This window comes from Ranitomeya variabilis, chromosome 4, assembly GCF_051348905.1.
Source record: "Ranitomeya variabilis isolate aRanVar5 chromosome 4, aRanVar5.hap1, whole genome shotgun sequence".
Taxonomy (NCBI): Eukaryota; Metazoa; Chordata; class Amphibia; order Anura; family Dendrobatidae; genus Ranitomeya; species Ranitomeya variabilis.
The window spans coordinates 93311302-93455480 of NC_135235.1; the positions used below are offsets into that span (position 1 = coordinate 93311302).

Consider the following 144179-nt stretch of genomic DNA (forward strand, 5'->3'; position numbering starts at 1 on the left):
ATGTGGGCATCATATCCCTGTTAAAAAAAAAGAATTAAAATAAAAAAGTTATATACTCACCTTCCGTTGGCCCCGGATCCAGGCGAAGCGGTTACCGACGCTCCTCGCATGCTCCGGTCCCAAGAGTGCATTGCGGTCTCGCGAGATGATGACGTAGCGGTCTCACGAGACCGCTACGTCATCATCTTGCGAGACCGCAATGCATGGAGCGGTCACCGGAGCGTCGCGAGGAGCGGGGAAGGCCTGTTCCTGATCTGGGGGCCGACGGACGGTGAGTATATAATGACTTTTTATTTTTTAAAATTATTTTTAACATTAGATCTTTTAACTATTGATGCGGCATAGGCAGCATCAATAGTAAAAACTTGGTCACGCGGTCCGTTACCACTGCCATTAACCCTGTGTGAGTGCTGACTGGAGGGGATTATGGAGGGGGCAATGACTGCGGGGAGGAAGGAGCGGCCATTTTGCCGCCGGACTGTGCCCGTCGCTGATTGGTCTCAGCAAAACGGCCACGACCAATCAGCGACTTGGATTTCCATGACAGACAGAGGCCACGACCAATGAATATCCGTGACAGATAGACAGACAGAAAGACAGAAAGACGGAAGTGACCCTTAGACAATTATATAGTAGATATGTAATATCCTAGTTGGACCTGCAGGCGTCACCCACACTCTCCTGTTGAATCTCTGCACACTGTATACTTTTATGTGATGTTTATAATTGTTTAATTGTGGAAAAAGACTTTTAAGTTTTAATAATAGTGTCTTGTGTGTACATAAGGAATTATACTCTTTTCTGCCAATTATATGATTTATAATCCAGCATTTATCACTAGTTTTCCCCTCTGTGTGCTTCATCACTAATTTTCAGTTTCAGTCTCTGACCTAGTGGGTGGAGACTACCTGCTATGATATCTTGTATTATACATCGCGCACACCACACAGAAATTAAATACTGCTTTCTTCTTTCGCAGACAGAAGCAGCATCCTGGACATTATACAACTGTACTAAGCTGGGTGGCTGTGAATCCAGCACAGAAGTGAACTACAGTAGTAGAAATCTGCAACACTATCTCCCCGTTTCCCTAGTCTCCACTATGATGAGTGTTCTTCACTCCTTAAAAGGGTCATCCAGTCTAAATCAATGTCTGCAGTCAATCTCTGTGACTTAAGACTTATGAATCCCCCCAACATATGCACTGTGGAGATTCGACAATTTCTGAGCTGGGACCAGAAGGTGTATGCATTGTACATACTCCCAACCAGTGACCACGGCCTCTCTCCATACACTTTTTTTGAGAAGAAATGGACAAGCTGCTATGTGGAAGTTAAAAGAAAAAACATAGGGGAAGGTAGATAACTGTTAAAAAAAAATATATGAAAAACCTACAATCATTGCTTATCTGATCAAGCTCCTGTGGCACTGAGTAGCCGCCTACAACACATTATCCTTTAACACAGCCCATATTTCACAATTTGCAAACTATTAAAGTACTGTCCTAGAAAATGCTACAATGGTCAAGGAACAGTGTGCACATTTGTAATAATTACCAGAAATACTCATATAATAATAAAGTGTTTTGTTATGATTAATATACAATAAGGTATTTTTGTTTTCTTTTTGTGGTATATTTCTTACACTATAATTATTTATTATTTACTAATATAGCGCCATTTATTCCATAGCGCTTTACATGTGGAGAGGGGTATGCATAATAAAAAACAAGTACAATGATCTTAATCAATATAAGTCACAACTGGTACAGGAGGAGACAGGACCCTGCCCATGAGGGCTCACAATCTACAAAGGGATGAGTGAGAAGACAGTTGGCGAGGTTAAAACTGGTCGTGCAGCGGTTTGGTCTATCGGTGGAAACTGCAGGTTGTAGGTTTGTCGGAAGAGGTAGGTCTTCAGGTTCTTTTTGAAGGTTTCCACAGTAGGCGAGAGTCTGTTGTGTTGGCGTAGAGAGTTCCAGAATATGGGGGATGCACGGGAGAAATCTTGTATGCGATTGTGGGAAGAGAAGATAAGAGTGAAGTATAGAAGAAGATCACATGTATGGAGGAGACATGTTGTGGATGGCTTTGTATATCATGGTTAGGGTTTTAAACTGGAGTCGTTGAGTAATGGGGAGCCAGTGCAGGCATTGACAGAGGGGAGAGGCTGGGAAATAGCGGGGGGACAGGTAGATTAGTTGGGCAGCAGAGTTTAGAATAGATTGGAGGGGTGTGAGAGTGTTAGACGGGAGGCCACAGAGCAGGAGGTTGCACTAGTCAAGGTGAGAGATGATGAGGGCATGATCTAGGGTTTTTGCAGATTCTTGGTTGAGGAATGTACAGATCCGGGAAATATTTTTAAGTTGGAGTCGGCAGAAAGTGGAAAGGGTTTGGATATGTGGTTTGAAGGAGAGATCAGTGTCAAGGATTACCCCGAGGCACGAGATTGTGGGACTGGGGAGAGTGGGCAGCCATTTACTGTAATGGATAGGTCTGTTGGGGGAGTCAAGTGAGATGGGGGAAACATGATGAATTCTGTTTTGTCCATATTAAGTTTTAGAAATGTAGCGGAGAAGAAGGATGAAACAGCAGACAGACATTGTGGGATTCTGGTTAGTTGGGAAGTGATATCTGGTCCAGAGATGTAGATCTGTGTCCCGTCGGCATAGAGATGATGCTGAAAACCATGGGACTCTATGAGCTGTCCAAGGCCAAAGGTATAGATGGAGAAGAGCACAGGCCCTAGGACTGAACCTTGTGGGACTCCGACAGATAGGGGGTGAGGTGAGTAGGTGGTGTGCGAGTGGGAGATGCTGAATGTTCGGTCTGTTAGGTACAATGAAATTCAAGATAGGGCTAAGTCAGTGATGCCAAGAGATGAGAGGGTCTGTAATAGTAGGGAATGGTCCACTGTGTCAAAGGCAGAGGACAGGTCTAGGAGGAGGAGGACAGAGTAGTGTTGCTTGGCTTTGGCAGTTAATAGGTCAGTGTTCACCTTAGTTAGGGCAGTTTCAGTGGAGTGATGCGGCCGGAAGCCAGATTGAAAGCGGTCAAAGAGGGAGCAGGACGAGAGGTGGGAGGACACTTCAAGGTGGACGTGTTGTTCCAGTAGTTTTGAGGCATAGGGGAGAAGTGATATGGGGTGATAGCTAGATGCAGAAGATGAGTCAAGAGAGGGTTTTTGAGGATAGGTGTGATTGAGGCATGTTTAAAGCTTGAGGGGAAAACACCAGTTGTTAGTGATAGGTTGAAGAGATGGGTTAGCGTTAGAATGAAAACTGTGGTGAGGTATGGGATGAAGTGGGATGGGATCGGGTCAAGTGCAGAGGTGGTGAGATGTGATCTTGAGAGTAGAGTGCAGAGTTGATCTTCTGTAATGGTGGAGAAGTTGGTTTTAGAGGAGGAGGGCTGGGCAGTTAGGAGGAAGGGCTCTGGGGGTTGTCGACCAAAACTGTCTCTGATATTATCAATCTTCTGCTTGAAAAATGAGCCAAAGTCTTTGGCCAAGATGAGTGGAGAGGGAGGGGGTGCTGTGGGACGGAGGAGAGAATTGAAAGTGTTGAATAACTGTTTAGGGTTGTGAGACAGTGAGGATATGAGAGATGAGAAGTAGGTTTGTTTTGCTGTGGCAAGTATGGCATTAAAAGTAGTGAGGGACTGTTTGAATGCTCATTGGAGTGGGATCTTTTCCATCTCCGCTCATTAACCCCGGCAGCCCGTCTCAGTTCTTTGGTCTGGCTGGTGTGCCAGGGCTGTCTGTTGATTTTGCGAGCTTTGGTATGTGTGAGAGGGGCAACCGATTCCAGAGCTACAGCTATTGTAGTGTTATATGGAGCGGCAGTGGCATCCTCATTGTGTAGGGAACTTATGCCTGTAAGAGGGAGAAGGGATTCAGACAGTGAGTGTAGATTGAGGTGTTTAAGATTTCTGCGAGGGTGTGCAAGTTTGTGGGGGGATTGTGGACAAGGAGTGGAGAGGGAAGAGAATGTGAGTAGGTTGTGGACAGAACAAGGGAGAGGTGAGTTAGATAGGGAGCAGAGGCGGGTGAAGATGAGGTCCAATGTGTGGCCATCTTTGTTAGTGGCTGCAGAAGACCATTGAGCGAGGCCGAAGGAGGAAGTGAGAGATAGAAGTTTAGTGGCAGCTGAGAGGGAAGTGTCAATGGGGATGTTGAAGTCGCCCATGATGTTAGTGGGCATGTCCACGGGAAAGAAATGAAGTAGCCAGGTGGTGAAGTGGTCAAAGAAGGTGGTGGCTGGCCCTGGGGGTGGTAAATTACAGCCAACTGGAGGTTGGAGGGGGAATAGATGCACACAGAATGCACCTCAAAGGAAGGGAGGGTAACAGAAGGTGGCAGTGGGATTGGAGTGAAGGAGCAGGAGAGAACCAACTCCTCCACCATGCTTGCTGCTGGGGCGAGGTGTGTGGTAAAGGTGGAATCCAACATTCGAGAGTGCAGCAGGAGAGGCTGTGTCAAAGGGGGTGAGCCAGGTTTTGGTGATGGCGATTAAGGAAAGTTTATGAGTAATGAAAAGATCATGGATGTAGGAGAGTTAGTTGCAGACAGAGCGAGCATTCCATAGTGCTCCTGTTAGTGGGACTGCGGAAGCTGGGACTTGCAAAAGGCTATACGGTTAGAGAGGTTACGGAAAATTGTGATAGAGCGTGGGTGGGAGGTAGAAATGACTGGAAATGTGGAGAGGAGGACCAGGATTTGGAGCAATATCACCAACAGTGAGGAGGAGCAGAGAAAGTGTTAGCAGATGGGAGCAGGAGAGGGTATGAGGAGACTGTGTTTGGAGACAGAGAATTGTATGTTGATGAACAGTTCAGAGGAGGAGGTGAAATGGATGGGGAGGATTGAAGAGGAGATGACCAGTTCCTTACTAGGTGTAGGGTTTAAGGGGGTTAATAGAAAGTGAAGGATTTTAGGGGTGAGAATGAAAACAAACAGAAACATTGTTTACAGTGACTGTATCCAGCATACCTCCCAAGGCAAATTTTAGGCCACGCCTCTGACCACACCCATTCATAATTAGTCACACCCATATCCACGTCCCAAGCACACCCATTTAGCACTGCTGATCACACTGTTTCATATACAATAGTTATAAACAAAAAAATATGGCCACACAGTGCTCCATACTGTATAATGACCACACATGATGCCCCATACTGTATAATGGCCACACATGACGCTCCATACTGTATAATGAACACACATGACGCTCCATACTGTATAATGGCCGCACATGATGCTCCATACTGTATAATGACCGCACATGATGCTCCATACTGTATAATGACCGCACATGATGCTCCATATTGTATAATGACCGCACATGATGCTCCATACTGTATACTGGCTGCACATGATGCTCCATACTGTATAATGACTGCACATGATGCTCCATATTGTATAATGACCACACATGATGCTCCATACTGTATACTGGCTGCACATGATGCTCCATATTGTATAATGACCCCACATGATGCTTCATACTGTATTATGGCCACAGTTCTCCATACTGTATAATGACATACAGGCACGCAGCTCACACACATGCAGCATCACACACACAGTATCACACATACACACGCAGCATCACAAACGCAGCTCACAAACACATGCAGCTTTGACACAAATGCATCACACATGCAGCCATCACACACACACACAGCCATCACACACACACGCAGTCATCACACACACACACACGCAGCCATCACACACACACACAGCCATCACACACACACGCAGTCATCACACACACGCAGCCATCACACACACACACGCAGCCATCACACACACACACGCAGCCATCACACACACATGCAGCCATCACACACACACACACGCAGCCATCACACACACACACACAGCCATCACACACACACACACGCAGCCATCACACACATGCAGCCATCACACACACACGCAGCCATCACACACACACACACGCAGCCATCACACACACACACACACGCAGCCATCACACACACGCAGCCATCACACACACCCAGCCATCACACACACCCAGCCATCACACACACACACCCAGCCATCACACACACACACACAGCCATCACACACACACACCCAGCCATCACACACACCCAGCCATCACACACACCCAGCCATCACACACACACACCCAGCCATCACACACACACACCCAGCCATCACACACACCCAGCCATCACACACACCCAGCCATCACACACACACACCCAGCCGTCACACACACACACCCAGCCATCACACACACACACCCAGCCATCACACACACACCCAGCCATCACACACACCAGATACCTCATACACACATGACACACACACAAATGCAGCATCACACATCTCACACACACAATCTCCTCTGTGGTGCAGGGGCGGCTGATCTGTCCATGTGCACTGCAGCTCTTCAGTTTCTCCGGCTGCTCACAGCTCTGCACTGTCCCGGCACCTCCCCCGTCTCTCCTTCTCTGCCGGGATAGCAGCTAAGAGCAGGAGACGCCGGAGCTCCGTGCACACACAGGAGGAAGTGAGTCGCTGACCTCTCATCTTGATCGCTGCTGGCTCTCTTCCTCAGCGTGGCAGCGCCGCACACACAGGGGGCGGGGGCGGGGGCGGGGGCGGGGGTGGGGGGGGTGGGGGCGGGATCGGTCGGGAGGAGACCCAGCATGTATAAGAAAAAAAAAACAGCCACAAACCTAAGCTACTCAGGTGCCGCCCCCTGCATTGTCCCTGCCCTAGGCACTGGACATTAGTGTCCCGCCCGGGATCCCGGGGCTGGCTGTCAAAATCAGGACAGTCCCGCGGGATCCGGGACGGTTGGGAGGTATGGACTATCCAGTTACCTTCAGTTCCCTTCTGGTTCAATCCTGGAATTAATTCTGAGCATCACACTTCTATGATACACTTATAGGATAAACGGGACAGACTGACGTCTTAGGGCCCCTTCACACTGGTCGATTCTGCTACGATTACGACGCATTTGCGTCATATTCGACATCGCAGTACGAGCTCGTAGCCAGCGGTCACACTCTACGATGTTAACGCTTTTTCTGACGTAGTTGCGATGTGAACGTCACGCGTCGCAATCGTACGCTACCCTTCACACCGCCATAGTCCTACGACTCCGAGCGTGACGTATTACCAGCATGGGCGTGCTAAAACGTCACGCCCAATCAGGAGACAGGTATGCGGAAGCCCAACCCACGTAGTCGCATTACGAGCTCGTATGACCGCCGTCACATACTACGATTTCGACCGCCACAGCGAGACATTTACGACGAAAGAAAGTTCTGCTCTTTCTTTCACATCGTACGATGCTGGGCTGCGTCGCAAATCGTAACGCCATGTCACACTTTGCAACCTCGGAACGAGGACGGATAAACGTCACAAATCGAACGCTCGTTCAGACTTTGATTGCACAGTGTGAAGGGGCCCTAAGTAGACTTATGCTATACAATATATGTGCAACAAAGTGTATTCAGGTGTGAAGCAGAGGGGAGTGGTCTGTGCTCATCTTGGTCAGAGAATTAAGAGCGCCAGATGTATATGATCAAGGCAGAGTAAACAAGGTCATAAATAACATTGGGGATATTGCAGGGGTCAGTTAAAAAGCATGCCAAGTTTTGCTACAGGTATACAGGATGAGATAGGAAAGTTCAGTTTACACTACAAATTGGTATCATCATTGTTCTCAGGGCCAATCACATTTGCAGTCTTCATTCTCATCATTAAATTATTTAGTTTTTGTATGTAGCTATACCAAGCTTTGGTACTTTTTATTTAGCCATTGAAGAAAGTGTGCACCACATCCTGGCTATTGGAACAGCTGACCAAATGAAAACTGCTTGGATCATGACATCTAGTGGTACTGCCATAGAATAAGATAGGGACTGTATCTCAGCATGGAGATTGAAACAACAATTGATGATTGAATGAACAAACAAATGAAATGCTCAGATTTATAAGAAGAAGCAAACCCTAATAGGAACCTGTCTGTGATTAATGCTGTCAAAACCTTGGACAGTATGAATTGCCACCAGACCGCATGATTGCAGCCGGATATATTATTCTCTGAAACGCTTCGTTATTTCACAGAATAGATACTTTGGAGAGCAGTGTGCACATAAGGAGAGACCTGTCAATCACCTGTATCAGCGCTGGGTATATTTTGTTCTGAAACACTCTGAGAAAATATACTTTGAAAAAGGGGAAAGTGTAGTGACTGCAGGGATTGTGTGACATAGAAATGTTAAGCAATCCCAAGGAGAACCAGTGCCATCAATGCTGGAATGGTGCCGGCACCGAAGGTGAATATAGGTGTCATCTATATATATAATTGTCTAAGGGTTTTTCTGTCTGTCTGTCTGTCCTGGAAATCCCACGTCTCTGATTGGTCGAGGCCGCCTGGGCCCCGACCAATCAGCGACGGGCACAGTATCGACGTAGATGTCATAATGGTTGCCATGGCGACGATGATGTCATAAAGGTTGCCTCGACCAATCAGCGACGGGCACAGTCTGCCGCGAATTCTGCAATCATCATTGTCCATATACTACGGGGACATGCATATTCTAGAATACCCGATGCATTAGAATCGGGCCACAATCTAGTCTACTATATAATTGTCTAAGGGTCACTTCCGTCTTTCTGTCTGTCTTTCTGTCTGTCTGTCTGTAACGGAAATCCCAAGTCGCTGATTGGTCGAGGCAAAACAGCCACGACCAATCAGCGATGGGCACAGTCCGGCGGCAAAATGGCCGCTCCTTACTCTTTATTAGGAGCTAATCCTCCTAATATCATGGTAAGCAGTCCACCCTCATGAAAAAGCATATATATGCATGTATCAAAAGGTTAATTAGCGTTAAGCTACCCAGTCATTGCAATGTGAATATAGTCTGGTAGGCATATACACCCCTGACTATTAGAAAAATGTATGGATTCATTAAGCTATATATCTATGGCAGCTGATATGTATATATTTATTTAAGTCAGTCCATTATTTTGGGCTAAAGGTACCTTCACACGAAACGACATCGCTAGCGATCCGTGACGTTGCAGCGTCCTGGCTAGCGATATCGTTTCGTTTGACACGCAGCAGCGATCAGGATCCTGCTGTGATGTCGCTGGTCGCTGAATAAAGTCCAGAACTTTATTTGGTCGTCCGATCGCTGTGTATCGTTGTGTTTGAAAGCAAAAGCAACGATACCAGCGATGTTTTACACTGGTAACCAGGGTAAACATCGGGTTACCAAGCGCAGGGCCGCGCTTAGTAACCCGATGTTTACCCTGGTTACCAGCGTAAAAGTAAAAAAAACAAACAGTACATGCTCACCTGCTCGTCCTCCAGCGTCTGCTTCCTGACACTTACTGAGCGCCGGCCCTAAAGTGAAAGTGAAAGCACAGCGGTGACGTCACCGCTGTGCTGTTAGAGCCGGAGCTCAGTCAGTGTCAGGAAGCAGACGGCAGGGGACGCGCAGGTGAGTATGTACTGTTTTTTTTTTTTACTTTTACGCTGGTAACCAGGGTAAACATCGGGTTACTAAGCGCGGCCCTGCGCTTAGCAACCCGATGTTTACCCTGGTTACCCGGGGACCTCGGCATCGTTGGTCGCTGGAGAGCGGTCTGTGTGACAGCTCCCCAGCGATCAAACAGCGACGCTGCAGCGATCGGCATCGTTGTCGCTATCGCTGCAGCGTCGCTTCGTGTGAAGGTACCTTAACCTATGGCAGAGTTGTTCCTTTTTGTGGTTCCAGTACCCTTTCTTGTCATAGTAGTTACATGTTGTTTTTATGAAGATTTAATCTAATAAAATATTGTTTTTATAATAGTACCATGGTCGAGGTCAGTGTATTCTTTGATCACGCCTTATGTGAGACAATATCTATATATATAATTGTCTAAGGGTTTTTCTGTCTGTCTGTCTGTCTCTGTCCTGGAAATCCCGCATCTCTGATTGGTCGAGGCCGCCAGGCCTCAACCAATCAGCGACGGGCACAGCATGGCGACGATGATGTCATAAAGGTTGCCTCGACCAATCAGCGACGGGCACAGTCTGCCGCGAATTTGCCTCGACCAATCAGCGACGGGCACAGTATCAACGTAGATGTCATAATGGTTGCCATGGCGACGATGATGTCATAAAGGTTGCCTCGACCAATCAGCGACGGGCACAGTCTACCGTGAATTCTGGAATCATCATTGTCCATATACTATGGGGACATGCATATTCTAGAATACCCAATGCGTTAGAATTGGGCCACAGTCTAGTACTATATAGCTGTGCAATACACTACGTGACTGTGTTATATACTATGTGGCTGTGCAATATACTACGTGCCTGTGCAATATACTACGTGGCTCTACAATATACTACGTGGCTATGTTATATAGTACGTGGCTCTGCTATATACTACGTGGCTGACCAATATACTACATGCCTGTGCAATACACTACATGGCTATGTTATATACTATGTGGCTGTGTTATATACTACGCAGCTCTGCTATATACTACGTACGCTGTGTTACATACTACATAGCTCTGTTATATACTACGTAGCTATGTTATATACTACGTCGGTTGTGTTATATACTACGTCACTGGGCAATATAGTAGGTAGCCTGTGCTATATACTACCTACATATTCTAGAATACCCAATACATTAGAATCGGGCCACCATCTATTTATTTTATAAGGGTGAATATAGCAATTGTGTCGAAATAATAATGTCTTGCAATGCCTAAATAGAGAAATGGTTCATAATCACGTCCTTTCTGCCGTAGGGCATCATACAGGTTAATGGTAATCCTTGAGTGAACCTGCACGTTCATATTAATAACTACTATGTCACTCAGTGAACATGCAGCCATGCCATAGAGTGAGTATGTAATTGCTTACAAAGTAACCAAGCCCACACAAAACAGAGATGACCCAACAGGTGGGTCTGGTGTGATACAAAACAGCTGCATTGGCGAAGCAGATCGATGGCATAAATAAAAGTAACCTGTCATGTTAAATGTTATTTAGCTGCAGATATACGGTTAATCTGCAGGTAAGTAGTGTATTGAGAAATGACGTTTTATTCTCCCTCCTCTTTTCTGCTCGTTTCCAGTCATTGGGTGCGGTGCAGAGAGTGGTTTTATCCCCCGCTGATTATATTATGAGTGTGCTGTTATCACTTTGACAGCTGGCTCTGTACACACACTGTCCGTGTCCGACTGTGGTGCCATGGGCCCACCAGTAACATTGACTTTGAGGGGCCCACTTTTCACCTGCATACAAATATTACACTACCCTCGTTCACAAATTTACCTATATCTCTACATAATAATAAAATGGGTAGCGTGGTTAATGAATAATGAGATGCTGTTTTTTTCTGTACAGAGAGAATCAAGTGAAATATGCCAAGTACTTACATAGTTACACAGTTACATAGTTACATAGTTATTAAGGTTGAAGGAAGACTGTAAGTCCATCTAGTTCAACCCATAGCCTAACCTAACATGCCCTAACATGTTGTACTGTCCAATCAGTGGGGTGGGGGGCACAGATCTGCCCAGCGTTCGATGCGCTTGTGTACTCAAGGACTGCACATGTCCAGGAACCGATTGAGATGCCCCTTAAGACACGCCCACCTGGAAATATGCGCATAAACATCACAAATGCAGGCAAAAACGTATACAGATGCATGCACGCGCAGCGTTTTTTTGCCATCATGTGTAAGATGATGCGGATAAAAAACGCAGCGTATGAATGCGTCTGCATGCATTTTTGTATGCGTTTGCATATGCGGATGATACACTGCAGACTCAAACGCTATTGTAAAGCTAGCCTTATCAGGATCTATAGCTGACACATAGACAGGGGTGAGGACATAGCAGCGTCCTCAGTGAGCGGCCGCTGTGCAGATGTGGTTGATGCAGTGACTGAGCACACAGCCGGCTCACTGACGATGTGTCTGCTGCATGTGTGAAGTGGAGCCTTTAAGGATGCCATCCACCAGCACTGGCTCGGGCACTCGCCCAGCGGGGGCTGTGCTGCTCCAGCTGCTCTGTGATGGCTGACTGGGGAGAATACCGCAGGAGGGCGGGCTCAGCAGGGATTGGATGATGGAAAGTCCCGCTCTCCTGTGGCTCAGCACTGGCTGCCTCTAATCAGTACAGTATCCTAGGAATGGTCACGAGACCAAAGCTCATTGTGTGGCTTCTTCTTCCAATTTGGGCCAGAGACGTCAAAAGTTTGGATACCCGAGGGTTACAGCTTGTAACTTACAAGTTCCTAATGTGACCTACTGGAGAATACTTACTGTAGCTCCTAAGGCTAAGTTCACACTTGGCGTTGTTGCCAAGTTTTTTTTTCTGCAGCAAAACCTGATCTCTTGGCCAGGAAAAAAGCTGCAGAAAAAAAAGCATGTTTTCCTTAGTTTTCCTTAGTTTTCTTGCATTTTTCATGCATTTTTTGTGTTTTTTTGCAGTGATTTTGGCATGCTAGATTTATCTCTTGTGCATGCTGGTAAAGTTGAGTATTAGAAAAAAAAAGACCTATTCCAAATAATGAGGTTTTGGCACAAAAAAACGCTTCAAAAAATGATACCTGTGTTTTTTGGTGCATTTTTTCACCACCCATTGAAGGAAATGGGTGAAAAATGCTGAAAAAATGGTGAAAGAAGTGACATGCTCTATGTCCAAAAAACAATGCAAAGCACAAAATACTGATGACAAAAAATCCAAACTGTGTGCATGAAATTTCTGAAATCTCATAGACATAGCTGGTACTGTAAAACGCAGCTGAAAACTAGCATGAAAAAAGCATAAAAAAACCCCAGTGTGACCGTAGCCTTGGGGGAAGGGCACACGCTGCGGATTGGCTGCTTCAGATTCGCAGCAGTTTTCCATCATGTTCACAGTACCATGTAAACCTATGGAAAACAAAATCCGCAGTGCACATGCTGCGGAAAAAAAACGCACAGAAACGCTGCGTTGTTTATTCTGCAGCATGTCAATTCTTTGTGCGGATTCCGCAGCGGTTTACACCTGCTCCATAATAGGAATCCGCACAAAAACCGCAAAAAATGGGGTAAATCCACTGTAATTCCACAGGAAATCCACAGTGCGGATTACCTCCGGATTTACCAAAATCAGTCTGGAAAAATCTGCAGAGTAATCCGCAGCGTGTGCACATGGCCTAATGCTGCCGACTTCTCTCCAGCCCCAATATTGTTACATAGCTCCCTCTTAGCAATATCAGAAGTGCGCACAGATCAGACTAGCGGTACAAAAATGACGCTGGCCTGAAGGATCACTTGTCCATGAGCACCCTTCCATCAACCGGGAAGTAAACAGACTGGGGAGCAGTATGCTCCTGCTTGAGAAGATGGAGCCCAACCTTTAGGCCACATTCACACCACAATATTTCAGTATTTGTAAGCCAAAACCAGTAGTGGGTGAAAAATGCAGAAGTGGTGACATGTTTCTATTACATTTTTCCCCTGGTTGTTCCTGATTTCGGCTTACAAATACTGATGGAAAAATGGAATCAGCTTCTGTGGTGCAGTGACCAATCTTACAGCCAGGGGGCGCTGTGTGTGCGCTGCAGGATGCGCCTGGATGTATAACTGTGGTGGTGAGAGAAAGTCCGGCAGGATTATAAATGGCCGGTGTGTGTCGCAGAGGACACTCTGCGCTGTCAGTCTAAAGTTATGTTGTGTTCTGGGACCTGTAGTCCCACAAGTATTTGTGTAGTTCTAATGGGAGACTGGCAGGGCTAGTTCTGAGAGATGGGAGGGTCAAACTAGCCACACACACACACACACACACACTCCCACCCAGGGGAGTGGTTACAGGTATGTAAGGTGACCAGGGTGTGAGTCACATGGTTCCTGTAGGTTCACAGTGTATGGATCTGTGTGGCCCATGTGCAAGGTCCTGGACGGTCGGTGTTGGAAGCTCCTGAGAGTGGAGTCTGTTGTGAATTTGCTTTTTGCTCCCTCTAGTGGTTACTAGTTTTTTGACTCTGGTTTTTCTGTCATTCCTTTTATCCGCACCTGGGTCGTTAGTTAGGGGTGTTGCTATATAAGCTCCCTGGACCTTCAGTTCAATGCCTGGCAACGTAGTTATCAGAGCTAGTCTGCTGTGCTCTTGTCTACTGATCCTGGTTCCAGTTATTTCAGCTAAGTCTGCCTTTTGCTTTTTGCTATTTGTTTTGGTTTTGTATTTTTGTCCAGCTTGTTCCAAATCTATATCCTGACCTTTGCTGGAAGCTCTAGGGGGCTGGTGTTCTCCCCCCGGACCGTTAGACGGTTCGGGGGTTCTTGAATTTCCAGTGTGGATTTTGATAGGGTTTTTGTTGACCATATAAGTTACCTTTCTTTATTCTGCTATCAGTAAGCGGGCCTCTCTGTGCTAAACCTGGTTCATTTCTGTGTTTGTCATTTCCTCTTACCTCACCGTCATTATTTGTGGGGGGCTTCTATCCAGCTTTGGGGTCCCCTTCTCTGGAGGCAAGAAAGGTCTTTGTTTTCCTCTACTAGGGGTAGCTAGATTCTCCGGCTGGCGCGTGTCATCTAGAATCAACGTAGGAATGATCCCCGGCTACTTCTAGTGTTGGCGTTAGGAGTAGATATATGGTCAACCCAGTTACCACTGCCCTATGAGCTGGATTTTTGTATTCTGCAGACTTCCACGTTCCTCTGAGACCCTCGCCATTGGGGTCATAACAGTTTGCCAGGCCAGTATTAAATGTTTAATGCATTGCAGAAGAGGGATTATAAGAAAGAAGATTCTGAGTTTTTTTTTTCTCCTTCCCCTTTACCTCAGAGTGGCTATGCTTGCTGCAGACATGAATGTCCAGACCTTGATTACAAGTGTGGACCAGCTGGCTACTCGTGTGCAGGGCATACAAGACTATGTTATCAGAAATCCTAGGTCAGAACCTAAAATACCGATTCCTGAACTGTTTTCCGGAGACAGGTTTAAGTTTAGGAATTTCGTGAATAATTGTAAATTGTTTTTGTCCCTGAGACCCTGTTCATCAGGAGATTCTGCTCAGCAAGTAAAAATTGTTATTTCGTTCTTACGGGGCGACCCTCAGGATTGGGCTTTTTCGCTGGCGCCAGGAGATCCGGCATTGGCTGATCTTGATGCGTTTTTTCTGGCGCTCGGTTTACTTTATGAGGAACCCAATCTTGAGATTCAGGCAGAAAAGGCCTTGCTGTCTATGTCTCAGGGGCAGGACGAGGCTGAAGTGTATTGCCAAAAATTTCGGAAATAGTCCGTGCTGACACATTGGAACGAGTGTGCACTGGCCGCTAATTTTAGAAATGGCCTTTCTGAAGCCATTAAGAATGTTATGGTGGGTTTTCCCATTCCCACAGGTCTGAATGATACTATGGCACTGGCTATTCAAATTGACCGGCGGTTGCGGGAGCGCAAAACCGCAAATTCCCTCATGGTGTTGTCTGAACAGACACCTAATTCGGTGCAATGTGATAGAAAAACCGCAAATTCCCTCATGGTGTTGTCTGAACAGACACCTGATTTAATGCAATGTGATAGAATCCTGACTAGAAATGAGCGGAAAATTCATAGACGCCGGAATGGCTTGTGCTACTACTGTGGTGATTCTACACATGTTATCTCAGCATGCTCTAAACGTATAGCTAAGGTTGTTAGTCCTGTCACCGTTGGTAATTTGCAACCTAAATTTATTCTGTCTGTAACTTTGATTTGCTCACTGTCATCTTATCCTGTCATGGCGTTTGTAGATTCAGGTGCTGCCCTGAGTCTCATGGATCTCTCATTTGCTAAGCGCTGTGGATTTACTCTTGAACCATTAGAAAATCCTATTCCTCTTAGGGGTATTGATGCTACACCATTGGCAGCAAATAAACCGCAGTATTGGACTCAGGTTACCATGTGCATGACTCCTGAACACCGCGAGGTGATACGTTTCCTGGTTTTACATAAAATGCATGATTTGGTCGTTTTAGGGCTGCCATGGTTACAGACCCATAATCCAGTCCTGGACTGGAAGGCTATGTCAGTCTCAAGTTGGGGCTGTCGTGGTATTCATGAGGATTCCCTGCCTGTGTCTATTGCTTCTTCTACGCCTTCGGAAGTTCCGGAGTATTTGTCTGATTATCAGGATGTCTTCAGTGAGTCTGAGTCCAGTGCACTGCCTCCTCATAGGGACTGTGACTGTGCTATAGATTTGATCCCAGGCAGTAAATTTCCTAAGGGAAGACTGTTTAATCTGTCGGTACCTGAACATACCGCTATGCGTTCATATATCAAGGAGTCTCTGGAAAAAGGACATATTCGTCCGTCTTCTTCCCCTCTTGGTGCGGGATTCTTTTTTGTGGCAAAAAAGGACGGATCTTTGAGACCTTGTATTGATTATCGGCTTTTAAATAAGATCACTGTCAAATTTCAGTATCCTTTACCGCTGTTGTCTGACTTGTTTGCCCGGATTAAGGGTGCCAAGTGGTTCACCAAGATAGACCTTCGTGGTGCGTACAACCTTGTGCGCATTAAGCAAGGTGATGAATGGAAAACCGCATTCAATACGCCCGAAGGTCATTTTGAGTACTTGGTGATGCCTTTTGGGCTCTCCAATGCGCCTTCAGTTTTTCAGTCCTTTATGCATGACATTTTCCGGAAGTATCTGGATAAATTTTTGATTGTTTATCTGGATGATATTTTGGTTTTTTCTGATAATTGGGATTCGCATGTGGAGCAGGTCAGGTTGGTCTTTAAAATTTTGCGTGAAAATTCTTTGTTTGTCAAGGGCTCAAAGTGTCTCTTTGGTGTACAGAAGGTTCCCTTTTTGGGGTTCATTTTTTCCCCTTCTGCTGTGGAGATGGACCCAGTCAAGGTTCGAGCTATTCTTGATTGGACTCAGCCCTCGTCAGTTAAGAGTCTTCAGAAGTTCTTGGGCTTCGCTAACTTCTACCGTCGTTTTATCGCTAATTTTTCTAGCATTGTGAAACCTTTGACGGATATGACCAAGAAGGGCTCCGATGTAGCTAACTGGGCTCCTGCTGCCGTGGAGGCTTTCCAGGAGTTGAAACGCCGGTTTACTTCGGCGCCTGTTTTGTGCCAGCCTGACGTCTCACTTCCCTTTCAGGTTGAGGTGGATGCTTCGGAGATTGGGGCAGGGGCCGTTTTGTCGCAGAGAGGCCCTGGTTGCTCTGTTATGAAGCCTTGTGCCTTTTTCTCTAGGAAATTTTCGCCTGCCGAGCGAAATTATGATGTGGGCAATCGGGAGTTGTTGGCCATGAAATGGGCATTTGAGGAGTGGCGTCATTGGCTCGAGGGTGCTAAGCATCGTGTGGTGGTCTTGACTGATCACAAAAATCTGATGTATCTCGAGTCTGCTAAACGCCTTAATCCGAGACAGGCCCGCTGGTCATTGTTTTTCTCCCGCTTTGATTTTGTTGTCTCGTATTTACCAGGTTCAAAGAATGTGAAGGCCGATGCTCTTTCTAGGAGCTTTGTGCCTGATGCTCCTGGAGTCGCTGATCCTGTTGGTATTCTTAAAGATGGAGTTATCTTGTCAGCTATTTCTCCGGATCTGCGACGTGTGTTGCAGAGATTTCAGGCTGATAGGCCTGAGTCTTGTCCACCTGACAGACTGTTTGTCCCGGATAAGTGGACCAGCAGAGTCATTTCCGAGGTTCATTCCTCGGTGTTGGCAGGTCACCCGGGAATTTTTGGCACCAGAGATCTGGTGGCCAGGTCCTTTTGGTGGCCTTCCTTGTCAAGGGATGTGCGGTCATTTGTGCAGTCCTGTGGGACTTGTGCTCGAGCTAAGCCTTGCTGTTCTCGTGCCAGCGGTTTGCTCTTGCCCTTGCCTGTCCCGAAGAGACCTTGGACACATATCTCCATGGATTTCATTTCTGATCTTCCGCTATCTCAGGGCATGTCCGTTATCTGGGTGATATGTGATCGCTTCTCCAAGATGGTCCATTTGGTTCCTTTGCCTAAGCTGCCTTCCTCTTCCGATCTGGTTCCTGTGTTTTTCCAGAACGTGGTTCGTTTGCACGGCATCCCTGAGAATATTGTGTCAGACAGAGGATCCCAGTTCGTTTCCAGGTTCTGGCGATCCTTTTGTAGTAGGATGGGCATTGATTTGTCGTTTTCGTCTGCTTTCCATCCTCAGACTAATGGACAGACGGAGCGAACCAATCAGACTTTGGAGGCTTATTTGAGGTGTTTTGTCTCTGCTGATCAGGACGATTGGGTGACATTCTTGCCGTTGGCTGAGTTTGCCCTTAATAATCGGGCTAGTTCCGCCACCTTGGTTTCGCCTTTTTTCTGCAACTCTGGTTTCCATCCTCGCTTTTCTTCGGGTCATGTGGAGCCTTCTGACTGTCCTGGGGTGGATTCTGTGGTGGATAGGTTGCAGCAGATCTGGAATCATGTGGTGGACAACTTGAAGTTGTCACAGGAGAAGGCTCAGCGCTTTGCCAACCGCCGCCGCGGTGTGGGTCCCCGACTACGCGTTGGGGATTTGGTGTGGCTTTCTTCCCGCTTTGTTCCTATGAAGGTCTCCTCTCCCAAATTTAAACCTCGTTTTATTGGGCCTTACAAGATATTGGAAATCCTTAATCCTGTATCTTTTCGTCTGGATCTTCCTGTGTCGTTTGCTATTCACAATGTATTTCATAGGTCCTTGTTGCGGCGGTACATTGTGCCTGTAGTTCCTTCTGCTGAGCCTCCTGCTCCGGTGTTGGTTGAGGGCGAGTTGGAGTACGTGGTGGAGAAGATCTTGGATTCTCGCCTCTCCAGGCGGAGGCTTCAGTACCTGGTCAAGTGGAAGGGCTATGGTCAGGAGGATAATTCCTGGGTGGTCGCCTCTGATGTTCATGCGGCCGATTTAGTTCGTGCCTTTCATGCCGCTCATCCTGATCGCCCTGGTGGTCGTGGTGAGGGTTCGGTGACCCCTCACTAAGGGGGGGGTACTGTTGTGAATTTGCTTTTTGCTCCCTCTAGTGGTTACTAGTTTTTTGACTCTGGTTTTTCTGTCATTCCTTTTATCCGCACCTGGGTCGTTAGTTAGGGGTGTTGCTATATAAGCTCCCTGGACCTTCAGTTCAATGCCTGGCAACGTAGTTATCAGAGCTAGTCTGCTGTGCTCTTGTCTACTGATCCTGGTTCCAGTTATTTCAGCTAAGTCTGCCTTTTGCTTTTTGCTATTTGTTTTGGTTTTGTATTTTTGTCCAGCTTGTTCCAAATCTATATCCTGACCTTTGCTGGAAGCTCTAGGGGGCTGGTGTTCTCCCCCCGGACCGTTAGACGGTTCGGGGGTTCTTGAATTTCCAGTGTGGATTTTGATAGGGTTTTTGTTGACCATATAAGTTACCTTTCTTTATTCTGCTATCAGTAAGCGGGCCTCTCTGTGCTAAACCTGGTTCATTTCTGTGTTTGTCATTTCCTCTTACCTCACCGTCATTATTTGTGGGGGGCTTCTATCCAGCTTTGGGGTCCCCTTCTCTGGAGGCAAGAAAGGTCTTTGTTTTCCTCTACTAGGGGTAGCTAGATTCTCCGGCTGGCGCGTGTCATCTAGAATCAACGTAGGAATGATCCCCGGCTACTTCTAGTGTTGGCGTTAGGAGTAGATATATGGTCAACCCAGTTACCACTGCCCTATGAGCTGGATTTTTGTATTCTGCAGACTTCCACGTTCCTCTGAGACCCTCGCCATTGGGGTCATAACAGGAGTCCTCCTGGAAGCACCTGAGACCATGGACCTAGTGGACGGTCAGTGTTGGAGTCTCCTGGCAGTGAAGATGTCCTGGAAGCACTGAAGAGAGTGAGTTCTGCAATAGCCTGTGTGTTGGATTGTCCTGGAGTGGGCTGGAGTCCTGGAAGCACTGCTGAGGCTATGGACTGAATGCTCAAGGGTGTTGGATTGTCCTCGGATGGACTGGAGTCCTGCAAGCACCTGGTAAGAGTGTGAATGCTGGAATGGTCAGTGGGTTGGATTGTCCTGGGATGGACTGGCGTCCTGCAAGCACCTGGTAAGATCATGAACTGATGGCCTGTGTGTTGGAGGTGCCTGTGATTGGACTTCCTGGAAGCGCATGGAAAGGCTGCATCTACAGAGCCTGAGATGGTTTCTGGGTTGGGGAAGCTACAGTTCCTACTGTGGGTCTGGACTATCCGAGGGCCCTGGTCACAAGGACGGTGATCCCAGTGAGGCAGTTTCCCTGTGAACCAGCACTGGCAGGAGTCAGTGTGTGGAGCCGGAGCTCCTGAGAGGTAACCCTTGGTATGGGAAAAAACCTGTAATATACGGCAGAGATGTATCTGCCATTGGAACAGACTGCTGGTGGTTATTATGTTTCGTTGATACATGCAATGAACTGTAATGAACTGTGCAGTCACCTGGTGACTGAAGAGATAAGGCGTGACTATTGAATGCTTTGTAAAGCCACACGTGTTAAAGTAACAGACTATGTGTAAGCTGGTGATGTGTAACCTGGCTTACGATGCGGTTTATGACGATTTAATAAACCGGAATGGACTTAATTTGTGTGAGATATCGTGCCTGTATGCATTATTCCCGTGCAAAGCGAGTGTCCCCCAAGACCCGAGGTAAGGGAAACGCTACACTTCATATATTTTTGTATTAAAGTGCTTACGCAAACCACTATTTCCATATATGTGCAAACAGTGGCGTAACTTGATACACATGGGCCCCGATGCGAAAGCTCCAACGGGGCCCGCAAATATTTTAAATCTTTAATAGCAATAGTCTTTTTCTATAGGCCAAAGGGACTTTTAGGGCCCCCTAGGCTCCTGTGCCCGGGTGCGATTGCAACCCCTGCTCCTTTTGTAGTTACGCCCCTGTGTGCAAATATGGGTGGGGATATAAAATGCTCAATGGCTATGACTCAGGGACCAAACATAGCTGCTAAACATGAACACGATGAATAAAAGGAATACCTTATTAGGTGGGTGATGCAGCTTTCGGTGATATGCGCCCACCCCTACGCACGTTTCGATGTACCTTCATCAGGGGATGTTTGGTCCCTGAGTCATAGTCATTGAGCACTTTATATCCCCATATTTGCACATGTATGGCAGGGATAGTGGTTTTCACATGCACTTTATTATAAAAAATATATGAAGCTGCCCACAGTTATGGGATTTACCCCTTGCTTTCAATCAATGAACATTATATACTCAGCGGCACAGGCACTATATACTGGTATGTGTATCTTCTATTTTTCTGATATCTTGATATATACCATATTACTAGCTACCTTCTTGCAATTCTAGATTTTTTTGCAAGATTTTTGTGATCTATTTTTGATACAATTGTATCACGTCTTTGTAGTTTTTAAATCTTTGTGCTCACATGTACCTGATACATTTTAGATTATGTTTGCAGCAACATGATATACCATCTTCAGCGCCTTCCTTTTAATACTGGGTTGTATATTAATAAAATATATGTTTGTAATGCCACCGACCATAATCTCGGTTTCACCCCCCTTTTTTAGTTCATGTTTCTTACAACATTCACCGAGGGTCTATTTCTATATTAGGTCCCAAGGCTGATGTGCAGTAGAATCGTTCTCATACTATTATTCTACATGCAGACAAATTCATACCTAACTTTGTCTTTGTTCTTGTGACTCTTAACCATTCCCTACACCTGACTGAAGTGGGTTTTCAAGTATGGCACATGGCACATGGAGGTGCCCTCCACTCACCAGACACTCCAGATTCACAAAAAGGCGTGCTCCTCTTCATGAATCAAAAGCGTCTGAACTCCAATATGACTCCTCTCATCAAAACAGGCAAAAAAATCACCAGTCTTGATGATTCTGGCTAATTATCGACTCATTATTGTATTTGTGCCTCTCTTTTTTCCTAGTTTTTGCTGTATTTCACCTGTTTTTCATTTGCGTCTTATTCTTCTTTTAATTCGCACATTTTTTCACTCTATTTTATATGAGTTCGCCTGTTTTCTTTTTTTTTATGTTCTACATTGCAGGCAGAGTTTGGGGTTTCCAGATATTTTCTACTGACTCAACAATTGCGAAAGTCACAATATTCTTGCGAAAATGTGCTCCAATCCCCCCGACAGAGTCATTCATTATATGCACTATAAATATAAAATATAAAACACGTGATGGTGTCTCCGCGGCTTTTCGACATGCATCATTATATGTACGTCTGACGTTTTTACGCAAAACTTGCAACATTTTTAGCGTTTTTTTCATCTAAAAAGGTGCAACAAAAGACAAAAGTGAATAGCAATTTTTATTGTTTTGGAAAACTTGCCATTTTGAAGAATTTGCACAAAAACAAGAACGGATATCACAAGACAAAAACAAAATAGAAAAATTACTTCCAAATTTTTTTTTTTTCAAATGATTAAACGGGTCGCCATTCCTGGAAATAAGGAAGATGCACAAGTTTTTTCTCTGCACAGTAGTCACACAGTAAAGACACCTTTAATTCTGACTCCTCCTTAGGGGTGGATTTCTTAATCACTCATGTTTCCTTTCAGTTTTCCTTTTGTATCGTCATGAAGATCTGGAGAGGAGTTCTTCGGCTGGTAAGTTTATTAAATATTGTGGTGAGTTTCCCTTTTTTGCTAAATTAATAACAGAAACTTTAACTAAACTTCATGGCAGAGTAAGAAAAGCAAAAGTCTGTCCGAGAAGACAGGAACGTGGGTAAGGAAATACAAACAGCAGAGATCTGTGCTCACAGGGATGGGTCACTGTCGCCTTGTGAGCAGCTGAGCTGATACAAAAGGTTTGACAAGTTAATAGTATCAGTGTTACAAGTTCTAATTCTGCACTGTCAGGATTACTTCCTTACTTACTGCCTAGTTTTACTGTAAATGGGATCTTCTGTATAAAGTTTTTATAACTCTTCAGTTGTGAAACCCAACCACCCAGCATACCCCGCCAACTGGAAACTGTGGTGGTCCGCAGCGGGAAAACTGCAACTTATGGATCACCACTTTATGTGATAGGCCTTTACTAATGTTAATCAAAAGTCATCCCTTATGTAAGTTCACATTGAGAAGAGCTGGTTCATGTCTTGACTTGTCTTAACATAGTAACATAGTTTTTAAGGTTGAAGGAAGACTTTAAGTCCATTTAGTCCAACCCATATCCTAACCTAACTTGTCTTAAGGAATAGTTTTTTTCCCCCTTTTATTAAAATATCAGCTGTTCGCTGCATTGCTGCCAAATACGATAGTTGCTTTTTTCTGACAAGGAATAGAAATATTGTAAAGCAGAATATGAATATGCTTTACTTTTACATGGTATTATATACATGGGAAAACTATACTTAAACGTCCAGTAAACCAATGTGATCACACTTGTGTATTAATATTTCACCCTTGTGTATACCTACTAGTTTTTATGATGTTGGCACAATGTTATAGTTTATTTACTTTACTCACTTATATGGCCCCATTAATTCCATAGCGTTTTACAGACATCATCACTGTCCCCATTGGGGCTCACAATCTAGATTCCTTATCTGTATGCCTTTGGAGTGTGGGGGAAACCGGAGAACTCGGAGGAAACCCACACAGACATGAAGAGAACAGACAAACTCCTTGCAGATGTTACCCTTGGTTGGATTTGAACCCAGGATCCCAACAATGCAAGGCTGCAGTGCTAACCACTGAGCCGCCATGCTGCCCTAGTTAGTTCTTACAGTCAACAACACTTGCCCCGCAGATCAGAAGATACTGGGAGGCACAAAACATTTATACAGTTTCACAGATAATATAAATGCTATGTGATCAGGCAGATCTTAGTTATGTTATTGCTACAGCATGTAAAGACCTAAGTTCACACGAGGTTTAAAGGGCTTGTCAGGGTAAAACAGGTTTTCTTCTATCACCCTGATAGGTAATAACTTAGTGACTGTTGTTGAACCCAATCTGCACCATTTACTGCCTGTTGTTAAACAATATTTTATCTAAAAAAAAATAATCAGCTGCGATCCTGTACTGTAATGTCTGTATACTCATTTGCTTCCCTCCTGCCCAGGAGCTGTGGCATGAGACCATGTTCCTGCATGGCCAGACACAGTACCATATTTTTGGACTATAAGACGCCTTTTTTTCCTCTAAAATGGAGCAAAATTGGGGGCGCGCCTTATAGTCCGGAGGTGGCTGTGGATGGAAGGGTAAGGGAAAGGCAGGATGAGCGGATCACAGGAGGCAGGAGCCGTCTGTTGCAGCTAACACGTGTGCCCGCTTTTAAAGAACATGAATATTCTCTGCTCCCCACGCTCATAGCCCCTACCACCTCTTTGCACTGAAGCCGGTGCCGATAGGTGGGAGTGACTATGGGCGTGGGGAGCAGAGAATATTTATTTTATCTAATAGCGGGTACAATGTTAGCCGCAGCCCCCGGCTTCCTGTAGCTGCTGGGCAATCACATAAATACGAAAAATACTGTACATAGCAGGGGCAAATTTATAAGATAGCTCAGCACAGGAACATTATACTTAAGCACATCCAATTGTGGAAATCATTATTGTTCCAAGATCTATTCATTGAAATTAACTGTGGGAAAACCCCTTTAAGTTATATTCACATTTCCAGTAGTGCTCAGTTAGAATGGATCCAGCAGCAATATGTTGGAAAAAAAGTTGTGCAGATACAACTTCACAAATTTAGCCCATTTTTACAGTTAGGTCCATATATATTTGGACAGAGATAACATTTTTCTAATTTTGATTATAGATTTTACCACAATGAATTTTAGACAAAACAATTAAGATGCCGTTGAAGTTCAGACTTTCAGCTTTCATTTCAGGGTATCCACATTAAAATTGGATGAAGGGTTTAGGAGTTTCAGCTCCTTAATATGTGCCACCCCGTTTTTAAAGGGACCAAAAGTAATTGGACAGATTCAATAATTTTAAATAAAATGCTCATTTTTAGTACTTGGTTGAAAACCCTTTGTTGGCAATGACTGCCTGAAGTCTTGAACTCATGGACATCACCAGACGCTGTGTTTCCTCCTTTTTGATGCTCTGCCAGGCCTTCACTGCGGTGGTTTTCAGTTGCTGTTTGTTTGTGGGCCTTTCTGTCTGAAGTTTAGTCTTTAACAAGTGAAATGCATGCTCAATTGGGTTGAGATCAGGTGACTGACTTGGCCATTCAAGAATATTCCACTTCTTTGCTTTAATAAACTCCTGGGTTGCTTTGGCTTTATGTTTTGGGTCATTGTCCATCTGTAGTATGAAGCAACGACCAATCAGTTTGGCTGCATTTGGCTGGATCTGAGCACACAGTATGGCTCTGAATACCTCAGAATTAATTCGTCTGCTTCTGTCCTGTGTCACATCATCAATAAACACTAGTGACCCAGTGCCACTGGCAGCCATGCATGCCCAAGCCATCACACTGCCTCCGCCGTGTTTTACAGATGATGTGGTATGCTTTGGATCATGAGCTGTACCACGCCTTCGCCATACTTTTCTCTTTCCATCATTCTGGTAGAGTTTGATCTTGGTTTCATCTGTCCAAAGAATGTTCTTCCAGAACTGTGCTGGCTTTGTTAGATGTTTTATAGCAAAGTCCAGTCTAGCCTTTTTATTCTTGATGCTTATGAGTGGCTTGCACCGTGCAGTGAACCCTCTGTATTTACTTTCATGCAGTCTTCTCTTTATGGTAGATTTGGATATTGATATGCCGACCTCCTGGAGAGTGTTGTTCACTTGGTTGGCTGTTGTGAAGGGGTTTCTCTTCACCATGGAGATTATTCTGCGATCATCCACCACTGCTGTCTTCCGTGGGCGCCCAGGTCTTTTTGCATTGATGAGTTCACCAGTGCTTTCTTTCTTTCTCAGGATGTTCCAAACTGTAGATTGTGCCACTCCTAATATTGTAGCAATTTCTCGGATGGGTTTTTTCTGTTTTCGCACCTTAAGGATGGCTTGTTTCACCTGCATGGAGAGCTCCTTTGACCTCATGTTTACTTCACAGCAAAACCTTCCAAATGCAAGCACTACACCTCAAATCATCTCCAGGCCTTTTATCTGCTTAATTGAGAATGACATAACAAAGGGATTGCCCACACCTGTCCATGAAATAGCCTTGGAGTCAATTATCCAATTACTTCTGATCCCTTTAAAAACAGGGTGGCACATGTTAAGGAGCTGAAACTCCTAAACCCTTCATCCAATTTTAATGTGGATACCCTCAAATGAAAGCTGAAAGTCTGAACTTCAACTGCATCTGAATTGTTTTGTTTAAAATTCATTGTGGTAATGTCTGTAACCAAAATTAGAAAAATGTTGTCTCTGTCCAAATATATATGGACCTAACTGTAAATAACTGATCTCTGCTGTTTCTTTAATGTTGAAGTCTATGGAAATTGGATCCGTTAATTAGCCATCTATTTTTCTTTCATTTGTAACTGATCCGTTTTAAACTTACTGGATCCAATAAGCAAAAAATGGAACAATTGCAAATGAAACAAAAATGGATGGCTAATTAACTGATCCATTTTCCTTGGCTGCCGTCACACTATCAGTATTTGGTCAGTAGAGGCGACACCCACTCATCTAATTCATGACGAGTTGTGGTGTACCTTATGCTACAAATGTTACTTCAGTCCTTAGCTGGAGCACAGAGGGAGACGCCACTTTTACTTTTAGTGTTCACTAACACTGCCGTATAACATGGCTGACGTGGTCGACATGCCGATTCGCAGCATGCTGCAAGTGCATGTGAGAGCCGTATCTCACGCATCCACATAAGTCTATGGCATCCTAGTGTCGTGCAATTACCGTGGACGCCGGCAATGCAGGAGATGGAGAAATTACTTGGAGAAGTAGATGGAGAAATGACCTGTTTGTTTGGCATCCCCGCATGTGTTAAGGCTGTCTACTGCCGCAAATATGCAGTCTCAGGGACTCGAATATATTATCCGAGCACACCCAAGATACTCAGATAGATGCTCGTATAACGTGTCATCCGAGCATGCTTGGGTGACATGTTATACGAGCATATTCGCTCATCACTAGTGAACAACGCCGGACTTGATGAATCGGGGCCTTAATGTTTGGATGTAAGTTTCCATGTAGGTGGCCCAGTAGATAAAAACTATTGACTGAATACTTGGACCCCTTGGACTTTACCGGCTTGGTTTGTAAATTACCTCTTTCGTTAGCACTTGGAGGATTAGTAGTTATTTGCTTTTCGGGGCGGTGTGCAAATGATTAACAACTATAATAACTGTGGTTGAAGCAGGAACCTGTGAGTCAATAAAGTGGTTATCTGGATGCAAAAAAAAGTTTTTATGCTTTGCAAATATCAATCCTGTCTAATATTTAAACACACGAAGCTTAGACTAAATTTGTGAAAATGGTCCAAATTTATAAGAGTGGCTAGAGCTAGAAGATAATTTTTATGCATCTTTTGACACTTTTCAACATGTTAGTTGGCTTACTGTACATCAGCAGTTTTCTCTAATATTTGTATGAACTTTTGGAACATATTGTCATATTCTGAGTCATGCCCCATTTTCACTAAGCCACAGCCTGGTCTGCTAATCCTTGGCCACTTGGTTGGCTGTGAAAAGTGTCTATAGCATACTAATAAGTACAAGGCTTGTATGACAATTTTTGGGCACAGATGGAGCAAGAAATCTGTATCATTCACCATTGTAAATCTGTCATGTAACTTGAAACTAAAAGCCAGGGGTTTTGCTACGATCAATGAAGGCAATTTTTTGACCATTAAACTTCAACATTAATGGTTTTTTTACAATGTATCACTGTATATCAAATGGTAAAATGTAATCCAGGGTGTTTTGCTCAAAAAGTATTATCTAGAATAGAAGTAAACGCTCCTCTGTGGGTTTTTGGTCTGTTTCAAGCCTGTGGTTGTAGAGAAGAATATTTCCTCTCACTAACAGCAAGTGAAGCTATTAAAATAAATACATTGAAATTTCATAAAGTTCAGTTAACCTCTTTACCACCTTGGGTTTTTCCATTTTAGAGTTTCTATATTTTGCTCCCCTTCTTTCTAGTCATAACTTTTTTTCTGTCAGTATGCCCATGTGAGAGCATGTTTTTCGCGGGAAGAGTTGTAATTTTAAACGACACCATTGGTTTTGCCATATAGTGTCCTGGTACCAAAAATGTATAGTTTTTTTTATTCAAGTGGTGAAAAAAATCCAAACTTTCTATGATAAAAAAAATTCCCGTTTTCCGAGACCCATAGTGTCTCCATTTTTCGTGATCTGGGGCTGGGTTCTTGTTTTTGGGGTGCCGAGCTGACTTTTTTATTGATACCATTTTGGTGTAGATACAATCTTTTAATTTCCTTTTATTGTATTTCAACGCAATGTTGCGGTGACCAAAAAAATATAATTCTGGCGTTTTGATTTTTTTTCTTGTTACGCCCTTTACCGATCCGATTAATTCTTTTTATATATTAAAAGATCGGGCGATTCTGAATGTGGCTATACCAAATATGTGTTTTTTTTTAATTATTGTTTTATTTTGAATGGGGCGAATGGGGGGTGATTTGAATGTTTATATATTTTTTTATGTTTTTAATTTTTTTTTTTACCTTACACTTGCTTTAATAGTCTACATGGGAGACTAGAAGCTGCGATCCTCCGATAGCGTGTGCTACACAGAGCAGGGCTTCAGCCCTGATATGTGTAGCAGAAATGCTTGCTATGAGCGCCGACCGCTGGGCGGTTCTCATAGCTATCCAGCAATGATAATGTGGTGCCTCTGAAGGTCCAGTCGTCACAGAGGTACTGCACGTCAGCTAGAGGTGTGGTGCCACAACTCTCTGGTACGGAGGGGACACTATACAGAACCCTAACACTAGCACCCAACACCAGACTTCCCCAGGCCAGGGAGGAATTAGGTAGAAGGTGTTGGTTGAGAGTGAGGAGTTGTCATGGGAGACAGGAGGGAGGAGTCAGGTAGTTGGTGAGAAGTAGAGACAGAAGTTGGAGCAGGGGACTGGAGCTGTGAGGAGCTCGTCCCAGGACGGGAGAGAGAGTGAGAGAACAGAAGAAAGGATGGAGAGAAGCTCCCAAAGGGAATGAAAGGGGTCCTAGGGGCACGGGAAGTGTGGAAACCATCCGTGGGGCCAGCATTCACGCTGACAATCGCTAGGTGGAGGGACCAGGTTGCAGTAGGGGAAGCGGCCCCTGATCTAGAGGAGGAACTACTTGTAAGCTGATATTTGATATAACATATTGTGCTGTTATCATTGATGACTAGTGATGTGTACTGATATGCTAATTATGCATTGTGTAGGACAGATAGTTTAGTGACTTCAAAAACAGAAGAAAAACTATGCAAATATAACAGGTATGTGCAACATGGATGTCTGACTGAGGACTTGGAGACGGCTGACAATTAGAGATATTGCCTGGAGAGGATAAAACTGGTGAACAATGCAGAAGACAAGTCATATACTGTAATGGCCAGAAATAGTGTTATATCTCATGTATACACATGACAACCCATTCTAAGAAGATATCACTTAAAATGAGCCCACTGTATTTACCGTCTTATGTGTATCTGTATGTGAGTCAATTTTATGTCTGCAAAATACAATGTTTCTCTACCGCAATACCACCCTAAACTGGGAATTAAGCTCAATATGACGCTTCACTATTGCCATGCTGGAAATTCCTTGCTATAGTCAGTTGCCCTCCTTTTTTCTTTTAAAAGAGCCCTTTCACAATAAATGTTAAAACATTTTTAAAGGTATTTTCTTAGCATATAAATTATTAAAGCACCAAGGAAAAATGAAGAAACTTCATAATTTATTTCCTGTTTAGCTCCTGCTCTGTTCCTGAGCTGTAATGTGGTGGTATGACCTCCAGCTCCTGAGTAATTGTTACAGTCCATTCAAAGCACAGAGTAGAGATTTCCTGTCTGTGCAGTGTGCTCGGAGCTGTAATGTCAGGGGGGCATGGCCTGAGATCCTGGGATCTTATAGGCTTTTGACTATATGATGGTGGATATCGATTTCCAGGCAAACATGGAAGGACTTTGTGCCCCTGCTGCTGCTTCATCTGATTCATTTAATACATTTCTAAGCTATGTCCAATTAATTCTTTTGCGCATTTTGTTAGACACTAAAGTATGCTCTCCTGATGAACCCACTGGAGGAGAAACACGTCGAGCTATGTGCATACTTTGTTTTGTGTATTACTATCTGCATTAACTTTTCATTGTACTCTGTTTTTGCACATCTTTGGGTATGAACTATGATTAATGTACCTGGGTTATTATCTTAGTGGGCTACTGGTTTAAAACAATATATGATGTACTGTACATACCAATACTTACTTAAGGCTTCTTTCACACTTCCGTCGGTACGGGGCCATCACGAAGCGTCGACGCGCCGTACCGACGGAAGTGTTTTCTTTCACATTTCCGTCTGCGTTGCCGAACAGGAAAGATCGTGAGAGCGATATTTCCTACTGGGCATGCGCAGTGTGAAACACAGGATGCGACGTACGGAAAAACGTTCCCTTGAACGTTTTTCCGAGACGACGGTCGGCCAAAACACGACGCATCCAGTGCACGACGGACGCGACGTGTGGCCATACGTTGCGATCTGTCGGCAATAAAAGTCTATGGGAAAAATATGCAGGATGCGTTTTTTTACCAAAACGACGCATTGTGACGGATCCAAATAAACGGAAATGTGAAAGTAGCCTTACTGGACTGGTTGCTCTTCTTTTATCTGCAGGGGTTTTATATGATTATACGTTATTGACTGGGTATTGCTATACATTTAAGGATTTGATCATTTGATTTGATACATTTCTTGCAGTCACTTTATGTGATCGTTTGTATATTTGGTCCTATCATTATCATTACACACTGGAACTTATACAGCTCTGCTTCTTGAGAAATGTAGTCTACAAACATATGTCTGCCTTAAAGGAAATCCGTCAGCAGGTTTTTGCTGTGTAAACTGAGGACAGCATGAGGTAGGGGTTAAAACACTGAGCTTAAGGATGTGTCACATATCCGGCTGTGTGATGTTGGTTACTTGGACTGTAGCTTTATTGACCTTGTGATTACCATTGCTGTGACATGCTGGCAGCATGTCTCTAAGTTCCCCTCCTGTGATAAACACCTCACTGTCTATAGCTATGTAGAGTGAGAGCCTGGTGTGGGCGGAGTTAGCTGTGGTGTAGGCGGGGTCAGGTATCTCAGCTCTGCTGCATTGTTAAATCTAAGAACCCTGATTGTGTCAGAACCCAGTAATCTAAGCGATACCTTGTTGGATTCAGCTTTTCTTTGCCTATATCATACTGCTCTCAGATGAGGTAGCAAAAACCTGCTGACAGATTCTCTTTAACTTGTAGCTTCTTTGCCTCCATCTCTAGTCCTCCACTGGTAATGGGCCATCTATAATACTGGTGTCTATACATTTGGGATTTGGGCCCTCTCAGGACATGGTTTTAACTGATATACAGTATCTGGTCCCCAATAAAACACCCCTTCTTAAAGGGAACCTGTCAGCAGGATTGTGCACAGTAACCTACAGACAGTGTCAGGTTGGCACCGTTATACTGATTAAAATGATACCTTGGTTGATGAAATCCATCTTGTGGTTGTTGTTTAATCTTTATTCGTAGTTTTCAGTTAATGATATGCTTGTGCTCCGTGGCGGCCTGTGGGGGTCTTCATGTGGTGCTCTGATTAGGTATTCATGTGTATGGCTTCTGACACTGGTCACTGGTCCCTCACTGACCTGCCCCCTATTTTACATACTGAATATAATATGTATTGAAAAAAAAATCACATTCAGATGCAGGCGCCAGCGGCGGCATCTGCACTGCAGCATGAATGCATGTATAATATGAATTATTGAATTTAGTGATATTAAATTTATTCTGAAAAAATAAAAAAATATTTCTCAAAATGGCGCTGGTTGCGCCTGCTCAGTAGCATCAATCAGCGATCCAATATGCATATTATAGATGCGATCATGCTGCAGCTCAGGCACGGCCGCAGCCTGTCTGCTGAATGTGATTTTTTTTTTTTAAATACATATAATATTCAGTATATAAAATAGGGAGCAGGCCACTGAGGAATCGGTGATATGTCAGCAGTCTTCGTTATGAATACCTAAGCAATACCTAAACATGAAGGCCCCCCCACAGGCCTCCCCGGAGCACGGGCATATCATTAACTCAAAATTAAGCAACAACCACAAGACGGATTTCATTAACCAAGGTATCATTCTATTCAGTGTAACGGCGCCGACCTGACACTGTCTGTAGGTTCTGAGCACAATCCTGCTGACAGGTTCCCTTTAAAAATTCCCGAATTTGCCAGAACTGTACTGGTTTTTCGGAAACAATTGTTGGGTAAGAGGGTACTCTTTTATGCAAACATCACTCATAAATTAGATCAGGGCCGGACTGGCCATCTGGCAATTCTGGCAAATGCCAGAAGGGCCTGACTGGTCATGGGCTGCTTTGGCTGCTACGTTGTTAACAGAATCCGTGTTCTCAAAACACCCATACTGTTAAGAGTTGTGATGGAGCACAAAGTTGCTGACGCCATCACTTACCCCAGCAGGCCACGAGTATCATTAGAAATATTGGTCTTGTAGAAAATCTTCCTTTCCTCCATCCAGGGTAATATTAGTAATATTATGGGATCATCTGGTTCACGGGGACGGGGACAACATGGGCCTCTGTGATTTCAAATGCCAGGACTGAATTTCAGCCCCAGTCCGTACCTGAATTAGATGATGTAGGGATGGGGCTAAAATACAAATGTTGACAACAATACAAAATACAAAGTGCGTTTAAGGTAAGCCAAAAACATTTGAAGGGCACGTGGTGCAGGCCTTTCATTTTAGCACCAAGTTCCCCACAAAACTTCCAGAATGTCAGATGAGTAAAAAAATAAAAGGTTCCTTTTACTGAAAAAATCTTTCCTTATATTATAGAAAAGTCAAACACCGCTCTCAGGGCGTGTAACTTAAAGGGGTGCAGATGAAGCCTTTGTATTTGCTCTAAAATTGCATTAACAATTGTTTTACTATATAACATAATTAATGTTCATTTTGATTTTCTAACAATCACTTGCAAAATAGCAGCCGATCTTTTATTGGAAAATTTGATTCCATAAAATATTCACTTTTTTTTCTTGGGAATAGCGATGTCGCTTATGCACACATTTGCCTTTTATATGACAGAAGGTGTTGACTGTTCTTCTCTGACTCTTTATTCTTACAGGCTCTTATTCTAAATGTTGTGGTATTCGCAGAAAATAACAACCACAATACAACAGACAAAGGAATAAAGAAAAATTCCATATTACACAAGCTCTGGAAGAGAGAAATCCTCTGTCCAGACGGTGAATACAGGGCAGTAAATCACTGTTGTAAACATTGCAATGCAGGTAAGTTGAATTTTGGAAATAGGTAAAATGGGTCTGACAACTTTCCTGACATTTTCGTAGTCTCTTGTAATTGCCATGCCTTATTCAATAATACTGCATCATGTCTTTCCTCTGGTTTCCCTCCTGAATATTTAGGAAAAAACTGACAACTTGGAGGTAATTTATTATCAGAGGATTTTCGAAGTCACTTTTTTTAAGCGTGCTTTTTCCAGGCTAAAGGACTTTGGAACAAATTTATGAAAATGTTGCGTAACTCATCTATGTCATAAAATAAAAAGAAATAACACTAGAATTATCACAATAGAAAACAAAGTAACATTGTAAAAATATTAAAAAAAAGGTACAAAATTAAAGCTTAAAAAAAATCTGACTGTAAAAACTCAAAGTGCTACAATGTTTTTAACATCAAATTTCATAAAAGTGTAAAAGAATCACATTTTTCAAAAATGAGGATAATCTTTTTCAGTCTGGTCTTGTACGCTACCCTGGCAGTAAAGACTTGCACAAAAAAAAAAAAATTGGTCATAAATATGCCCCGAAATCATCTAGCAAAGCAAATCTCACCAGTTTTAACTGACAGGAACCTGGACTGTAGATTTAGATGTAAATTAGATGGAAAATTGAGCAAACAAGCTTTACATTTGGAGAACACAAGAAAATAGAAACAAAAAGAAGAAATTTCTCCAAATGGAGGAAATACCAGGAATAATAACCAGACCCTGAATGCCAAGTAACTATTGAAAGGAGAAGAGTAATATATAGATGGAGAAATAACAGTTATCACACAATGCAGAGCTTCATTACCGCCTCATTCAGACGTCCGCGAGGCACATACGTGTTCTATCTGTGTTTTTTACCTGTGTTTTACCCATGACCGCGTATGCCGAGTACGGTCTTTTCCTACGTATGTAACCTAACCACCAGAAACTGCCCACCGACCCAACCTTTTTCTTAAATAAAAACATAACCAATTATTCTTTTGGATATTTTGGCCACAGCGGCCAACTTTTATTAACAAAATTAACATAAACATAAATACAACAGTATAAATTCGAGGGGAGGGTTCTTGGAGCTAAAAAGATCTGGCAAAACCCCACAAAAGAAGATCGACCACCATATTACCCTCAGCCGTGAAAACCAGCTCGAGGGCACCGTACATCCCGTTCCAGGAAGAGAAAAACCACCAACAGCTCCCAGGGTAAAACCCCGTCCAGAGCCCATACCAAAATGCCAGATCCAACCCCACCACATTTTAAATTGCCTGCAATTATGCTCCAATTCCTTCCCCCAACCAATCAGCGTCAACTCCAAGAACCCCCACCCCCCCACTGCCACTGTGACAATAAACGAATAAAATGTAAATAATGAACCAAACACCCGCATACAAAGTGAAATCCCAAACCCCCCAAATTTATTTATTTATTTTTTTTATATATATATAACTTCCATATCGATATATAAACTCTTCACGACAATTCTCCCCCTCATTAAAAAAACCCCTAACCACAAGCCAACAAGGGAGGGTGGGTGGGTCTTCTTCTTCCTGAATTAAGGTAGGGAATGGCGGTTTTCCCGCACTTTCCCTACTACCTCCCCCCTTCCTAACTCCTCCCCCCACTTGCCATCCTCCTATCCCCAGCCGCAGCATTATTTAAAAAGACCGCAGGGCTCAAAGCAGTCATGGGGGGCCTCCACCCAGCTCTTCTTTGTTCCAGCCCCCATCTTGACCGCGTATGCCGAGTACGGTCTTTTCCTACGTATGTAACCTAAACACCAGAAACTGCCCACCGACCCAACCCTTTTCTTAAATAAAAACATAACCAATTATTCTTTTGGATATTTTGGCCACAGCGGCCAACTTTTATTAACAAAATTAACATAAACATAAATACAACAGTATAAATTCGAGGGGAGGGTTCTTGGAGCTAAAAAGATCTGGCAAAACCCCACAAAAGAAGATCGACCACCATATTACCCTCAGCCGTGAAAACCAGCTCGAGGGCACCGTACATCCCGTTCCAGGAAGAGAAAAACCACCAACAGCTCCCAGGGTAAAACCCCGTCCAGAGCCCATACCAAAATGCCAGATCCAACCCCACCACATTTTAAATTGCCTGCAATTATGCTCCAATTCCTTCCCCCAACCAATCAGCGTCAACTCCAAGAACCCCCACCCCCCCACCACACACGAACAGCCCTGACCACCTCAGGCTCGTGAGTGCCCCAACGCCACCAACGCCCGTTCAACTCCTTCTTGCAATGCCAAAGTCCACAAATCAATCCCAATCGCGTTTAAGTGAACTCCGTCCTCCAACCAGTAGTTACCAAGCCCTGACTCCAATTCAAAATGTCTAACGCTAATCCCCCCGTTTCTGGAAACAAAACCTGCTATTGCCCTATTCAACTTGACCCTAGCCCTATTAATACCCTTCAAAGATCTAGCCCCCCTCCACCGTTTCCTAGGCACAATATCTGACCACACAGTCAACACCCCAGGAAATGATACCTGCAACCTCAACAAATCAAACCGTATGTCCCTAATCAACTCCCTGACAGGCCGCGCGCCCAAGTCGTTCCCCCCCAAATGCACAATTAAAATGTCAGGTTGTCTATCTAAACGAACCGCCTTGGAAAATTCAGGAAGGGCCCTGCTCCACACCATCCCCCTATATCCCAACCACCGAATGACAACTTGACGCCTACTAAACCCCAGTTGCCTACCGTCCGGCCTGACCTCGGCCCGCAGCGCCCCCCAATGAACGAATGAATATCCGAAGATCCAGGCTAAGTAAGGGGACACACCTGCAACAAGATGCATGAAGAAAAAACACTGAGGTCAAATACAAAATCATAACCACACCACTAAATTAATGACGGACGTAACTTAGGTAACGATTGGAAGTCCACCTGCCAATTCTACAAATGTCCTCCGCGCCCAAACCCAAACTATCAGCTTCTGATGCCGCCCCGATACGAAAAGAATGCGACCCAAACAAATCCGGAGAAAGGCCCAACTCCCGCAAGCCCCTTCTTAACACCGCAATGAACTGAAAGCGTGACAAAAAGGACCCTTCTGCGTGACACAACAAAGGGCCGGATCTGCCTGACCATAACTGCCAGTATGCTTCCAGACAACCTCTAGGGCACATCCGAGACCCGTTAACCCTCCCCAGCACCACACGTTTTTTTCTCCCAATTTGGTCAGTCTTTGAACGCCGAATCCAAAAAACGATACCCCCCGTCCATACTTCCACATCCTCCGCCAACAAACCCCCTGCTCTAACTTTAGACCTCGACACCAGCTCCCCAACGCGCATTGCCCCAAAAAACGCTAACGAAAAAGCGAGACGAAACAACGCCAACTCAAAACTCGAATCACAAATAATCTCCAAGACTCCGCCCAACCGTTCTAAAAGGCTGAACGAAATGGGGCGGCGACGGTCAACCGTCTGATTACCTCTCCTAAAACCCCTAAGTGCTTGTCTGACCAAAAAATGTTTTGTCGCGTCAACCAACCCCTGTAACTTAAAAGCAAAAGCCAATCCAGCAACAAATTTATTTACCTTCGAAATCGACCAACCTTCCTCGGCCGCCTTACCAATCAAGAATAACACCGCCAACATCCTATCCTCGTCAGACACCAACTGGCCCCACACCGACAACCAACTTTGCCATACCCGCCAGGAGGCTTCGTATGATGCCCAGGTTTGGCTCGTAACAGACTCCCGAATCAACCGGCCTGCTCGTCCATAATCACGCTCCAAAGATGCAAAGGGCATTCCTCTCCCGAGATCTCCGCGTCCGGCGCCAATTCCCGAAAACTGTCCCACTGGAAACGAGACAATGCATCAGCTATTGAGTTCTGCACACCCGGCACATGCACCGCCGAAATACAAGCGTTCAGCTCCAAGCATCGGAAAACCAACTCCCTCACCAACTTAATCACCGGGGGGGATGATGCCGATAAACTGTTCATCACCGACACGACGCTCATGTTGTCGCAATGAAAACGAATCCTCCTGTTAGCAAACATTTCCCCCCAAATGGAAACCGCCACCACGATAGGAAACAATTCCAACAAAACCAGGTTTTTTGTAAGGCCCAACTCCCTCCACTGGCCCGGCCACCGTCCGGCACACCAACGACCACCGCAATAGGCCCCGTAACCAGCCAAACCGGCTGCATCCGTATATATCTCGCAATCAAAGTTTGTTAAGACCTCCTGCTGAATCAACGACCGCCCGTTGTAATTGCACAAGAAACGCTGCCACACTAGCAAGTCGTCTTTGTGTTCCTTGCTCAGGCGAATAAAATGGTGCGGCTCTTTGACACCTGCCATCGTGACCGACAACCTGCGACAAAATATCCTGCCCATGGGTATGATCCGACATGCAAAATTCAATCTACCCAAAAGAGACTGCAACTCTTTCAAAGTCAGCTTCCGCCTCCTTCTAGCTCTATCAACCTCCTGCTGCAGCAGGGCCAGCTTATCCTCCGGCAACCGACACTCCATTCTCTCGGAGTCAATTAAAATTCCCAAAAAACTCAACACCGTAGTGGGACCTTCCGTCTTATCTGCCGCTAATGGAACTCCAAAAAGCTCAGCGACCCAAAACATAGCCGTTAACGTATTACGGCATACTGCGGAATCAGGCGGCCCGATAAACAAAAAATCATCCAAATAATGGATAACCGACTGAACTCCCGCCACGTCCCTAACCACCCACTCCAGAAAAGTACTAAACGTCTCAAACAAGGAACAAGAAATGGCGCAGCCCATTGGCAAACATCTATCCAAATAGTAACCACCATTCCAAAAACAACCTAACAACGGGACGCTGTCCGGATTCACCGGAAGCAAATGGAAGGCCGATTCAATATCCGTCTTTGCCAACAGCGCCCCCGGGCCCTGCCTTCTCACCCACTGCACCGCTGCATCGAATGATGTATACTCAACAGAGCACAGCTCTTGGGCGATGCCATCATTTACCGACCGACCCTTTGGATACGACAAATTTGTTGAATCAACCGAAATTTATTTGGCTCTTTCTTAGGCACCACCCCCAAAGGGGAAACCACCATACCCTCAGTCGGCGGGTTCAAAAACTGCCCCGACATCCTTCCCAACTCCACTTCTTTCTTGAGTTTAACATCAACAACCTCGGCATGCAACATTGCCGACCGCAAATTCTTAATCGAAAAAGGAACCTCGTGACTCGGTGGAGGAATCCTAAAACCATCCGCAAAACCATTAAAAATAATACCGGCCTTCACCTGATCAGGGTACCTATTTAGAAAGGGGCCCATCTCGTGAAGCCTCACCGGGCTCTCCCCCTTGACCGGCACCCAAAGCTGGCTTTCCTTTTCCCTTCCTGAAACACTTTGAAGCCCCGTGTGAACTTCCATTACAGTGGGAACACACATGCTTAAATTTACAGGTGTTACCGTATTTGCACTGACCGTCGTTAAACTGCCAGCAGGTTCCAGACTTCTCCTTTGCTCCCTGTGCACCCTGACTACTGCTTCCGTGTCCCGCCTGCTGGCTGCCCCCACCCCCGGACCCATGAAAGGACTGCCCATGTCTAGCTGGGGCCATAACCTTCAGCCAAAGGCCTATATCCTTCTGGTCCCACCTAATTTCCGGCCTTACCGCCTTTCGCTGCCTGAACTGCTCATCATACCGCAGCCACGTCTGACCGCCATATGTACGATGCGCCTCCCCAATCGAGTCTAAATAGCAAAACAAACCTGAGCAATTCTCAGGCGCCTTCTCCCCCACTACGCTCGCCAATATTGCAAATGCCTGCAACCAGTTTACAAATGTCTGCGGAATTAGCCGCCACCTCCGCTTTTCTTCCTCCTCCTTTTTGCTATCATCTTTTTTCCCTTTATCCAAGTTAAACTTCTCCAACGGAAGCAGCGAAAAAATTTCCACGTACTCGTCTCTCCAAATCTTCTCCTTCACCTCCTTTTTTAAATGCGCTCCCAACGGCCCTTCAAAGCACACATAAACTTCCCCTTTCGCTCTGTCATCTAATTTGACCGTATCGCCTTTTTCCTTCTCTGTCTGAACCGAAACTGATACACCTGACGATGCAACCTCCACTACCCGACCCGGGCTTAACAACCCACACCCCGCCGGGGGTTCCACCCCTCGCCCAGACAACCACGCCTCAACCGGCGATGCGGCAACCCCAGTTGCCGACCCTCCTCCTAATCTACGCAAAATTTGCGACATACCCTGCAATAAATCCTGCATACCTGGCACCTCTGCCACAATCGGCCCACTCCTCTGCCGGTCCTCACACACCGCCACCCGACCCCTCCTAGTTTCCTGCAACCCGGCCCCTGCGGGCGACAAACCAGACATAGACTCATACTCACAACGCTGCGCGGGTGCTGTGTCCCCGCCAGCCGGACCTCCGGATCCCTGTCGCTCCGACCTCACTTGACGATCACCGCTGGACTCCGCCACCTCGTCGCCGCGTCGATGCCCTAGGCCCGCGCCCCTGGCCTCCTCGTCACCAGGGGGGACCCGAGCGTGTTGGAACTGCTGCGCCGCTAGGCCTCTCTGCCCCAGGCCCGCGCCCCTGGCCTCCTCGTCACCAGGGGGGACCCAAGCGTGTGGGAACTGCTGCGCCGCTAGGCCTCTCTGCCCCAGGCCCGCGCCCCTGGCCTCCTCATCACCAGGGGGGACCCGAGCGTGCTGTAGCTGCTGTACCGACCCACTCCTCCGTCCGTGGTCTGTGTCCCCCGCCACCCTACCGTCCGATGGGTAACGGGTAAACGCTGCTCTGTGTTCCGGAGACCTCCTGGGCGACCTTGACCGATCCCCGCGTTCCAACCCGGGCGGGCCCGCCCGGTCGTGTAACATCCTTCGCTCCCGGTCAGGCAGCTCGACACTGCTGCCTGCATCTCTCCCTCCTCTGCGCCGTTCCGTACAAGCGGGACGTAGAAGATCTCCCGACCGTTGACCGTCCGCCGCCTGTGTACTCCTCGTGGTCATCCCAGCAGGTAAAGGGTCCGGATTCCTGGCTGCTGCTGCTCCTCCTGGCCGTGCTGCTCCTCCTGGCCGTGCTGCTCCTCCTGGCCGTGCTGCTCCTCCTGGCCGCGCTGCTCCTCCTGGCCGTGCTGCTCCTCCTGGCTGTGCAGCTCTTCCTGGCTGTGCTGTTCTTCCTGGCAGCGCTGCTCTGCCTCTTCCTGCCACTGCGCGCCCCCTGAGCGCCGTGGATCTGCTGGGAGCAGGGGGAACGGCGGCCGCTCTCCCTCTGGACACCGGTACGACAGGAGAAGCCGGTGGAGCGGCGGCCTCGCGCCCCCCCGAGAGCAGGGGACCTGAGTGGGGAAGCTGCGGCTGCGCTCTGCCTGGAACGCGCAGGCCGCACTTCCGGTCCGGCGCTCCCGGCAGCAGTGGTGGTGTCCTGGGCCCGACTCCCGGCGCCTGCAGGCCGGGTACTTGGAATCCTGCCGGAGCGGGAGCGACCGGAGGGGGCAGCGCCGCCGGACTCACCGCCCGCAGGGTCCCTGGAGGGGCTCCGGAGCCTGCGCCTGCCACGCGCCGGGACTTCGGGAGACAGTCTCTCTGGGGGCCTGGTCCTCCTGCCCCGTGAGCTCTGCCCAGATCCTCCTGCAGCACCGATGATGGAGGCCAGCTGGGCCTCAAGCCAGCCCCCTCTCCTGGACCTGGCCATCACTCGAAGCTGTGACATCATAGATTCAGCCGACGCCATCCTGCACGTCTTCTTCCTGAATTAAGGTAGGGAATGGCGGTTTTCCCGCACTTTCCCTACTACCTCCCCCCTTCCTAACTCCTCCCCCCACTTGCCATCCTCCTATCCCCAGCCGCAGCATTATTTAAAAAGACCGCCCGGCTCAAAGCAGTCATGGGGGGCCTCCACCCAGCTGCGCTTTGTTCCAGCCCCCATCTTTATAGTTTATAGAGCTGTTCACATGTCCATGGTTCTTTTGCAGACCAGCAAAAATTAGGAAGACATTTCTGCTTTTTATCCATGTCATGGATTAAATTTACCGAGAATAGTCTACGGCATCTGTGATTAATACTGCAAAGAATAGGGAAACTTTTTTTTTCATCAGTGAAAATCACTGATAAAACACTGATGGTAAAAAACTGATACACTGATGAAATTTGGAACCAAACACTAATGAATAAGACCCCACGCACCAGTCCCTCCTGCAGTAAGGCACCCCCATATCATGATGCTGGCAACTCTGTGCTTCACGGTTGGGCTGGTGGTCTGTGGCTTACACGTCTTCCCCCTGTTTCTCCATACATAATGATGGTCGCTGTGGCCGTGGCTGTATTTTCCACTAGGCACCTGAGGGCGGCACATAGGGTGCCTGGTTGCCAAGGGCGATGTCATTGTGAAGGGAAAAAGTATTTTTTTTTTAAATTTCCCTTCTTCTTACTTCCACTGCACTAGGTTTAAAAACCACCATCTATATTTTTTTGGGGGGGGATGTAAGGACAGAGGAGCACTGATCAGCTGCCTGCTCTGACAGAAGAAGATAAGTCATAGAGGTGAAGGACCGGAGATGATGTCATGTCTATGTGAATCTTACGGGCCATGCTTCAGATTGCAAGTGATATTCTTTCCCGAGTAGGAAGCAGCAAGAGGCACACTGGTGACAGCAAATTAAGGAACAGGGATACCTGGGGTGCAGGCTATATGTAGGGGTACATATGGGGTTGCAGGATAGCTGTGGGAGTACGTATGGGGTGCAGGCTGTATGTTGGGGTACAAAGGGTGCAGGCTACATGTGGGGGTACATATTGGCATGCAAGATACACGTGGGGGTACATATAGAAGTGCAGGCTACATCTGAAGGTACATATGGGTGTGCGGGCTACATGTTGGGGTACATATTGGCATGTAAGATACACATGGTGGTACATATAGAAGTGCTGACTACATCTGAAGGTACATATGGGTGTGCAGGCTACATGTTGGGGTACATATTGGCATGTAAGATACACATGGTGGTACATATAGAAGTGCAGGCTACATCTGAAGGTACATATGGGTGTGCATGCTACATGTGGGGGTACATATGAGCGGTGCAGACTACATGTAGAGGTACATATGGGTGGTGGAGGCTATATGTGGGGGTCATAAGAGTGTAGGCTATATGTGGGGGAACATATAGGGGTGCAAGCTACAGGTGCAGCGTACATATGGGGGTACAGGCTATATGTGGGGATACATGTAGGGGGGGTGCATGTGAGTCTCCCCACGGGCTAGGGGTACTCGGTACCGGGTCCTACTGTTTCACAGGGGGATGTCACGGTGGCTGCGACCCGGTCTGTGGCCCAGGGCGCCCATGTAAAAGGGGAAGGTCTTTAAAGGAATAGAGTTTATGTTCGTGACGCCACCTGTGGTATTCGGTCAGGGTGTCCGATGCTGCTTTAAGGGGTCCGCTGGGGTGATGTTATGGCAGCTAGAAGGTATACCTTCCCACAGGTGATGTATGTCCCCAGGGATTCCCGGTGTGTAGATGGTGGTATGGTGAGAGGCACAGAGAAGAACGAGGACACAAGGTTGCAGTCTCTTTACCTTTACTGAAGACTTCAGCATCCACAGTCCAGGGCACCAGATCACAGGGCAGGCAGAGTCCGACCGGTTTGGAGGCAAGTCCAGAGTCCCCTTGTCCAGGTGGAAATCAGTAGCCTTCCCTTGCACTGTGGTGGTGTCCCTTACTACCTATGGCTTCACATAACGGTCTCACAGATGTGGTGTTTCGCTCTCTCTGTCCCCAATATAGGATAGGACAAAACCCGTATGACTGGTGACTTGAGCCTGTTTATAGGGTCTCTTAGATAACCCGGATCTGTAGGTGTCATCATGCCTCCTGGGTGTAGGTGTGGACAGGTAACCTGCAATTAGCTGTCCTGCCGGTCTCTGAAATAAGGCGTAGAGGTCGTTACTCCCTCGGTGTTCCGGCTACCGGGATTTTGCGCCTCAGAAGGAGGCAGCCTGAGCGGGGCTGGTCCCCTTCTGGTATCCTCTCCTTTGCTTTGACTTCCTTCATGCTCGCTGCAATACAATTCTGCCTTTCAATGTCTCTTTCTGGGAGCTGCAGCTCTGAGGGCATGCACAGCTCTGTTGACCCTCTGTCCTCCTCAGACTCTGGTCTGGAACTAACTGAGCTGAGCTCAGCCAGCAACTGACTAACTTTCCCTACAGACCACCAGTTATATATATGTGGGGAGTGACCTAATAAATAGGAGCAGAAGCTCCCCCTGGTGGTCTGGAGTGTGAAATGTGTTGCATGTTTGTGATACCTGGATGCAGTTATCCTTCTTTGACTCTAAACGTAGCATCACTCTCCCTGAGAGGAAAGCAATACCATTGCGACGACCAGGACCCTGGGGCGCCGCACATGCTACATGTGGAGGAACATATAAGGGTGCAGGCTACATGTGGTGATACATATGGGGGTGCACTCGCTGACACTGGAGAACCATCTCAGCGTGCAGTACATTCATGGGAGGATTCGCAAATCTGCAATCATATAAAATGACTGTAAAACTTGCCATTTTAGACTGGGCAACCCCTTTAATATAATCACTCTGTGCGCATAGAATAAAAATGTTCTCGGCAGCACATGTTTACACAGGATAATCTGCTGCCGAGAACAATGATATTGAAACAAGCTTAATGGAATCTGTCACCACATTAGACCTATCTAAACTATTAATATGGGCACACAGGCTATAGACTGCTGAGGAGAGTGATCCCTGTGTGCCTCACATCAGACGCCTTGTTGGTGAGAAATCATCTTTTATCCATTTCTGTATATGACCTCTCCCAGGCTATGGTCATGTTGTTGCCCAGACGACAAATCTGCCTCCATATACTGTATCTCGCCTATCCCTGCGATGTCAGCCGCTTGAGAGGAATTCTTGCGCGTGCACATTCATTTTCTCTCCTTTCCTCCGCAGTGTTCCGCCCTTCTATGGGCACAGGCATCAAGTGCCTTTCGTATAGGTGACATTCTCAGTGTTCCCAGCGTGAGAAAATGTGCACGCCAAAGATTTCCTCTCAAAGGGCTGACGTCACAGGGACATATTGGGGTACAGAGAGAAGTGCAAATTAAGCTATTTGGTGCACTTTTGATGCTGAAGAATTTCATCTCCAAACACTTATTTTAGGAACTTAGCCACATTCACGTCCAAGTGCTGTCCCATTTTTTTTTTTTTCACGGATAGCACTTTGTCCCATAGAGTAGAAGGGATGTATTCACACATCACTAAAACCATGGATCTGATAGTGAGATTCCTGTGACTCAGAACAGGTCTTAGGCCACATTCGTATGGTCAGTATTTGGTCAGTATTTTACATCAGTTATTTGTAAGCCAAAACCAGGAGAGGAACAGTCAGAGGAAAAGTATAATAGAAACACGTCACCACTTCTGGATTTATCACCCACTACTGGGTTTTAGCTGCCAAATACTGAGGTAAAAAACTGTCCAAATATTGAATGTGCGATTCTGGCCTTAATCAGGTCCTATCAGTGATCAGACTCAGCCATTCAAGTCTGTGGGGATCTGTGAGACAGGGATGCAGATTGAGGGCTTCACATTTGCTTTCGTTTTGCATGACGGATTTTTTGCTTTGTGATAAACTTGAGTAAAACATATGATCTTCCAAAGGCTTTTTTTCATTGGCTTGGAAGCAAGAACACCTCTACAGAAGAGTTCAGTGAATTTGATCGGGTTCCTGCTTATTCAGCAAGCTATAGCGCTTGCCGAATAAGCTGCAGAGGGAACCTGGATACATGGAGCGCGCCGGCTGATCAGCTGTCCGGCACCACAGCTGTATCTGTCGCGGCTGTGTCACTGTCACAGCACATGTAAAGTGAAGATTCACGCCTCCTGAAGAAGTTGCCACGAAACGTGCGTTGGGGCAGTAGGGATCAACTGCACTAATTCACTAGTAAGTTTACCTTGTTACTTAACCTTTCTTAAGTGTCTGTACTGAATCATCCTGTGAGTAGCTTATTTCTTGCCGCCTGCTATTTTCAATGGAGGCTCATCTACTTAGTGGAATCAAGTACTATGTGTAGTATTACCTTGTTTTGATCCTTGCACCATTGCAAGGCAGCAGTCGATGTGTTTTATATATATTTAATCATACCATGTCAATTCAATTAAAAAGTGTAATAAAGAAACATTTTAATGGCTAATATGTTCGTTGGGTCTCTTATCCCCCTTTTTTTATATAATATATTGACTTTTGCCTAGTTTTTGATTTTCCATGGGTATTTAGTGTATCAATAGTATAAAAAGCAGTAACTGAGTATATATATATTAAATACATTAACTATTTTTTTTTTTTACATACGTGTAGCTGTTACATATTTCTTCCTAATATATTAAAACTTTTTTTTATTAAAGCGGTGTCCCTTTAAGGGCATGTTTTCACAATCAAGTTTTTTTTATGTTTATGAAGATCAATTTGCTTGTGCATAAAAAAAATAAATAAATATTCTGTGGATTATGACAAAAAGGTAATAGAAATCCAATGTAATACAATAATTAAAGCATAAAAAAGTTTCCAGCAAAATTAAAATATTTATGATATCATGCTAGGGGTAATATAAACAGGTGTCTGCTTTTTTTTTTTTTAAAGGAACCTACGCCAAGTCTGACTGCGAACAGGAACATGGTGATCCAACATGCAATAATTGCATTGAAGGAAGCACTTACATGAATACTAAGAATGGCGAGCATAGCTGCCGTAAATGCACCCCATGTGACTCCGGTAGGTTAAACTATGTAATATAATAAATTATATTTTGTTGTACAAAGATAGCTGTAACAAGGCTCAGACGAAATATGACATCTTGACTATATAACTTGAACCCTTTTCTACTTGTCTTTTTTCCTGATCTCTTTAGATCAGGAAAAGGGTCAGTGGTGGCTCCAGAATACAAACTGTGAAGGTGCTGGAGTAATGGGCAATGCTATTATCCTGATGTGGCACCCCAGGAGTTCAGGTACCACAGTAGTGCTGCCTTCCTCTCGGGGAGGGTAGTGCTATGCCTGGAGACAAGTGAGATTCCCTTTGACAGGTTATCACACAAACAACACCTTCCAAATCCAGGCCAGGAGGGGGAGCTCAAAACCCTGTTTTAGGGCAGCTTCCCTGGATAAAGATCCTGGTTTGGAGGAGGAGTCAGTTTAGTCTGTACAGAAAGTCTGTGTGCGAGGACAGACAGGGACGAAGCACAGTGGAGATACAGGACTCCAGGAGGCTACTAGAAAGACCTCCAGGGAGTCGGTGAGCAGAATCCGGGTACCAGGAGCCCGAGGCTTTTGTGGAACTATAAGATACAGAGCAGAACCAGAGGGCAGAGAATTACATGGACTTTGCCCATATTCACCTGTGGTACAGCAGCACCTTGGAGCCTGGAGTCTCCGTGGAAAGAATCCAGTAAGCACGTCTCAAGCTGCCTACCATATAGGTACCTGTCCCAGGACAGGGGAGCGAATTAGGACTTGGCTGGGAACACTTAGTGGCAGCAGGGACCTCAGTTACAGCAAGCGCAGAGTGGAAGGCTTCTACCTGACCTGCCAAGGGGATTCCGCTTGTCTCTGGACTGCCTGGACTCCTAATTCAACTGTTGCCGGTGCCCTGGACTGTGGCCTGTCCTCTGAAGTAAACCAGGTAAAGACTTACAACTTGTCTCTTATCATTTATTCACCGGCTATACCATCCACGCCCTACATCATAGGACCCCTGGGGACCCCGCTTCACCTGTGGGAAGTGTAACATCTGTGCTGCCGCAATGCAGCGTCGGTCCCCAATACTGACCGAACCCCACAGGTGTCGTCACAGCAAACTTTGAACATTTTCCCCTTTAAGGTTGAGGCACAGCACCACAGACTGGGTCGCAGCCACCGTGACATTCCCCCTTGCGACCGGACCTGGTACCGAGTACCCCACTGCCCTGCGGGTGACTCACTGACACTGCCTATATAGAAGATAACCGCTCTGGTTAGATGCAGTCGAAGGCAATGGTGTAACTTGAAGGTCATGTGCCCCAATGTAAAATCTTAAACTGGGCCCCCAACTATTGTAGATCTTTAATATTAATCATCTTCTAATATTGGCCAAAATTACCTTCTGGATCCCGATTGCAACTCCTTCTCCTATTATAGTTGCGCCCCCTGGTCGCAGGCCAAATGTGTGATAGCTACATCTAGTGACCCACTGGTGATGTGTCCACTGATTGGAGTGATTTTCTTCTCCTTTCTTATCCATCGGGCCCAGACCACCATGACATCTTCTCCTGACTACTGCAGAGTTTGCTGCGCAGACATTTTTAGCTTCTTGCATATGTAGTCATCAGTCTCTAATAAAACATAAATACATACAAACCGCAGATCCTCAAAATAAATCCATATCCCAGACTTTAAATTTATAGGAGTTATCAAAATTTGGTACATGCTGTAATGTGTCGTCTAAATATGTTCAGTCTCGATCAATACAAGTGAATTGATCAAGGCTGGACATGTCCAGCTGGAATGTGGCCATACGTGTGCAGATTGCACATTTGCAGTTACATGACTGCTCAGCCACACCACCGGCACCGGAGAATCCTGACAGACACAGAGTGGCTGCATACTGCATAGTTGATCTCACGGCAACAGAGCAGCTCTTCCTATTGCACTATGCTCTGACAGGGCATCACTGCTGACGTCATGATCACTGACAGCCGGCTCCCTCAGTTAGGCAGTTGCCCCATCAGAGCAGAGCAGAAAAGAAGAAGCTGCTCTGTCGAAGTGATGTCAATGGAAGTTTCAGCATCGCCAGCAGGGGCAGTCTGTGACAACTCTGAGCCGGCATAGATCGGCGCCAGGTAGTTAACTACTAGCTACCTGTAAGTTCTTAGCCTCATAAGAAAAGATATACAAGATAACCCATTAAGGCCATGTTCCCACATTCAGTATTTGGTCAGTTTTTTACCTCAGTATCTGTAAGCCAAAACCAGGAGTGGAACAATTAGAGGAAAAGTATAATAGAAACACGTCACCACTTCTGTATTTATCACCCACTCCTGGTTTTGGATTACAAATACGGATGTAAAATACTGACCAAATACTGAATGTGTGAACGTGGCCTTATTCTGTGGTTCTAACAGAAAACAGCGCTGCAGTCATATGTTAACATATTAACGTGTACATTTTAAAGTGAGACTGATGTTGTAAAGGACATATTCCCATTCCATTGAAAATCTACAATGTATCCAAACTTTTTTTATGGTTGATCACAAGTTGGATCCAACTAATTCTATTTATCATTTTCAGTCCTGGAAGAACTTAGCGCCTGTACTGTGACTCGAGACTTTGTATGTAAATGTAAAGAAGATTTCTTCTGTACTGAAAATATAACTGATGAACCTAATGGCTGCACTCAATGTCAACATTGCACCAAGTGAGTGTGAAACATTGTACTGACTACTTTATTTGTATTATTAACTAGCTGAAAAGCCGGGTGGTGCCCGGGCATAGTAATTGTGGCTAGTTGTGAGCCCCCGTCCCATTGCAGTGTGAAACCCCTTGTGTATTGCGAGCACCCCTTCCTTTGCAGTGAGACACCCACCGTATATTGTGAGACCCCCTCCTCTATGCAGTGTGAGGCCCCTTGTGTATTGTGAACACCTTTCCCTTGCAGTGTGAAACCTCTTCTGTATTGTGAGCCCCCCTGTGCAGTGTGAGGGCCACTTGCGTACCGGCCATGACAGAGCTGTGACAGGCTGAGGGCAGCGGAGTCATGAGCGGACACGGGGGAGTGCCTCGGTGAGTGTGGAAGGACGTGGAGGAGTGGTCTGCACTCCCCTTCTGTCACGGCTGCTGCTGCTTCCTCCCTTGGAGCTCCCGCCGCACCCTCCATGGCCCACTGTGCAGTGATTACCTGCGCCTGGCTCCTACACTGTATTGTGAGCACCCTTCCCTTGCAGTGTGAGACCCCTTCTGTATTGTGAGACTCCCCCGTGTATTGTGAAATACTGAGCAAATACTGAACGTGTGAATGTGGCCTTATACACAGCCTCCACCTGCAGCGCCACACTCTTCTCTATACACAACCTCATACTGCAGCAGCACCTCAATTCTCTCATTTTCCCATGACGCCTCTCATTTTCCCCCTCACATCTCTCATTTTCCTTCCACTCCTCTTATTTTCCCATCACGCCTCTAGGTGAAGAGCATTAAAGTGTTCTCACAGTTTGTGAAGATATAATCAGTTATACTTGAAAATAAAGATGTGGTTACGCAAATAGTCCACTTGATGTCAGCAGAGAGCTAGAAATGGCAGACACACACATACATACATACACTCAACTTTATCTACTATATAATTTTCTAAGGGTATGTGTCCACATTCAGGATTGCATCAGGATTTGGTCAGGATTTTTCATCAGTATTTGTAAGCCAAAACCAGGAGTGGGTGATAAATGCAGAAATGGAGCATGTGTTTCTATTATACTTTTCCTCTAATTGTTCCACTCCTGGTTTTGGCTTACAAATACTGATGGAAAATCCTGACCAAATCCTGATGCAATCCTGAACGTGGACACATACCCTTAGGGTCACTTCCGTCTGTCTGTCCTTCTGTCTGTCTGTAACGGTTATTCGTTCGCTGATTGGTCTCGGCAGCTGCCTGTCATGGCTGCCGCGACCAATCAGCAACGCGCACAGTCCGGAAGAAAATGGCCGCTCCTTACTCCCCGCACTCACTGCCCGGCGCCCGCATACACCCCTCCGCTCACCGCTCACACAGGGTTAATGCCGGCGGTAACGGACCGCGTTATGCCACGGGTAACGCACTCAGTTACCGCCGCTATTAACCCTGTGTGACCAAGTTTTTTACTATTGACGCAGCCTATGCAGCGCCAATAGTAAAAACATCTAATGTTAAAAATAATAATAAAAAAAAAAGATTATATACTCACCTACGCCGCCTTTCCCACTCCTCGCGATGCAACCGGCACGTTCCGGTGCACGGATGGTTTGGCAAAAGGACCTGCCATGACGTCACGATCATGTGACCGCGACACGGTCACGTGACCGCGACGTCATCAGAGCCTGGAACCGGAAGCGGCCGGCTGCACCCGACACAGGCGACACAGCTACAACGCGCCAGCAGAAGGTGAGTATGTTTATTTTTTATTTTGGTAACCTGTGTCATACGTGGCTGGGCAATATACTACGTGGCTCTGTGCTGTATACTACGTCACTGGGCAATATACAATGGAACTGGGCAATATACTACGTGGGCTGGGCAATATACTACGTGGACATACATATTCTAGAATACCCGATGCGTTAGAATCGGGCCACCATCTAGTATATATATAGATGTCTTATTAAACCATATCACGTGACGTAAGATTGTGCAAGTTTGGCAGAAAATTGGAATCTTTTCTGAAATATACGACATTTAGTTCTTCGCTATAATTCTGCAACATTGCAAATACATTTTTACATAAAATGACTGGCCAGCAAACTTTCCAAGTGATCTGCATCCTCTCTGCCCCATCAGATATAAGGCACGTGTATTTCAGATCTCAGGACCTGAACCCACTTCATACTCAATGGAAGGTGAATGCTGGCTGTATTAGGCTACTTTCACACTAGCGTCGGGCTCGGTTACCGACGCTAGCGTTGTATACGCCGCACAACGGGGGCAGCGGAAGCATTTTTCCAGCGCATCCGCTGCCCCATTGTGAGGTGCGGGGAAGTGCGGGGAGGTGGGGGCAGAGTTTTTTGCAGCCGACGGTCCGCCACAACACGGCGCAACCGTCGCGACGTGTGTCAATTCGTCGCAATGCGTCGTTAATGTTAGTCTATGGACAAAAAACGCATCCTGCAAACACTTTTGCAGGATGCGTTTTTTGTCCAAAATGACGCATTGCGACGGAGGACAAAAAACGCCAGTGTGAAAGTAGCCTTAGGGTATGTGTCCACGTTCAGGATTGCATCAGGATTTGATCAGGATTTGATGCAGGTAAAATCTGCACCAAATCTGCACCTGAGGTCACTGGCAGGTCACCTGCGTTTTTCATGCGGATTTGTGTGTATTTTTGTAAGCTCAATAAAGATATACCCCCCCAAAAAGGTGATGTCATTTCTTGTTCAACCTCTTCATTTACATACTCCATTGAAGGATAATTTTTAGACACACAGACAGATAGATGATAGATAACAGATAGATCGATAGATAGATAATAGATAGATTGATAGATGATAGATATGGGATAGATAGATAATAGATAGATCTATCGTATCTATCGTATCTATTATCTATCTATAAATATATCTATCGATAGATATATCTATAGATAGCTAGACATATATATCGATAGATAATAGATAGATGATAGATAGATAATAGATAGATACGATAGATAGATAATAGATAGATACAATAGATAGATAATACCATACCTCCCAACTTTTGAAGATGGGAAAGCGGGACAAAGTTTGCGGTGCGCTGCAAATTTTAGGCCACGCCTCTGACCACACCCATTCATAACTAGTCACACCCATATCCACGTCCCAACCACACCCATTTAGCACTGCTGATCACACTGTTTCATAAAGAATAATTATAAACACAAAAAAAAATGGCCACATAGTGCTCCATACTGTATAATAAACACACATAATGCTCCATACTGTATAATGGCCACACATGATGCTCCACACTGTGTAATGACTGCACATGATGCTCCATCTATATATATAATTGTCTAAGGGTTTTTCTGTCTGTCTGTCTGTCCTGGAAATCCAGCATCTCTGATTGGTCGAGGCCGCCAGGCCTCGACCAATCAGCGATGGGCACAGCATGGCGACGATGATGTCATAAAGGTTGCCTCAACCAATCAGCGACGGGCACAGTCTGCCGCGAATTTGCCTCGACCAATCAGCGACGGGCACAGTATCGACGTAGATGTCATAATGGTTGCCATGGCGACGATGATGTCATAAAGGTTGCCTCGACCAATCAGCGACGGGCACAGTCTGCCGCGAATTATGGAATCATCATTGTCCATATACTACGGGGACATGCATATTCTAGAAAACCCGATGCGTTAGAATCGGGCCACAATCTAGTACTGTATAATGACCGCAGATGATGCTCCATACTGTATAATGACCGTACATGATGCTCCATACTGTATAATGACCGCACATGATGCTCAATACTGTATAATGGCCACACATGATGCTCCATACTGTATAATGACCGCACATGATGCTCCATACTGTATAATAGCCCATGATGCTCCATAATGTATATTGACTGCACATGATGCTCCATACTGTATAATGGCCACACATGATACCCCATACTGTATAATAGCCCCACATGATGCTCCATACTGTATAATGACCGCACATGATGCTCCATACTGTATATTGGCCGCACATGATACTTTGTACCGTATAATGGCCACACATAGCTACTCCTACACACGTGGCTTTGCACACACGGCTCCGATCCGTACACACGGCTCCACTCCATACACCTCATACACACACGGCTCCGCTCCATACACTTCATACACATTCAGCTCTGCTTCATACACCTCGTACACATTTAGCTCTGCTCCAAACACCTCGTACACATTTAGCTCCGCTCCATACACCTCATACACACACGGCTCTGCTCCATACACCTCATACACACATGGCTCTGCTCCATACACCTCATACACACACGGTTCCGCTCCATACACCTCATACACACACGGTTCCGCTCCATACACCTCATACACAGACATGGCTCTGCTACATCCACACTGTACACCTACTGACCCCACACAAGGCAGCTTACTTACCTCCTGCAGCACCATGGCAAGTTGGCAACCAGCACAGCCAAATCCTACAATCCACGGAGGTCCCGATCATGTGACCCCCTGACTCCTCCCCTCCTGTGACCTCATCACAGGTCCTGTGTGCACAGAGCAGCCAATATGTGGTGTAAGGCTCTGCGGGTGCAGGGATGACCGGCTGATACATCGCATGCGGAAGGGTATGGGGCATCGCTTAACACAAGGGGGCGTGACGGCTCCTTCTCCTGCTGTCTGCGGGAAGCAGAGTGTCCTGTGCGGGAGTGCGGGGCAAAGGCTCAAAACTGAGACAGTCCCGCAGAATGAGGGACATTTGGGAGCTATGGATAATACCAAGCCCAATGTTTAGTATATCTATCTATCTATAAATATATCTATAGATAGATTATCCATCTATCTATATAATCATCTAAGGGGTACTTCTGTCTGTTTGTCTGTCTTCCTGTCTGTAACAGAAATCCCGAGTAGCTGATTGGTCGCGGCCGGCAGTCCGGCCACGAATTGGCCCCTCCCTACTCCCTATCCCGGGCCAACTTTTTTACTATTGATGCTGGCTATGCTGCATCAATAGTAAAAATATATAATGGTAAAAGTAATACAAAAAATAAAAAATCATGCTATTCTAACCTTCCGTCGCCTCCGCAGCTTTCACGCTCCTCCCGATGCTCTAGGCAGCTTCCGTTCCCAGAGATCAATTGTGAAATTACACAGATGACTTTGCGGTCTCTGGCAAAGACCGCTAAGTCATCTGGGTAATTTCGCAATGCGTCTCTGGGAACGGAAGCTGCCAGCCGCATCGCGAGGAGCGGGACAGCTTCGGTGGACGACGGAAGGTGAGTATATAACTATTTTTTATTTTCATTCTTTTTGTGGGCTTTGTTATTTACTATGTGGCTGCTATATACTACGTGGCTGTGCTATCTACTGCTTTGGATGTGCTATATACTACGTGGGCTGTGCTATCTATTGCATGGCTGCTATATACTATGTGGGCTGTGCTATATACTACATGGCTGTGCTATATACTACATGGCTGCTATATACTACGTGGCTGCGCTATCTACTTTGTTGGCTGTGCTATATACTACGTGGGCTGTGCTATATACTACATCGCTGTGCTATATACTACGTGGCTGTGCTATATACTATGTAGCTGTGCTATATACTATGCGGCCGGCTGCGACCAATCAGCGATATTGGCCCCCACTCACAGCGCGACGTACATACATACCTACATACATAAACACATATTATAGAATACCCGATGCGTTAAAATCGGGCCATCATCTAGTAGATATGTAATAGCAAGGCCGATGTTTATGAATGAACGTTTCATTTAAAAAAAAATGGGAAAAAAAAGCGGCGTGGGCTCCTGCGCAATTTTCTGCGCCAGAGGGGGAAAGCCGACGGCCGGGGGCCAATATTTGTAGCCTGGGAAGGGGGTAATACCCATGGCCCCTCTCTAGGCTATGAATATCAGCCCGTAGCTGTCTGTGTAGCCTTTACTGGCTATAAAGATAGGGGGACCGCCCCCAAAAAAGATGTGGGGTCCCCCTATATTTTATAACCAGAAAGGCTACGCAGACAGCTGCAGGCTGATATTCATAGCCTAGATAGGGGCCATGGATATTGGCCCCCCGGCTACAAATACCAGCCCCCAGCCGCCCCAGAAATGGCGCATCTGTAAGATGCGCCAATTACGGCACTTAGCCCCTCTCTTCCCACTCCCGTGTAGCGGTGGGATATGGGGTAATAAGGGGTTAATGTCACCTTGCTATTGTAAGGTGACATCAAGCCGGGTTAATAATGGAGAGGCGTCAATAAGACACCTATCCATTATTAATCCTAGTGTAGTAAAAGAGTTAAAAAAAAAATAAAGACACAGCCAGGAAAAACTATTTTAATATTCTTAATTTAATCATACTTACCATACTCGATCACCTGCAAAAAATTAAAAATAAACCATATACTACCTGTCCGCCGTAGTCCAATTAATAACGAGTGTCCCACGACGATCTCCCCTATAGAACAGTGACATCGGGTGATGTCACTGCTCTATAGGACCTCCAGTGACACACTGACAGGAGACAATGGCTCCTGCAGTGCATCACTGAGGTTACTTTAGTTCAGGGTCTCACTTTATGGCATTGCTGGATGCCTGACATCCAGATGTAGCAGAGCCTGTAGATGATCGCCAGAGATAACTCTCCAGCAATCACCTACACTACAGGGTTCTCGCAAACAGCTGTTTGCGAGATCCAGACTAGTGACCGGAGATAAATCCTGGTCACGTGCACGGCAGTTCTCGCGATAACATAAGTAACACTCCGAGCCTATGCACAGCGGGTGCCGCCTCCTCTTGCAGCATTATCATTCCCGGCGCCTACGCATTAAGTTTTTTTTTCAGGTATGCGCAGTTGCCCTGCTCTTTGTACGTACAGCGCCGGGGAATAATGCTGCAAGAGGAGGCGGCGCCCGGTGCGCGCAGGCCCGGAGTGACGGCTGTGCTGCATCTAATTAGGAAGGAAAGTCCCGCCCCCGGGACAATTTCAGGGTATGAGGGGGCACATTTTATAAATGTTTATTTCAGCATGTGCAGGCATCATAACTAAAAGAGCCACCTTGTTAGAATGCAGCATTTGTGCTGCACAAGGTGGCTCTTTTAGTTACAAATGCCTGTCGGGGGTGACAGGTTCCCTTTAAATAGGACCTGCCTGATAAAGTCAAGTAGACCAAAAGATCCTCAAAAGTTAGACACCATGCCATGATTCAAAAAAATTCTGCAATAAATGAGAAACAAAGTAATTGAAATCAATCAGTCTGGGAAAGGTTATAAAGACTTTTCCAAAGATTTGGAACTCCAGCAAACTGCAGTGAGAGACATTATCCACAAATGGTGAAAGCATGGAACAGTGGTGAACCTTCCCAACAGTGGCCGGCTGACCAAAATTACTCCAAGAGCTCAGCGTTGATTCATTGAAGAGGTCACATAAGACCCCACAACAACATCCAAAGAACTGCAGGCCTCACTTGCCTCAGTTAAAGGGAACCTGTCACCCCCAAAGTCGAAGATGAGCTAAGCTCACCAGCATCAGGGGCTTATCTACAGCATTCCAGCATTACAGCATTCCATGCTGTAGATAAGCCCCTGATGCTGGTGGGCTTAGCTCATCTTCGATTTTGGGGGTGACAGGTTACCTTTAAGGTCAGTGTTCATGACTCCACCATAAGAAAGAGACTAAGGCAGAGTTTCAAGGCAAAAACCACTGTTGAGCAATAAGAACATAAAGGCTCATCTTACTTTTGTCAGAAAACATCTTGATGATCCCCAAGACTTTTGGGAGAATACTCTGTGGACTGAGCGAGTGTACTTGTTACCTGAGTTTTCCGAGCATGCTCGGGTGTTCTCCAAGTATCTTGGACGTGCTCGTAGATTATATTCTATTCTTTAGATTATATATGTCCCCGCAGCTGCATGATTTGCGGCTGTTAGACAACCTTTAAACATGCGGAGATTGCCTGTTTGTTAGGGAATCCCCACATGTATTCAGGCTGTCTAGCAAATCATGCAGCTGCGGGGACTCAAACATAATCTACGAGCACACGCAAGATACTCGGAGAACACCCGAGCATGCTCGGAAAACTCAAGTAACAAGCACACTTGCTCATCATTACTCCTGACCTTAATCCGACTGAGATGATGTGACATGACCTTAAAAAGACTGTTCATGCTCGGAAATACTCCAATATGGCTGAATTACAGCAATTCTGCAAAGATGAGTGGGCCAAAATTCATATATATATATATATATATATATATATATATATATATATACACACACTCACCGGCCACTTTATTAGGTACACCATGCTAGTAACGGGTTGGACCCCCTTTTGCCTTCAGAACTGCCTCAATTCTTTGTGGCATAGATTCAACAAGGTGCTGGAAGCATTCCTCAGAGATTTTGGTCCATATTGACATGATGGCATCACACAGTTGCCGCAGATTTGTCGGCTGCACATCCCAAAGATGCTCCATACAAGGCAGGATGGATCCATGCTTTCATGTTGTTTACGCCAAATTCTGACCCTACCATCCGAATGTCGCAGCAGAAATCGAGACTCATCAGACCAAGCAACGTTTTTCCAATCTTCTACTGTCCAATTTCGATGAGCTTGTACAAATTGTAGCCTCAGTTTCCTGTTCTTAGCTGAAAGGAGTGGTACCCGGTGTGGTCTTCTGCTGCTGTAGCCCATCTGCCTCAAAGTTCGACGCACTGTGCATTCAGAGATGCTCTTAGGCCTACCTTGGTTGTAACGGGTGGCGATTTGAGTCACTGTTGCCTTTCTATCAGCTCGAACCAGTCTGCCCATTCTCCTCTGACCTCTGGCATCAACAAGGCATTTCCGCCCACAGAACTGCCGCTCACTGGATTTTTTTTCTTTTTCGGACCATTCTCTGTAAACCCTAGAGATGGTTGTGCGTGAAAATCCCAGTAGATCAGCAGTTTCTGAAATACTCAGACCAGCCCTTCTGGCACCAACAACCATGCCACGTTCAAAGGCACTCAAATCACCTTTCTTCCCCATACTGATGCTCGGTTTGAACTGCAGGAGATTGTCTTGACCATGTCTACATGCCTAAATGCACTGAGTTGCCGCCATGTGATTGGCTGATTAGAAATTAAGTGTTAACAAGAAGTTGGACAGGTGTACCTAATAAAGTGGCCGGTGAGTGTATATACATACATTCTAGTTATGTTATTGTAATATAACATAATACAAGCAGTATATATATTTACGCATTCTTGTTATATTATTGTATTTTTTGTTTGTATTTTAGATGCGAACATGGCTATGCTGAAAGATGTTCATCCATTAAGGATGCAGTGTGCAGTAAGTTGTATCCAACTAAAGATTATATATTATAGAACATGAAGTCTAAACCACAGACTTTAATGAGACCACTGCTCTGTAAAATTCCATGTTAAAGGGATCCTGACAGGTCCGATAATGCTGTTAATCTGCAGATATGTGGTTAATCTACAGGTTAATTGCGTTTGGAAGATTCCTGGCTGCAGTACTACAAATGCCGCACCCAGGAGAAAATAAACTTTATCTCTCCTGCCGGCTTTCAGTTGTATAGGCTTGCCTGGTGCAGCTACAATCACCGCACTGATGCACTGTACATCCAGCTGTCAGTCAGTGCCGAGATGTGCTTACAACCGCCGCTCTCAACTGGGAGCAGTGACTGTAATTGCTTCAGGCACACCTACATGACTGAAAGCTGGCGGCTAACAGAAGAAATAAAGTTAGTTTTACCAAACTTTCAGTACTGAGGCCGGGCACCTTTCTAACAGTGTTAACTTGCAGATTATCCCTATATCTGCAGGTTAATAGCATTATCGGACCTGACAGCTTTTCTTTAAAACAAATAAATCTTGCTGATCAAACCCTAGAGAAATCCCCCATGGGTTCTCCCTGTAATTCTATTTTTTCTCAGCTCATCTCCAAAGGGGATGGGGGCTATCTGCACTCTCAGAAGCACTGATCTCCTTACACTTTGTCCAAAAATCTATGCTTGCTTTTAATCAACTTTCATAGGGTTTTGATCACTGTTCTGAGTAGGCTTGTTGTGTGAGTAGGCTTCTTGTGTGAGTAGGCTTCTTGTGTGAGTAGGCTTCTTGTGTGAGTAGGCTTCTTGTGTGAGTAGACTTCTTGGGTGAGTAGACTTCTTGTGTGAGTAGGCTTCTTGTGTGAGTAGGCTTCTTGTGTGAGTAGACTTCTTGTGTGAGTAGGCTTGTTGTGTGAGTAGGCTTCTTGTGTGAGTAGGCTTCTTGTGTGAGTAGGCTTCTTGTGTGAGTAGACTTCTTGGGTGAGTAGGCTTCTTGTGTGAGTAGGCTTCTTGTGTGAGTAGGCTTCTTGTGTGAGTAGACTTCTTGTGTGAGTAGGCTTCTTGTGTGAGTAGGCTTCTTGTGTGAGTAGGCTTCTTGTGTGAGTAGGCTTCTTGTGTGAGTAGGCTTCTTGTGTGAGTAGGCTTCTTGTGTGAGTAGGCTTCTTGTGTGAGCAGGCTTCTTGTGTGAGTAGGCTTCTTGTGTGAGTAGGCTTCTTGTGTGAGCAGGCTTCTTGTGTGAGCAGGCTTCTTGTGTGAGCAGGCTTCTTGTGTGAGCAGGCTTCTTGTGTGAGTAGGCTTCTTGTGTGAGCAGGCTTCTTGATCTTGGAAAGGCACTTGTTTTTTATACCTTGAGAAAGGTGCCTGTCCGGTGCAGAAATGCATTGGTATTAATAAAAAACGTTTTGGAATCCAAAGGCTCTTCATTCCCGCAGGGCAGCCCGCCTAATTGTGCCAGCTTCCATTTTTGCCATAGAAGATCATCTATGCAGACAGCTTCCCTTTCTTCTCTTCTCTACCCCTCTCATCTATCAGTCTCTGTATAACATTTCTCTATGAAGCCTAATCTTTCTGTTAGTGAGAAGATCCAATGAATTTGTGGGTTATAATTGTTGGGCTTTTTCACTGAGTGCTGGTTTTATGAAAAGTTACATGCAGGCCAATAGCCAGGTATAGTATGGAAAGTGTTACGTGGGCACTGTTAGTGGCAGATGCTAATATGGCCTCCATAAAGAGGCTTAGCGCTAGCCACTCTGTCTACCAAAACCCAATGGTTGCCCTGGCCTATATCCTTTAATCCTGGTAGAGGAATCTGGACTTACATATTGACCCCTAGGTTGAGGCCATGGTGTAGGCTGCTGTCTGGTGGAGAGAGCTGGCAGATGGTAGTTAGGAAGCCACATCAACACTGGGAGGTCACAAACAGGAACAGAATTGTAAGGTGGAAGATGATCAAAATAGGAGAGAAGGTTAGACAACAGGAATACAAACAGGCCAGCCAGAGAACTCTGAACCAGAGGAAGATTAACTATTACTGGCAATGAATAGAATAATTTTTGGAGCTTAATTAGCTTACACCCCTGCCCAGGCTACACAGCAGAGAGCAAACACAAACAGAAATTAAGTTTCAAGCTCCCAGCCTGGACAGTGCTACAAGTCCCAGAAAACACCAGGACTGGCATCATCGCCCTGAATGCGCAAGCAGAAACAGGAAGGCCAGGCACCAACAGAGATGACACCGCCTCTGTTCACATCACTTATAAGCTTGCCATCAGTCATGTATGTCTGAAGTGTTCCTTGATATATACCTCAGATAGCGCGCTCTGACATATAGCCACCCCCCCACATGCAGTGGCATATGTTAGTAATAGATCTAGTGTTAAAATAGTATACCACATTATATGCTTTTTTAAAAATGTTTTGCTATGATCCACTGTAAAGACTATCACAGCGTACTGAGGTTTCCTATACAGCTTTAAAATGTATGTCAACACATACCATCGCTATAGAGACCAATATAATATTCATTGGGCCTCTGTCACAAGGAATGGAGATCTATCAGATGTACAAGGAGCTCCTGGTGCTTATTAATACATAAATTGGGAACCTAGCCTCACTTACAGTATACTTGCATTTCCAGGATTCGGTAAAAAATGTTGTCTATAAAAAATAAAGCCATATTCCTACTGTATATTATGCTATAATTAACACTTGGTAATATAATGGAAGCCTTAATATCACAGTTATAATGTTTTATTTCAGACCTCCCAAGTCGAGCACACTATGCTGTCATCATAGCATTAGTTCCAATAGTGATTTTGATACTAGTCATATGTAAGTACACACTACTCCTCTGTATGCTGCAATATTGCTTTGATGTTAATGTAATTTGACTGGTAAAAGAGAAATAACATAGGATAACAATTTTGAAGGGTTCTTAAAGCGAACCTGGCATCAGAATAAGTCCAGAGCACCAATAAAGCCCCACCCACAGTCCCGCCCCAAAGCACGAGCATCTCATTAACTGAAAACTTCTAAAACTGATTACACAAGAACCACAGGATGGATTTCTTCACCCCAGGTATCATTTTAATCAATGTAAGAGCACCAACCAGAAATTGTCTGTAGTTTACTGAGCAAAATCCTGCTGACAGGTATGCTTTACATGGGTAAAATTTCTCAGTGCTTGTAAAAACAGGAAACTTTGCAATTTACTTTTTATTAAAAATCATCAGTTCTCAAGAAATTGAAACTTTATTACTTAGTGCTCATTACTTTAGTTGTCAGCCACAATTGCAGCCTATCAGTGTTGGCTGATCTCCTAGGCAATTCCTTTCCTAGGAGATCAGCCAACACTGATAGGCTGCAATTGTGGCTGACAACTAAAGTGTTTACCAGTTCTTTCCAATAGAGCTTGTAAGCGCTGCTCTGAAGCTGATCGAATTACTGAATCAGGCCAGTTTCAGTTGCCCTGCACTCCTCTGATGCTGCAATGGTAAAGCTGCATCATAGAAGAGAGCACTGTTCGGTATGAACTGTCAATCACTCAGGCCAATGAGAGACAAAAGAGCCAATAGTGTGGTGCTCTCCTGATACTAAATGGAAAAGAACGCTTTCTAGTTGTATTACTACTGGATGATTATCACACTTGTGGATTTTTAGTATCAATGGAAAAAGCTATTTCCAATTGTAAGTGTCCAAAAACAGGCTTTAATGGGAAGAAAACTGGACAACTGGACAGAAACCCAATTTCCTAAGAGGAACAAGACTCTCAGGAACATGACAGTGTGGTGGAAAACATTCTGCCCCATTGTCAGTACCAAGATAAGAATCTCCCAGGGCTCGGAGTAGCTTATCTGACTATAGGAATGACTGGCAGTATTATGAAGGAATTATATAAATGTTTCTGAAATGTGGATTGTACCACTAATTAGATACAGTACTGTAATGTGAAGACATAATTTGGCCATTGTATGACACCATTTTAGGCAACTATGTGGTTATCTTATATTATTGTGTGATATTGAGCATACCATCCAGGTAAGACAACTGTCACTCTGTGATAGAAAGAATAAAGCCATAAAAAGTAAATAATAAAAGGGAGAAACCTTTTTATAAAATAGCATTTTGGTGGCCAACTTTAGTTGTCACATTTTATATAAATTTGGCCCTGCCCAGTGCAAGAAAAAAAAAATAAATAACGGAAAATGATATTGTAGTCTGGCTGATTCTTTTCTGTGATGTTTTTAAATTGATTTTTGTCCATTTGTACAGTGACCTGCAGTAGTGCAGCAATTTAATGTGATAAATCACAGTATACCATTTTATTGAATTACTCTCTGGACATTGCTAATTTAGTAAATTTATTACATCCTGTGTGATCCAAACACATATCATCTATATTTTAGATTGCGTCTGCAGAAAACGGGTGAGTATATATGTATTATTATCAGTGAGTGACATGGAGATGTAAATATAAAATGAGCTGTTAATGAATAAATTGCGACATAGCTAATATTATAGGTTCTTAAATTAAATCGCTTTTACAAAATACTGAAGAAACTGGGAAAATCTTGACCTACTGTTTAGTAATGCTTAAGTGTCAACTTGGCCATGAACTGAAGACCATCTTATGCCACAGGGAAAGGAAAAGTTGCGACTGGCTGTGGATGTGCAGTTTTCTCCATTCACTTCTAGAAGCAGAGTCGGACTGGCCCATTGGAGAAACGGAGGATTCTCCACTGGGCCCAGGCACTGATGGCATACAGGACTGGCAGCTGCCAGGGCCCACACTGCCCTAGGGGCCCCCAGCCAGTGGCATGTCACTAATAGCGGCACACCACACAGCTGCTATGGGGCCCGTGAGTCAGAGGGGCCCACCCGGTGCCAGCGGAACAGCAGCGGTAGAGCAGCGGGTGACAGGAGGCAGGAGCCAGCTGCTGCGCCTAAAACCTGTGCCCACTGCTAAAGAGAAATGAATATTCACTGCTCCCCATGCCCATGGGCATGGAGAGCAGTGAATATTCATTTCAGTTTAATTGCAGGCAGTGTTAAGCAGCAGTCGCAGATTCCTGCAGCAGCTGGGCGATCACATGTGTCCAGTACTAAAGAGAATAATGTAGGGATTCACTCGCTCAGGTGCATAGGAGGAAACAGGAGGCACATTCTCTTTAATGTCCATGTAGGTTTATTCACTCCATAAACCATTTAGGAAACATAAACAAACGATATTCAGTCTTATACCAGACAGATGAATCCTCCAAAGTCCATAGGGGAGCTCCGCTCTCTTTCAGACCTGTAGGCACACAGGCTGTGCTATGTCCAGCACACGGGCTCTGTCTGAAGCCACAGACACAGAAAGGCTTCTTCCTCTAATTACACAGACTCCTGTCTGTAGTGTCCCACCTGGACACACGGAAATCTGTCCACACTGACAGGTTCCCATACACTCTCCTGTGCCAAACACATCTCCATTAAGTAGCCTGAAACCACACCCAGAACCCATCACATGATTAGACATGTGGTTGTGACATCACCACAGGTCCTGACACACATACCGACAGCTATGGTTACATCACAGCGGTAAGCCATCTATGTGACACATATCTCCCGTCAATTAGATACCCTTTAGCCACGCTACATACCTCACCCCTCTGCCTAAAGCCGTGGGGCTTGGCACTTGTCCTTAACCGACCAGAGACCCCTCTCAGTCGTCCCTGACAGTCAAACCGTCTGTCTAAGTCAGAGCCTGTTATTGAACCCTTGTCCTCTCGTCTGCTACAGGATCTCCTGCTTAGGTCACTTAACCCTGAGCTGACTGAGGCATCACTGCTTCTACTTGTTTCATCAGGCCACCTTCTCCCATGGTCTTTATTTCCTGGAGAGGAATCCATCCACTTTTCTCTATGTCCTCTGTTAGCTTCAGCTTGAGGACTTCCGGTCTTATGCAAAGTTCTTCGCCTCTCTGGCAGCTGTTTATTAACTTGCAGTCTCTCAAGTCTCAGCTGCTCTACCTCCCTTAGGTATGCCATGCGATATTCCAGAAGCATGCGGATATTCCTAACACTCTCTCTGGATCCGACAACCAGGAACGGAACCATCCCATCTTCATCCATGACCTGGACCTCTTCATCAGCCGGTATCCTCAGTCTCTTCAGACCGGATTTATCCACCATCTCCTGCATCACTCTCCCAAGTTTCCCAATGACTTTCGCCACCAGAGCTTTGGGTACTTGGACTGTGTCTTCCACTAAGCCCGACTGACTAAGAGCTTTCCTTTCACGCTCCAAACGTCGAACGGCTTCATCATTCTTCAAAATGATCCTCTGTTTTGTACGGAGGCAGTGTAGGTGCATATCCCTCAGGACAGCCACCCGCTTCACTATAACTTCCCTAGTCGACAGTATGACCAACTGCTGAGTCTCAGGCGCCCAGTGCACACTACACGCCTCTACCGCCTTTCTAAATGCCTCATGCACACCCTTCCTGGCTCACGCTTCTCGCATGTCTTCGGGTACATCAATCACGGTCTTGAAGAGCGGGGTCTCACACTCTTCATAGACAGATGGCTCCCTTTTTGCCTCTGACCTTTCCACCAAGACGTCTGTCACGACCGGGTGACTCTCTTGTTCCGCTTTTAGCACGAACTCTTCCTCAGTCTTTTCTTCCGCTTGAGCCTTCGCCAAGATGGGCATTGGCAACTCCTCTGCCAGGCAGCGACGTTCCTCCCCTCTCTCCTCAGCTCCTGCTGATGTTTTTCTTGAGCCATTCTGAGCACATCCATATCTTTCAATATGGCCCTATTCATGGCCTGACACACTGATAGGTGACCTCTGAGTTCAACGACCTCCTTCTCTAGGTCACCCACTTTGTGCTCAATTGCTTGCCTCAGGACCCTTTCTTGTTCAACAGTTTCTTTAAGCAGCTCTATGTTATGGTCCTGCTCTCTTTTGGCCAGCACATGTAGATTTTCAGAAGGGCTCTCTTGCCCACCCAGACTCTGCCTATTCAGAGTTCCACCTGTTTCTGCATCCAGCTCTATGGTCTCTCCTGGGCTCTCTGTCTGTTTACTCTTAGGTACCTCTGGACTCTTGGTAACCTCAGAGTTCTCCATTTCTTCAGCATCAGGTACTTCATCATACTGAGCCACTTCACTCTTTCCAGGCATTGCAGATATGGGACTACCACAGGTCTGTTTTAATTCCAGCCCTACCTCTGTGTTGGGATTTGTCAGAGGTAAAGTGACCTCCTTATCAAAGACAGTAACCTGATCTGTAACTGACCCTGTCTCTTTCTCATCATCTCTCTTCTCAGAGGGCGTAACCTGTCCCGTCTTTTTGCGTCCCCCGCGACGAGATGAAGATTTGTGATTTTTACTGGGCTCCTCCTTACTGCACTCTTTTCCCTTTGCGCTCGAGTCACAGTCTGGATAGGAGTCACCCCCTCTCACCCTGTCATCCTGGAACCGCAAGTCCCCACTTAAACAGGTGTCAGACCCACACTTTCTTCCAGTCACCCATAACTCTGGACTATTGACATTAGGTGGCGCTACTTTCTCTTTACACATCATCATCACACCACTCGGAATCACTACAGCCTCCTGTTGTGGTGGGGCTCCCTTAGGGTCACTCAGACTCCGTTGTGAGCAATCAGACACTCCCCTTTCCTCCCGCAAGTCCCAAAACCTTTCAAAGTCCTGGCCTATAACAACAGGGAATGATGGCAAGTCTGAGACTACAGGTACATCATGGCTGGCAATAATAGTGGGCGTCTCAATGATTACCCTGGATACCGGATAATCCCTAGCGACCCCATGAACGCAGTGGACTTCCATCTTCCTTCCGGGAATCAGATAGACAGGGAGTGTGGCGCTTACCAGCATCACCAGGCTCCCTGAGTCCAGAAGTCCAGTCACGCACACTCCATTGACTTCTACAGAACAACTCTGTGACATCTTGTCAGACGAAAAGTCAGTACAACATTCTGAACATGCGCTGTTCTTAAATTGAATCCGGCAACAGTTCAACAGCGCATTCGCCGCCGCCCCTTTTTGGGCCACCACCCCTAATTGGGTTGCCGCCCCCTTTTGGACTCCACCCCCTTTTGGGTTACCACCCCCTTGTGGACTATTTTCTCCTTTAGGGCCATCACCCCTTTTAGGGACTCCACCCCCTTTTGGGCAACTACCCCCTTTTGAGACGCAGCCCCTTTTTGGCCAACCATAGTTATTTGGGGTCACCGCTCCGTTTTGGGACTCCTCCCCACTTTTAGGGACACCACCCCACTCTGGGGTACACCCTGTGGACTTCCCACAGTACTCTCAGGCCCCAGTTCGCCCAGCACACTAATGTGACTCTGGCCCTTTAAGAGTCTGCACACTAAACCAGCAGTGTCTTTTTTTTTTCTCTTTTCTCTCTTTGCTGCAACCGCGCTGCACAGCTCAACCGCAGACTTCGTGGACCCGCCGATCCACAGCAAGCCGCTTGTCACCTTCGTGGACCCGCCGATCCACAGCAAGCCGCTTGTCACCTTCGTGACCCCACCGAGCCACAGCAAATTCCGTGACCTCACCGAGCCACAGCAAGCTGACCACAGAAGGAGAAAAAAAAGAGAAATACCTGGACTCGCCGGTCCACAGCAAGCACCTGCACACGTGCTTTATAGAAAAAAAACAGTCTTTCACTGACCCCAGTTAGTACAGCACACAGACTTCGGTCTGTTTCACACCTGGCTTTACAGCCCAAACACAGTTTTTCGCTGACCCTGGTCAGTATCACACGGTTTCCAGACCGTTACCTGTTGGTGGCGGCCACACAGGTTCCCGGATCCCTCTTCTCCTCAGAGGTATTCACAAACTGCAGTTCTCACTGACCCCGATCAGTTTTTACTCACGGTTTTTCAAGACCGTCCAATCTTCTGGCTCAGACCAGCCAGCGCTGCAAGACGTGCTGCTTGGATCTTTGCCCGCATTCCAAACACCAATTGTAGGGATTCACTCGCTCAGATGCGTAGGATGAAACAGGAGGCACATTCTCTTCAGTGTTCATGTAGGTTTATTCACTCCATAAACCATTTAGGAAACATAAACAAATGATATTCAGTCTTATACCAGACAGATGAATCCTCCAAAGTCCATAGGGGAGCTCCGCTCTCTCTCAGACCTGTAGGCACACAGGCTGTGCTATGTCCAGCACGCGGGCTCTGTCTGAAGCCACAGACACAGAAAGGCTTCTTCCTCTCAATACACAGACTCCTGTCTGTAGTGTCCCACCTGGACACACGGAAATCTGTCCACAATGACAGGTTCCCATACACTCTCCTGTGCCAAACACATCTCCATTAAGTAGCCTGAAACCACACCCAGAACCCATCACATGATTAGACATGTGGTTGTGACATCACCACAGGTCATGACACACATACCGACAGCTATGGTTACATCACAGCGGTAAGCCATCTATGTGACACTTATCTCCCGTCGATTAGATACCCTTTAGCCACGCTACAATGAATATTCACTGGTCTTCATGCCCATGGGAGTGGAGAGCAATGAATATTCATTTCCTGGGGCCGCCCCACTGCGTACTCCGCATTCAACTGTATCGGCATCATAGATGCTGATACAGTTGAAAGCAATAATGAGGAGAGGGCATCAGATGACGCTCCCTCCCACATCATTCCCCTCGGCCTCTGACACTGCAGATGCGCAATGATCTCACTTCATCCTATGTGCGGCAGTGCATCTGCTGAGACCAGAGCAGAGCTGGGATCACCGGGGGAATGAGGAGGAGAGATGAGTATTGTGTTTTTTATTTATATATATACAGTGCCTACAAGTAGTATTCAACCCCCTGCAGATTTAGCAGGTTTAATAAGATGCAAATAAGTTAGAGCCTTCAAACTTCAAACAAGAGCAGGATTTATTAACAGATGCATAAATCTTACAAACCAAAAAGTTTTGTTGCTCAGTTACATTTTTATAAATTTTAAACATAAAAGTGTGGGTCAATTATTATTCAACCCCTAGGTTTAATATTTTGTGGAATAACCTTTGTTTGCAATTACAGCTAATAATCGTCTTTTATAAGACCTGATCAGGCCGGCACAGGTCTCTGGAGTTATCTTGGCCCACTCCTCCATGCAGATCTTCTCCAAGTTATCTAGGTTCTTTGGGTGTCTCATGTGGACTTTAATCTTGAGCTCCTTCCACAAGTTTTCAATTGGGTTAAGGTCAGGAGACTGACTAGGCCACTGCAACACCTTGATTTTTTGCCTCTTGAACCAGGCCTTGGTTTTCTTGGCTGTGTGCTTTGGGTCGTTGTCTTGTTGGAAGATGAAATGACGACCCATCTTAAGATCCTTGATGGAGGAGCGGAGGTTCTTGGCTAAAATCTCCAGGTAGGCCGTACTATCCATCTTCCCATGGATGCGGACCAGATGGCCAGGCCCCTTGGCTGAGAAACAGCCCCACAGCATGATGCTGCCACCACCATGCTTGACTGTAGGGATGGTATTCTTGGGGTCGTATGCAGTGCCATCCAGTCTCCAAACGTCACGTGTGTGGTTGGCACCAAAGATGTCGATCTTGGTCTCATCAGTCCAGAGAACCTTGAACCAGTCAGTCTCAGAGTCCTCCAAGTGATCATGAGCAAACTGTAGACGAGCCTTGACATGACGCTTTGAAAGTAAAGGTACCTTATGGGCTCGTCTGGAACAGAGACCATTGCGGCGGAGTACGTTACTTATGGTATTGACTGAAACCAATGTCCCCACTGCCATGAGATCTTCCCGGAGCTCCTTCCTTGTTGTCCTTGGGTTAGCCTTGACTCTTCGGACAAGCCTGGCCTCGGCACGGGAGGAAACTTTCAAAGGCTGTCCAGGCCATGGAAGGCTAACAGTAGTTCCATAAGTCTTCCACTTCCGGATGATGCTCCCAACAGTGAAGACAGGTAGGCCCAACTCCTTGGAAAGGGTTTTGTACCCCTTGCCAGCCTTGTGACCCTCCACGATCTTGTCTCTGATGGCCTTGGAATGCTCCTTTGTCTTTCCCATGTTGACCATGTATGAGTGCTGTTCACAAGTTTGGGGAGGGTCTTAAATAGTCAGAAAAGGCTGGAAAAAGAGATAATTAATCCAAACATGTGAAGCTCATTGTTCTTTGTGCCTGAACTACTTCTTAATACTTTAGGGGAACCAAACAGAATTCTGGTGGGTTGAGGGGTTGAATAATAAATGACCCTCTGAAAAGACTTTTCACAATTTAAAAAAATAAATAAACAAAGAAATAACATTCTTTTTTGCTGCAGTCCATTTCACACTTCCAGGCTGATCTACAGTCCAAATGTCACAATGCCAAGTTAATTCCAAATGTGTAAACCTGCTAAATCTGCAGGGGGTTGAATACTACTTGTAGGCACTATATATATATATATATATATATATATATATATATATATATATATATATATATATACAGGGTGGGCCATTTATATGGATACACCTAAAAAAATGGGAATGGTTGGTGATATCAACTTCTTGTTTGTGGCACAGTAGTATATGGGAGGGGGAAAACTTTTCAAGATGGGTGGTGACCATGGTGTCCATTTTGAAGTTGGCCTTTTTGGATCCAACTTTAATTTTTTCAATGGGAAGAGGGTCATGTGACACATCAAACTTATTGAGAATTTCACAAGAAAAACAATGGTGTGCTTGGTTTTAACTTAACTTTATTCTTTCATGAGTTATTTACAAGTTTATGACCACTTATAAAATATGTTCAAAGTGCTGCCCATTATGTTGGATTGTCAATGCAACCCTCTTCTCCCACTCTTGACACACTGATAACAGCACCACAGAAGAAATGCTAGCACAGACTTCCAGTATCCGTTGTTTCAGATGCTGCAAATCTCGTATCTCCACATGGTGTGGTATATGGGGTACAAAGATAGAGGGGCCATTCTTCATCAATGCAAACCTCAATGCCACTGGATATCTGATATTGCTACATGATGATGTGTTGCCCTCTTTATGCACTGAAGATGGCACGCTCCCTTTATGGGTGTCAGGTCCGAACAGTTTCCTGGAAAGTGGATTGGTCGTCGTGGGTCATTTGAATGGCCACCAAGGTCTACCAATCTGACCCCCTTAGACTTTTATCTTTGGGGTCATATGAAGGCAATCGTCTATGCTGTGAAGATACAAGATGTGCAGCATCTGAAACAGATATTGTAAGTCTGTGCTAGCATTTCTTCCGCGGTGTTGCTATCAGTGTGTCAAGAGTGGGAGAAGAGGGTTGCATTGACAATCCAACAGAATGGGCAGCACTATGAACACATTTTAGAAGTGGTCTTAAACTTGTAAATAACTCATTAAAGAATAAAGTTACGTGAAAACCAAGCACACCATTGTTTCTCTTGTGAAATTCTCAATAAGTTTGATGTGTCACATGATCCTCTTCCATTGAAAAAAAATAAAGTTGGATCCAAAATGGTCAACTTCAAAATGGCCACCATCGTCACCACCCATCTTGAAAAGTTTTCCCCTTCCCATATACTATTGTGCCACAAACAGGCAGTTGATTTCACCAACCAATCCCATTTTATTTAGTTGTATCCATATAAATGGCCCACCCTGAATATATATATATATATATATATATATATATATATATGTATATGTATATATATATATATATATATATATATATATATATATATATATATATCAGTGAGTGAGTACTGACGGCCATAATACTGTAGGACTGTGGGGTTGGATTATATTCCATAGGGGGGACTGTATTATATTCTATGGTGGGGCTACATTATATTTTGTGTATTTAGGATTGTTATTTAGGGTTTTGCTTCCATTGGCCCTTGTTATTGGGTGTGCATAATGTGTGTGTTGTGCCATTTCCTGCTACTGTATATACTGGCTATATTACTCTTCGTGTGATTTTGTACCTATTGTATTCTGCTTATCATAAAATGTTGTATTATACATGTTCTATGACACAGATTATTGAGTACCACCAGTATAGGTCTACAGTAGGTGTGTGTGTTATTCTTATACCTGCTGTATGAAGTGCCCCTATTGTCTTTTTCTTCACTTTGTGTGGGTTTTATGTGAACAAATGAATTCATAAAGATGATATGTTTGGTATGAAAAAGTCCACCATTTTTCTTTTCATAGAAAGAATATAGCAGACTCTAACATATGGGCCCTCTGAATCATAACCTGCACCAGTCCCAAAAAGAAACAAAATTATGACCATCAGATTTGAACCTTTTGAACTGTCACTGGGAAATTAGCATCATAGTTATGGCCTCTCTCTTAAATGCTTAATATTTGCTCTTGTTCATTTACTTTTATTATTATTATTCCCTGGTTGAATCTTTTGTTTTGTCACATATCAGCAATAAAAAAAGGAACAGTCATGATTTGGACACAACTTTTATCAAATTCCCTTATGGATCATCATCCGTTGACATCGATCAATTAAAAGTCACAGTTAAAAGACACAGCAAATAGACAATTCAATACATAAAAAAATCTAGTACTTGATATTATAGAGAGGAATAGTTACCCAAAGTGTCGTAGTCTATACACATAAAATGTGCCACTTACAGGATACTCATATGATACAGTGTAAATCGCGGAAAAAAATGGAAACTACCAGCACCAAATCCCTTGGTTTGTCTCCAAAAGTCTTCCACCATTGGACATTGCACCCACATGATACAGTTTGCATACAAGCTGTGCTTTGTTTGTCTTGGCTTGATAAAGATCGAAACTTTGCTATACTATTTTTTATTGCATGCTATGTGATGAAATAAAGGATTTTGTGGCATTTTGGTGCAGTCATGCCAGGAAAGCACGGAATCACTAAAGTAGTTCAGGGAATCATTTTAATTTGCTTTTATCATTAGTCATTGTGTATAATTACAACCCCGCCCCTCTCCAAAGTCCAGGGACATTTTTTTTTCTTGTAATGGATTTAAGGGTTGGGCCAAACTACACACTGGCGATGCATCAAGAACGCAGACTAAGATCCGACTACCAATAGAGGGCCAAGGGTCGCACTATTGTGAAGCAAAACTGTGCGGCAATTGGCCATCAAGGTAGACAAGGAAGAGTTCGGTTTGTTCACGGCAAACCACACTTTATGACCCTACCAAAATTGTACATGTTTATTTCTGCAAACTTAATAATGCGTTAACCTGTTGTTTTACAGTGCAATCCCAACTATTTACCTGTCAGAAAAAAGGTAGGCATCAAGTATCTTACTTCTTGTATTTTAAGGATGATGTTGAGGGGTTGACTTTGGAATCAAATCTATTGCATCCTTTACTTGTAATTAGTGATGAGCGAATGTGCTCGTTACTTGAGTTTTCCGAGCATGCTCGGGTGTTCTCCGAGTATTTTGAGCATGCTCATAAATTATGTTTGTCCCCGCAGCTGCATGATTTGCAGCTGCTAGAGAGCCTGAATACATGTGGGGATTCCCTAACAAACAGGCAATCCCTACATGTGTTCAGGTTGTCTAACAGCTGCAAATCATTCAGCTGCAGGGACTCAAACATAATTTATGAGTATGCCCAAGATACTCGGAGAATACCTGAGCATGCTCGGAAAACTCGAGTAATGAGCACATTCACCTCTCACTACTTGTAATACATCAAAATAATTTGGAGCTTTGTATCAGAACATGGAGTTCAGGCCCTTATAACAATACTAGACCATGTGGCAGAAGAACATTTGAAAGTCCACAAAAAGAAAAGAAGCGCTCACTTCAATGGGGCGCACGTTCCATGTCCAGGGAACCTTCCTGGATATGCCAAACCATCCAACATCAAATGAACAGCGCTCCACTCGGGTGTAGATATTTCCAAAAGATAATTTATTCAGCCATGATAAAGCAGCTGTAGCGCCCCCACTGCCGCAGGGCCAAGGGGTACCCGGTACCGGGCCTCTGAGTCTCTGCTCTGGGATTGTCACGGTGGCTAGACCCGGCCCGTGACCCTGCTGAGGGGCGCCCAATGAAAGGTGTAGATGGTGGGGGTGATGTAATGGTGCGGTGCAGGTCGCAGTAAATAACGAGGACACCAGGTTGCAGTCTCTTTACCTCTTTACTGAAGGCTTCAGGATCCTCAGTCAGGAATACGGTAAACCGGGCTGCGCGAGTCCGGCCGGTCCGATGGCACCTCCAGAGTTCCCTTTACAGGTGGAAATCTGTGCCTACCTTCTAGCGCTTGTGTGTTGTGGTCCTCCCCTGCTGTGCTTACGGGATAGTCCCCACAACTGTTGTGTCTGTTTCTGAAGTTCCCTCACAACTCGATTCTGATGTTCTTCTTCGTCCCCCAAATGATATGGCTAGGACGCACCCGTATGACGGGTAGGCTCGGAGCTCTTCCTGGACCCTAGTGTCGCCCTTCTCCTGTTGTTGCCCCCTGTGTCTTCATAGGTGATTTGTGTGAGACAGCCCGCCTATAGCTGACTGTCCTGCCGTAGGTTTGAAGTTAGGCCTGGAGCTCTATACTTCCTCGGCGTTCCGGCCACCGGCTGCGCGCCTCAGTAGGATGTTGCCTCGTCTTACAGCACGACTCCTACTGGTGTTTCTCCTTGTTGCGTTGATCTCGTTTCTCACTCAGCACAATAAACCTCGCTTCTTGTCCTTTCTTAGGGTACCGCCGCGATCAGGTGCAGGCGCGGTCCCGTAACGTTCTCTCAGTTCGCTAGGCCTCTGTCAGGATCCCACCCCTGACAGGGACCCCCCTGAGTCTCTCCCCGCAACACCCTCTGCCACAGGATGTTGCCTGTTCGATTCCCAGTCAGCTTCTGTCTAACTTCCTGCCTAACCCCCAGTTTTACCAGACTGTGAGGAGTGGCCTAATACATAGCACCCTTAGCTCCCCCTGGAGGCCAGACTGTGAAGTGTATTGGTGTCTGTGATACCTGGTCAGGTGAACTCCTTCAGTGCCATCAGACGTACCATGGCCCCCCTTAGCGGCGGAGCATCAGTACTGCAACGACCAGAACTCTGGGGCGCTGCACAGCAACACCTACACCCGAGTGGAGCGCTGTTAATTTGATGTTGAACATTTGAAAGTCGTCCTTTAAAACCTCTCAATTGTTCCTGAGTATTTAATTGACCAAATGTGAGACCTTCAGGGTTGCATTTTGTTTTCTCTTAGATTTGTACATGTAATTAATGCAGTCTTAGTAATCTACAAGCTATTGATCTGATTTTCTTCCCTTCCAGAGTTTTATTTTCCCTGAAGAACTGAAAGGTAATTCGACATGAATGTGTAGATGTTGTTATTATCATTTTACTGACACTTTATGAGTATCAAGTAGATTATATTTTGTTAAAGAGGAACAGTCACCAGTTATAGAATGTTAAAATAGTGGCTACAGAGCTGAAAAAAACTTATTTTGTATTTCTCATTTCCATTGTGGAGGTATTAGTTTGTGCGCACAATTATTAGACATATGAGTATTTTGACCATATCATCATTTTATGCAAATTTTCAAACTCTAAACTGTATAAACTTGAATGCTTATTGGATGAAGCAGATCACGAGATGTGTATTTGTGTAATGAGGGAGGCGAGGTCTAAGGATATCACCACCTTTAATTGTAGTGTCCTGAATTATTAGGCAGTGTGTTTTCCTAAGGCAAAGTAGGCCAAAAAATTATTTAACTGACTCAAAAAAGTCAAAAATTGCTGCAAGTCTTGCAGAAGGATGCAACACTGTTGAAGTTGTTAAAGTATTGTGGTGGGATCACATGACCATCAAAGGTTTTGTTAAAAATAGTCTAAAGGGTCAGAAAAGATGTATGGAAAACAAAAAATGTACATTCACTGCAAAATATGTGAGAAGAATCAAAATGTGAAGCGACCAGGAAGCCATTATTCTTCAGTGCTGTCATATTCCAGAACTGCAACCTCCCTGAAGGCCCAGAAGTGCAGAGTGTTAAGTGCCGAGAGATATGGCCAAGGTAAGGAAGGCAGAAACCTGACAATCACTGAACAATACAGAACCTGAAATGTCAACACTGGGCCAAGAAATATTGGAAGACAGATTTTTCAAAGGTTTTATTAACTGACTAGACTGTGGCCCGATTCTAACGCATCGGTTATTCTAGAATATGCATGTCCCCGTAGTATATGGACAATGATGATTCCAGAATTCGCGGCAGACTGTGCCCGTCGCTGATTGGTCGAGGCAACCTTTATGACATCATCGTTGCCATGCTGTGCCCGTCGCTGATTGGTCGAATCAGAGACGCGGGATTTCCAGGACAGACAGACAGACAGAATCGGGCCACAATCTAGTCAGTTAATAAAACCTTCTAACGCATCGGGTATTCTAGAATATGCATGTCCCCGTAGTATATGGACAATGATGATTCCAGAATTCGCGGCAGACTGTGCCCGTCGCTGATTGGTCGAGGCAACCTTTATGACATCATCGTTGCCATGCTGTGCCCGTCGCTGATTGGTCGAATCAGAGACGCGGGATTTCCAGGACAGACAGACAGAAGGTTTTATTAACTGACTAGATTGTGGCCCGATTCTAACGCATCGGGTATTCTAGAATATGCATGTCCCGTAGTATATGGACAATGATGATTCCAGAATTCGCGGTAGACTGTGCCCGTCGCTGATTGGTCGAGGCAACCTTTATGACATCATCGTCGCCATGGCAACCATTATGACATCTACGTCGATACTGTGCCCGTCGCTGATTGGTCGAGGCGAATTCGCGGCAGACTGTGCCCGTCGCTGATTGGTGGAGGCAACCTTTATGACATCGTCGCCATGCTGTGCCCGTCGCTGATTGGTCGAGGCCTGGCGGCCTCGACCAATCAGAGACGCGGGATTTCCAGGACAGACAGACGGAAAAACCCTTAGACAATTATATATATAGATGAGCTAAGTGACATTTGATGGACCAGATTGATGAGCTCATGGCTGGACCTGTAAACGGGCACTGACCTCCACTTCGAATCAGATGCCAGTAAGTTGGAGGTGGGGTACTTCTATGGCTGGTATTATTAAAGATGAGCCAGTTGGACCTTTTCAGTTTGAAAATGGACTCAAAATCAACTCCCACACCTACTACCTGCTTTTTTAGAAGACACTTTCTTCAAGTCTGCATCTTTCGAGAGTTTTTATACAGGACATTGCTCCATTGCAACATAAAAGTACTCCACTGCTTGTCTAGCCAGTAAAGGCCTTAAAGATGAAATAATAATGACAATACTACTTCTTCTTTTAAGTTAGACGCTACTGAGAACTTATGGGCCCTTATTAAAGGCAGTCTATCAACACAAAATGACTGTTCAAGCCAAGCACGGGCGCTCAGTGCATCATGGCGGGCCAATCATTTAAGTGCACCTTCCTACCTATCTTTCGCTACCATTTTCTGGCTCCATGAAGCCAGACCTGTCAATAAAAGAAGAGGGGAATGTGGAGATAGAGAGAAAACAAGTAGGTAGAACTGTGCATTTAAATATTAGGCTCCACCATGACGCTCCGAACTCCTGCTCTTGGTTTCAACAGTCATTCTGTTCTGATAGCAAGAGGAGATTTATGGTGAATGAAAACAGTCACTTCTCTTATCAGGGTCTGGTAGAATGTGGTTGGTGCTACCCAAAAAGTTGATCATCAACAGATTAAAAAACTGGCATCCTAAATGCATGGAAGGATTATGACGGTTATTATGGTTATTGAAAAGAAGTACAGCTAGATTACCAACTGATATTTTTTTGGGGGAAATGGAATGAATGTATTTTTAAACATTTTGAGGTGTTTGGTTATTATTCACCCTTTAATATAAGAAAAAAAAAACAATTTCAATAGGAAAATGTACCGTATATACTCGAGTATAAGCCGACCCGAGTATAAGCTGACCCCCTAATTTTGCCACAAAAAACTGGGAAAACTTATTGACTCGAGTATAAGCCTAGGGTGGAAAATGCAGCAGGTACCGGTGAATTTCCAAAATAAAAATAGATGCTCCATACCGTTCATTATTGCCCCAAAGGAGGTTCCATATAAAGCTGTGCCATATATAATGCTCCATACCGTTGATTATTGCCCCATAGATGCTCCATATATAGCTGTGCCATATATAATGCTCTGCACCATTCATTATGGCCCCATAGATGCTCCATATAAAGCAGTGCCATATATGCTCTGCACTGTTCATTATTGCCCCATAGATGCTCCTTATAAAGCAGTGCCATATATGCTCTGCACTGTTCATTGTTGCCCCATAGATGTGCCATATAAATCTGTGCCATATATAGTGCTCTGCACCGTTGCCCCATAGATACTCCACATAAATCTGTGCCATATATAATGCTCCATACCGTTGATTATTGCCCCATAGATGCTCCATATAAAGCTGTGCCATATATATGCTCTGCACCGTTGCCCCATAGATGTGCCATATAAATCTGTGCCATATATAATGCTCTGCACCATTGCCCCATAGATGTGCCATATAAATCTGTGCCATATATAGTGCTCTGCACCGTTGCCCCATAGATACTCCACATAAATCTGTGCCATATATAACGCTGCTGCTGCAATAAAACAAAACAAAACACATACTCACCTCTCTTGCTTGCAGCTCCTCAGCGTCCCGGCGTCTCTCTGCACTGACTGTTCAGGCAGAGGGCGGCGCGCACACTAATACGTCATCGCGCCCTCTGACCTGAACAGTCAGAACAAGAGGACGCGAAGACAGAGCGGCGCCCGGCGTGTGGAACGCGGACAGGTGAATATAAAATACTCACCTAGTCCCGGCGCTCCTGGCGCTCCCCCTGCCTGTCACACTGTTTCCGGGTGCCGCAGCTCTTCCTCTGTCAGCGGTCACTGGCACCGCTGATTAGAGAAATGAATTTGCGGCTCCACCCCTATGGGAGTGGAGTCCATATTCATTTCTCTAATGAGCGGTCCCACGTGACCGCTGAACAGGGGAAGAGCTGCGGCACCGAAGACAGTGTGACAGGCAGGGGGAGCGTCAGGAGCGCCGGGACTAGGTGAGTATGCCTCAGCGCCCTCTCCCCCTCACCCGCCGACCCCACCGCCGACCGTGACTCGACCAAAAATTTGGGCTGAAAATCTCGGCTTATACTCGAGTATATACGGTATGTTTTTCATTTAGATGCATAATAATTCTGCACTCTAACACGTTGCAGATTATTCGCGGTTTTTTCCCTATAAAAACGCTATAAAACCGCAAATAATCTGCTTATATTATGCATCCTATCATTTTTAATGAATTCTGCACTTTTTGTACACATGATGCGTTTTTTTCCGCGGTAAAAACGCATCGCGGTAAAAAACGCAGCATGTTCATTAATTTTGCGGTTTTTTTGCGGATTTCCCACTTAAAATGCATTGGGAAGTGTCCGGAAAAAACCGCGGCAAAAACGCGTCAAAACCGCGGCAAAATCGCGGCAAAAACGCACGCGGTTTTCTTGCGGATTTCTTGCAGAAAATGTCCTGAATTCTCCAGAATTTTCTGCAAGAAATCCTGAACGTGTGCACATAGCCTAAGGCCATGTGCACACGTTCAGGATTTCTTGCAGAAATTTCCTGAAGAAAACCGGAAATTTTCTGCAAGAAATCCGCATTTTTTTTTTTTGCGTTTTTTTTCCGTTTTTTTCGCGTTTTTTTAGCATTCTGCAAGCGTAATTAGCTTGCAGAATGCTAAAGTTTTCCAAGCGATCTGTAGCATCGCTTGGAAAACTGACTGACAGGTTGGTCACACTTGTCAAACATAGCGTTTGACAAGTGTGACCATCTTTTTACTATAGATGCAGCTTATGCAGCATCTATAGTAAAAGACATAATGTTTAAAAATAATAAAAAAAATAAAAAAATGCTTATACTCACCCAGACGATCTCCTCAGCGGCGTCCGTTCCTCTTCCTATAGCTAGTGTGTGCGCACAGGGCCTTCCGTGACGTCACGGTCACATGACCGCTCACGACCAATCACAGGACAGTGACATCATCGGCAGGTCCTTCACCGCACACCAGCTACAGGAACCGAAGCGGCAGCATGCAGCACAGAGGCGGGAAGACATCGAGGGTGAGTATATGACTATTTTTTATTTTAATTCTTATTTTTTGACCACTTATATGGTGCCCAGTCCGTGGAGGAGAGTCTCCTCTCCTCCACCCTGGGTACCAACCGCACATAATCTGATTACTTCCCGCATGGTGTGCACAGCCCCGTGCGGGAAGTAAGCAGATCAATGGACTCCTAGGTGTGCGGAATCCCCTGCAATTCCGCATTTTAATGAACATGTTGCTTTTTTTTCCGCGATGCGATTTTTTCGCGGAAAAAAAGGCTACATTTGCACAAAAAATGCGGAATACACTTAAAATAATAGGAGGCATATGTTAGCGTTTTTTTCGCGTTTTTATCACGTTTTTATAGCGAAAAAACGCGAAAAAAACGCGAAAAATACTTAACGTGTGCACATGGCCTAATAGTTGTCCAATTCTGCACACTTAGATATTCCTCTAAGAAAACAAAGCCTGAATTTTACTTTCTTAACCCCTTCAAGACCTTGCCCTTTTTAATTTTTGCTTTTCTGTTTTTCACTCCCCTTCTTCCCAGAGCCATAACTTTTTTATTTTTTGGTCAATATGGCCACATGAGGGCCTGTTTTTTGTGGGACAAATTGTACTTTTGAACAACAACTTTGTTTTTACCATATCGTGTACTTAAAACTGGAAAAAAAATTCCAAGTGCGGTGAAATTTCAAAAAAAGTGCAAATTCCACAGCTGTTTTTTTTTTATTTTTTTTTACTATATTCACCAAATGCTAAAACTGACCTGTCATTATGATTCTCCAGATCAATACGAGTTCATAGACACCAAACATGTAAAGGTTCTTTTCATTTAAGTGGTGAAAAAAATCCCAAATTTGTAAAAAAAAAAAAAAAAAAATTGTGCCATATTCCGAGACTCGTAGCTTGTGCATTTTTCGTGATCTAAGGTTGGGTGCAGGCTTATTTTTTGGGTGCCGAGCTGACATTTTTATTGATACCGTTTTGGTGTGTTATTGCACTTTAATACAATGTCGCGGCGACAAAAAAATCGTAATTCTGGCATTTTGACTTTTTTTTCGCTACGCCGTTTAGCGATCAGGATAATATTTTTTTTTATTGATAGATTAGGCGATTCTGAACGTGGCTATAGCAAATATGTGTATGTTTGATTTTTTTATTGTTTTATTTTGAATGGGGAGAAAGGGGGATGCTTAACACTAGACCTTGCAAATCAAGGTCCCAGAGTCTGGAGGAAGAGTGAAGAGGCCACAATCCAAGCTGCTTGAGGTCTAGTGTGAATTATCCACAATCAGTGATGGTTTGGGGAGCCATGTCATCTGCTGGTGTAGGTTCACTGTGTTTTATCAAGACCAAGGTCAGCGCAGCCGTCTACCAGGAAATGTTAGATCACTTCATGCTTCCCTCTGCCGAAACGCTTTTTAGAGATGGAAATTTAATTCTCCAGCAGGACTTGGCACCTGTCCACACTGCCAAAAGTACCAATACCTGGTTGAAAAGCAACAGTATCACTGTGCTTGATTGGCCAGCAAACCTGCCTGACCTTAACCCCAAAGAGAATCTATGTAGCTTTGTCAAGAGGAAGATGAGACACGAGACCCAACAATGCAGAGGAGCTGAAGGCTGCTATCAAAGCAACCTGGGCCTCCATAACCCCTCAGTGGTGCCACAGGCTGATCGTCTCCATGCCACGCCGCATTGATGCAGTAATTGATGCCAAAGGAACCCCGACCAAGTACTGAGTGCATTTACTAAACATACATTTCAGTAGGCCAACATTTTGGATTTTAAAATAATTTTTTCAAGCTGGTGTTATAAAGTATTCTAATTTACTGAGAATGAGATTTGAGTTTTCATTGGCTGTAAGCCATAATCTCAACATGAACAGAAATAAACACGTGAAATAGATCACTCTGTTTGTAATGACTCTATATAATATATGAGTTTCACTTTTGTATTGAATAACTAAAATAAATTAACCTTTTGATGTTCTAATTTTGCGAGATGCACCTGTATAATGACGCCACTGCTCAGAACTTTCACCTACGGTATGTCTAGGACTACAGGGCAACATTGTAGCTAATGACTTCCTCTGGTGATGCATTGCAATCTACAGTACTACTGCGACATATCACAAAATGACTCATTTGCCATAGACTTCATTGCAAGTCACATGCGACTGTGACTTGCGAGCAACTTCACTGCGATTTGGCCATGTTTTACAGCAAAATCACAGCTCTAAATTTAGAGGGAAAGTTTCTCCTAGTGGGGAGTGCCAAGTTGGCGTAAGGAGACTTATAAGCCATGCAATGCTCCTCCCCTGAGAATTGAAATATGAAAGTAGCCTATTCAGAGTAGAGTCTATTTTCATGTTTAAGTTCCCAGGGAAGCATTGTATGGCTTATAAGTCTCCTTACGCCAACTTGGCACTCCCCACTATGAGAAACTTTACCCCTGTCCGAGACCTTTCACACAGCCAAGTCAATCTCTTTCTTTGCACTGATGAGGGTCAAACATCCTGTGAGTTTTAGGATTGCTACTTCTGATAGCACCAGAGTTCCAGTTGTCTTTCTCTCTGAAGAGGCTATTTGCAGCTCTGTTGTGCAACAGCAAGTCACAGACAAGTTGCCCATACAGGATGTTTTTTATTGCCCGACTTTTCTGAGAATTGCTGTCACCCAACACTGTGTAGCCCTAGCCTTAAGTTTCCAGTGCTGATGAGAAAAATGTTCATAGATCCGTGCACTGGTTGTTATTGATTGATCTACACGGCAGAAACCAGTTCGCTGCCCGTGTCTATGAGGAGGTGGATGATGGCACTAATCTACAAAGTACTGTGAGTGGGATCTCCTGCTTTGACACACAGTGTATGTCCTGAGAAGGAAGAAAAAGAAACACCAGGGGCTGACATAACAGGCATGCAACTGAAATATCTGGAAACAAGGGGATTTTTAAAACTATTCCAACTGCGAAAATGTTATGACTCATGTAATATAAGAAAAAAGAAATTAATTGTAGGTCATCCAGTTTGAACTACTACATTTTAAATTGTGAGTTATTTTTGGTGTGTGTCTGTACATTTAAAATATATGTTTTCAATTTCAGATATCGATTTGACTAATCTTTTACGGGACTTCGCACAGAACATGAAGTTTACTGTTGTGCGTAACGTCGTTCACAAACTTGGAATAACAGAGACACAAATTGAGACCATTAAACGTAATGACCAACATGACAATGAAGAGCAAAAATTTCAGCTGCTGAGAACATGGTATGAAGGACATGGGAAGATGGGAGCATTTCAAGAGCTTATTGAGAAACTTCAAGAAGATTCAAAACAACAGACTGTTGAAAAGCTAATAGATATAGCTAGAGAACAGCGGCAGCAAAGTCAAACTTAATCCTTATTTTATTTTTGTTATCCAGAGAAGAGGTCTAATTAACTTTGTATTGTCATGAGGAGAAAGCACTATGAATATAAGAATGTAGTGAAGACAACCTGACTTGAAAGATGGCAGTCTCATAGATATGCGGATAGCCATCAGCTATTATCATGTAGTATTATATGGGGTTCATGGGCCGGGTTCATCAGAGCAGGAGCTCACCTTAGTATGTGGCTGAACACTTAGTTCTGAACATCTGTTCTCAGTGCACTGACTTACCAGTGAGTTTCTGCCTATGCACAGCAGCCAGTCTGAACAAGCAGAGTTACAGGACAAATCAACATGGAGTAATAATGCAGCAGCTTGAGCTGCTGATAATACATGGAGATGATCTCAGACTACCTCAGTCTGCCATAGACAATGCAGATACGTTTCTGTCATTTACCTTGGGACTAAAGGAGAGGAGGGAAAACACAACAAGCAGCCAATAATTTAAAAAAGTAATAACAGAACTATAGCTATAGTAACCAAGGCACCAGATATAGGGCTTAAATGAGGAGGGTCACACTCAGGTGCAGGAACATTGATCCATTATGTTGGGAATAGCAGATTGGTGACTTTCTGATATCTAGCACTTCTCTACCATAGGGTGCTATTATCCATACATTTAATTATTGCTAGTTATTCTGTTCTGTTCTTTTCTTTCCTTTTATTAGGTTACAGGTCCATGCCCTTTTACCCAATTAATTCCACTTACACCCCTGACTTTATATATTAGAGTTTATTCTTTGACCAAGAGTAAACATTTTCCTTCTTCATATTATATTATATTGTCATTAGAAGGGTTGATTTTGATGAGGAAAGCCATTTTTTAGCCATACATTGTTTGTAAGGTGGCTGCTGCAGGATGATGTAGTATTACATGGCGGCTATTACAGGACGGGACCCTGGATGATAAGAGACTCTCCAGTAAGGGACCCATGTTCTCTGATAGGACTTCTAAACAGGGGTGATCCTAAACAGGTGTTTACGTAAGTGTATCGCCCCACTCAGGTGACAGGCTGAGCCTGAGGATGTGTATAATGTATGTAAAATACAAGTGTGTTTACATCAATATTTCATGTCAATTGAATAAAATAAAGCATTGATGGATAGAACTGCCTGATATCTTACGCATTAAGTGGAATATACTTTTTATACAATTGCAGAAAGTAAGGAATACATCTGAGGAGAGCAGAGAGCAGTTACACCAAAACTCCTCTATCAAATGATCAGACACTAGTGTTTTAAATGATAAAGACTGGTAAATAGGGTGCACCTCCAATGTATCCTATAATAATATGAGAAAATATAAGTTTCAGGGTACTAAATCTTGTATGGGAGATGAGGTGCAAGCAAATGAGCGAAAGACCAATACAAAAAATGGAGTGCACACCTGATTGAATACAAAAATATATCACAACTTTACTGAGTGCCAAGGACATACAAAAAAACACTAAAACCATCTAAAAACATGCAGTTTACATAGTACATGATAGACAGCCAACAAACCTGAATGCTGTATAAGCAAGGCAAAATATATACATGTTGGGATACAATGGAACATATTATTATAAATAATTATTATAATTATTATATAACATATAAGAGAATAGATAGAGTGGGAGTATCAATTACAAAGAATCAAAGATCACATACATATGGACCTGTGAGACGGTAGCTGTGGTATCACAATAACAAATAAGTCCTTTGGACCAACACTAAACCAATAAATGCTCACCTCACTGAAAATATGGTGTAGGGATATATAATAACAGAGTAGCTTAAGTAACTATATCCCTATATCACGCCCCTAAGAATGGAGAATAACTGTATGTATGTGTAACATGTGCCAGTCATCCAACTGTGCTGACAAGGTTATCATATCTCAAACACGCTGGTAAAAAATGGCCAAAGCATGGTAAGTGCACAGGGGAACAGAAGGATGTATGGTATAGAGGCCACGATAAGGGAAGTCAAGAGGGGAGTGAGAATATATGGAAAAGATATGAAGCCATGTGAAAAGTAACACTGGACAAATCTACAATGAGGTGTCTGTAGATAATACTACCTCAGATACTCAAAAAACGCTCCAAGCCACCACATGAAGCCATGATAAGTGAGTCGCCCGCCTGGGTAGTGGGGTACTCGGTATCGGGTCCGGTCCTAATGGGGATGTCGCGGTGGCTGCGACCCTGTCCGTGGCCCTGGGCGCCCAATTAAAGGGAAATGGTCTTTTAAGGGGAATTGTGAATAAAGTCTATTGTTCGTGACGCCACCTGTGGTTCTCGGTCAGTAGGGATCGACGCCGCTTAAAAGGGGTCCTCTGAGGTGATGGTATGGTGGCTGGATGGTAATGCTTCCCAAAGGTGAAGCGGGGTCCCCAAGGCTCCCTAGGAGTATGGCACTGATGGTAGTCTGCTGGTAAATAAGTGGAGGACACAGTGTTGTAAAGTCTTTACCTGGTTTACTGGTGGTAGTAGTCCACAGTCCAGGGTACCAGGTACAGGTGTCCTGTGGTCCGGCCGGCTTGGAGGCAATGGGAGAATCTACTTCACAGTTGAGGTCCGTGAGCCTTTCCTCCTTGTGCTGTTGTATCAGGTCCCTGCTGCCTGAAGCTTACTGGCAAAGTCCTCTTTTCCCCTGTTCTGGAACAGGTACCTGCATGACGGGTAGCTTGAGCTGTTTTACAGGGTCTCTATCATGACCCACACTCTTCAGGTGGTGCTGCGTCTCAGGCGTGGTGCGGGCCAATCACTTAAAGTTCTTAGCCCTCTGGTTCTGCTAAGTGTCCTAGACTCCCACTAAAGCCTCGGGCTCCCAATACCCGGTTTCTGCGCTCTGGTTCTGAGGGTGCCCGGTCGCAGTTCCCCTCAGAGCCCTTTATCTTTCCTCTGCTCCTTTCCTCTGTAGCTCCACCACATTCGGCCCCTTGGGTTCTCTGTCTTTCCTGGAGCTGCAGCTCAATCCTGGCTGCCAGCTCTGCTGTCTGCTCTGCGTCTCTCCTAGACGTCTGCGCTCCTTGGTCTCCCTGGACCAACTCTCTAACTCTTTTTCCAGACCAGGAAGCCTATAGCTCAGGGAAGCTCCCCTGAATCCGGGTTCTGAGCTCCCCCTTCTGGCCTGGATTCGGAATGTGTTGTATGTGAGTGCCTTACCTGGTAAAGAGAACTCCATTGCCTCCAAGCATGATATTCCCCCAAGGAAAGGCAACATCACTGTAACAACTGGTTACCTGGGGTGTTACATAAGCACAAAGCCCCAGGGGTCAGGGGTGTGGAGAAGGACCACAAGCATATCACTGTTCGCAACAGCTTTGTCAGGAGCGTGTTTTAAATGACACATGATAGGTGAGAGCCGTACTACATAATTTGAACTGGGGATCTGAAAGGGTGTTTCTGGGTTTAAATATTGAAATACTTTCTTAAGGATATACAGAGAGTTATTAAAGTCAAATTTTTGGGTGTGCAAAATCTGAGAATCTGATTGTAGCTCCCATGGCAGCTGAAAGTACCTAGTGTACAGAGCCTGAACAGCAAAGTGCTGTACACTGTGCGGTGGCCGTTCTCCAGTACTGCAGAATACCTCCCATTCAGTTAACAAAATCTGACCTGCAGTACCCATAAATGGCCACTACAAAGTGTACGGCGCTGTGCAGTTCTGGCTCTGTGCACTTCCAGCCATCGCCTTAGCTGCAGCAGATGTTCGCTGGGGGTGCTGTGTTAAACCCCTCTTTTTCCTATTTTCCTAGCAGCAATTCAAAGTATAGCACAAATAAGAGGATTACATGCATCAGTTCGATAAGAATGCAGCCCAGTTTGGATCTTAAAGGATTAATCAGGCTGCATTGACATCTGGATCTCTGACATCACTTCTACAGATATCTGCTGTCTCGCAGGTGGCAGCGGCAGGTATCAAGCAGTTAGTCCTATTCACACAGCACAGTAGGGGAGTTAAATGTCAAACTGGAAATCTGCAATACAATACCTTGGGCATTGTTCGGTTTGGGACTAAGAATAAGTTACCATTGTTATAACTTAGGTCCGACAGCTCATGTGGCTAGTCTGATCCTAATATTTCCCAGGAAGATGTGCCCCTAGAGATGTCAGGTAACAAGCCAATGCTCTGCTGATGTGACTGAGCGCACAGGAACCAGCTGGCAGGCGGAGGGTGTGTGCTGACAACCATGAGCTGACGGAGCTCGTGAGCTGTGTGACTGATGTAACCTGCTGATCCTGACGGACAGTGCACGGGATCCTGCCAGGAGCGTGCTCTGCTTAGGCTCCGCCCCCACCCTTAGCGAGCCGTATTCAGTGTGTGGGACGGAATACGGATTTGCTCTAGAAGCAGCGTAGGGGGACATATTCTAGAAGGTTTTTGAAAGGTTTTCTTCCTGATTTAATTTACAAAGTAGATTTGAAAGATTATTAAAATCGCTTGCTCTACATTATTATTTCATAAAAATTAAAATGACGGGTATGCTTTATGTGAATCCGACGTGTCCATCTCGCTTCAGATGATGAAAAATTAACATGTTTAGCATACCTCCCAACTTTTGACTTTTAGGCCATGCCCCTGAACACACCCATTTCGCAACTAGTCACACCCATATCCACGCCCCAACCACACCCATTTAGCACTGCTGATCACTCGGTTTCATAAACAATAATTATAAACAAAAAAAAATATGGCCACACAGTGCTCCATACTGTATAATGGCCACACATGATGCTCAATACTGTATAATGGCCACACAGTGCTCCATACTGTATAATGGCCCCACATGATGCTGCGTACAGTATAATGGCCCCACATGATGCTCCATACTGTATAATGGCCACATAGTGCCCCATACTGTATAATGGCCCCACATGATGATCAATACTGTATAATAGCCACAAAGTGCTCCATACTGTATAATGGCTCCACATGATACTCAGTACTGTGTAATGGCCACACAGTGCTCCATACTGTATAATGGCCCTACATGATGCTCAATACTCATGAAAAAAAGAAAATCCACTTGAAAAAAGCATATGAACAAATAAAAAATGAATAAACCAAAAACCAATAATATTCAAAATATAAATAATTTTATTCAGGAACACCAATTCAAACTGACACAACAACCAATTAAAAAACATACAACAAATCTAAAATCCCAAGGGAGGAGAATACCACTCATGATCTAAATATTTTATAATAATAGTACATGGTCTTAAATAAATAAATATATTTTTTTAAAAATAATGCTCAATACTGTATAATGGCCACACATGATGCTCCATACTGTATAATGGCCACACATGATGCTCCATACTGTATAATGGCCACACATCATGCTCCATACTGTATAATGGCCACACATGATGCTCCATACTGTATAATGGCCCTACATGATGCGCAATACTGTATAATGGCCAGACAGTGCTCCATACTGTATAATGGCCACACATGACAATGCCAGTGTACAGTCGGGGCTGTAGATGTGTCCCAGCAGCTCTGCTTTCAATGCAGGCAAAGATTTCACCATCTGTCGCTGTCCACACTGCTGTCTCACAGATCCTGCACATTGCAATGTAGCCCAGCTCTGCAAACTCTGCATGCACTCAGACAACACCACTATCTACTGGCTCCACTCCATAACTGCTGTAGTATATAAAGGATACTTATATATATACTGTTCCTGTGACTAACAGACTGCACTGGATTGCTCTAACTGCTGCCACTACTCCTGGTTTAATGCCTTGTACTGTAAGCACAGCAGAGCATGTACAGTATGTGTACAACACACACGCGCGCACACACACATGTACCTTAGAATGTCCCCTCTGTGAACCACCGCACCGGAAGAAGGAGATACCGAGGGTCCGTGGCCTAATACAAAAGGGCGTGTCGGTTGCTTCTGCTGGCTGTGCGGGAGAAGTAGAGTCCTGTGCGGGACTGCGGGGCACAGCCTCTAAATCTAAATCTTGACCGTCCCACAGTATGAGGGGCGGTTGGGGGGTGTGATGTTTAGGACTAGAATGATCACTTTTGTTATGACAATTAAGTATTAAAGTAGATTTAGGTGTAAGATTGGATTTGTTTCATTTCCATCTAGCCATTGTATAGTGATGTTATACAGTCACGTTATACCGGTAATATCTAGTCACTGTACAGCAGTGTTAACCAGCCACTTTTTGGTGATGTTACCCAGTAATGGTAATATCCAGTCGCTGTGTGGTGTTATTCTGTAACGGTATGGTGATGTTATTCATTTATGTTATGGCACCAGGAATCCCACATACATATTTATAGACCGGGATGGTGACAAGTGATAACATCAACCCCCAGACAAACTGCACCAGTTCCAATATGCATCAAGGAACAATAGGAGAACTTGGGCGCAAAGTGATAACATCTAATAAGATCAAAAAGTCAATTTTATTAGTCACAATATCAGATAAAATAACAAATGTGACTAATAAAATTGACTTTTTGATCTTATTAGATGTTATCATTTTGCTCCCAGTTCTCCTATTGTTCCTTCATTTATGTTATGGTAGTGTTATCCCATCACTGTATGGCCGTCTTATCCAGGTACTGTATGGCGGTGTTCTCCAATCACTGTATGGCAGTGTTATCCCATCACTGTATGGCTGTTTTATTCAATCACTCTATGGTGGTTTTATGCAGTCATGGTATGGAGGTGTCATTCAATTACTGTATAGCAGTACTATCCAGTCGCTATATTGTGGTGTTATTCATTTATGTTATGGTGGTGTTTTATAAACATGACATGGTGGTGACATCAAGTCATGTTTTTGGGGGCCTTTTACTTAGTAAAAGTATGGCTGTATTGTAAAGTCACATGATAATAATAATGCATATTATTATTATTATTATTATTGTTTATTTATATAGCACCATTAATTCCATGGTGCTGTACATGAGAAGGGGTTACATCAAAATACAAATATCACTTACAGTAAACAAAACTAACAATGACAGACTGGTACAGCGGGAAGAGGACTATTCAGAGTATTATTTATTATTATGGAATATTCTAGATATTGGAAGAGCATAGTGTGCTTTGTATTTTCCACTAGAGAACGTCTTAGGGAGCATAGTCCACATCACTGAGCAGGACCAAAGTGTGTTCTAGTCATTAGTGATGAGCGAGTGTACTCATTGCTCGGGTTTTCCTGAGCATGCTCGGGGGGTTTGCTTGCAGAAGCTAGATGAATTGAACTACTAGACAGCTTGATTAGATGTGGGGATTCCCTAGCAGCCAGGCAACCGCCACATGTACTTAGGCTGGCTAATAGCTGTAAATCAAGCGGCTGAATCAACAAAAACTAAATCTCCGAACAATAAGAAATACTCGGAGATCACCAGAGCGTGCTCGGGAAAACCGGAGCAACGAGTATATTCGCTCATCACTACTAGTCATCAATATGACGTGTAAATACCAGTAAGCGTGCCCATGAGTTGCAATAACAGCTGAGGGACAGTTGAAGACCTCAGAGCCTGTCATTACAGAGCTACTTTGAAACACTGCCTGTGGCTGGTCCTCAAATTTTTACTATATACAGCAATACCATGGTATAAGGACATATGAGTTTCCCCTCCCTCCTCCATTATGTAATAATGTCATCCTGGGCCTCTTCCAGGTATATATGCCCCTCATCATGGTCCCCTTCCCGGTGTATATGTTCCCCACCTAGGTATATGTTCCCCGTCGTGGGCTCAATCTTGGTATATGTCCCATACCCTAGTATATGTTCCCCATCCTGGTATATGTTGCCCATCCTGGTACATGTTCCCCATCCTAGTATATCTTGTGAGGCAGCGACAGGTGTTATATGCGAGGGTCGCTATGTGTCCCCCAGGATGCACACTATTGAAGCCACTGGAGTGCATTGCAGTCACAGGCATAGCTGTGATTGCAGTGCAAAATAAAAGTAAGTTTTGGCTTGGTCAAGCTATTTGCCCAAGGCAGATTTAGGAAAACTCGCCATGGGCTTTTATTTTTGGAGCGAACTACAGGATGGTAGTGGAGCAGTCCGCTCCCTTCTGGTCAAGTCTTACAAGTGGCTTATGGCCACAGATTCCTTTTAAAACCCCTGCAGCAAAGGGTTGGGTGTGTCAGTTTTGGTTTGCCAAGTGTCACAGGGTACTGGGTAGACTAAGGCTGGTTTCCCGGGCCCCTGCGATATCCCTCAGACTAGGGAAAACCCTGTCTGTCCCTCTCCCAGAATTTACACTAATGGTGTGCTTGTCTGGGCCACCAGGCCTGACCCTGACTCCTGTTTCAGCCCTATGCTGAAACCTCCACCCGCCACCCAGTGAATAGACCACACACCAACCCCCACAGAAAGCACAGACAGGGAAAACTGAAAAAAGCACCACGCCGCAGACACACAGGAAAACACAATAAAGTGCACAGGGCAAAACAAATACAAATATAGGAAGGAGAAATATGACAAAGGATAATACACCACCAGATACGATATTTCTACTCCAAGACCACCACTCCAGACCGGAATCACTAGGCACGAGGCACAAGCTATAATCGGCGATGCCCAAAGTCCAGCAGAACTATTTAAAGGCAGTGGGCGTGACCCAGCCTCCAACCCGAGTACCAGCTAAATTAACCCCGGACAACCTAGATAAAATCTAGTAGGTGCCACTGAGCGTATAGTGGACGAATGCAGAATTACCGCTGTCTGTCGGATGCCCTAGTGTGAATAGTGTCCGACATGACACCAAGTTGCAGAGCAGGTGGCTCTGCAAAGCTCAACCTGTGTGAAGTAACACGGAGCCAAGCGAAGCCAAAGGGCCTGTCACCCCTCAGCGTAGCTCGGTGATGCAGTCGCCCATGGTAACCGGTCTCGGATACGAACTGTCGTGATTCCCTGCTGCAATCCGGAGGATATCATTTGTTTTCTGTTTGCATATACGTAGGACATTAGAGGGACTTTTGTTTTGGTCACTGCCTGTCTGTCACACTGCACCAACCCCGCTGCACTACAATGTCCCCATCCTGGTATATTTTCCCCATTTTGGTATATGTCGCTCATTCTGTCGATGCCGCTGTTGTTCAATGCATAGAAAAAAAACAATGTCTATGAATAGAATACATAAATGGACCAACAGGTGCATGCTGCTATGTCGAATAAAAGTATATGCTTGCACAGGCGAATAGATAATGTAAGCATGCATGTGTCCCAGTGTATATTCCAGAAAAAAGAACTCAAGAAACATATTTAAAATGATCAGAAAGTTCTAAATGGTTATTATCAATATACAGTAAGTATAGAGGTAAGTAAATACAATGAAAAGCTAATCAATACAAATATGTACAGAACATAAATAGAATAATATCAAATGTGCAACTCTTATGCGACAATATTTTTTATATAAAGAAGAGCATCTTTGAAACTAATATGGTAAAAATCAGTAAGTATTCACTTGCACACATACAGTTAGATCCAGAAACATTTGGACCATGACCGAATCGTCATGATTTGAGCTCTGCATACCACTATTTTTTCTTTAAAATGAAACAATTAATATGCAATTGATGTGTAGACTTTCAGGTTTAATTATAGGGGTTGAACAAAAAATATCCTGTTTAAGAACTGCAAACATTTTTCTACAAAGCCTCCTCAAAGCATCTTGTGATTGCCAAGATTACAGATCCTTTTGGTTTTATGGTGTAGGAGTTCGTGGGTGTTATTACCCTTCCTAATAGAGGTTAGTAACCCATCTACCCCCATAACCTGCAATACCAATGATAGTCAATTATGACATTTAAAAAAATGTGACACTAATGATGTAACAGTCGTACTTTTTTCTTTTGAATCTTCCTTAGTATCATTCTCACTATGTCTGCATTCATATTGTGTGGGTACAGAAAGAAATGCCTGACCTATTCAAAGCTCTCAAGTCTCATTCTGTAAATGTCTTTGAGGCTGTAACATGGCACGGGGAGGTAGTCGTGGGCGAGGTACTCATCTCCCACACCCCGGCTCGATACCTGACAGTGGGCTTCCTGGCTCAGTGTGTGGACTTGTGCTGTGTGGGTGCTACACCTATGCAGACCACATGTAACAGATGATGCTGGTTTACCAGAACCAGGTGTTGGACAGATATAATAATAATAATCTCTTTATTTAAATAGCGCCAATATATTGCACAGTTCTTTACAGTTTTTGCACACATTTTCGTCGCTGTCCCTGATGGGGCTCACAATCTAGATTCCCTATCAGTATGTCTTTGGAATGTGGGAGGAAACCGAAGAACTCGGAGGAAACCCATGCAAACATGGGGAGACCATACAAACTCCTTGCAGATGTTGTTCTTGGTGGACAACCAGTGAGGGAAACCACCATTTAAAAATAAACTATTTACTGAACAGGAACTTGGTAAGAAATATATACAGGAGATAGCGGGTACACAGACTTAAAAGGCTGAAAGTTTACTTTACAACTTGAAGAATTTTCCACAGTTTTCTTCCTTCTAGTCTCTATGGTTCTCTTTTCCTCTTTACTCTTTTACTTGTCCTCTGTCGTCACTGTTTCTTCTTATTTCACCACAACCCAGTTTGACATAACAGCCCTGCTTAGCAAGAGTCCTTTACTCAACCCGCTGTTCTGCCTTTTCTTTCCCCTTAGGGTGTCAGTTTGGCCGGTCCTTATCTTCTCTAGTACTGAAGCTCTGGAACACCCAATGTGGACAATCTATTTCTGTGTAGGCCCTTTACCTTGCGAATTGTAAACTCTTGACCTTTCTGCTTGAGGTCCTCTCCCAGGATCCATCTCCAAATGATCACTTTGTCTTGTTGTCACTTCTGCTCTGGATATTACTATCTCTTTCCTATGGTCTCCACTCATTTGGGACAACCCACAATGCGGCACTGCTTACAATGAACCTTAGGTCCTCTTTCTATGCACTCTAGTCTCCAACCGCCTGACTCCCAATATGGGCTAATCCAAGCTATTAATTCTAGCTATACCTGTACTCACTACTTATTGTTGGATGAACACGGCTCTTTTATTATCAACACACATTATCTCCATCACTAACACAAGACACAATTCACATTATATCACATAACATTACAACAATATACTTGTTTCTTCAAGGGGGAACATGGTTAGTTTGTCCATATCCTTGCAAGGCTGTTGAGTTCCGGTCAGAAGGACCATGCATGGTCATGAAATTATCACTCATGAAACTCAAATGTGAAACCAGCCTAAAAGTGTGCATATGCGTTCATAGCCAGACCATTTGGTAGTATATATTAGTACATTGCTAAAATAAAACCCCAACCCATTATGGAGTCATGTTGTAACTATGCCATTCCATGGAGCAGTAAACAGTTAAAAAAAACCAATGTATTATAGTTAAACCTACATTTTTGTTTTACGATGAAAGCCTATGGTATGGTATTACTCACAGGCACCGATTTATTATCTTTGGCTTATTCACTTTTTAAAATAGGCCCATAATATCCCTCTACCAGGCAGACTGAATAAGAGAACATCCAGGCCACTCACCATTGGGCAGCACACTGACAACCCAAAACTCCTGGGGCAATCAGTATATGCCATTCACCGCACACCATTACCACGCTGACTGATCTTTTCTTTCTTGAGTACTTACAACCAAATTGGCATTATATTATTATATTCAGTGAAGTCCCTTTTATTTTATACAATGCCCTAACTTATTGTTATATACGGTGTTATTCCTTAAACTATATACATTTATAAGCAGGGAAATTATAATTCTGGACACTCATTATAGATACGGAACACTGCCTCAACTTCAAGACCCCGATGTACTTTTCAACCAAACTTAATCCAAAGGTAAGTGATGGGAGGTGAGGGTCGGTTCATAAGGTCAACAGGAAGAGATGATTGGATAGAAATGTAGTAGTGCTAATTGCCTTATTATTGTAACCCATATTGTTACAGTGCTTAGTAGGGCATCTAGAAACCAGAAGTTCTCTGATTGCATAATCAATGCAAGTTGCCTGTAGGTAGTAAATTATCCCACCTTGGTCCTGAGCCCAGCTTAGGTGTAAGAGGACTGAAAGGCAGGTATCAGGGCAGGAGGCAGAAAGCGGGAACCAGGTAGACTTACCATAGATGACGAATGTCTGGTCTCTTTTCAATGATAAGATGGAAGGTCGCTTCTAAATACTCAAACTGGCTTACCTTACATATTTTTCCACAACTTGCATTGTTGGGGTAGGGGCGACAGCTCTAAATCCTATTAAAATAATGTCTTTACAAAATCTGCATACAATGTGACATTGATCTTTGAATTTGAAGAATCTCTATAAAATTCATTACATATATATTGAAATCCAAGAGTTGTGAGACAAAATACTGTAGTATATAAGGAGTACTTGGTGTTGGTGTTCCAATAATGTATACATTGGCTTTTAATGACAGTGATTCCCCTCTTCTTCCTCCTTTCAGGGATGGTTTACTGTTCAGGATTACTTTATTTCTGTAAAGGCAACACGCTTGATTTTTACAAAAGTGTCTTAACCCCTTACCAACATGGTACTGGTACATCATATGGTGGCTAGAGATGAGCGGACACCTGGATGTTCAGGTTCGGTAGGTTTGGCCGAACAGTTACAAAAAGTTCGGGTACCAGAACAGTACCCGGACCCGAACCCGGACCTCATTTACTTGAATAGGGGACCCGAACAGCCAGTGTTTCAGAGGGGTCCCCACGCCGTATTTTTTAATTATTTTGACAATCAGCCTTGCTAAAGCAGACAGCTGGGGGCTGGTATTCTCAGGCTGGTAAGGGGCCATGGATATTGCCCCCCAGCCTAAAATTAGCAGCCCGCAGCTGCCCAGAAAAGGCGCATCTGTTTGACATCCCCGCTCGCACCTTGAGAGTTGCGCTCACAGCAGTTCATTCCTCTGGTTCTCAGCCTGGACGGTCACATCTTGGCGCTGGCCAGGTTGAAAACTGTTTTTCCCCAGACATGGATTACAGAGTTGGACAGAACAACGGACAGGTATGGTATATTTTTTTAAATTTATTTTTGGTTTATTACAGGAGAACGAGGGCTTCAGAGGAATTAGGCGAGTTTGCAAGTATGGTTTAATTGAGAATATTTAAGGAGTCTGTGTAATTATTTCAATTAAAGGACTTTATTCTTGGTGTCTGTGCTTTCATGCAATGTGACTATGGGGTTAGTAATGGGGGCGTCTTATAGATGCCTCTCCATTACTAACCCCGGGGCTTGATGTCACCGGACAAGACAAAGGTGATATCAACCCCCAACTATAACCCCACATGCCACCGCTACAGGGCAAGTGGGAAGAGCTGGGCAAAGTGCCAGAATTGGTGCATCTAGCAGAGAATACCAGCCCCCAGCTGTTTGCTTTAGCAAGGTTGGTTGTCAAACATGGGGGACCCCATGCTGGTTTTTAAAAATGATTTATTTAAATAATTATAAAATACGGCATGGGGACCACTCTATTCTTGATAACTAACCTTGCTGAAGCTGACAGCTGAGAGTGGCAGCCACCAGATGTGAGTTTTGACTGGCTGGTTATCAAAAACACAGGAGAACCCACGCTGGGTTTTTAAAAAAAAATATTTATTTACAGTGCAGGAGCGGCTGATTAATATTCCCATTCACCGCTCCTGCTCTCAATGTTATTAGTGGCAGCAGGTTTTGGATGATGGGAGCAGTTGTTCAATCAGCTGATGCCAGTGACCGGAGGTAAACTTTATACCCCTGATCACAGCTGAGCACTCGTGCTGTCTTTTGACAGCATGGGAACTGCGGCTCTCTGACGGTTGGGGATGATTTCACTGCCGATCAGAAGCGGTGTTTGCCGTGCTGTCATGTACATGACAGCGTGACAAACACCCGGTGTTCGGGCAGTCGAACTTGAACAGTAATACGGACTTCCTGGTGAAGTCCATGTTCGGTGTCTGTGCCCGAACAGTAGGTGTTCGGTATGGATGCAGAACTTTACTGCTCCTTTTCACCCATCTCTAATGGCGGCTCCTTGACATTGCGAGCCTGCATCCTTCCTGGCAGATGATGGCTTTGTTATTAAGCCATCAAATGCCTCTAATAGCTGCAGGATAAGCGGAGCTCTGATCACTGCAGTTTACATGCTAAATGCCACTGTGAATATCTGACAGCGGCATTTAACATGCACCAGCAGGGGGTGCACAATTCCATTCACCCTTCGATGTGCCCATGAGTGATCACAGGCACTGATGGGTCACCATGACAGCCAGGGGTCTGCTGAATACCCCTATGCAAGTGATGATGTCCTGCTATGTATGGTACAAGTGATCGGTGGTTCACAGCTTGAAGTCCCCAAAGGAGACTTCCAAGTACGATGAAAAATGAAGAAAAAAAGTTTAATAAAATATGAAAAAAATAAAAAAAATATAAAAGTTCAACTCACCATTGTTTTCTCTAATTAAAAATTAAAAAATAAAAATTATTTTCTAAATTACTCATGTTTGGTATCGCGGAGTTCATAAAAGTGTAATCTATCAAAATATAAAATAAATTAATCCAATTGGTAATGAAAAAATAATTAAGACACCAGAATTGTGTTTTTTTTAGCTGACACAATATATAAAAAATAATAACAGGCGATTAAAACATTGCATCTACTGTAAGATGGCTGCCGGATAAGTCCTTGAGGGGAGATATGTGTTATCGCGGCTATTAGCTGCGGTGATGTGAGCTCAGAAGTATGCTCCAGCACGTATAGTGTTATTTGGCCATTCCAGGGCCGGGTTTTAGGAGCAGTCATAAGAAATGGGTGGGATGACTTCTCACATATCCCAAACCCCAGGGACGTGGTTTGGCTAATAAAATGGAGGCCAGATGTCTCATTCAGGGTCTGTGGCTGGAGGTGTGGAGAACCTCCAGTGTGTGTTGCTAAAGATACTGACCTGAGCGGGTGGACCCAGAGTACTATATGGACTGTTTTTCTGTTTGTTTTTTCACTTTGTGCCAGAAAAGGTTGTTTGTTTGTTTTTCCTATCCAGAGCAGTTTATGCAGTTTTAATAAACTTGCTGGGACATTTCAACACTACCGCTTCCCGTGCCTACCTCATCCGCATCCGAGTGAGTACAGATCCCTACACTACCCCAAAATGATATCAATAAAATCATCGACTGGGGGAGCAAAAAACAAGCCCTCATACAGTCCCATATGCAGAAAATTGAAAACGTTACATCTCTTGGAAAATAACACAAGCAAAATTATTTTTTTCACTAATTTCTGATTTTTTTTCACTACTTAAATAAAATAAAAACTTTATATGTTTGATATCTATGGAATTGTACTAACCTAGAGAATTATACTGCTAGGTAATATTACTGCAAAATGAACACTGTAATTAAAAAACCTCAAAACAATTGCAGAATTGCTCTTTTTTTGCTATGTCGTCGCATTTGAATTTTTTTTCTTGCTTTCCAGTACATCAGATGATGAAATGGATTGTGCAATTGAAAAATACTACTTCTCGAGCAAAAGAACAAGCCCTCATGGCTTTTGGAATAAGAGGAAGGAAAAATGAAAACACGGAAATGGAAAATCTCCTGGTCTGGAAGGAGATAAAGGGCAATACGCTTTGAGGTTGGAAATGTTCTTACATGAGGCAATAACTTGAACATAGATATATGATTGGCATGAACATCAGTGAGCTTCTTATATCCTACAATCTGATGATTAGATATAAAGTATTTACTGAAAATACAACACTTGACATTCCTTTCTTTGGCATGGCTACATGTGTTACTTGTGTTTCTGTTTAAAGGGAACCTGTCACCCCCCCTCAGGCGTTTGTAACTAAAAGAGCCATCTTGTGCAGCACTAATGCTGCATTCTGACAAGATGGCTTTTTAGTTACTAATGCATGCATTGCACACGCTGAAATTAACACTTATAAAATGTTCCCCACATACCCTGAAATAGTCCCGGGGGCGGGACTTTCCTTCCTAATCAGACGCAGCACAGCCGTCACTCCGGGCCTGTGCGCGCCGGGCGCCGCCTCCTCTTGCTGCATTGTCATCCCTGGCGCCTGCGCTGTAAGTTTTTTTTCCGGGCATGCGCAGTTGCGCTGCCCTTTGCACTTACAGTGCAGGCGCCGGGGATGATAATGCAGTAAGAGGAGGCGGCGCCCGGCGCGCACAGGCCTGGAGTGATGGCTGTGCTGCGTCTGATTAGGAAGGAAAGTCCCGCCCCCGGGACTATTTCAGGGTGTGTGGGGCACATTTTGTAAGTGTCTATTTCAGCATGTACAGGCATTTGTAACTAAAAAGCCACCTTGACAGAATGCAGCATTAGTGCTGCACAAGATGGCTCTTTTAGTTACAAACGCCTGAGGGGGGTGACAGGTTCCCTTTAAGTCACTTCTGATTGCCTTGCAGCGCTGGGGTCCTGGGTTCAAATCCCAGCAAGGACAACATCTGCAAGGAGTTTGTATGTTCTCCCTGTGTTTGCATGGGTTTCCTCTGGGTTCTCCGGTTTCCTCCCACACTCATCGGGGACAGTGCCAATAATGTATGTAAAGCGCTGTGGAATTAATGGTGCAATATAAATGAGTAAAATAATTAAAAAAATAATATGATACCTAATCAATATAGGATTGTGGGGGTCTGACACCCGACAACCCCGCAGGTCAGGAATTTTCAGTTCCTGTGGCTTAGATCAGCTCCTAATCTTGTGAAGAAGAACTGATCTGCAGCACCCACAGTGACCACTAAACAGTGCACAGATCTTTGGTGTTCAGCTCCGTACACCGTTTACATATAGCCGCCAACAGAAGAGAGAACTGCTGATCTGTGAGGTTGTCGGGTGTCGGATCCGATAATCTTATTGACGGTCTATCACAAGGGATGGGTAGTCAATATAATATTAAGTGTCCTCCAGAAATGAAACATTTTACAGGGGTTTCCATACAGTACTTGTGTTGTGAATCACTGATGTTTAATAAACCTGTATTATGTGTTTTATTCTTCGTCATTTTCTAACATGTCTTTGTATTTTTAACATGCGTGAGACAGTAGCGTAGCTACCAGGGGGGCAGAGGGCGCGGTCGCCCTGGGCCCTGTGCTCTGAGGGGGCCCACCCGGAGCTACGCTACTGTCAGGGCCGGTGCTAGGGTATGGGTCCGGAGGGGCGGCGGTATCGCCGCAGCGGCGAAGCCGCTTGGCGCTAAGCCCCGCCCCCTTTCTGGGACGCGATGGTGCCGGATGTGTACAGTACACATCCGGGATCATCGCACCCCTCGCCATAGGGCCCTGTGATATGCCTTGCGGGGACGCTGCGTCCCCGCAAGGTGTACGGACATGCTGCGATCTGAAAAGACGCGCAGCATGTCCGGAGTCGCAGGGCCGCCGCGTGCGGGTTTCCACGCATAGTGGAGACGGGATTTCATAAAATCCCCTCCACTATGCTGGAACATCTGGACGCTGCTTGTTTGACGCTGCAGCGTCAAACAAGCAGCGTTTACTTACCGTGGAAACATACCCTTAGGGGCCCCTGCCTCCGGTCAATGTTTATCTTTAAAGTAACATGCACGGTACAAACATGATCACAGGGAGTCAGCAGAGAGAAGGAAGGAAGAGAAGGCCTCCAATCAGAGTGCAGGGAGTGAGTCATGTGATCGCTCTTCTGCAGTCTGTGGAGGAGAGGGGGAAGGGAGGCCACTCACCCAATCCCGGCTGAGCGCGCTCTGCTTCAAAGCTCCTGTGCTGCAGAGAAGTGATCAGCTCCAGCAGCAGCAGCAGCAGCAGCAGCCGGGGACGCAGGGGGACTCTGACTGTGAGCTGAGCTCACTGCCTGCACATGATGTCTGCAGCATCTGACTTGGAGGAGCCTGAGGAGCAGCCCCCAGGACCAGAGGACACTCTCCACACAGCATGATGAGTATCTTGGCACATGTCATTTGCTATTTCATATGTCTGATCTGTTGCCTTGAATACATACATACAGGCACAGTATATAAAGCAATGAAGGTTCTTAAAGGGAACCTGTCACCCCGTTTTTTAAAGATGAGATAAAAATAGCGTTAAATAGGGGCAGAGCTGTGCTTTACATTAGTGTCTTTTTTGTGCCTTTATTCCCCAGCTATGCTGCCGAAATACCTTTGTAAAGTCGCCATTTTGGGCTGTCACTCACGCTGGTCTGGTCAAATGGGTGTGGTGACATCACTGTTTCTTCCCCCAGATCTTGCTTATCTGTCCGTTGATGGCGTAGTGGTTTGCGCATGTCCAGCTGCCGAATCTATTGCGCAGGTGAAGGAAAAGAGCGCGATCTGCGCTGTTCTCCTGGTGATCGGTGGGGGCGGCCATCTTCCTGAGGCCGCACGTGCGCAGATGGAGCGCTCTGCTGCACGGGGCTTCAGGAAAATGGCCGCGGGATGCCGCGCGTGCGCAGATGGAGATCGCGGCGGCCATTTTCCTGAAGCCCCGGGAAGCCGAGCACTCCCAGCACTAATGTAAAGCCCAGCTCTGCCCCTATTTAACGCTATTTTTATCTCATCTTTAAAAAACGGGGTGACAGGTTCCCTTTAACCTTGTATGTCTTGTTTATCCTGCAATCTGGACAGACACTGAACACTGACATGTGATCGATAAGTGTCTTGGCACATAATTTATTTACTGCTGATTAGCTTATGAGAAGGAGAATGGTTATTTTCTTAAGTTTGCGAGCGGCTGGAATCTTGCAGGACGGTTTTTACATGTGGGAGCCTGTCACCATATAAGGTCCGGCCAGCATCTGTACGCCCTCACATAGTGTTCTAGAATGCTCTCTAGGTCCCCAATTCTCTATGCAAGGTACAAAAAAGAGCTTTTATTATAATCACGGATGGCGCAGTCCGGGCGTCACAGTCTTGACCAGGGTGGATTGATTTAAATCACGCCGATTTAAATCATGATTTAAATCACAATTTAAATCAAAAGATTTTTTTCTATTTAAATCGGATCGATTTAAATCATGATTTTAATCATGATTTAAATCACTGATTTAAATCAAAAGGTTTTTTTTAATATAAATCACGATTAAAATGAGAAGTGAGAGCAGTGCGCATGTGCGCCCATAGTTACACGGACGAAACTAGGGGCAACGATCTAACGCCAGGGTGAGGGGGGGACCCCAAAGTAAGTAAAAATCTTTTTTGTTTTACTATATGGCAATAGGTAGGTGTTTAAAAGCAGCATGTCTTAATTGTATAAACTATTAATAGCCTCCACATTTTGTTCATACTGCCCCTTTAATTCCACACTTCTAGCTTGGTTTCACTTTTGGTTTAGTTTCTTTTTCCATTCAGTTGACATGCCCAAACTTGTTGGATAGTCAGCATCCTACAGAAACCTCTGGAAGAGCATGGCATTGTGAATGTTACACATATACAGCCTTTATTCTACTGAGTTAAACAACTCAGCTTTATCTCATGATGGAAGAACCTTTGGATGGTAAAATATTTTCCTCAAAAAGCAGTTAATTGAAAAAAATCCGATTTAAATAAAAAAAATCCGATTTAAATCAAAAAAATCCGATTTTTTTGATTTTTTTAAAAAAACATTGATTTTTATCCACCCTGGTCTTGACCCGGCGCCGTCCCTCTTCCTGTGATCGCTGTCCCTCTTCGTGTGGAAGATGCATCCTACATCATGCATTCAGTGTCCTCTATCGCACTCTCATGCAGGTGCACTTCTCTTTGCCCTGCTGAAGTCAGAGCACAGTATTGTAGTGCGCATGCGCCAGCTTTATTTCCAGGTAATCAGCTCTTTGGCCTTTCCCAGTGCACATGAACTACAGTACTTGGCTCTGCTTTCAGCAGCCTAGAGAGAAGTGTGCCTGCACAGGAGCGCGATGGGTGATACTGTGTGGATGACGTAGGATGTGTCATACAGATGAAGCAGTAATAGAGAAAGGCGATCTTAAGTCAAGACCAGCGATGCCTTGGTGAGAGCCATTGGTGAGTATAATGAGAGGTCATTTTTATGCCTTGCGGAGGGGATTGGGGACACATTTACAGCCTTCCTTATAGAGGCTGCCTATGGGAGCTGCATTATACTATATAGTCTTCCTATGTGAAGGGCATTATACTATAGGGTCTGCCTATGGGGAGTGCATGATACTATATGGAGGCCTATGGGGAATGTATTATACCATATTGAGGACTATCTGGTGTATTATGCTATATGGAGGCTATCTAGAGGGCCATCATTCAGTGTGGAGATTACAGCGACGGGGCCATCATACAGTGTTGGAGCCAGTTTGGGGGATATTAACGGGTCAGTATATACAGTGAGGGGGCATCATACTGTGTATAGGGGAGCTGTACAGTGGGGGAGACTCGGGACTTTATTAAATGTAAAGTGGGCACTAATTCTGACAGGGGAACTCAGGTTACTGTGACTATCAAAGGGTCACACACAGAGGGCATTATTACTTTCTAGGGGACAAAATGTGGGCACTGTTTTCTAGGGCACTTGCACCTGGCATTACTATATTATAGAGGGTTGCTTTAGAATTTAGAGGGCACAGAGAACCACACAGCAGGTGCAGTAATAGGGACACATACGGCAGCAGCGGCTCAGTATTGGGGTATCAGGGTCAGTAATAGGGACACGTACGGCAGCAGCGGCTCAGTATTGGGGTATCAGGGTCAGTAATAGGGACACGTACGGCAGCAGCGGCTCAGTATTCGGGTATCAGGGGCAGTAATAGGGACACATACGGCAGCAGCGGCTCAGTATTGGGGTATCAGGTGCAGTAATAGGGACACGTACGGCAGCAGCGGCTCAGTATTCGGGTATCAGTGGCAGTAATAGGGACACATACGGCAGCAGTGGCTCAGTATTGGGGTATCAGCAGGATGAGGAGTTTGTGCAGGTTGGGGATAGATGGTGATGGTGCTGGAATGTGAGAAGTGAAACGTGTCTTTGTTGTATTCTCTGCAGATGAGTTGTAGCTGGAAGAAGTTGTCATGTCGGTCTGGGCCAGATGGAAAAGACGGGAAAAATGAACAATTCTATCAGAAAGAACGTCAGAGGTAAGTCATTATCTGTAACTGTGCAGTGATCTGTTATATGTTCTGTAGGACTGGTATCTACCCCTGACCATATGGCGGTAATATCAGTGTTGGTCTTTATATAGAGATTATCTTCAGTAACAGCGCGGTCATCTGCTGAGGTTCTCCTCCACTATTAGGCCGGAGACACACTGGTGCGAGATACGGACGAGTCTCGCTGGTTAAAAGCAAGCTGTGGCACCGGCACTCGTGCAGCTCCATGTATTGCTATGGAGCCGCACGCTCCGCTCCGGAGTGCAGGTGCCACAGCTTGCTTTTAACCAGCGAGACTCGTCCGTATCTCGCACCAGTGTGTCTCCGGCCTTAGGGCGCATCACTGAATTGTAATGATGGTTACCTGGTTAGGGGCCCACTCAGAAGCTTCGCCCCCCCTGGACCAAAACCCTAGCTACGCCTCTGGCGTGAGATGTAATGTAATCTATTTGCTGTAATTCATTCTACATCCGGAGTCTTCTATGTTTCCACTTTTTTTTGTGTGAACAACAGAGACATTATTATTTTCTCATGAAATCCTTGCTCTTAGTCAAGGAAAAGTAACAGGACATCATCCAATTACCTTTTATGTAAGTCGCCTGGAGATGTAAGTGTAGGAGACTTATCAGGTTACCTCCTCACAATATACAGTGATACTGATGTAATCTTTTCTGGGGAACCAATCCCCGGGGACATTTCACAATAATTTAAACATCGGAACTCCATATCGGAGTCATTTCTGTCCTGTAATCATCACTTACTCATCTGCTGTTATGGACAGATCTATCATGTTCGTTGTCCTAGTTTTGTGGGGGATACTTTCCTCGGCCATCTCTCAAGAACTGGAAGAAGCAAGTGGGGGTGAGTGTTCCTAGAACGCTGCATGCAAATCCTTTATGGAAATATATTGTGTGGCATTGATAATTTAGGTAAAGCTTAAATGGGATGTCCAGGAATAGGGATTTGACAATCTATCTACAGGACAGGTAATCAATAGCAGAACAGTGTGGGTGCCCCAACCTATCAGCTGCTTTTTGCTTCGATGGTGACCGGATTTAAACACTTTGATGGGAGCTACTGAACGCAGCTCCATTCAAAGTGTAGTAGTCGCTACCGGGTACTGCAGAACAGCTTAAAAAAAAAAAAGAGCTATGGTGCAGTACCTGGCAATTTAATTTAATTGACTTCTGGAGGCAATTGGTCACTCAAGATTTTATTTAGGGATATGCATAATACAGGGGGGGGGGGGGGGGGGGGCTAAATGCAATGCAAGTCACTATACTCAGATTTATATTTTTTAAATATTTAGAAAACCATGTGCCATTTCCTTTACACTGCACAGACACTTTCTACTTTGTGTTGTCTTATCATATAAAATCTAGTGATGACGAATATGCTCGTTACTCGAGATTTCTCGAGCACGCTCGGGGGTCCTCCAAATATTTTTTAGTGCTCAGATTTTGTTTTCATTGCCGCAGCTAAATGATTTACATCTGTTAGCCAGCTTGATTACATGTGGGGATTCCCTAGCAACCAGGCAACCCCCACATGTACTTATGCTGGCTAACAGATGTAAATCATTCAGCTGCGACGATGAAAACGAAATCTCCGAGCACTAAAAAATACTCAGAGGACCCCCGAGCATGCTCGAGAAATCTCCAGTACCGAGAATATTCGCTCATCACTAATAAAATCCCAATAAAATAGATTTTAAAAAGTAAAAAAGTGTAAAAGTTCACATGGTATGAATACTTTTTCAAGGCACTATATATTGTTTGTATTGCCCTATGTGACCATGGACAACAAGATATACATTAATAATATGTGTCACTCCCAATATACACGGCGCGGGGCCTAGAGAAGGATTGGCGGTGGTAGACACTCAAAAGAAGGTAGAAGACAGAAGATAAACAAGAAGATACAGGTGCTTACCGGAGAACTGCAAAACCGGCATCTAATGGATTTATGTGCTCAAATGTTCGGGAAAACATATATACAGTATATATATATATATATATATATATATATATATATATATATATATATATATATATGTCATTGAGACACATACATATATATATATATATATATATATATATATATATATATATATATATATATATATATATATATATATATATATATTAGTCTGTATTTATATTTACTTCAGTGCGATATCTGTGAAAAGCCGGTAATTCAATTGCCGGCTTTTCATTTCTCCTTCCCAAACCCGACAGGATATGAGACATGGTTTACATACAGTAAACCATCTCATATCCCCTTTTTTTTTTTTTTGCATATTCCACACTACTAATGTTAGTAGTGTGGATGTGCAAAATTTCAGCGCTGTAGCTGCTAAAATAAAGGGTTAAATGGCGGAAAAAATTGGCGTGGGCTCCCGCGCAATTTTCTCCGCCAGAGTGGTAAAGCCAGTGACTGAGGGCAGATATTAATAGCCAGGAGAGGGTCCATGGTTATTGGCCCCCCCGTGGCTAAAAACATCTGCCCCCAGCCACCCCAGAAAAGGCACATCTGGAAGATGCGCCTATTCTGGCACTTGGCCACTCTTCCCACTCCCTGTAGCGGTGGGATATGGGGTAATGAAGGGTTAATGCCACCTTCATATGACCTGGAGCGTGGGAAAAAGTTCCCAGGCTGCAGTTCATGAGAACATCCAGCAGGGGCGCATCACCGCGACTGAAGGAAATGTAGGTCAATGACCTACATTTCATTCATTCGCCGGGGAATTACAAGCACGAGCACAGCTGCATTTGCAGGGCTCCTACTTGTAAATTATTTTAACCCCTTCAGATGGATTACCTCGTGGGACGTGACGGTTCAACTGAGGGTATGTATCTTGTGCATTTATTGTTTTGCCAAGCGAGGGTCTGCAAATGGATTGAGAGAGCAATAAAATATTAAAACAACCGCTGTGTTTATTTCATTAAAATACTTTTAAATCATGTGTGTGTGTGTGTTTTTTAACCCTTTCAAACAATTGGATTAATAATGGATAGGTGTCATAATTGACGCCTCTCCATTATTAATCTGGCTTAATGTCACCTTACAATAGCAAGGTGGCATTAACCCTTCATTACCCCATATCCCACCGCTACACGGGAGTGGGAAGAGAGTGGCCAAGTGCCAGAATAGGCGCATCTTCCAGATGTGCCTTTTCTGGGGTGGCTGGGGGCAGATGTTTTTAGCCACGGGGGGGGGGGGCAATAACCATGGACCCTCTCCTGGCTATTAATATCTGCCGTCAGTCACTGGCTTTACCACTCTGGCGGAGAAAATTGCGCGGGAGCCCACGCCAATTTTTTCCGCCATTTAACCCTTTATTTGAGCAGCTACAGCGCTGAAATTTTGCACATACACACTACTAACATTAGTAGTGTGGAATATGCAAAAAAAAGGGGATATGAGATGGTTTACTGTATGTAAACCATGTCTCATATCCTGTCGGGTTTAGGCAGGAGAAATGAAAAGCCGGCAATTGAATTACCGACTTTTCACTAACACCGCTGTGTATTTCTCGCAAGTCACACTGCTGGTCTGTGTGGAATCCGTATTTTTCTCGCCCCCATAGACTTTCATTGGCGATTTTTTTTGCGCAATACGCTGACAAACGCAGCATGCTGCGATTTTGTACGGCCGTAGAAAGCCGTATAATACTGATCCGTAATATACGGCTGATAGGACTAGACCCATTGAGAATCATTGTGCCGTATGTTATGCGAGTTTTACGCACGTAGTTTCTGCGCTCTTACGTCCGTAAAACTCGCATGTGTGACGGCGGCCTTAGTCTGTAGTGACGCTGTAGCGTAGCCCCGGCCAGAAGCGACGCCGAAGCGGTGGCGGAGTGTGAAAGGGGCGTGGCTAGAATGTGACATCACACAAGTGTAAGGACGGGCGTGTGCGGGGACAAGGCAATCCAACACGTTTCGAAGGATAAGTTCCTTCTTCGTCAGGGCGGTTTAGTCTAACTCCCTGTGACCAGCGAGGAGGAACCTAGCGGGCAAAAGCCCTCACCCTACCTCCCTGCTCCACTGTACTGCGGGACCGAATACTGGACACCTCCTGGGAGAAGACCTGGCTACGCTACGGCGTCACTACAGACTAATGCAGTAAGTGCATGTGTGCAAACCACTTTTCCGGCTGTAGTGCTCCCTGACTATTGGATTTGCATACCTTTGCCTCTCCTCCCGGTGCGAGCAACTATTTTCCCTGTGTCCACTTGCATTTATTTCATTTACCAATGCACTTTTTTAGCGCAGGTGATAGCTTTTATATATACCTCAAAGTTTATTTAGTTTCCTGGCTGAAATTGAGCAAATTTGCCGAATTTGAATTTGATCAGATTCACTTATCCCAGGAAAACTTATTGCAGCAGATTCATTGTTTACCTTCTAGTAAGTAAAGCTTTGCTGCATTCAAAGATTTTATAAGAATGTTTCTATGTGGAGAATCACTTGCTTTATTCAGCTTCTATATAATTCTTGAACTCTTTCTCTCAAGGTGCAGAAAATATAGGAAAACCAGGCAGATGTCCTGAAGTAGTGGAAGAAGATCTCATCTCCTCTACATCTACACCCTGCTCTTCTCTGTGTAAAGATAAAGAAAGCTGTACAACACAAGCTTGTGACAATGACTTCAACTGCGAAGGAAGCCTAAAATGCTGTAAGGCGAGATGTGCGACTGAATGTCTCCCACCAGTTTTTAGTGAGTAACCAAAAATCAAAAAAATTTAACTTTTATGATTGTCTGATAATAAAAAGATAAACAGTGACTAAAGGAAAATACATACAAATCTTCGGACTCTGTGCACTGCATTTCCCACTGCCTTTTCCCAATTTCTATACTATTGAGGGCATAATGAGAGAGACTTGGACCCTGCGGTGAACCAGGGATGATGACTGATGGAGCTCACAGGGAAATTATTTCAGGTAAAAAAGTTATTAGATAGACAGGAAAGTAGTCAACTTTACTGCCCAAGGCAGGGGTCTGTTGCTGTTCCTATCATTTTTGTAAGGTAGAATATGAGGCTTTGCACCCTAATTTTTTATCACTTTCACACGGAAAAATGCAAGATCGAACTCCAATGCCAATAATCTCTGTTTCATGTTAATATATTAGAAATGTTATGCTGTGTTGTATTCTTCTTCCAGATGTTGATCAAACAATGGTTGGTCCAAACTAATTTGTGTTTTCTAAAACCAATGTTTGTCAGTGATTATATTGGATTCTGAGTACTAAGGACCCTCTTTCACATAAGATAACAGTTGGCCAAAATGTTAGATTTTGACCATAATGAACTAATTCCTGATTCTATAGTGCCCATTACTGCACTTCCCATTCCTTATCTACTGTATATCTAATGCTCTATCTATACCTCTATCTTACACTATATATTCCACATAAGAAAATTATACATTCTTTACATTACATTACATTAATTGCACACCTTAGAGCCTATAAGGTTCAATGCACAATAAAACCTTTATTTTCAGTGGGAAAGGTGTATAACCGTCCATATTACACCCTTACATGTGTAACAAGTTGGCACGGGGTGGTAGTCATGGCCTAGTTTACTAAGACAGAGTTAGTGAGCACCCCGGCCCCTTGCATACAAACAGACAAGTGAAGTCCCAGTCCTGCGGTACAGTCATTTACCTTCATCACATGCTCATTTCAGCCGCTGGAGATCAGCATTCAGGAAAACATCACATGCCACAGTTCTGTTCCAACGGGAAAGCTTTACTGTAAACAACACAATGCTTTCAGCTCTGTCCCTGCATGAGACGGCACCATCACAACAGCTCCCATCCAGGCTGGGAACTACAAAAGTCCTTCTGGAGTCGGTCCTACAACACCAGGACTTATCCACACTGTCCAACAGTCTGTGGAAACCGATGTCCCCCCTGACTGGGGCGCCCTCTGCTCCTGGCAGGGAAAAGCATCTTGCCTCAGGCAAGCCTGCCCAGGCTCTGCTATAGGGACAGGAAGTCCCTCTCCTGTAAGCCTGTTGGACGGCCCCCTTATTTAATTCCTTCTGTCGCTAAACAAACTATGTACAAATGCAGTTACATAGCATACACAGCACATTATACATTACACATTACACATCATAGCAATGTAAAACATGAGGCAACCATGGGGGTACCGCATGGGCTCGGTGCATAGGAGAGAGGAAGCAATTGAGGGGCCCCGCCACCTCATTACACATGTATAATTACGGAGAACAGTAATTCTCTTTTCTAGAAAAAAGATAATGGAAAAACAGAAACATTTTTGCTTGTAGTGTATGTGTTCCATGTTGTTTCTTCTCCACAGGAAGCCCATGTGAAAATAACTTTGACTGTCCTTGGACATTGAAGTGCTGCAGTGGTGTCTGCGACAGTGACTGTGTGTACCAGCACAGAAAACCTGACTCAATTGCAAAAGGGATTATTCTTGATGTAAGTGGTGGAAATATATTGTATTATATAAATTAAAGTATCTTAAAGAGGTATTCCCATCTCCAAAACCCAATCCCAATATGTAGTAGGTGTAATAATAATATTAGCAAATACCTCTAATTAGAAATGTAGTATAGTTTTTCTGATTCACTGTGTCACTTTCCTCATGCAGGCATTGCAGTACCTTAGGTATCCATGGTTATGACCACAAGCAACTAGCTAAATATCACTATATCAGTGGTCTTAACCATGGATACCTAAGGTCCTGCAATGCCTGCACATGAGGAAAGAGGTATTTGCTAATATTATTATTACATCCGCTACTTATTGGGATAGGATCTTGGAGGTGGAGGTGAGAATACCCCTTTACGTTCTTCCTAGACACTTTTCACATTTATGACCAATTTTCAAAGTTTGAATTTTACATACCCTTAAAGAGAATCTGTCTGTAGTATCAACCTTCCTAAGCCATCTATATGGCATTAAGGTCATAGGAAGCGGAATAAAATGACACCTTTATATCTGCGATCTGATGTTGTATTCAAGAGAATTAAATTGCCAGTGTGATCATAATTAGTTGAGCTTCAAAGTCTTTGAGAAGTTATTTTACCTCAATGAATTGAATGTCCCATATTATGATCTGAGGTCTGGAAAGACTGCATGGCATAATTGTAAGATCTTGAAAAGCAAAAAAAGAGAACTAACTAATACTCACCTAATTGCTTATTTCTACTGCTCACAGTACCTCAGACAGTCCTCCTCGACTTTTGTTACCGCTGCAGTAAAACAAACCCTGGACATCTTCATCATAGGCTGAGACTTCTGGCCTTGACTAGGTTGACATGCGATTTTATATACTTGTACTTTAGGCTGGGACTTCTGACACATGGAGGGTCGTCTCAGGATTAGTCGCATCTAGATGTCCCGGCTTAGTGTGAAGAATGATGTCTAAAGTTTCTCTATGATGGGAAAAGTTGCCTAGGACCTATAGGGGAGAAGTATCCACAGGGGTTAAAAATTAGAGGAATATTCTTTCTTTTTTTTTTACCTTTTCTTGGCCTTCTATGGTTCACCAAAATGGCAGCCAGTCAGCCAGCTGCCATATTGCTAAGTTTGAATGGAGCAAATTACACAAAATCCGCCTTCTGGTACAAATTTTTGTAAATTTAAAGTAGAATTAAATTGAGTAAATTATCCCAACTCTAATTATTGTAATTATTTACATACTGTCTTTGCTTCTCATAATAGTTTTACACTTTCTGCCCTACTGTTTTATGTCTCTATACATGTTTTATATTTGCTCTATACTAATGTTTGTATTGCTATGTGACATTTTCATTTTTATTATATTTTTACTTCTAGAAAAAGAAAGAGTAATAGAAAAAGAAAGAATAATCCTATCCTAAATCCCTTTGGATCTCCAATTCAAAGAATAAATGTATAAATTGGAAGTAAAAAACGAAATTTGTATTTGGTGTTTGAATTCTATACATTTATGTTGATCTCAAGTACTATCTGAAACTTGGAATAATGAGAGAACAAGAAATAATTAAAGTTTTGTTCATTTTTTAAAAAACTAGCTTGACCTATATAATGTGAATTTATTCAATCATATATCATTCTGGGTGCAAAGGCAAAGTCATTGTTTTCGGCAGCACGAGTCTGGTTTATACAGGATGATGTGCTGCAGAGAACGATGTTCTTTTGTGCAGATCAAAAGATCATTTTACCTGCTGAATGAGGGATTTGCTAATTCATTGGGCGATCATCAACTTGTTTAAATATCAAAGACTGTTTAAAATGCAAAGATACAGTGAACAAATGTTCATAGAAAAGTTTGTTTAATGTATTATTCCAGTGTAAATGGACTTTTAGCTAGGAAACAGTGAGGAGGGCATTATAGTAAATTCCAGATATTTTACTGTAAATTGGTCTACAAACACCCTTTGAGTGAATTTTGAGGAATAAACAGAATACTCTCATTCAAGACACTCACTTATAAGCAGAGGTAAATCTAGGGTTTCTGGCACCCGGGGCAAGAATTAATTTTGGCACCCCCCTCCCCCCAGGACATATGCGATTTTCACACTTAGTCATGTACCCACGAGCTCCTCTCCCTAATGCTCTCAATGTTCAGTGAAAAATTGAGAGAAGCAGAAGAGTTATTCAAAACCTTTAACTCCCTCCTCCGCCCCCCACTGCCCCCTCCAACCTCTCTGCTGAGGACTTTGCCACACACTTTCAAAATAAGATCGACCAGACAAGGCAAGTCTTTATTGTTCAACCACCACAACCCCTTTGTATACCAGACCAATGCCCAAACCCCATAACCTCCCTATCCAACATCACTGAAGGGGGGCTTAATTGTCTCCTCTCCAAATCGCACCTCACCACCTGTGCGCTCGACCCCATCCCATCCCACCTCCTCCCCAACCTCACCACCACACTTATCCCATCCCTAACCCACCTCTTCAACCTATCACTAACTTCTGGCACCTTCCCCTCTGCGTTCAAACATGCCACAATCACGCCTATCCTTAAAAAGCCAACCCTCGATCCAACTGCTATGTCCAGCTATCGCCCAATATCGCTGCTCCCATTCGCTTCCAAACTCCTGGAGCAGCACGTCCATGCTGAACTCTCCTCCCACTTCTCATCTAACTTGTTGTTCGACAATCTACAATCTGGTTTCCGCCCCCATCACTCAACTGAGACTGCCCTGACCAAAATCACTAACGACCTACTTACCGCCAAAGCTACTGGACAATACTCTGTACTCCTCCTTCTAGACCTGTCCTCTGCTTTCGACACAGTTGACAACTGCCTCCTACTACAGATCCTCTCCTCTTTTGGCATCAAAGACCTCGCCCTATCCTGGATCGCCTCGTACCTTTCCAACCGCACATTCAGCGTCTCCCACTCCCACAATACCTCCTCATCCCACCCTCTCTCTGTTGGAGTCCCCCAAGGCTCTGTTCTAGGACCCCTACTCTTCTCAATCTATACACTTGGCTTGGGACAACTCATAAAGTCCCATGGATTCCAGTACCACCTCTATGCTGATGACACTCAGATCTACCTCTCTGGCCCAGATGTCACCGCTCTGCTGTCCAGAGTGCCTATCAGCCATATCCTCCTTCTTCTCCTCTCGCTCCCTCAAACTCAATGTGGACAAATCTGAACTCATCATCTTTCCTCCATCCCACAAATCTTCCCTACCTGACCTATCTATCGCAATCAATGACATCATGCTTTCCCCCGTACCCGAAGTTCGCTGCCTTGGAGTAACCTTCGACTCTGCCCTGTCCTTCAAACCGCACATCCAAGCTCTTTCAACCTCCTGTCGCCTCCAGCTCAAAAATATCTCCAGAATCCGTCCTTTCCTCAACCCTCAATCTACTAAAATGCTTGTGCATGCTCTCATCATCTCCCGCCTTGACTACTGCAACATCCTTTTCTGTGGCCTCCCTGCTAACACCCTTGCCCCTCTCCAGTCCATCCTTAACTCTGCTGCCCGACTAATCCATCTCTCTCCTCGCTACTCCTCTGCTTCCCCCCCTCTGCAAAGCTCTTCACTGGCTCCCATTCCCTCAGCGTATCCAGTTCAAATTACTAATACTGACCTACAAAGCCATCCATAACCTGTCTCCTCCATATATCTCTGAACTAATCTCCCGATATCTTCCCTCACGTAATCTCCGGTCCTCTCAAGACCTCCTTCTCTCCTCCACACTTATTCGCTCCTCATCCAATCGCCTCCAAGACTTCTCCAGAATATCCCCCATCCTCTGGAACTCTCTGCCCCAACACGTCAGACTATCAACCACAGTCGGATCCTTCAGACGGAACCTGAAAACTCATCTCTTCAGGAAAGCCTACAGCCTGCACTGACACCGCTGCCGCCTCATCACTATCGAAGCTACCACCTCACCAACACCGGGGCTCCTGCAACCCCCAACCTACTGTCTCCTTCCCCATAATCCTGTAGAATGTAAGCCCGCAAGGGCAGGGTCCTTGCCCCTCTGTATCAGTCCGTTATTGTTAGTTTGTTTACTGTAAGTGATATCTGTAACTTGTATGTAACCCCTTCTCATGTACAGCACCATGGAATCAATGGTGCTATATAAATAATTAATAATAATAATAATAATAATAAGAGAAGCTCGTTGTCACAGGACCATAAGTGTGAAAGTCGCATGTGAGTGAAGCGTCCATGTGACGACTACTGGAACCTGCAGAGCTGAATCCTGACATCGCAGCTTCTGAATTCTCACAACGCATGCACTGCACACTTTTAGGATTCTCCCTTGCCGGTGGACAGTCATGTCAGCACAAGCATGTGATCTGTATACTTCTGACCACATTCTGACTAGACGTGCCCGGCCTCACTCAGTTCATTTTCATTGAGTGAGGCCACACATGTCTAGTCAGTATGTGACCGCATGTATGTAAATTGCCAGCACGAGAGAATCCTGACAGCGTGCAGTGCGCACTGTGAGAATTCAGAAGTCTGCAGTCACAAAGAATGACTGCAGACTCATCACAAACCTGGACATCCCCTTTAATGCTCCTAACATAAATAAAAACATGAGAGTTAGTCAGTATCACAAATAACATTTACATCGAGGTACCTTATAGATGACGTCGTCTCTGGAGTCCTTCTCATTTTCTTCATCTTGGCCAGACCCCATGATGAGTTTTCTCATCCACAGCCGTCTCTGCAGACTTCCATATTCTCCGCTCTTTTGCAGAAAATCTCCACATGACGCCCTTAAAGATACAAGTGTCATTATAATGCTCCTGAATAAAAAAATTGCCCCTCGCTACATTGTCTGCATAAAATATGACCCCCACACTGTCCCTCTTATGGTACACGCTCTTTACACTGACCTCCCCTTTCCATATCGGCCCCCATTTTTACACTGTCTTCTCATACTGTGTCCCCCCTATAGGGCCCAGTATTTATACTGTACTCTCTCATCACACTCCCCCTCCTTGGTATACTGTCCGCTCCTGGATGTGCCCTTACACTGTCCCTCCATGCTACTCATGCACACATCCCAACACCCTCACTCCCCGTACTCTGTCCACATACGTTTTTCACATCGCTACTCATACTATGTCTGCATACTTTCCCCCGTTTGCTCCCCAAACTGTCTGCACCCATCCCCCATACTGTTCCCCCATACTGTTTTTTCATACGTGCCCCCCATCTCCCCCTTTGCTCTTCATTTTGTGTCCTCAGATCTACCCCACACATTCAATCCCCCATCTCCACTCCAATTCTCCCCACACACAATAAATCCCCCCTCCCTAGTACAGCACACAGCCTGCACACAACCTGCACACACACTATACACATATATACTGACATTACAGCACACAGCCTGCACACACCATACACAATGTATATACACATATAAACTAACAGTACAACACACAACCTGCACACACTATATATATATATATATACTGACAGTACAACACACAGCCTGCACACACTGTATATATACTATATACTGACATTACAGCATACAGCCTGCACACACCATACACACTGTATATACATATATATTAACATTACAGCACACAGCCTGCACACACTATACACACTGTATGTATACTGACATTACAGCACACAGCCTGCACACACCATACACACTGTATATACACATATAAACTAACAGTACAACACACAACCTGCACACACTATATATATATACTGACAGTACAACACACAGCCTGCACACACTATACACACTGTATATATACTGACAGTACAACACACAGCCTGCACACACTGTATATATACTGACATTACAGCATACAGCTTGCACACACCATACACACTGTATATACATATATACTAACATTACAGCACACAGCCTGAACACACTATACACACTGTATATATACTGACATTACAGCACACAGCCTGCACACACCATACACACTGTATATACACATATAAACTAAAAGTACAACACACAACCTGCACACACTATACTCACTGTATATATACTGACAGTACAGCACACAGCCTGCACACACACAAAACAGACTGTATACAAACATATAGAGGACAGGAAATGGGGGGTCATGCAGTCAGGAATCAATCTTGTCAGTCTTGCATGCCTCCCCACCTCCCCCCACCCTGTCCCGACTGCTGAGCTGCTGGGAGCATTACAGGAGGGAGGGGGCTCCTGTCTGTGAATAGCAGCCATGCAGGGGAAAGTGCTGTAAGGTTTCCACCCTCTCCGCAGGAATATAACTGCCAGGGGCGGATTATAATAGGGTCAATCTGGGCGGTAGCCCAGGGCCCAGCGGTGTGGGGGGGCCCTTGGCTACCGCTCAGATTGCCCGCCGCCAGTCAGGGCATTACTGCCCTGACTGGCGTATGGGCCCGGTGGGCAGAGGGGGCCCGCATCGTGCCCCGTCTCATCTGCTCACCGGGCCCCTACCGGCGCTGCGGCAGTTTCACCTATTGACGTGCGGGCGCGCGCGCGGGCGGCACGTAGTTAACAACAGCCGCCAGCCAATTGGAGGCTGGCAGCTGAAGTCGGCCGCAGGCGCAGCACACACGTCGCCGGCGTCTGACATCATTGTCAGTCGCCGGCGAGTGCGAGCTGCTGGAGGGAGCTCGCCGCTGGGGCATGGACAGGTGAGGAGAACTCTTTTTTTTTCTTTGCGAACGGCCAGATTGCTGGACACACTGGGGGCAATGCTGGAGAGGAGACACTGGGGCAGATTGCTAGACAGACTGGGCAATATTGGAGACACTGGGGCAGATTGCTGGATCATGCACTGTGGGCAATATGCTGGACAGACTGGGGGCAATATGCTGGAGACACTGGGGCAGATTGCTGGACACACTGGGGCAGATTGCTGGACACACTGGGGCAGAATGCTGGACACACTGGGGCAGATTGCTGGACACACTGGGGGCAATATGTTGGACACACTGGGGACAATATGCTGGAGACACTGGGGCAGATTGCTGGACACACTGGGGCAGATTGCTGGAGACACTGGGGCAGATTGCTGGACACACTGGGGCAGAATGCTGGACACACTGGGGCAGAATGCTGGACACACTGGGGGCAATATGTTGGACACACTGGGGACAATATGCTGGACACACTGGGGCAGATTGCTGGACACACTGGGGGCAATATGTTGGACACACTGGGGACAATATGCTGGACACACTGGGGCAGATTGCTGGACACACTGGGGCAGATTGCTGGACACACTGGGGGCAATATGCTGGACACTGGGGGCAATATGCTGGACACACTGGGGGCAATATGCTGGACAGACTGGGGCAGAATGCTGGACACACTGGGGCAGAATGCTGGACACACTGGGGCAGAATGCTGGGGGCAATATGCTGGAGACACTGGGGCAGAATGCTGGACACACTGGGGCATATTGCTAGACTGATTGGGGGCAATATTGGAGACACTGGGGCAGAATTCTGGACACACTGGGGCAGATTGCTGGGCACACTGGGGGCAATATGCTGGACACACTGGGGGCAGGACTGGAGGCATGGGCAGAATGTAGATACGGGGCATGATTGGAGACACGGGGCAGAATGAAAGACATGGGGCAGGATAGGATCATGGGGCAGGATGGATACGATGGAGACAGATAGGGCAGGATGGGGAGATCATATGGGGTAGAATGGATACTCGTGAGGGCAGGATGCGAGAACATATGGCTGGAGCCAGGAATGAGATACACGGGGCAGGATGGGGAATATTATTACCATAGGGGCTAATTAAGGGATATTATTACTGCAGTGATGTATTTATTTTATATTTTGAGTATATTGTCTTAAATGGGGGAGCGGTCCTGTTACTGTGCAGAGTGACACTATGTCGCCTTTTTTTTCTTCATGTGGTGTAATGCAGAAGTTGGGAAAAATTAAGTAATGTGTTCTGCAAGTGGAGCTCGAGATAACTGTGTTATTTCCTGCAGAAACGAGCCCTGGCTGGAAGAAATGATGGCGGTCTGTGCTGGATGAAAGATGAAGGACTTCACCTAGAGACGTCACTGGTGAGTCAGTGTTACCTATACACTGACACTATACACTGTATACTATATACAGAGGTCCTGTGTACAATGTCACCAGTGATCACTGTATAACCTCTACACAGACACTGCATACTAAGTACAGATCTCCTGTGAATACTGGCACTTATGGTGATAGTATTGTGTTTTTTGGTTTTTTTTTATCACTGATCAGTATTGTAGTATTCAGTCACTATGTGGTGGTAATATGTGGTCTGGAAATGGTGTTGCGGTATTTCTCCCTTGTATGTGCTATTTGGTCACCAAGTGGTAGTAATATGTGGTCTTGACACGGTGTAGCGGTATTTGTTCCTTGTATGTGATATTATTCGATCACTGTGGCTGTAATTTGTGGTCTGGTCATGGTGCGGTGGTATTTATTCCTTGTATGTGATATTATTGGTAATTTAAAAAATTGAAAAGTAAATCAAAATATACCTAAATTGTATTGCATATTTTAACAAATATTTAATAGGTTACAGTAGAGTAGGGCCTGGCCAAAAGTGTCTACCGTGTTATGGTGGCGGCTTACAAAATCTTTGTCACATGACCCCATCACATGACCCCGTCACATGACCGGGGGGGCCCACAGTGTCTGAACAGCCCGGGGCCCTGGCTACCCTTAATCCACCCCTGATTCCCATGCATTACTTCCCACCCAAACTTGAGTATACTCTTCAGGATTTTGTCTTTTCTGCGTCGTCCTCCTCGTTCACAACCATATCAACAGGGTGATCATGCTACCCTCGCTATAAATTTTTTAAAAGTGTTTATGATGCCTGCATTGAGAATTTTGAGAGGTCTACCTCCAACATTCTTTGATGTATATGTATACCCCGCAGGGGTAAATGTTTTTCAGTTCATACACTTAGTGCATGCGCATTACCAGTCTAGGATTTAGGTCAGGTGAGGGCTATGTCATTGTTCTTTTATCTTTAAGGCCTTTACTGTCATCCAAGCAGTGTAGACCTGAATGCTGTGATGGAGCATTGTCCTGTATAAAAAGAATCATGGTTTTCAAGTATTTTTCTGCACCACTTCTTGAAGAATCTGTCTTCTAAAACTGTCAGAAGGTTTGGGAATTGATTTTGAGCCCATCTTCAATGCACAGAGGTCCGACTAGCTCATCTTTAATAGTACCAGCCCATAGAAGAATACCATGTCTACCTTGCTAACCTCAAGAGTCAAAGTGAAAGTCTCATCTCATCAGTCCGTAAAACCTTTGAAAAATCTGTCTTCCGATATTTCTGGGTCCAGACTTTCTCTGTTTTGTTCAGTGGTGGTCTGGTTTCAGCCTCCCCTACCTTGGCCATGTCTCTGGGCACTGAAAACTCCAGGGAGGTTGCAGTTCTGGAATATGACAGCACTGGAGAATAATGGCTTCCTTGTCTCTTCATGACGGTTTTGTCTCAAGTCTTTGGCAATTAATGTGTGTCTTTTTTTCTCAACACATTTTTTTGCGACACATGGAGTGACTTCAGACTTTCATTCCAGGGACTTGTATAATACTGGTACAGTGTTGCTACCGTTTTCTAAATCACACTATGCATGAATTTGCTATATACAATACCATGAAGTGCATTGTATATTGTATAATTTTGCATGAAAATATATTACATGTTAAGCAAAACTTTATACAAAACCTTGTATGTACTTGTTCTGGATAACAAAAGGTAACTAGTTTCCCCTAAATAATATCTATACTGAGACAAGAATTTTTAGGTTTTATTTATTTAGGTTCCAAACAAAGGTTTGGAAAATATAAAATAGAGCATGAAGGTACCAATAGATAATCTACTATTGCCTGATATTGGATTACATTCTGTTATATAGTATAGTCCTTTGACTATGGGATAAAAATATGTGGGAAAATTTCTTTGGCAAGTTGTGTGATCTTACTGTATATGCAAAACCATGTGTATTTAATTTTTGTGCAAATTTCTGTCACAAACTAGGGTAACTAATATTAAATTAAGAAGGACCGAAATCCTGATTATACATATGTATAAAGTATCCCCATTCTTGGAAACAAATAGCAAAAGCAGTGGGAGAGGCATCTCCCTCAATGAATAATTCCTACAAGAAATTGGAGTGTTATGCTCCACAATAAATTGTGGGTGAGAATGACAATCTGTTTGTTTAAAAATTACAAAATTGTTATTTCTCATTCATATAACAAGACAAAATGCAAAACACAATGTGACGGGTAATGGTAAATGACATAGGCGGGCGACACCAACAAAATATTGTAAATCAATATATCAAAAGGTTTGAGGCTCAGAAGGGTTCTATATCACTGTACAGTATGTCTTGGGGGTGTGAGTGCTTTATGGAGTATTAGAAGTGGAGCAAGATGTGTACACTTCAGTAAGTGCCATCCATTTACCACCACATGGCTCATTTCTACAAAAAGTAGTGTCCCACAGGTGCTCCCACAATCTCCATCTATAAATGCAACCAGAAAATGCATATAAGAGACATGGTCAAAATGCCTACATGAACATAAAGTTCCAAAAACAGTGCTTACCCATGTGGGATAATTGCTGGAGAGTGCACACGCCATAGCCCTGATGCACGTTTTGTGCTATGGGCTTCCTCGGGTGCTTGTGAGGGCTGTTGTATGTGTGGGGTTATAAATATCTCCTCCACATGGAGGGGCGGGTGGTGTAAATTTAGACTGCACAGTGTCATGATCCATTTTATGATTCGTGGCAGCTCTGGTTCCACTCTGTTTTAAATGTAGCTTTTTTCCTTTCAGGCCAGAGGGGGTTAATGTCAATTTTTCCCTTGCTGGCAATCTTCTGTAGTTGCAGAGTTGCTGGGTCAGCTGATATGGGTGGTGACCACTCCCACCATCCTTTAAATGTTTACCTGATGCATCAGCTGACTGTTGGTCATAAGGATTCTCTATGGTGACCAGCCTTGCAGTGGCAGCTCTCTGGTATCTGCTGTGTCTGGAGTTTGGAGTCCGGCTTATGTGTCAGCTTAGCAGTGGAGTTTGGAAGCTAAGTTTGGTGTTTTATCCTCGTCTTTTTTGTTTGCCACTGTCCCCTGTGTGTTACTATCTGCAGTGGTGAGGCTAGCGCCCCTTGTCGGCCAGTGCACTAGCCAGGGCAGTGTTAGGTGACAGCGAGGGATGAAGTTCCTGATGGCGGTGGGGGAAAGGACCCACTTAGGGTGTTAGGGGAGTGCAGGGACAGGCTCAGGTTTGAGCTCAGGTGGTGACCATCCCCCATTCCCCTATCAGAGGGGTCTTCCCTTCCCATTTCCATCCCGTTATGTGTGTGTTGCACCGTCCGCTGACTGACCCCCCATTGGATCGTGTCACTTCATGACATTATCACCAACCCATATTTTTTCCGGTGAACCTATCGCTCAAGCCCAGGGTTTTGCCCAACTGATCTAGACCCTTACTGATGAGGTTAAGGAACTGCAGTGTCAGGTGGAGCAGCAGCTTCAGCAGGTGTCGGGGTTCTGGCTCTTGGTTCATGTGCAGGCTCAACCGGAACCCAAGATATCTCTCCCTGACAGGTTCTCTGGAGGGTGAGATAATTTTTTTTTTTTTTTTAAGGAGGCCTGTAAGTTATATTTCAGGGGTCAGGGGAGGGTGGTGGTTCCTTCTGTATGTACTGAGGGTAAGAGTTTGGCGACACAGGGGGATGCCTCTGCTGTCGGTTCCTCAAAGAGATCACCATCCTATAGCAAATGCATGAGTGGAAATAAACGTTCAGGTCCAGACCTGTGTGTGAATGAATACATGTGTGTGTCCACCAAAAACGTCAGGTGGAAGTATGCTTCTGGGATCATTATGCCCCAAGATCAATAGCATAAAGACATACCTTATTTAGAGCATGGATATGTTTATACCTATGATGTCCTACATGTCTGTTCAATGCGTTAATCCTTTTATTAGTAAGTACTTTATCTTCTTTATATTTAAATGTAACCTTCATGACTTACTGGACTGGAAATCTGAGAATTTATGACCGCAATCTATGAACTTTAATTCTCGACTAATAATAGCTACCTTCATTCAGTGCAAATGTTATGTAAAGAATTAAAATGAAGCAGTGCAGAGCTCTTCAGTCACGTCCCATATTATAAATCCAGGAAATGGGGATTAATGCCAATGACGGCTTTCAGTTTACAGCGAAGCAAGTGAGAAATACATCCTGAAGAAATTAAGGAAGCATTCTGAGTCGCCCACCAGGGCAGCGGGGTACTCGGTACCGGGTCCGTTATTAAAGGGGAAGTCACGGTGGCTGCGACCCGGTCCGTGGCCCTGGGACTCAACTAAAGGGGATGGTCTTTTAAGGGAAAAGTGTTTATAAGTCTGTTGTGATGCCACCTGTGGTGTTCAGTCAATAGTGGGACCGACACTGCGTTAAAGGGGTCCTCTGGTGGGTGTTATTGCAGCACTGATGGTACTCTTCCCACAGGTGAAGCGGGGTCCCCAGGGGTCCTTAGGTGTGTGGCAAGGTGGTGAATGCCAACAAATAAGTGGAGGACACAAGTTGTAAGTCTTTACCTGGTTTACTATAGTTGGCAGGCCACAGTCCAGGGTACCAGGCACGGATGATGGTGGTCCGGCCGGCCCAGAGGCAATGGAGGGTTCCCTTGTTCCAGTAGAGGTCCGTGAGCCTTTCCAACTAGCGTCTGCTGTATATGAAGTCCCTGCTGCCTGAAGCTTTCTACAGAGTCCTCTATTCCACCTGTCCTGAGACAGGTACCTGCATGATGGGCAGCTTGAGCCTTTTTACAGGGACTCTATCATGCCCCGGGCTCCTCATGTGCTGCTGCATCTCAGGCGTGGTGTGGGCAATGTCTGCATGATCTTATGCCCTCCGGTTCTGCCAAGTGTCATACTGTTCCACTAAGGCCTTGGGCTCCCGGTACCCGGCTTCTGTGCTATGGCTCTGGGGGTGTCCTATCGCTGTTCCCCTCTGAGCCCTGTTCCTAACCTTTGCTCCTTCTCTTCCGACTACTCCTCATGCAACCTTTCCAGGCTATCTGTCCTTTCAGAGGCTGCAGCTCCTCGTGGCTCACATCTGCTCCAGACATTCTTCCACTTCAGTCTCTCTGTCCAACTTCCCTCCTTTGTCTCCCAGGACCAACTCCCTCTGAACAACTAACTAGCTCCTTCTCCAGGTCAGGATACATATAGCTCAGGGAAGCTCCCCTGAATCTGGGTCTTGAGCTCCCCCTCCTGGCCTGGATTCAGAATGTGTTGCATGTGTGTGCCTTACCTGGTAAAGAGAACTCCATTGCCTCTGCGCATGTCATTACCTTCCCCAAAGGAAAAGCAACATCACTGTAGCAACTGGTCACCAGGGGTGCTACACTCCCCCTCCCGTTAACACCAGTACTCCCGGACTGGGAAAAGAAAAACAGGCATTACAGGTTAAAGACAATTTTGAGACATGCATGCATGTCAACAGGTGAACAGGTTAACTCAAGCATCCCTTTATGGGAGGTACGATTCTTCAACGTTGCATAAATAACAATAACATAACTGCACAGGTAAAAGTGCAAACATGTAATTAAGCAAGGCGCATTGACCAGTCCTGGTCTCTTCTGTGCCATGCAGTTCTGCTCCTGTAAAGCAAAACAGGTACATACATATATATATTTTCAGGCCTGCTCACGCTTCCAGTGCACGGCAATATAAGGAGAAAGGGCACCGGAACAGGTGCCAAGCTATTTATACAATAGTTTTCAGGGAACATCTGTCCATTAAAACTGCAAAGAAAATCATCAATACAACATTTGTACAACTGGTTCTTTCACGCAGGTGAATGTATTTTACTTCTGCTTCTTCCAGGGCAGGTCCTGGCATGTACAGCTTCCTGACTGGGGAAGTTCATTAACACAGGGGTCAGCAGATAACTCCTTAAGAAAGTGTTCATATTCCAAAGTCCGTGTAGCCTGGGTTTGCTGTTCACAGTGGCTACATGGCCATAAGCATGTTCTTTACTTGTTACTTTACTTGTTACTTTACTTTACTTGTTACTTGCATGCACCTCTTTACTTGTAGGGTGTAATATCCCCTTTCTCCATGGTGCCAGATATAGGTCACTTTGTCACCAGGGTATAAGTCACGATCTGGGTGTCCCATTAAGAGGTGTGATTCCACATCCCTGCGGTTGACGAATAGTTCCCTGTGTCCTATTTGTTCCCTGATAAATCCCCATCCTTTGTCCAAGTTGAAGGAGACAACAGTTCCAGGTATAATAGGTCCTCTACTTGCTGGTTTAATTGTGCGGGATTGGGCCTTGGCTCTTTTCCTCCGTAGCTTCCCATTTGGTTTTGCCTTGTTTCTCCTCCGCTGCTAATTTTAATATTTGTTGCTTAAAATAGTCCTTCTTATCAATCAATTGCACACCATTAGCTGCTGATAGTACATCTGCAGCGCCCCAGAGTCCTGGTCGTTGCAGTACTGTCGCTCTGCCACTAAGGGGAGTGATGGTACGTCTGATGGCACTTAAGGAGTTCACCTGACCAGGTATCACAGTCACACATTACACTTCACACTCTGGCCACCAGGGGGAGCAAAGGGTTCTATGTATTAGGCCACTCCTCACAATCTGGTAAAACTGGGGGCTGGATAGGAAGTTAGGTAGAAGCTGACTGAGTTTTGCCCAGGCAACACCTAGTGAGAGAAGAGGTTGCTTGGGAAGATTCAGGGGGGTCCCTGTCAGGGGTGGGATCCTGACAGAGGCCTAGCGAAAAGGACAGATCGTTACGGAGCCGCGCCTGCACTTCATTGCGGCGGTATCTTAAGAAAGGATAAGAAGCGAGGTTTATTTTGGAGAAGTGAGAAACGAGATCACAGCACAAAGGCGAAAGAACCAGCAGGAGTCGTGCCCCGAGATCGGTAACATCCTACTGAGGCACGTAGCCGGAACGCCGAGGAAGTATTGGGCTCCACGCATTACTTCAAACCAACGGCAGGGCAGTCAACTTTAGGTTGGCTGTCTCACCTTAATCACCTAATGAAGACAACAGAGGCAACTGTGGGAGAGGGGCGTCTCTAGGGTCCCTATAAAATAACTCCAGGCCTACCCCGTCATACGGGTGCGTCCTATCCATATCATCTGGGTGACGGAGAGAAAGAACAGAAACGTACATGACAGTTGTGAGGACTATCCCGTGGTGCTCAGCAGGGAAGTACTACAACACCCAGGCGCTAGTAGGTAGGCACTGATTTCCACCTGCAAAGGGAACTCTTGATGTGCCTTCGGACCGGCCGGTCTCAGACAGCCCAGTTAACAGTGCTCTGGATTGCGGATGCCGAAGCCTTCAGTAAAGAGGTAAAGAGACTGCAATCCTGTGTCCTTGTTATTTACCGCAACCTACACCACCACCTACACCTTTTATTGGGCGCCCCTTAGCAGGACCACAGACCGGGTCGGGCCACCGTGACCTCCTCAGAACCGATAGACCCGGTACCGAGTACCCCGCCATCCTGCGTCTGGGGGCCACTCCACATCCACTGGGAATCCCATAAGATCTGTACTGGGGTGCTTCCAATGAACTCTCTCTTTGGGCCTACATGCCTTCAGGGGCATTGTTACTGGGGTCATTGGCTCAGTTAGTGTGTCACATGCATCAGTCATACGATCCCAGGTTATGGCCGTTGCAATTTGTTTAAGCATTAAGGTTGCTCGGGGTGCTAGTGGTCCCACTATGGTGTCTTCAGCTACTGGGGCAGTTAGCATACCTGTCTCACCGGTGCCGGTGTCTTGTTTCATCTCTGTGAGGGTCTGGATCACTTGTTGCTGCTACTGGTCTGCGGGCTGCAGGGCCTGGTGCTGCGGTGTGGTAGTCTCGCTTTCCGCCTGGACCTCACTTTCCTGCTCTGTCGGGGCAGCAGCTGAAAGGTCCAGGTTTTCCGTCGGGGGTGTCTCCTTCTCCAGCGGCGTGTCGCTTTCCCGCTCCATCGGGGTCGAAGGTGCAGGCTCCGCTGGGGCCGGGAGTGCGGCCGGAGAGTACTGTCGTCGAGGCCGGGCAGTCGTCATTCTCTGGGCGAGATTCTCTCCAGGCGGCCACCGCTGTCATCTGAGCCTTCAGAAGTTGAATATTGTTTTCCCATGATATTCCTAGGGCAAATAAATAATGATATAAGGATAAGGATATTATAGTGTGAATGGAGCATTCATCATTATTATAATGTGAACAAAGCACTATAGGTGGAGGTTTCGTTCTCCATAGAAATCCAAAATTTAAACAACCAGTTGGGAATATTGCAGTGTAAAATAAAGCTCTACAGGGAGAGGTTTCTTCCTCCCCAAAGAGCCAATGTTGCAATGTGACACGTAAATCGAAGGTGTCAGACTACAAGTATGTGAAGTGAAAATTTTGCAAGTGCTGATTTGAAATTATGTGTAAATCCTGCATTTGATAACCCCTTCTCCCTGTTTTTTAATATAAAATAAAGATATTATGTTTCATTATTAGTCTTTTGCTCTCTTTCTCCCTCAGCTCCTCTGTTTCATCATATAGCACTGTTTTCTCCCACAAATGATGGGTGAAGGATACTGTAGTATTAATGTTGCCCTCTCGTGATGTCCCGGTCAAATGACTCATAAGGCTATGTGCCCATGGGGTGTATTGGCAGCGCTTTGGACATAGCAGATACCCTGCCCCCTTTAGTACGAGCCATGATTCCGCCTGTGTCATTGAACACAGCGGAATCACCGCATCCTATACATAGACTGTGTTATTTATTTTGAGGAGACGGAGCATCTCCGCAAGATAAATAGACATGCTGTGGTCTATAAAGACGTGCCGCATGTCCGGTTACGCAGGGCCGCCGGATGTTGCCCTGCACGCATAGTGGAGATGGGATTTCATAAAATCCCCTGTACTATGCTGTAGCATCTGGATGCTGCGGATTGGACGCTGCGGCTGTACGTAGCGTCCAATCTGCAGCAAAACTCAAGCAATACGCCTCGTGAAAACATACCCTATGGCTGTGTGCCCACATTGCGTTTTTTATACGTTTCTGCCGCTTTTTGGTCGCAGCGGAAACGCATAAAAACGCTTAAAAACTGCATTCCCATGCAATCCTATGGGATTCTGCAGTTGCTGTGCCCATGCTGTGGATTTTCCCGCTGCGGAATCGCATAGTGGTAAAATCTGCAGCATGTTCATTATTTCTGCGGAATAGCAGCCATAGGATTGCATTGAAATGCTCACATTACGCATGTGGTTATGCTCACCATGCGTAAAGTGAGCGCTTCATGTGCGGATGGTACCCAGGGTTTGGAGGAGAGGAGACTCTCCTCCAGGCCCTAGGTACAATATCCCTGTAAAAAAAATAATTAAATTAAAATATAGGGCTATACTTACCTTCCGATGGCCCCCCCGAGTCCTCCCGTCTCTCAGCGGTGCATGCGGCGGCTTCCGTTCCCAGGGATGCATTGCACGAATCACCTGAGATGAAGTCGCGGGCACGTGACCGTGACGTCACAGACGTCCTTCGCGCAAAGCATCCCTGTGAACAAAACATACCGGGAGCACCGCTGAGGAGATGGGGGCTGTCGGAAGGTGAGAATAATAATATTTGTTATTTTTTTAAATATTTTTAACATTCTATCTTTTACTATTGATGCTGCATAGGCAGCATCAACAGTTAAAAGTTGGTCACACTTGTCAAGCACTATGTTTGACAAGTGTGACCAACCTGTCAATCACTTTTCCAAGCGATGCTTTCAATCGCTTGGAAAACGCAAGCATTCTGCAAGCTAAAAACGCTTGCAAAACACTTGTTTTGCAGGAAAACGCATGCGAATTCCGCTTGTGGAGCGGCCCCCAGACGCAGGGCAGCGGGGTACTCGGTACCGGGTCTCTCGATTCTGAGGATGTCACGGTGGCCTGACCCGGTCCATGGTCCTGCTAAGGGGCGCCCAATAAAAGGTGTAGGTGGTGGTGTAGGTCGCAGTAAATGACGAGGACACAGGGTTGCAGTCTCTTTACCTCTTTACTGAAGGCTTCGGCATCCGCAATCCAGAGCACTGCTAACAGGGCTGGCTGAGACCGGCCGGTCCGAAGGCACATCAAGAGTTCCCTTTGCAGGTGGAAATCAGTAGCCTACCTACTAGCGCCTGGTTTTGTAGTACTTCTCTGCTGAGCAACACGGGATAGTCCTCACAACTATCGTGTATGTTTCTGTTCTTTCTCTCCGTCCCCCAGATGATATGGATAGGATGCACCCGTATGACGGGGTAGGCCTGGAGTTATTTTATAGGGACCCTAGAGACGCCCCTCTCCCACAATTGCCTCCGTTGTCTTCATTAGGTGTAAAGGTGAGACAGCCAACCTAAAGTTAACTGCCCTGCCGTAGTTCAAAGTAATGCGTAGAGCCTATTACTTCCTCGGCGTTCCGGCCGCCGGCTACGCGCCTCAGAAGGATGTTGCCGATCTCGGGGCACGACTCCTTCAGGTTCTTTCGCCTTTGTGCTGTGATCTCGTTTCTCACTTCTCCACAATATACTTCGCTTCGTGTCCTTTCTTAAGATGCCGCCACAATGAGATGCAGGCACGGCTCTGTAACGATCTTTCCTGTGCTAGGCCACTGTCAGGATCCCACCCCTGATAGGGACCCCCCTGAATCTTCCCAAGTAACGCTCTCCTCTCACTAGATGTTACCTGGGCAAAACCCAGTCAGCTTCTCTCTAACTTCCTATCCAACCCCCAGTTTTACCAGAGTGTGAGGAGTGGCCTAATACATAGAGCCTTTTGCTCCCCCTGGTGGACTGGAGTGTGAAGTGTAGTGTGTGACGGTGATACCTGGTCAGGTGAACTCTTTTAGTGCAATCAGAAGTACCATCACTCCCCTTAGCGGCAGAGCGACGTTACTGCAATGACCAGGACTCTGGGGCGCTGCACATGCGTTTTACCCACGGCAGGGAATTGCAGAAATGCTGCGGACATTTTCGCAGCATTTCTGCAATGTGGGCACATAGCCTAAGGGGTAATGTGGTCTGTATATTATCTTCATAGGACACTTCAGTTCAAACAAGGAGTAGAGGACATTTTTGTGTGAACATTGCCTTTTCATGATATCCCAGCTTAAATGAATAGTTGGGGATATTGGCAAATTCTTTGGAGCGTAATGGGTTAATTGAGTAGTTGGGGAAACTGGCAAATTCTTTGAAGCGTACTGGTTTGTATGAATGCATTCTTGAAAAAATCTGGCAAAAGGGAATCAATTTGATACATTCAAAACTATAGGGTGAACATTGAACATTGCTCTTTTATGCTATTCTAGCTTAAATGTGGTAAGAATATTGTTTTCCCATGATACTTCTAGTGCAAACAGTTGTAGAGTTTTTCTCACCTGTGACTTAATTGATTTGTTTGCAATCAGGAAATTGGTGTCTGCACATGTTCAGATTGTTTTTAAATCCTGTAAGTTCACTTTGATGGTATCTTGACAAAGAGCGCATGTCGCTCGAAACACATCAAAAGATGCCCGTATATGTTATCCATGCTCCAGAAGTGTTGAATCGCAGGTGGTGAGCTGGATTTTCTTCTGTGATTTTGACAAAATATGGCTATGTAAAAACTTGTTTTGTGATAAAAAAAAGTATTTTCGTGTGTGTCAGCAGCCAAACATAAAAAAGACATAAGTATTGTATCACTGTAATCGCACTGACCCAAAGAATAAAGTCGGCTCACATTTATCCTGCGCTCTATGCTGAGCGCTAACATAGGGGTTCTCGTGTAATTCTTTGAAATACGTGATTCAGATGGACCCCCGGTGGAAGATTCCCTATGATGAGGCTTATGGTAACACTGTGGAGGCTTTCAGGCCTATGATCCGGCGGTGTCTATCTTTTTAGATGTGAATAAAAGCACGGTCTGCCTCAGTTTTCTGCATATCTGAAAAGAAGTAAAACACAAAACAGAGGCCAGATGGAATCCAGAGTAACTCCGCTGCCTCATTATAGTGAACGGATCCCTCGGGGTTTAACCTGAATCATGTCATTCGGATATTTAGTTGGTAACCCCCATGTAAGTGCTCAGTGTAGAGTGCGGGATAAACGTGATCCAAAATATTGTGTAAAATGTCTCCAATAACATCGTCAACTCAATACATAAAAAAAGCAAGTCCCACTCAGGTCTGTCATCTGTCAAAGGAAATATAAGGGTCTTCTACATTACTAGTAGCCTAAAGGCTCTGGAAAAGCGCTATGGCTCCTCTCCCCCATAAGAAATCCTGTGGATTCTGTACTCCCAAATCCAAATACCACTCTCCAGGGCCAGCCCCAGATGAAAGAGTCTCAGTGGGCCCCTTTAACACATAAGTCGATTCATGAAGCACAGATAAGAAATATAGATATAGTACAATGCCAAAAATGTCACTTACTTCTTACATCACATGAGGCAAATCTATTGTAGATTTTACAATAGCTCAAAAATCAGCAAATACTCACCATGCACAACACAAAGAGTGACTGCAAACTTTTCATTTTACTTCAGACATAGTCCTCCATACAATATTATGGGCATCACATAATCCTCCATACAGTATTATGGGCCCCATATATTTCTCCATTCAGTATAATGGGCACCACATCGTCCTCAATACAGTATAATGGGCTACATATATTGCTACATAGTTTTAGTGTTTCATACAGTATAATTGGCACCAGATAGTGCTCAATAAAGTATTATGAGCCTTATATTAAACTCCATACAGTATTATGGGACCTATGTATTACTCCATACAGTGTAATGGGTCCCATATATTGCTCCATACAGTATTATCGGCCTCATAATGCTCCATACAGAGTAATGGGCCCCATATATCGCTCCATACATAATAATGGGCCCCATATATTGCTCCATACAAAATATGTCGCCTAGTTTGGTTGCAGAAGAAACTTGTGAGTGTAGATTATATGGGGTAGTTCAACTTTTATCTACACAGAACATAAGGTACATACATCAGCTTCTTAATACAGCATAACAGGAAGTCTGTAGGACCTTTTACCAGAGAGAAAGTGAAATCAAAGTACAACAAGTATATGCATTACATTCAACTAAGCATATAACAGTAAAAACATCGCCATCTACTGTCAGAAAAGTATAACCTCCTCCTGCACACAAATAAGTCTGTATCTGTTGCATATCTGCCAACAAAATAATGAGCCCCATATATTGCTTTATACAAAATAGTAGGCCCCACATATTGATGTACATTATACAGAGAGGAAAAAATGGAGTAGCCATAAACCACCAATACATTTAAAAAACATTTATTGAAACAATTAATTTAGAATAATTGCCATAAATTTAAAAAATATATAATGAGGAATAGTGATAGGGAACAAAAAGTAGATCCAGCATATTAATCAGCACTAGATGTTCAATACATCCATATAGTCAATCTCAATATACCATATATAGTAAAGGGCAAGACAGCCATGAATATAAACTGAGACAAAAGAGATGGGTTATATATAATGTTGCCTACCCATAATGGGGGAGAATCAGTATTAGCCCATCAGCAAAGCCCCGTGTAGCTTTCTCAAGGGAAGTTGTCATTCTGATGGTGTCCTATCCGATATTTATATTAAGTCCACAGGTGCCAGTACAATCGACGCATGAGCGCTGCTGCTCGTGCCATTAGTAATGCCACCACTCACCGCCAATGCAACGGTGCTCACGTGTAAGGCCTAGAGGCCATATGACGTCATCTACACGCACGCATCGCCCAGTAGATGACCGGATGAACCGATTATAAATTTATGGTAATCATTTTAAATAAATTGCTTCAATAAATGTTTTTTTAATTTATTGGTGGTTTATGACGGTATTGATTTATTGTGTGGGAGGTTGCTAAACGCTAGTCCTCTACCTTATCAATGATCATATGACTTTTTTCTCATTTCTGTTGTCTTTTGTGTAGTTCAAGGCATTTTATTCTAGGCAGATGGACTTCCGTGCACGCGACCAATCTTGGTTATTGCGGATGCAATGATGTCTGCAAGGAGGACTAATGTAGATGGCAAGGATACAAGAGAACAAATAATGAGACTGAAAGAGGTGTTGCACAAAAGGATGAAACTCTGGTGGAGCTAGGCAGGCCTTGGTGAATGAGCTTGCACAATTCATGCATACTTTGAATGTCAACAAGTTCAATTTCTGATTCACTTACAAGAGGCATAAGACGAGGATTACGTTTTTTGAAGATTCAATTGTGTGTTGAAGGGGATGGTTCTTTACAAACTGATCTGTTTAGTAAGAAAACATATGTAAATTCTCTGCTCCATGCCTCTTCAGCACACTTCCATCCTGTAATAAGGGCCATGCCAGTTGGGCAGTTATTAAGGGCTCGCTGCATCTGTTCAACTGATGCCACATTCAAACATCAGTCTTCCATTTTGATGGGGATATTCAAATCTAGAGGTACAGCAGGAGGAGTGTAACACTTGGTTACAGGAAAGCTAAAGCAAGACCATATAATAATCTACTCTGTCATTCATGGAAAATTGACAAAAAGGATGTGGGTGTTACCTTTACATCCACCTTCAATTGCCATTGGGAATCCTTTCGGACCATCCTAATAAAACATTGGCCAATTCTCCAGACGGACAATGTCTTGGCCAAGAATTTGCCAGGAACACCAAGGATGACGGGTAGAAATCTGAAGGACTGCCTGTTGCATAGCCATTATATGGCTAAGACCACCAACAGGTTTGGTACCAGGAGTCCCACTTTGGGTTTCTACCCTTGCGGCGACTGTTTAACATGTCCATACATGATAAAATCTATGTCTTTCTCCTCTTCTAATGGGACTCTGGAATACTCAATTAAACATCACATTACTTGCAATACTGCATTTGTCGCACACTATGCAACTTGACCCTGCAGGAAAATATACGTGGGGTTAACCTCAAAATCTGCATTAGAGAGCACATCAGGGACATTGTGGCTGAGAAAGGTGTGTCAGACCTATTCCTTGTCCAAACATTTCAAGTTGGTTCATGGATGTGACCTCCGGGGGCTGAAGGTACAAGGTATTGACAGGGTCAATTGTGATACTAGAGGGGGAAATGCTAAACAGATACTCGCCCAGTTAGTTTGGTTTTCCTTACTAATTACTCTAGTACTGGCAGGCTTAAATTAGATTAGTTTTGCTCCCATCTTATAGAGCTCGTCTTTGCCCTGTTTGATCTTTTCCCCCGATGACCTGTATGCTGGTTCCACAATTTTTTCATTCATTTTTTTATTCCTTGCAATCTTTTATTGTAATTGTAATGTTTTGTGTGTCTTGTCTTTTTTTTAGCATTACCATTAGAGTTTTCATTGGTTCATACCTGCCATTCCAACCACAGAAAGTAACATCCTTCCTCCGTTTCTGTGAGATTTCTCAGCAAAGAATGTAGATCATAGTTTACCAATATGGATCTGTTTCTTTATTATCTTGCTATTTGCTATTATTTATTATGATAGGTATTCTTCACTTGTCACTTTTTCTCTTTTCTTATATGCACTTAACACTTTCTTAGTATATCTATACTTACCTAAGCAGCTAGATAGTTGTGACAGTGCCTAGATTTCTTGTTTTTCGCCTGACATGCATGTGCTGCCTTGATGGCGGTGGGTTGGTGTGAGCAGCAGCGCTCCTGCGCCAATTGTATTGGAACCTGTGGACCTAAAACAAATAGCGGATAGGACACCATCAGATTGACACTTTAACTTGAGAAAGCTATACGCGAAACGAGTGTTGGGGCTGTGCTGGCGGGCCAATACTGATGCTTCCCTATTATGGGTAAGCAACATTATATATAACCCATCTCCTCTGTCTCACTTTTTATTCATGGCTATCTTGCCCTTTACTATATATGGTACATTGAGATTGATTATATGGGTGTATTGGTATCTAATGCTGTTTGATATGCTGGATCTACTTTTTGTTCTCCATCACTATTTCTCCTTATTTGACACATTTATAAATTTATGGTAATCATTTTAAATTAATTGTTTCAATTAATGTTTTTTTTAAATTTATTATTGGTTTATGATGACTACTACCCATATAATGCTCTGGTATATAGGTCTCTCAAAGTCACATCAAATGTGATGTGGTTCCTACAAAAATGGTTTTGTAAATTTTCTTGGAAAATTGAAAAATGACTGATCAGTTTTTTAACCATTGTAACTTCTAACAAAACAAAACATTTTTCAAAAATGATGCTTATGTAATGTAGACATATGTAAAATGTTAGATATCAACTGTTTTGTGTGCTGTAACGGTTTGTTTTAAGGGCATAAAAATTAAAATTTTCTAAATTTTCACCAAATTTCAAATGTTTTCACAAATAAAAGCAAGTCATATCAAACAAATTTTACCACTATATTGAAGTACGATATGCCACAAAAAAAATCTCAGATTCACTGGGATCTATTGAAGGGTTTCAGAGTTATTACCTCATGAAGTGACACTGGTCAAAATAGTTAAATTTGGCATGGTCATTGAGGTCGAAACAGGCTGGGGGTTGAAGGGATTAAAAAGTGGTCTACTGCTTTGTGTTTCAAAGGTCCATTTGATAGCATTATCTCAATGATGGAGCCAACAGTGACCTGCTGTAATTTATGGGGACACCTGATGTACTGCACTTGCAATTGCTTGTTCCCCTGCAATGCCACCACTGAGGAAATAAAGCATTACATTGTACCCATGTCATGAATTTGTTCTTCAGAGAGAGAGTAGATGGCGATAAAGCACCAGTATCTAACTTAGATTTCCCTATTAGGGTACTTGACAATGGGATTTCTAAACAAGACAATTTCTTCAGAATCGGAATATCCAACTTACACTTTTGCATGTCATGAACTCTCATCACATGTATGTGTTTCCCACTTTTCAATGACAAGCATAAGCTTTGCAAATATTGATATCAGATGAGAAAAATACAGTAGATGTAAAGGGGAGGAAAGTGAGAACCCTGCTGAGGAGCTTATACTCTATAGAAGACCCCACTGTCCATAAAAGCATACAATCTACAGTATAGGAGAGAAGTACTTACCAAATTAATCTGGAGATGGAAAACAACTCGGCTGTACAAACTGTGCTCCTCTGGGGACAGCCGATCTGTGATGTCCCAGGTACTGACCACCACTGTATAAGGTATGATAATCTGCTAGATGTCTTAGCTGTTGGACATTATGGGGAGGCCTCGTGGTAATGTTAAAAGACATTTGCCTGCTTTCTGGTGCAATGGCAGTGTGGAAAATTGTGCACAGCAACTTTTTTTTTTGCAAACTGAATCTCAAAATGTTTAAATCTCAGGGAATTCAAATTGTACTCATTCCTCTGTGGATCGATTCGCTCATCTCTACCAGAGATATGCTGTAGGGAGACTTGAGTGAGCCATGACTACAGGTAGCATTGTCACTACACTACACTACACAAATTTTTCTGGTAAGGATTGGTCTTAGAAAATAAAAAGCTTGAAAAAGAAACGTGTGCACTGCCCTTACACTTATGGTGCTCAGGTAGGTTCCAACACCATGACAATATATAATAAAACCTGGCACTCAACTCTTTAAACTGGAAATATATTTATTATCAGCAACAAAAAACGTTTCGGTCCCAAACCGGACCTTCATCAGTTACTGAAAGTGCAAATCAAACAATATACAAAAATATGAAATAGTGTACAGAAAACAGACAAAAAAGGAACCTGGCTGGAAGAAGATGCGTCCCGTTCTGCATCGGATCCCGAGGTCGAGAAGTCTGTTGAAGATCTTGGATTCCGCGGGGGTGGACGTCTTGTAGAAGAATTGTCGTGCCATCGATAGATTTGGTTCTGTTCGTAATCGATGGTGTCTCTGGAGAACTTGCTTCTTTTACGATTTTCTGTGTCTCTCTTGTGTTGTTCAATTCGGACCTGGATCTGTGCTTTGAGTGCGCTGAGCTCCTCGGATGTACCTGCTGAAGTCAGTTGTGCTTCGATGTTCCTGATCTCTGTTGCATTGGCCTCGATCTTCTTGTGTAGGAACTCCACCGTAAGTGTCATCAGGTCAAAAGAACATTTATTTAGAATTTGTATATACTTAGAACAGTAGTCAGAGTTATCGTGGAATAGTGTGGGACGTAGTGCCACCCTCAGCCCCCTGGGAATGCGCTTAACCCTTAAATACTCAGATAGGGTAGCGCAATGGAGCTCAATGCTGACCTGGTGCCGGAGTGCCTTTTCTAGATCCCGACCACGTGTCTCGTGCGGTGGACTTTTTAGAAAATCACATGAGAAGGTCGATTGTGCCAAAATATTGGAAGATTCTTCCGTGTTATAAGAAAACGTATCTGAGGACGTAGCCATCTAAGGTGTGCAAACACGTAGAGGAGATATAGCTTGAAAAAGAAACGTGTGCACTGCCCTTACACTTATGGTGCTCAGGTAGGTTCCAACACCATGACAATATATAATAAAACCTGGCACTCAACTCTTTAAACTGGAAATATATTTATTATCAGCAACAAAAAACGTTTCGGTCCCAAACCGGACCTTCATCAGTTACTGAAAGTGCAAATCAAACAATATACAAAAATATGAAATAGTGTACAGAAAACAGACAAATTGAAATAAACAAAGTATATACAAAGTGGGACATCCAGTATATATAAGATATGGCAAAATAGCTATTCAGATAATACAAAAAACATTCAGAACCGTCCAATACTGGCACAATGCTAACTAAGGTGGTGAATGGCTTTATATATTGAAAGTGAGAGGATAGTTACATACCGTGCTATGAGGGATATATGGGAGAAACGTGCCCGTATGAGCTGATGATAATTAATTTTCTGAAAATAGAGGTTTGAATATATGAGTGATAGGCCAAGAGATGTAATGATAGAGAAGGAGCAGGACGTACCCATAAGGAAGTAGATTGCTAGCCTATGTAGAGCTGTATGGACAAAAACCTAGCTGGGGCCAGGAACGACATAACCAGCATGGTGGTGCGTTCCAAGGGGCTGCGTTTGCGTGTCACACTGAGGGGCGTGGCTAATAGAAGGAGGAACGACATAACCAACATGGTGGTGCGTTCCAAGGAGCGCTTGCGTGTCACACTCAGGGGCCTGCCTAGAAGGAGGCTGTGCTCCCTAACACAGAGCGGCGATGTGCCAAGTGTGGTAGCACATTGCCAGGAGTAGTATTCACTATGTGCCTGGTCCTAAATGGGTATAAATGTTAAGTGGCACGTTAGAGCAGTGAACTATATGGAGAAATGCACTAGAGGAACGGTGATTGGTATATAGTGTATGTATATACATGTAAGCTCACGCTTATATACACATGTACACATACATGTATATATATATATATGTACACACAAGCACGTCGGTGCGGAACCCTAAGGATGAGAAAAATTGCAGGGAGGCAACAATACATTCATTACGCTGAATCAGTGCAGGTGGATAGAGGGTGAGCCGTCAGGTTATAGTGAGTGCCAAGTAGGAGGGTTCTGGATCCAAAGGTCAATACAGGCGATTCTAAAACAACAGAAAATAAAGTAATTAGCACATAATAATGCAAAAGAGGCAAAGCAGATAGATATTGAGATTAAATACTGATTTAAATAAAGGCCAGCAAGTCATAATCCCTGTTTAACCCTTTCGGTGATAGGGTTTCAAGGGTATGTATCCAGAACGCTTCCCGTTTTTTTAGGAGCGCAATCCTGTCACCTCCTCGTCGTTGTGGTGGGGTTGAATCAATAACCTGGTATTTCAGCTGTGAAATGGTGTGACCGTGGGTGGAAAAATGATGAGGTACTGGCAAAAGTAGGTTATTGCAGCGGATAGTAGATTTATGTTTGGATATTCTATCTCGCACAGGTTGTGTGGTTTCCCCAACGTATAGCAAGCCGCATGGGCATTTAATGAGGTAGATGACAAATGACGATTCACATGTGTAGTAGTTTTTAATCTGGAAACTTTTACCTGTGTGTGGATGTTGGAAAGTGCTACCCTTTTGTACATTTCCACACTGGGCACAATGTAGACATGGAAATGTCCCCATTTTGGGATGTGACAGGAATCTTGATTTTTTTGTTGTCTGTGAGGGACCGAAATCCGCCCTGACCAGAGTGTCCCTGAGGTTCTGTGGCCTTTTAAAACATGGAAGGAAAGGGAGTTTGAACTCTGGAACCATGGGGTATGCTGTGGAGAGTAAGGGCCAATGTTTTCTGATGTGTTTGTGGAGAATGGAGGTGAACGGGTGGTAAACATGTACAAAAGGGACTCGTTTACCCTGATCCTCACTCCGGATACGGGGAGGAGGGTTTTGTTGTTCTTCTAAAACTCGTTCGGGGTAGCCACGTCGGTTGAACTTGGCAGTCATTTCCTGTAAGCGTTTGTCCCGTAACTCCTGGTCAGAGACAATGCGTTGGTATTGTGATCTGGGGATACAGCGTTTGACTGCTGGTGGATGAAAACTATCGTAATGCAAAATGCTATTACGATCAGTGGGTTTGATATGAAGGTCCGTGGTTAAATGACCCTCTTTGTCCTTCAGAACAACAGTGTCCAGAAAACTTACGGAACTGGTGTCATGGGTTATGGTAAACCTTATACCTGGCCATGCTCCATTCAAAAACATGAAAAACGATTCCAGGGATTCCAACGTGCCACCCCACAAACAAAATATGTCATCTATATAGCGTGTCCAGTAGAGGACGTTGGAGATGAATAAAGGATGTTTATAGATGACAGATTCTTCGAAGTGTGCCATATAGGCGTTAGCATACGGGGGCGCAACGTTGGAACCCATGGCGGTCCCACGTATCTGGAGAAAAAACTGATCCTGAAAGAGAAAATGGTTATTGTACAGAATCAAGGAGAGAAGATCCACACATAAATTTATCTGATTGGAATCCAGGCCGACAAATGTCAATAAGTGGTGGACTGAGTTAATACCCTCTATGTGGGGAATCGAGGTGTATAAGTCCTTCACATCCATAGTAACTAGGATGGTCTGAGGTGGTATGGTACCCATAGATTGAATTTTATTCAAAAATGCCCCTGTATCCAGAAGAAAGGATGGAGTGTTCCGAATAATGGGCGTAAGGATCTTCCTCTAAAAAGATTGATAGAGGGGACAAAATGGATTCGGTGGATGCCACTATCGGTCTACCCGGGGGATTTTGTAAGTTTTTGTGGATCTTGGGTAGAATGTAAAAAACCGGTATAACCGGATTACTTTTGGTCAAGAATTCAACGGTTTTGGAGTCAAGAATCCCCAATGCGGAATATTTTTGTAATGTGGCCTGTATTTTGATTTGGATATCACCCGTGGGATTCCTACTAAGTTTAGTATATATCGACTCATCCTGTATTGGCCCTTACTCTCCACAGCATACCCCATGGTTCCAGAGTTCAAACTCCCTTTCCTTCCATGTTTTAAAAGGCCACAGAACCTCAGGGACACTCTGGTCAGGGCGGATTTCGGTCCCTCACAGACAACAAAAAAATCAAGATTCCTGTCACATCCCAAAATGGGGACATTTCCATGTCTACATTGTGCCCAGTGTGGAAATGTACAAAAGGGTAGCACTTTCCAACATCCACACACAGGTAAAAGTTTCCAGATTAAAAACTACTACACATGTGAATCGTCATTTGTCATCTACCTCATTAAATGCCCATGCGGCTTGCTATACGTTGGGGAAACCACACAACCTGTGCGAGATAGAATATCCAAACATAAATCTACTATCCGCTGCAATAACCTACTTTTGCCAGTACCTCATCATTTTTCCACCCACGGTCACACCATTTCACAGCTGAAATACCAGGTTATTGATTCAACCCCACCACAACGACGAGGAGGTGACAGGATTGCGCTCCTAAAAAAACGGGAAGCGTTCTGGATACATACCCTTGAAACCCTATCACCGAAAGGGTTAAACAGGGATTATGACTTGCTGGCCTTTATTTAAATCAGTATTTAATCTCAATATCTATCTGCTTTGCCTCTTTTGCATTATTATGTGCTAATTACTTTATTTTCTGTTGTTTTAGAATCGCCTGTATTGACCTTTGGATCCAGAACCCTCCTACTTGGCACTCACTATAACCTGACGGCTCACCCTCTATCCACCTGCACTGATTCAGCGTAATGAATGTATTGTTGCCTCCCTGCAATTTTTCTCATCCTTAGGGTTCCGCACCGACGTGCTTGTGTGTACATATATATATATATACATGTATGTGTACATGTGTATATAAGCGTGAGCTTACATGTATATACATACACTATATACCAATCACCGTTCCTCTAGTGCATTTCTCCATATAGTTCACTGCTCTAACGTGCCACTTAACATTTATACCCATTTAGGACCAGGCACATAGTGAATACTACTCCTGGCAATGTGCTACCACACTTGGCACATCGCCGCTCTGTGTTAGGGAGCACAGCCTCCTTCTAGGCAGGCCCCTGAGTGTGACACGCAAGCGCTCCTTGGAACGCACCACCATGTTGGTTATGTCGTTCCTCCTTCTATTAGCCACGCCCCTCAGTGTGACACGCAAACGCAGCCCCTTGGAACGCACCACCATGCTGGTTATGTCGTTCCTGGCCCCAGCTGACATCACTGCGCGCCGGACACGCCTACTTCCGGTTAGCGGTACACAGGCGCTCTAGGACATCATGTATATAAAGCATATCACCAGCGTCTATGGCGTTAGACTAGCGGTGGACACCGCGTCAGCCACGCTATTCCCATACGGTAAGGTAACCTTTTACACTCACCGGTCACATATACCGATGTCTTTTACCTAACCTATTCTACATCTTATACCGAGTAGGTTTTTGTCCATACAGCTCTACATAGGCTAGCAATCTACTTCCTTATGGGTACGTCCTGCTCCTTCTCTATCATTACATCTCTTGGCCTATCACTCATATATTCAAACCTCTATTTTCAGAAAATTAATTATCATCAGCTCATACGGGCACGTTTCTCCCATATATCCCTCATAGCACGGTATGTAACTATCCTCTCACTTTCAATATATAAAGCCATTCACCACCTTAGTTAGCATTGTGCCAGTATTGGACGGTTCTGAATGTTTTTTGTATTATCTGAATAGCTATTTTGCCATATCTTATATATACTGGATGTCCCACTTTGTATATACTTTGTTTATTTCAATTTGTCTGTTTTCTGTACACTATTTCATATTTTTGTATATTGTTTGATTTGCACTTTCAGTAACTGATGAAGGTCCGGTTTGGGACCGAAACGTTTTTTGTTGCTGATAATAAATATATTTCCAGTTTAAAGAGTTGAGTGCCAGGTTTTATTATATATTAGAAAATAAAAAGACTGAAAAGCCGGATTACTTACCGGTAATACTCTTTTAGTGAGTCCACGACAGCACCCTACTGGAGAGAGGGATCCGCCCCACAGGAACAGGAAACGTACAGAAAGATAAAGGGGGGTGGTCCGCCTCTCCTCCTCAGTTTTCATTTCAGAGTACCCAGAGGAAAGCCAATGTTAGGCAAATATCATTATTTAAAATCAAACTTATTTGCTCTATGTTAGATAAGAGGAATTTTAACTTATTAGTACATACTATAATAACCTAGGGAGGGATGTGAGAGGGTGCTGTCGTGGACTCACTAAAAGAGTATTACCGGTAAGTAATCCGGCTTTTTCCCTTTTACCACAACAGCACCCTACTGGAGATTTTCCAGAGACCATCACCTAGGGGGGGACCACCATGCTGAGGATAGTCCTGCCAAAGTCTAGGTCAGAAGTTGATGATAGGTCAAGCCTATAGTGGTTATAGAAAGTAGAAGGATCTGACCAAGTTGCCGCCTTACATATAGTTTCAATTGGGACGTCTCCTTTTTCGGCCCAGGAGGATGCCATAGCTCTGGTAGAGTGTGCCGTTATGCCTTCCGGAGGGTTTTCTTTCCTCGTGGAATAAGCCAGTCTGATAGACTCCCTGATCCACCTGGATAAGGTGCTTTTTGTGACTCCATGACCTTTCTTGTGACCCTGGAAGGATATGAACAGAACCCTACACTGTCGCCAGCTTCTGGTTCTTTCAATGTAATTTAAAACTACTCTCTTAACATCTAGAGTGTGATATTTTTGTTCTTCAGGAGTGGAGGGATTACTGAAGAAAGTGGGTAGGAGTATTTCTTGTGACCTATGAAATTTCTTTGCTACTTTGGGGAGGTAGGAGGGGTCTGGCTTAAGAATCAACTTATCCTGAAAAGTAAGTAGGAAAGGTGGCTCTATAGAAAGGGCTTGGATGTCACTGATTCTCCTAGCCGAGATCAGTGCTACCAAGAGGGCCGTTTTAAGTGAAAGGTGTTTAATAGGTATTGAGTCTATTGGCTCAAACGGAGAGTCCGTTAGGGCTTGTAAAACTAAATTTAGATCCCAGGGTGGAACTCTAGATAAATTAACCGGATTTATCCGTTCGCAGGCTGTGATAAATCGGGATACCCATCTATTTCCCGCAACATTATAGCCATAGAGGGCCCCTAGTGCTGATACATGAACCTTTAGCGTATTTACAGATAACCCTAGTTCCTTCCCTTTTTCCAAGGGAATTGGAATTTCTGATGTGATGGGAGATGTATGGAATTGTAAGAATTTTTTCCATATTTTTGTGTATATTTTTGTGGTAGAATGTTTTCTACTTTGGAGGAGTGTGTTAACCAATCCCTCCGAAAATCCCCATAATTTCAGCATTTGCCTTTCAAATTCCAGGCCGTCAGATGGAGACTGTCCACCTGAGGGTGGAAAAACGGTCCCTGGAAGAGAAGGTTGGGTATTGAGGGGAGTACCCAAGGATCTGAGATCGACATGGTCTGTAGATACGAAAACCATGGCCTTTTGGGCCAGAATGGAGCTATCAGTATAATTCTCGCTCCTTCTTCTCTGATTTTCCGTATGATCTGGGGTAATAATATTATCGGAGGAAAGGCATATGCCAGACTGAATTGCCAAGGGGCTTGGAGAGCGTGTATAATGTCCGGATGATCTGATAGAGATAGGGAGGCAAATCTCCGGACTTGCCTGTTTTCTTTTGTGGCAAAGAGATCTATTTGAGGACGGCCCCATAGACATACTATCTTTTGGAATATATGATGGTTTAGGCACCATTCCCCCTGCTTCAAAGTGTGTCGACTTAAGAAGTCTGCCTGCTGGTTGTTTTCTCCCCTTATATGGAGTGCCGTAAGGGACAATAGATGTTTTTCTGCTAGATCCAAGATCTTCCCAGCTGAAGACATCAGAGTCTCTGATCGAGTACCTCCTTGTCTGTTTAGATATGCCACTGTGGTGGTGTTGTCGGAAAGGATTCTGACGTCTTTTCCCCAGAGCTGTGGGAGAAAATGATATAAGGCGTATTTTACTGTATCTAATTCTTTAAGGTTAGATGAGTTATGGCATTCTTCCGTATCCCATAACCCTTGGAAAAATGTATTTCCCATGTGGGCGCCCCATGTATGGTATTGTGCCCATTGGACTGCCGGGGTACATGAACTAAGAGATCCTAATAACGACATGGCTCTCCTTAGGGACATGTGTGGGTAATTCATTGCAGCTGTGACTTTATGTCTGATGAGTGATATTTTTACCTGAGGGAGAAGACATTTTTGGGCTATAGAGTCTAGATGGAACCCCAGAAACGCTTGGAGTGACAGTGGAATAAGTCTGGATTTGGTGATATTGATAATCTAACCTAGATCCTGTAGAGATGAAATTGCATGAGCTAAATGGTCAGCACATTGAGAAACTGAATTTCCTATGACTAAGAAGTCATCTAAGTAGGGGACAATTAATGTCTCTTTTTGGCGAA

At 44.6% G+C, this 144179-nt stretch overlaps 2 protein-coding genes across 3 annotated transcripts; both read left to right on the forward strand.

Moving 5' to 3' along the window:
• Nucleotides 1–22524: 22524 nt before the first annotated feature.
• On the forward strand, nt 22525–83839 carry FAS (Fas cell surface death receptor). 2 transcript variants are annotated; one of them, XM_077258926.1, is made up of 10 exons: nt 22525–22591; nt 33267–33432; nt 46083–46214; nt 48764–48890; nt 58157–58209; nt 60968–61039; nt 62614–62633; nt 72435–72467; nt 74463–74490; nt 82405–83839. In XM_077258926.1, the coding sequence occupies exons 1-10, from the start codon at nt 22562–22564 to the stop codon at nt 82698–82700; spliced, it is 957 nt and encodes a 318-aa protein (XP_077115041.1). In that variant the 5' UTR covers nt 22525–22561; the 3' UTR covers nt 82701–83839. The 2 variants fall into 2 exon arrangements, with proteins under 2 accessions (XP_077115041.1, XP_077115042.1); XM_077258927.1 differs by lacking the exon at nt 72435–72467 and having other exon boundaries at nt 82405–82846.
• A 20672-nt stretch (nt 83840–104511) lies between these two features.
• Nucleotides 104512–111649, forward strand: LOC143769894 (uncharacterized). The gene is made up of 4 exons (XM_077258928.1): nt 104512–104663; nt 108321–108524; nt 110136–110260; nt 111623–111649. Exons 1-4 carry the CDS (start codon nt 104576–104578, stop codon nt 111635–111637), a joined length of 432 nt encoding a protein of 143 aa, XP_077115043.1. The 5' UTR covers nt 104512–104575; the 3' UTR covers nt 111638–111649.
• The last annotated feature ends 32530 nt before the right edge of the window (nt 111650–144179 follow it).

Bases quoted from the DNA above. Each gene is read 5' to 3' on its own strand.
- FAS (XM_077258926.1), top strand. From the start codon at position 22,562: ATGAAGATCTGGAGAGGAGTTCTTCGGCTG. The intron at 46,215-48,763 runs GTAGGTTAAACT...TATCATTTTCAG, and splicing joins ATGCACCCCATGTGACTCCG to TCCTGGAAGAACTTAGCGCC. The intron at 74,491-82,404 runs GTAATTCGACAT...TTTCAATTTCAG, and splicing joins TTTCCCTGAAGAACTGAAAG to ATATCGATTTGACTAATCTT.
- LOC143769894 (XM_077258928.1), top strand. From the start codon at position 104,576: ATGGACAGATCTATCATGTTCGTTGTCCTAGTTTTGTGGGGGATACTT. The intron at 104,664-108,320 runs GTGAGTGTTCCT...CTTTCTCTCAAG, and splicing joins ACTGGAAGAAGCAAGTGGGG to GTGCAGAAAATATAGGAAAA. The intron at 108,525-110,135 runs GTGAGTAACCAA...TCTTCTCCACAG, and splicing joins ATGTCTCCCACCAGTTTTTA to GAAGCCCATGTGAAAATAAC.